The sequence below is a fragment of the Lampetra fluviatilis genome, chromosome 24 (genome assembly GCF_964198595.1).
Source record: "Lampetra fluviatilis chromosome 24, kcLamFluv1.1, whole genome shotgun sequence".
In the NCBI taxonomy this organism is placed as follows: domain Eukaryota; kingdom Metazoa; phylum Chordata; class Hyperoartia; order Petromyzontiformes; family Petromyzontidae; genus Lampetra; species Lampetra fluviatilis.
Window position 1 is genome coordinate 11205858 of NC_136298.1, and position 127390 is coordinate 11333247.

Consider the following 127390-nt stretch of genomic DNA (forward strand, 5'->3'; position numbering starts at 1 on the left):
GTTAAGAAGCGTGGTCGAGTCGGTGTAGTGGGCGTGGTCGGAAGTGAGGGGCGTGGCCAAGGGGAGAGTGGGCGTGGTTGGAAGCGAGGGGCGTGGCCAAGGGAGTCGTGAGCGGGGCGGTGGGCGTGGTCTCTCGCCCCGTAACTGATGAGACTATCTTCTTAGGTTTTTTCGGTAAAGTCACGTAGGTAAAACATCAAAATGAATGAAAATAAAATAAAATAAAAAATCACGACGTTTCGGAGGCAACACAAGTCTCCGTCATCAGGTGGGACCGTCACAGCCAGATTAGCTGCATCAAGTGAGGCAATGATTCAAGATGTAATCCCTTAAAAGCGAGTTGAGGGGGGGAGGAGAGGGAGGGGGGAGCTCATCAGACTATGGTAGCCAATGAATGGAACGTATCGGGAGGGAGGGGGGGCGAGGCCAAAAGGGTGGGCGACGGCGTGCAAGCGATTGTGCGCAAGCGGCTAATTACTGCACACGCCAACACAATGGGCAGAGAGGGGGAGGGAAGCTCTAATACACATGATAGACAAAAGAACGAAAACGCCCATGTTAATACCAATGCTGGCTGAACAATGAAGAGAGTACTGTTAAAAAATAACTGGGGATGTTAACACTCGGTAAAGTAAAGTAAAATAGTGCCTGTCAGATAAGATGGTCCAAAAAATTGTAATTAAGTCTTTTTTGCGTGGTTGATAACATCTTTCCAATGATTACTAAGTTTGTACCCATCATCACGGTTGAAATTATGTCTGTGTTTGTATATTTGTATGGCTTCGTGTGCAAACCTTTGATGGTAGCCGGGAGGTTTGCAGAGAACCTTGGTCTCGGAAAAGACAATTTCATGAGAGCCCACCGAGTTGTAGCAATGATCGGCAACGGCAGAAGAATCAGTTCTGCCGTGTTTCAGATCTGACTTGTGCTCGCGGACACGATCAGAAACATGACGTTTCGTTTCTCCAATGTAGCAATCACCACAAATGCAACTCAATTTGTAGACTCCAGGATACTGTAAGTCAGGAACGACATTCTTCACAGATGGAATCAGATCACGGATTTTATGCACTGTACTGAATCGGACTTGGATCTTATGTTTGTTTAGAATTTTGGAGATCTTTTTGGTCACGCCAGCTATGTATGGTAACGTGATGGTTTTGGTCGGAGTTTCATGTGGCTGTTTCTGTGTGGTGGGAGAGACAGCTTGGCTGATAGTACGGTCAGAGTATCCGTTCATCCTGAGGGCCCGATACGTTCCATTCATTGGCTACCATAGTCTGATGAGCTCCCCCCTCCCTCTCCTCCCCCCCTCAACTCGCTTTTAAGGGATTACATCTTGAATCATTGCCTCACTTGATGCAGCTAATCTGGCTGTGACGGTCCCACCTGATGACGGAGACTTGTGTTGCCTCCGAAACGTCGTAATTTTTTATTTTATTTTATTTTCATTCATTTTGATGTTTTACCTACGTGACTTTACCGAAAAAACCTAAGAAGATGATTCCTTGCAGTCACGAAAGCTTCAAATCTAGAAATGATGAGACTATGTCACAAAACAAAATTTTGTTCTACATTTTTTTTTGTTCTTAGGTAGTAAGTGTTATTTTCTAATTGCTTATGCCTAAACAGTATATAAAATGGCTATTATTGCCCACAACCTTTGATTTTGTGACCAGGACAGTGATATTTTGAAATGTACCTATTTTCAATTAGAAAACGTGTGCTTTTGTGTCTTACCTTCACATAAAGTCCTGGTCACAGAAGCAAAGTTCGTGGGGAATAATAGGCATTTTCTATACTTCTTAGGCATAAGCAATTATAAAATAGCACTTACTACCCAGGGACAAAAATCGTGTTACATAGTGTCATCAATCTCCATGAGGCCAGCCCATAGATGCATTTCACTGTGTGGGTACCACCATCATCCCTGTCAACCCCTTATCAGTGCCTACCCTATTACATACGTATTCAGGTCACCCCGTGCCCTTATACATCTCAACGTTCATCCTACAAAGCCCCATCACAAGGGAGAAACACAAACAAATATACAAATTACCCGTACGCCGTATGGATCTGAAAACGCAATTTCCCTGTACAAGAATACGGGTAAAACCGTGTGGGTTGACAGCTTTTCACCAGATATGGTTCCAATGTATTTGTATGTACTGTATGTATGTTGAACCTCTTTCGCACCGTACGTAGCCAACCGTGGTAATCGGAGGTTGCCAATAGCGGTGACTTCTGTGACAACCGGTTTGAATTGAGTGGTGGTGTTATCACCTCAACTATTTTAGCCGTATACATCCTAACGACCTTCGGTGGTTCCACGTTCTGCTGTTGTGGTTCTGCAAAATAAAAAAACCCGCAACACAATGTATCGATCGAGACAATCATCCAGCAGTGGATTTCGGCCGAATTTCACCCTTAACCTGCGGTATCGTGATACAAGGAAATACAAGCTAACATATACTGCATGGTGAAATAACATGATTTTTTTTATCATGGATTCGTCGCAAATTGAACGCTGGTGGTAGTGCCTTACACCGATAATCTCCATTCAAAGCCAGCTCAACAACGTCCTGGAACATATCGAGTGATAAATTAAGCGGTGACTGTACACGTACAATCAATTCCTCCCCTACTGAATAATGTATATTCCCCACTGGTCCTGCTATTGAAATCCAATTACGTGTCACAAGCCCACCCGACTGAATAAGATTTAAGTGATAATTGGCAACCCTCTGTTCTCTCCACTAGATGTCAATAAACCTTCAGACAAAGAGAAATGTCACGCCGACCCCGGACAATAATAATCATTTGTGCTATGAAGAAGGGTCATTCCACGAAACGTCGCCGATTAAATATGTTTTTCTTCTCTTCAGGCAGTGTTCTTGACAAATGCGTTGAGTTTTGATTTAAAGCTTTTGTGACTGCAGGGATACATATTCTTGGTTCTTTCGGTAAAGTCACGTAAAAGGGAAATAAGAAAATAATATAAATATTAAAAAAATTATCACGACGTTTCGACTGCAACACAAGCAATCATCATCAGGTGTGAAATCCACAGCAAGAATTTTTTTATTGTTTTATATTTATATTATTTTATTTTTTCCCTTCTACGTGACTTTACCGAAAGAACCAAGAATATAAATGCGTTGAGGTTTTCTTTTTAATTGTATATACCACTTTAGAGATATTTTTTGTTATATACTACTTGTGATATATTTGTTTGTTATATACCGCTTGAGAGATAATTTCAGACTGCAGAGTTCAGCTTTATCGAACCGTCAACAACAACGTATGCTTTACAATCGACTACTGCATTTAAAAAAATAATTGTAAAAAAGTGCATTGCTTTTTATCCACTGCTGGACGAAGGCGTCGTCCCCATGTCGTCGCCATCCTCCCACGGGTCTCGCCATGCAACAACAAAAACAACAACAACCCATCTCGCTCTGCCACACGCGAGCCGGTCGCGTGGCTCCTTCACAGACTCGTATCCTCCACCCTCCTCCTTGGTCATTCACACCACTGGAAGCCCTCAGGGAGACCGAGATGGGACGGTAGCACATGACAGACAGAATATTAAAGTGAGTGAATGAATTTTATGCAGATGTCTGGAGCGAAATAAATAAATTAAAATGGCACCCCGGGGAATCAATTTCATCTTTCAGATTTAGAGGAGGATCTATCCACCAGAGGTCATGCTTGAAGAAGCAAATGTTTTCATTTGGTAGTTTGGGAAAAGGGAATTCTCATGCACTAGACAGAGTGGAGGCATTAGCAGAGCGGCGGCACCAGCTGTTGAAACAACGATGACCTATAGCACTCGCTAAATTTCTACACGGAAATTAAATGCCTCAATCATGGAAAGATGCCTCAATCGTTACTTTATTGCTAAAGGGGGACAAAAACTGACATTTCAGACCCGCTAGCCATCCTATATCACACGGTCACTGCAGCGACCTAAGCGCAATGCACATTAGCATACAGGATGTCTCCAACACACACACACACTGTCTAACACCAATATGTTTACTTCGCAAGCCAAAAGGTCACACCCGGTCCAGAGTTCGCCTGCTTTAAACAAACACTCGTTGGGCAATTAACATTTAGTCCGGAACGAACGGAGGGCGATCCACTATGCAGCGTGTCCATTATAATACATAGGTATGGGTTAAACCGTACGATATTAATTCTAAATATGAAGCTTTCGTGACTGCAAGGATTCATACTCTTTGTTTGTTTTGTGTTGCGCCCGAAACGTCGTGATTTAATTTAGTTGTTTTCATTTATTTTATTTTATTTCATTTTTTTACCGTGCGGTATTGTTTGGTGATACTGCATTGACAGTTGTGCGCAAGTACAAATACATCTCAAAACATTAATCAATAACACCGCCTTACAAGGAAACATGAAAGAGGTGGCATTTCATCCTAAAGGGCCATTGTGCGAAACGTCGCCTGATATATAAATATTGGATATATTGCATTCTTGTGGATAGATGGTTGTCTATCTTAACATCTTTCTGAATCATGCCTATTGACTATGTGAGGTCAAGGAGGGACGTAGCGATGCATTGATTAAAATATAGATTCCTAAGCTCGCAACACGCACATAAACCACGTGCATAAGAATCGTGACCCCTGCAGCCATCTGTGGCCGCTATATGAACCGTCATGTTGAACGAATAACAAATCATTGCTTCGAATCGCCGGGGAGTGAACACTTTGTTTGACACCTCGCTGTGCAAGGACTGTTTTCAAAACGATGGAAAGTTGCAATGACCTTATTCAACACGTGGGTGTGTTGGCCACTAGATGGCAATGCATGTAAACAAAGGATCTGTGGGTAGCGGTAGCGTAGCGGTTAGCGCGCTGCGCTACGCACCCGACCACCCGAGTTCGATTACAACTCACGGACAAAACCAGTGACGATTATCTGTACCGGTCGACTCAACCTAAAATGAATACAGTTCCTGGTGCGGTGTGTAAACATCGCCACTTGGGAGACAAAGGCGCCCGGGCGTGGTGCTGGCCACCCACCCCCTCGTGCGCCGTTCCCGGCCTTCATAGGTGCTCGCTAACAGCACTTGCCGGAAACAGTATGTTAAATAACTGCAGGTGGGATCTGTTTGCATTTGTCCCAGGTGACGTAGGGGGCGCTAATTAAACACCCACTGTACGTCACGTCGATTTAAATGGTCTCCACGTCACGCGAGACGTTTTCCGCCATCATCAAGCGCATGTAGTGTGTGTGTCAGGTCTTAATTTAATATGTTGAACGGTGGTAAAGCGATACAACTGAAAACGACGCGAGGAATATGTTTGGAAGGCCGCAGTTTGAATGAGAGACGGAGTCAGATTGTGGTACTGAATCGGGAGTGGCCCTGCAGGCGACTTTCAGACGATCTCCATTGACGTCACTGCAGCATCCCCCAAGTACTTCTTCTTAGGACAATGTCACCTTTCCTGCGAGTCTAGGTTCGTGTGTTTCTGTGCCAGATATTAGAGTGAGTCATGCCAACTTGCCAAGCCCCAGCCACACCATTACTGTACACTATTATACATGAACTCTAACAGCTTTGGAAGACTCTGGAGCTGAACATTTTACTTTCTTATTTGATTTTTAAAAAGTTTTGCTGGCTGGTCGTAACGAAGGAGAGACGTGCCCGTTGCTAGTTTAATAGGCGACGGTTGTTTCAGGCGGAATAAATGTGTTATTGTCAGAGGGAGGGAGGGAGGATGAGCGGTGGCGCAGTGGTTAGGACCACTGCGATATCCACCCGGGCAGCTGATTCCCAGCCACGGCTAACATTGGGGGCGGCGAGTAATATCTGAACCGGTCCTGGGCACCCCTTTCGCAATCCCCCCACTGACCAGCGTGTTGAAGTATGGTCAAGAAACCCCCAAAACCGACACGGTATGGAGCGGCCTTCACCCAGTCGAGGATTGACAATGGGCTGTGAATTATTCTTCCATGAAAGAGATGGACTTTAACTCAGCGACTAGTAAATCATTTGACCTTTGCACCTAGGAATGTTATTGTAAAGATAAGATGCTTTTAATGTCGTGATACCGCGTGGTAAGAGAGTCTTGTTGGATGGGTGGAGGACGCGTGTGCTGGATGGAGGAGGATGGGGGTCAGAAGCTTGTAAGTTGGTTGTCGCTCGTGGCACGAACGCGTTGTGGATGTCATTAGAGAGAGGAGCTTGTGATGGTTTTGACACGTGTCGCGGACGGGGGAGGACAGGTGATCGAGACAGGCATCGGGGTGGCACCCAAGAGGTCGGCAAACATGGGGAAGACTTACCAAGCCATGTGCTGCTGCTGCTACTGGAGAGACTGTAAGCGCGGTTCTTGATGGGCCGTGTCAACGAAAGACTTCACGTCAGAGGGTGGTGGTGGTGATTAAACTAAGATTTAGAAAAAGGCACAGCGGTATTTAGCAGACGAAAGGGTGCGATGGCAAATGTGTGTTGGGGTTGACATGGGCCGCGGTGACCTATTGACCTTGACATATACCTACGGTAACAGCGTGTACTTGTTTTGAGTTGTATCGCTGGCCGATGTCCACATTGTTTTGAGCAACATCCAAAGAATACCGCGGTGTTTGGTGTTTGGACAGCACTTGATAAAAAGCACACACAAACACACGCCCATACACTCTCAGGCACGTACACAAACACATCCATATAAACTAACACGCGCATTCACGCATTCTTAACACACCCACTGACACATCGATACACACAAGCAGCGCGCGTGCGAGCGGATACACGCAGACGAACACGCGCACTCTCACACACACAGTCTCACACACACACAGTCTCACACACACACAGTCTCACACACACACAGTCTCACACACACACACACAGTCTCACACACACAGTCTCACACACACAGTCTCACACACACACACAGTCTCACACACACACAGTCTCACACACACACACAGTCTCACACACACCCTCTCACAGTCACACAGTCTCACACACACACACACACAGTCTCACACACACACAGTCTCACACACACACACTCTCACACAGTTACACACAACCCACACAGTCTCACACACACACACTCTGTCACACACACACACACAGTCTCACACAGTCTCACACACACACTCTCTCACACACTCTCACACAGTCTCACACACACACACACTCTCTCACACACTCTCACACAGTCTCACACACACACAGTCTCACACACACTCTCACACACACACACTCTCTCACACAGTCTCACACACACAGTCTCACACAGTCTCACACACACACACACTCTCTCACACACTCTCACACAGTCACACACACACACACTCTCACACAGTCTCACACACACAGTCTCACACACACACTCTCTTACACACTCTCTCACACACTCTCACACACACACTCTCTCACACACTCTCTCACACAGTCTCTCACACAGTTTCACACACACACTCTCTCACACAGTCTCACACACACACACTCTCTCACACAGTCTCATACACACACACACTCTCTCACACAGTCTCACACACACACTCTCTCACACAGTCTCACACACACACACTCTCACACACTCTCTCACACAGTCTCACACACACACTCACAGATAAAAGACAAAGCTCCCCACGTATAGCCTGAATAGACTGTAGGGGCAAGTGCTGTTAGCGAGCACCTATGAAGGCCGGAACGGCATGCAATTGGGTGAGTGGCCAGCACCACGCCCGGCCGCCTTTGTCTCCCTAGTGGTGATGTTTACATACCGCACCAAGTACTCGTTTGAGGCTGAGTCGACCTAGGGGAGGCCCAGGACCGGTTCAGATAATCGTCCCTGGTGTCGGCCGTGAGCGTGAATCAAATGCGGGTAGCCGGGTTCGTAGCGCAGCGCGCTAACCGCTACACTACCGCTCCCCACACACACACACTCATTGACATTGACTGACATGCATTCTCACTCTCACACACTCTTTCACACGCACTCTCACTCACTCACGCGCACACACACAGGCAGACACCGCTGCCCATATCCTCCTAGCTCTGAAACCCAGTACATCTGCTGAAGGACACGTGGGTGCCGCAGACAGCGAAAGGCGAGCTCACAAGTCAGCATTCCTTAATGCCGAGTCTTGCAGAGAGCGAGAGAGAGAGATTCGCCTGGGAGCGAAGCAGGAGACGTGGGTGTGGGTGGGTATAGCGGGTGGCGCGGGCAAAAGGATGTGCGGTTAGGTGGATGTGTGTGTCTGCAGATGAGGCTGTGGTTCGGGTGTGTGTGTGATTGTGTGGGTGTGTGATTAGGAGGGGTTTATCCCTCCTAACAACACAACCTCATCTGCATACACAGATCCCCGTATAGCCAATAACAGACTGTTGGGACACCTGCTGTGATTGGCCACCACCACGCCCGGCCGCTTTTGTCTCCCCAGTAGCGATGTTTACACACCGCACCAGGTACTCATTTGAGGCTGAGTCGACCTAGGGGAGGTCCAAGACCGGTTCAAATAATCGCCACTGGTGTTGGCCGTGAGCGGGAATCGAACCCGGGTCGGCAGGTTCGTAGCGCAGCGCGCCAACCGCTACACCACCGCTCCCCACACAGACACACACACCGCGACACGCCTCCTCCTCTGCATTACACACAAACTGCGTGCGGTTAGGAGGGTGTGTGTGTATGTGGAGGTTACAGGCACGCGACTATGAATTGGGGGTGTGTATATCGGTGACGAGTTCGATTCACGGTCACGGCCAACATCGGTGGCAGGTCACGTCAGGACTTGTCCTGGGTTTCATCTAAGCCCCTCTAATTAAATGGTTACCTGGCCACGATCCGTAGACACCAGCTCTGGGTAAATGAAAGGCACACTCCCTTCGGGCGCCGTGCCAACTTTGATGGGAGACTCGCGGACCGCGTCGACGGTCCGAATGGCTCCACGGGAGGACCTTTAGTGAGTGGGTCGGTAGGAGGATGATGTCTGCGACGCTTGCGATCAACTGGAGGGAAGAGAACGAGTGGCCGGTGGGCTTGTGTAGCCGGTCGGTTAGAGTTCGGGTCATCGTAGTTGCCAAGGTGTTAAAGAGTTTGTACGTTGAGAGTCGGGATTGGTCACTGCTCGTACTGGAAGCCGTTTGGCTCGTTGTGCTGGAGCGAGGAGTCGTGCTCGTTCTCGAGGTTGGGTTGGCTCGTTGGTCAGTGCTCGGGGCAGGGCGAATATGTGTTTGGCTCGATGCACAGCATCGCTCTTTCGCGTGTGTTATCCGTCTTGTGCGTTTCCGTCGTTTTACGGCGCCCTCGTGGACGTCGAGAGAGAGAGAGGTTGCCTTTCGCGTGTCACCTGCCCGTTCGGTGGCTACGATGTTTACGCGCCGGGCGACGGCGCGTCACGTGCGAGTCACCACGCTTACTTGTTGGGCAGGCGCGGTCAAGAGGACCCTGACAAGGTGAAGATAACCCGAAGAGGGGCGGGTCTTGGTCAAGGGGACCCGGGGAGGGCTAGGGTCTGGTTTATCTGACTAGGTTCTGGTTCAGATGACCAGCAGAGAGGATAGAGTCTGAATTTCGATTTAAAGCTTTCGTGACTGCAGGGATTCATCTTCTTGGTTCTTTCGGTAAAGTCACGTAGAAGGGAAATAATAAAATAATAAAAATAAAACATAATAAAATACAATTCTCACGACGTTTCGGCCACAACGCAAGCAGCCGTCCGCAGGTGAATAACACTTTTTTATTATGTTTTATTATTTTATTATTTCCCTTCTACGTGACTTTACCGAAAGAACTAATAAGAGGATAGAGTCTGGTCACGGGGACTCGGAGACGGTCACAATCTGGTCAAGGGGAACCGGAGATGGGTAGGGTCTTGGTCAAGGAGGTCGTCTCGTTCCCACTGACACGTGCAGACCCTCTCAAACTGCGCCCTGACACGACACGGTGATGGTTGAGAGAGGCGCCGTCTCAAGTGATGCTCTCCAATGACTCTCAGCCGCTTCATGGCGTGGTTCAAACATCCAGAATGTTCAGCCAGGGCTAAGCACTTTGTGTACAGTTTACTGTCCCATGGTTCAGATAATCCATATCGAATTTTCAGGCAGTCCACATGGATGTTTTGAGGCAGTCCACACCTGATTTTTTTGTAACTTTTCCAAAGCAGCTGGAAGTAATACATATGATTAGCGTGACAATCTGACGAGCGAAGAGCTATCATCACATCTCTGTACGCATCTATGTAAAAAACAAACTCCCTCTATTAAAATCGTACACATTATTCAACATTGCATGGCCCGTTGCTCGCATCTCCGGAGCGAATGTATATATCTGTTCTGGGCTAGGACACGTGAATTAAACATCGGGGTAGTGTTTTTTTTAATTTATGGGAGATTTGCCACGGGGCATTTGTTTTACGTTTCTATCTGAGACACAAAAACAACGATCCCCCGTATAGCCTTAACATACTGTTGGGGCAAGCGCTGTTAGCGAGCAGCACCTATGAATGCCGGGATGGTACACGAGGGGGTGGGTGGCCAACACCACGCCCGGGTCTCCCTAGCGGCATTGTTTACACACTGCATCAGGTACTCATTTGAGGCTGAGTCGACCTAGGGGAGGCCCAGGACCGGTTCAAATGATCGTCACCGGTGTTGGCCGTGAGCGAGATTCGAACTCGAGTCACCAGGTTCGTAGCGTTGCGCGCCAACTGCTACACTACCGCTCAACAGACACAAACACACACATGCAGTATGCGCACACATATACAGTACTGTTTACGCAACGCATGTTTGTATTTAGTAAAATATAAAAAGATTCCTGACTCCCTGCGTCGATCCGTTACCTATGGATGACGGCCTCCCACGATGTCTTGCCGGTTCTGGGGGTTGTTTGACCATACTTCACCACCCTGGATCGTGCTCGGATTGGCGACCAACATGCATACCAGATGCTACAGGCTGCGCAACTACATTGTGGACAGTAAGGGGGAGGGGGTGTAGGGGAGCAATTCAGGCAAAATAAAATGTTGTATTGTATTTCGTGACTTTACCGAAAGAACCACGAAGATGTTGTATTGTACTTCTGTGGCTCTTGTCTTCACCAACTCGCGCTGACCATCGTGGTGACGGATGGTAAAATAATCAATAACAACACCCCACGACCTGCACCGCGTGCCGGGAACGCTGCGTCCAGCGGCGTTCTGACGACAGGGGCTATGCGACACACAACAACACGCACATGCATGTTTTGTTTATGCGTATATGTTTATTCAAATTCTTCGGAATTATAAGTGGGCTCGGGCAGGACACACGTCGCCAGAAGGGATGGCTCAGAATAATGACCCCGTGGCAGCCAAGGGAGGGATGGAAGGCGCCCGACCCGGCAGGACGTGTACGCCGGGGAGATTGAGCGATTAAATCATCTCGTTTGCAGATAACTCGGTGTAATTTTTTAACACGGCAGGATCGTGAGAGATGGCTTCGTCTTCGGTGTGGGGGGGGGGCGCCTTCATCCAGCAGTGGATTGACCACGGCTGATGATCATGACACCCACGCGCACACAGGCTCACACACACGCGTGCGTTATGGGTCCGTGCGCACTGCGTTCCGTTGCGATGAACCTGGGCCGTGAATCGCTCGCTGCCTGCCCTATGCGGCGTGCGTCGTGCGAATCTCCACTATTAAATGGCCTAAGTGCATTTCAAACGCGCTGCGTGCAATAAACGAACCCTCTTCGCAAGTGCTGCCCCATATAATAAATTATTGAATCGTACAGTCCATATGGTATGACAGCTGGCTTTCTTCACCTAATAATAGGCGCCGTAATTACTGCCCGATTGTAATGAAACCTGTGCATTAATACACGTTTGTGTTGCTTTGAAATGCATGCATGCGTGGGGAAATGTTGACATAAGCCCTGGGCTGGCGGCTCACAGAAACACACGCGCACACAGAGGCTCACACACACACGCAGGCTCACACACACACAAACACACACACACACTGCAACACACTCTCACATGCACCGACACGCACACACTCGACAAAAGACACATTCCCCGTATAAACATACAGACTGTTGGGGTAAGTGCTGTTAGCAAGCACCTATGAAGCCCGGCATGGCACACGTGGGGGTCCGTGGCCAACACTCGGCCCGCTCGCCTTTGCCTCCCCAGTGCTGAGTTGTACACACCGCACCAGGCACTGTATTAATTTTAGGCTGAGTCGACCTAGGGGAGGCCCATGACTGCTCCAGATAATCGTCACCGGTGTTGGTGGCCTTGAACAGAGACCGAACTAGGGTTGTCGATGCGCCATTTGCTCCCCACCACAAATACACGCGCGCACCCTTCACGCACTCTGGCTCACACATCTGGTGCCCGCGGTGCGAGGGCCGTGATAGGGAGACGGATTTCGAGGGCTCTTCAACCCACTCTGGGTTTAAACATTAGGGGTACGACGATCCTTCGATGTATCGATTGATATCGATTGTTAAGCGCCACCATGCACGCATCCAATCGCCTGTTTAAGAGTGGCTTTTTTCGTTGACGCTAATCCCCCGATCCGTGTGTCTTGCACGTAATGGATTATCATGACGCCTGCCAGGCACTGCAGGCCGCTATACTTTCACCGCGATTCTCGAATAGAATCTCGACGCTAAATCGCGACAATTCATTGCCATCGCGATGGGGGCGAATGGCAACCTCCCCCCCCCCCCCCGCGCAAACTCCGAGCGTCGTCGCATGGAGCTCGTGGCTACAATGGTGACGATGCAGTACAACTTGAAAAGACGGTGATAATTGTAATGGAATATTGACCGGATAGATCGTGATGATGGAATACAACTTGAAAATACGACGACGATGATGATTATCACGATGGAATATTGATCGGGTAGATTACGATGATGATGATGATTCTGCAACGTGAATGGATGATGATATTGTGCTGGCAGAACGCCACGCGTGATCTCACGTAGTCGTCCTTCTCTACCTCCCTCTTCGGACAAATCTGATGACCGGTGGCGCAGCTATCGAGTGTGCAGGCGGTGCAACTGCACTGAGACCCACGGGCCGGAGGGGCCCAGGGTGCACAGAGTGCGGGGGGGGGGGGGGGAGCGCTCTCGGTTGGATTGGGTGCCCTGAAAGGGGGGCTCCGTTTCATTCCTTGCACAAGGCCCCATGCCAACCGACCACCGCGCTCTTACGCCACTGCTAATCACCTCCTCAAACCAAAGCGGGACCTGTTTCTCGTGGCGGGGGAGGGGAGGGGGAGGAGGTCGTGTTTGCAATATCCTTAAGACGCGGGTCCATCATGACCCTTATCCACCGCCATCCCGGTCACGTAACCACGACCGCCGAACCACGAACTTCACAGACGCAGAGGTTGTCCCTTCTCCCTTGTCTCGCGCCCCATTGTCCCGCTCGGCCATGGGGGGGGGCAGGGGGGGTGCAAAGCCTCCACAGCGTCCGCCTCGCCATTGTCCGCGTACCCACCGGGCATGTGTTTCCATGGCTTCATTACGCAATGTGGATTCCGGTCCGCTGCCCCTCATGGATGAGACCTATAATGGCCCCAGCCGCTCTTCCCACGACGCGAGTCGTGCCCGCCGGCCCCACCGCCCACCAACCGCCCTCCTACCCCCCCCCGCCCCCCACAGCCTAAATGGCTTCATTGTCCACCACGATGAAGCCCCCGGCTCGATTCACTGTGGCTACCCCGGGCGCGGAGGGGGCTCGAGGTAGCTCGGCGCCGACGACTGCGTGGGTAGGGAGCTGTGTAAGAGGCTCCATACAAACGGCGTTGCGTTCCAATGAACCCGACCGTTCAATTAAACCATTAAATTTGTGTGCGGGTTTTTTTTCTCCCCCTTCCCTTCTTCTCTTAAGCTGAGAAGTTAAATTGGAAATTCCTCGCGTGCGCACCTCTATAATTCAAGCCTCGCCGCCAAGTAATATTTTGCTGTCTTTTCTTGGATTTTCTGTTTGCACATGGTCACTTTAAGATGTTTTCTTGGTCATGTTTTTGTTTTCTGTTTGTTGCGGTTGCACCCGATTCAAGAGCCGAATGGCTCACAGGGCTATACCTAACTTGAAACTTGAAGTAGATCCATCCACCGCGCTCTATCCACTGCTGCCCTGAAGTTACCCGCACCCCGTGCTGGTGAAGTTGGTCTCTCGCTAAAAGCGGTGATGCACTTCAAGAGCGTATTTTCAGAAAGATGTAAACAATTTATAATTACCCTTTTAAAAATACTCATTAATTGCGCCGCTTTGTCCTGCGTCATATGATCGTCGTCATCATCGTCATCATCACGGTGCAATGTTTGGATCGTTGCTATTGAGCGGGGTGGGTTGAAGCCACGTGGGAAGTGCGTCGTGCGGAAGGGATTGGGACTCCAAACTTTCAGGACGATTAACCCACAGGGATATACACGCATAGCGAGATTAGTTGACTTGAAGATAAACTCACGGGAAGTGAATCTGGTAGGAAGATCAGATTGTATATAATTTGTTGCAAGAATATTGATGTAATAGTAAATCACAGGGAGATGATGTGGGTAAATATAATAAATAGGCATATTAACTCATTGGAAGATACATTCATAGGAAAATGAACACGTAGGAAAATCAGGTCGTAGTAATGTAAGTCTACATGAATATAGATTTATATGAACTCAAAAAGATTACCTCCGAGAAAGATATGCCTGTAGGAAGATGATCTCAAAGCAACATAATCTCATAAGAAGTGAATCTCGTATAAAGTGCTGCAGTGGACAGGAACGAGTCTGCATGAAGATACACTCACAGGGAGCCATATATGAATATTAATTCACTCAGACGAATATTATTTACGAGGATGACGAGCCTGTATGAAGATGAGCTGAATTGATGATAATCTTATAGCGAGATAATCTCGCAGGAGAGGGACTCGCTGGAGGGGATAATGAGGCTATAGGGAGATAATCCCTGGGGATCCTCGTGGTGTGTGTGGCTGGCCCTGCTGTCCGAGCGCAGTGAGACGCGACTCGTAAACACATGGGTCGTGATGGGGTCCGCCAGGGTCCCCGACTCCACCCCACCATCCCTCGCCCCAGACTGGAGCCGCGCCTCTTTGCAGATGAAGGCGTCACGGGGGCCTCGCCCCCACCTGCCCCCCCCCCCAGCCGCCACAGGGCGTTCAATAATTAAACCCAAAACCAACAAACAACGCACACAGTCACAGATTCATGCGCCAGGCAACCCGAGCAGACTCCTCCTTCTTCACGGCGGAGCCACGGGGTGGCCTCCACATTGTTTCCATGACTCTTGTGTAACTTTCTCTTTTAAGCGGCATCCTATGCTCTGATCTGTCAGCATTTGATGCCGTTTAGGCTGCCGTGTTCCTGGTCGGCACGTCCGAAGGAGGGCTCTGCTGAGCTCTAACCCAGCGACATCGGCGGTTTATATTATGCGCGAAAATAACACCAGATATCAGCAACTTTCGTGACTGTAGCAATGGTTATGTGTCCAGGACGTTTAAAACTCCGTGAGCACCGACTGAAAGAGGGAAAATGTTTGCGATTTAAAAATCAGAATCTTTATTTATACTGCAGGAGGAATCCGATGAACTTTAGAGCTATTTTTCAACAGATGTCCAGTAGGAGCGGGTCAGAACGTTACAACAACAAACAGTACAAAGACACGATCGGAGCGTAGAGTTATAGCAAATGTAAGCAAATCACAAACAGTTCATACTCTTAGTTCTTTCGGTAAAGTCACGTAGGTAAAAAATGAAATCAAAATTAATAAAATAATATAATAAAATAATATAATATAATAATTTAATTTTGATTTCATTTTTTACCTACGTGACTTTACCGAAAGAACTAAGAGTATGAATCCTTGCAGTCACGAAAGCTTCAAATCTAGAATTCACAAAACAGTTACTTGAACGCCATCGATCTGGGCGAGGAGTACGGAAGGCACAATGTCCCTTCAGGTGATACACAAATAACACATTGCGTATGAACAGGATGATAGAGTGCCTACTTGTTTTTAATTCACTCCACTCACGCAGCCGTGCCCCGCGCGTGACGCACCCACGCAAGCCGCGGGTCTTCTGCGCGTCTCCGCGTGGCCCCAACGTCATCTCGCGAGTGTGTGGGGGGCGGACACGCGCGACATCCCGACGAGGTGACATCACGACGCGCAGAAGGGACCTCCATGAGCCCCGGGGCCTCTGCGCGGCACCCAGCACCATATGTTCCTGTCTCCCGACGACATCTCGTCCCCGCGGAGAGAGCGGAGACGAGACGGCGATGGAGGAGGCCGTGTGCTCGGTGGCAGATGACGGGGAGCTCTGCGTGCAGTTATGAGCGACCCGTCGGAGGCCGTCGGACTGCGAGAAGGGCTGCGTGCAGAACGAGAGAGAGCGAGAGAGTGAGCGAGAGGTGGGGGTTTACATAAAGCAAAGTTATAAACAAATATATACGAAATGATGAACGAAGCAAAGTGCCGACTACACCGAGCATCTTCTTGTTTCCACTGATCGTAAAAAAGAGAGAGACGGGACAGACGCACGCACGGCACAGTTTGACACGTGCGCGGCGGCGATATACGATGGTCGTGACATTATTGTGAGATGCTCGTGATGCTACGGTGAAATCAACGTGAGCTGCTAACGAGATGATTGTAAGATGTCAGTGAGATGATGGGCCAAGGAGATTTAGATAATGGTGTGATGATGGAGAGCACATTGAGAAGATGACGAGATGATGGTGAAATAATAGGTAATGGTCATATGATAATGCTGGTGGGATGATAATGATAGTGGTAAGTTATAGGTGAGACGATGGTGGTTAGATGATGATGGTGTGCTCGTTAACCGAGCAATTGTGTGGCAGACATAGAAACCACGGAGGGCAGGAAACCCAGGCTGGCGGTGGGAGGAGGGCTCTGAATGAAACCGGGAGAAACAGAACACCTCGGAAGGGGCTTAGCAAACAGGCCCCCCCGTTCCCATTGTCACGCAGTGAAAGGCAGAGTGTGGCTGCATCGGGTCCACGGGCCCGAGTGTCGCGTTCAATGCGGCGCGCACTGAACGTTGGTGGAGCAAGCTGCGATGTCAGCGTACACTGGGACACACCGACTCACGATGTGGCACACACACAGATAACACAGACAAAGATCTCCCCCTCATAGCGTTTAACAGACTGCTGGGGCAAGTGCTGTTCGCGAGCACCTGTGAAGGGCGGCACGGCACGGCTCACGCTGGCGTGGGTGGCCAGCACAATGCCCTGGCCGTCTTTATCGCCCTAGTGGCGATGTTTACACATCGCATCGGGTGCTTATTTGAGGCTGAATTTACCTCGAGGCCCATGACCGGTTCAGATTATCGTCACCGGTCGTAGCGCAGCTCTTTAACCGCTGCACGACCGCTCCCAGTGTGTCCCACGGTGTGTCCCATGGTGCGTGTCACGGTGTGTCCCACGGTGTGTGTCACACTGACACACAGTCACACTCGCACGCTGTAAAACAATGCAACCCTACGATGCACACTGACACACCGACGGAACACAATGACACACTTAGAACACTTGACACACAGATGCCACGATCTTACGACGTGATATAATGACACACACCGTTGTACGTTAACGACACAATGTCACGCAATTTGGCACAATGACATGTGGCACAATGGCACGCTTTGCTATACACTGTGACACTGATATACATTGACGCACGTGTACAATCACTGACGCACATTGTGACATTATCGGTTGGATATTAACAGTGAGATGATGTTTCGATTTAAAGCTTTCGTGACTGCAGGGATTCATCTTCTTGGTTCTTTCGGTAAAGTCACGCAGAAGGGAAATAATAAAATAATAAAAATAAAACATAATAAAATACAATTCTCACGACGTTTCGGCCACAACGCAAGCAGCCGTCCTCAGGTGAAGAACAGGTCTGTCGGAAAGACAGCGTCTTCAGACGTGAGATGATGGTGAGATGATGTCATGTGATGTCGATGAGATGATGGTGGCGGTGAAATGATGATGGCGAGATGATAATGATGATGGGAGTGACATGTGAGATGATGGTGGTGGTGATATGGTGATGGTGAGATGATGATGATGGTGGTGATATGGTGATGACGGTGAGATGATGGTGGTGGTGATATATTGATGGTGACGGTGAGATGATGATGGTGGTGGTGATGTGTTCATGGTGACGGTGAGATGATTATGGTGGTGGTGATATGTTGACGGTGACGGCGAGATGGAAGCGATGAGAGTACGATGATCGGATGATGGTGATCACGATCGTGACGCTGCATCTCCGACGTATCTCCTCTCGGGCAGATCTCCTGCGCTCTGCTGATGCAAGCAGAAGCGAACGGGTCCCGCGGTACGGGGGTGGGGGGGGCCTCGCTAAATTATTTAGATTGCGTTTGTGCTGCGGAGAAAAAAAAAACACCCAACCTGCTAGAGAACCTCCTGCATGCACCGTGGCAGACCCCGCACGCGGATCCCCCCGCCTAAACCTGGCCCCGCTCGCGTCTTGGTCGTCTATTTATAGGGGCGCGCAGTTAGTGAGCACCTGTTAAGGGCGCCACGGCACAACGGGATGGGTGACCAGCGCCAGACCCACGCTCGCTCGCTCGCTCGCCAGCGCCGATATATTTACAACCGCAGCGCATCACGGACACATTTCAGGTTTAATTGACCCCCGACGTACAAAACAAAGACAATGATCCCCCGTATAGCTTTAACATACTGTATGGGCAAGTGCTGCAAGCGAGCACACATGAAGGCTAGCACAGCACGCGAGAGGGTGGTGTCGGGAAGCACCACGTTCGGCCGCCTTTGTCTCCCCATCGCTGATGTTTTTACACACCGCACCAAGCGCTCATTTTGACCTAGGAGAGGGGCTCAGGACCGATTCGAACGCGTATCGCCGGGTTGGGAGTGCATCGCGCTAACCGCTGCGCCACCGCTCCTCACCAAACGCACAGACACAAAGACGCAAGTGCACCCATCACACTCCAGGTGACAAACAGAGCTTTGTTCCTTTGTATTTGAGAAGAGCGACAATTTCAGAACTGCGCATGTGCGTCGGGGTGTTTTGTGTGTGTGTGGGTGTCAGCTGTGGCACCGTCGACACAAACACGTGAGCGCAATTGGCAGTACACGTGGTCAAAGGGTACAGCGCAATATTTTCGTTGGCCGTCTGTGCTGTCGCGTATTTATTATGAAACGTTATCTCAGCTACCTGGTGGCACTTTGATGCGAGGCGCTCCTCGTGTTGAGTGAAAACGCCACACACCCCCCTCCCTCCTCTTCACTGCCACTCGTGCCCCTTCTCTGTCACACACTCGACTTAATTAAAGGATGCATGAATATTCATGCGCGTGTCCGGTCAGATTCGCCAGCAGTGACGCAGCTTTGGGCAGATTGTGTCATTGAGCAGCCCAATAATATTATAGAACAAGTGGGCACCCACCCCACCGCACACTCCGCACAGCGTGGCCAAGTGCTGTGAGCCAGCAGCGACAAAAGCCGGCACGGCGCCACGGGCGTGTTGGTGTCAGCATCACGCACGGCCACCGTGGCTGATGTTTGTGCAGTGCTGCCTTCATGCATGATGGTGAGACGACTGATGATGATGATAATTGTTTTTTTACGCTTCTATCTGGCAACAAAACTGACACCTTTTTAACAAGGAGTCATGTTTGCATATACCACAATACCTGCAGCCATAATGCAAACAAAAAACATAACTCTGATAATATATGCAATGTCCTTGAAGTTGATTGGTCCACACCCGAGACAGCTTTACTTAGAGCCTAGTCTCACATGGGTTGGACCAAATGACGCCAAAAGGTGTCAGTTTTGGGTAAAAAAAACCAATTATCATATTTTTTTACTGGCAAATGAGGTTCCAATGATGGTGACGATGTTTCACCGCCACGAAATATCCCCGTGTGTGCTGCTCACAAGGACACCCCACCCCCCCCCCCGTTCACTCCTCGCCCCCATCGCCTCTCATCCTCTTCCTCCTCTTCTTCCTCCTCCTCCTGCGATATCTCGACGCGTCAGCACGGGGGTCTCCGGGAAATGATAAGCGACTCACGACTCGCCTTTCCCCTTCCTCTCCATTCTACCCAGAATGCATGTACACTATGTTGAACTTCTTTCGCACCGTATGCAGCCAAACGCGCTAATCGGAGACGTGGAAAAACCTCGCAGAGGATCACCTCGCAGTCTCAAAACTCGTTTTTGTTTTCTCCCACGGAGGTTCCTGCTGCATTCGTGAAGCTTGCTCAATGCAATAAACGAACGTTCATTGATTCTAGATTTGAAGCTTTCGTGGCTTGCATGGATTCATACTCTTAGGTTTTTTCAGTAAAGTCACGTAGGTAAAAATAAAACATAATATAAATAATAATAGAAATAAAATAATAAATCACGACGTTTCGGAGGCAACACAAGTCTCCGTCATCAGGTGGGACCGTCACAGCTAAATTTACTGTATCAAATGAGGCAAAATTTGGATTGTCAGCCAACACCGGTTACAACCCCAAGTGCACCTATTGTTCTCTTTTAGCCCCGCCCACCCCCCCAACACGTTCCATTCATTGGCTACCACATTCAGATAAGCCCCTCCCCGCTCCCCCCTTAACTTGGATTTAAGAGCTTGTCTCTTGGAATTTTGCCTCACTTGATACAGTAAATTTAGCTGTGACGGTCCCACTGGATGACGGAGACTTGTGTTGCCTCCGAAACGTCGTGATTTATTAGTTTATTTCTCTTATTATCTCTATTATTTTTTACCTACGTGACTTTACCGAAAAAAACCTAAGAGTATTATGAGTGTTCATTGGTTTTCGTGTGGGAGTTTCACTTCTGGCACGTGCTCTGCTCGTGGGTCGCGCCCGCAGCCTCCTCGTGATCAGAAGCTGTCAGCGGACCCCGTGACGGGAGGTCCCCCCGCTGCTGATGCCGATTTCTGCGACCAGAGGACCTGAAGGGTTGCAATAGGAGCTGGAGAAGGCAGGGGGCTATGTTATTCTGTTTTAATTTGACCAGGTAAGGCCCACTGAGTTATGAAGCTCGATTTTTTGGAAGCAACCTGGCTATCACAAATGATAGCTCAACGAAGTGGCTTATCACGTGGAAATCAATAGCACATACAGACTCCAAACGCATGTTGATTCTAAATGTGGAGGGGAAACCCAGAGGACCCGGATAAAAACAATCCACGCGACCACGGGGAGACAGAGAAAGAGAGACACGCAAACTCCAAATATACAGCAGCAGGCATCGTCAGGGTCGGGATCGAACCCACGACCACCTGTACACCAGGCGAGGTAGTTAACATCTCCTAGCCACCGTGATGTTGATGATGATGAGAGAGAGAGAAACGCAAACTCCAAATATACAGCAGCAGCGGGCATCGTCAGGGTCGAGATCGAACCCAGGATCTCCTGCACACCAGGCGAGGTAGTTAACATCTAGCCACCGTGATGATGAGAGAGAGACACGCAAACTCCACATATACAGCAGCAGCAGGCATCGTCAGGGTCGGGATCGAACCCACGACCTCCTGTACACCAGGCGAGGTAGTTAACATCTCCTAGCCACCGTTATGTTGATGATGATGAGAGAGAGACACGCAAACTCCAAATCTACAGCAGCAGCAGGCATCGTCAGCGTCGGGATCGAACCCACGACCTCCTGCGTACCGCGTCTGAGATGCGATGAAAGTCGGACTCTGTGTGAGCACAAAGTGTGATGCTTGGTTTATGTCCATTAAGATTCGCGAAAACCGTCATGCAGAAAGCAGCACAATCTACAAACGCACAGTCGCATTTATTAAACACAACCACTTACCCGACCATTACCACTCACCTCACATCTCACCATTACCACTCACCCGACCATTACCACTCACCTCACATCTCACCATTACCACTCACCCGACCACCACCACTCACCTCACATCTAACCATTACCACCCACCTGACCATTACCACCACTCACCTCACATCTAACCATTACCACTCACCTGACCATTACCACCACTCACCTCACATCTCACCATTAACACTCACCTGCCTCTCACCTGACCCTCACCTGACACTCAATTCGCAGCGTCACCAACTCAAGTCGCCACCCTCGTCGTCACACAGGTGCGGGCAGACAGGTAACCAGGTAACAAGGTAACCCAACTAGTCGGCATTAACACGTCCACACGCGCGTCTCTCCACGTCACAACGCCATTTGTAAACCTGCAGTACAGCTACTGTACACACAGTACAGCCACTGTACACACAGCACAGCTACTGTACACACAGCACCGCTACTGTACACACAACTACCGTACACACAGTACAGCTACTGTACACACAGTACAGCTACTGTACACAAGCTACTGTACACACAGCACAGCTACTGTACACAGTACAGCTACTGTACACACCGTACAGCCACTGTACACACAGTACAGCTACTGCACACACAGTACAGCTACTGCACGTGGGGGGAGGCAGTGAGGGGGGGGCAGTGACGGGGGGGCAGTGGGGGGGCAGTGGGGGGGGCTCCCTCCGCTCCCCTCCCACGTGACGCCAAACTCCCAGTCCGGGCAGCACCCCCAGCCGAGAAGTTGAGAGTCGGCGAACCCCACGAGTGGGTGATGAATGGGCATCATTATGAGCACGGTTGGCTGTGTACGGCGCGAAAGAAGTCCAACATAATACTGCATAGCCAAGCGTGTTGAATACGATGTGGCGAGCGTGTATGTATTATACATATCTACTGTCGTGTCAACTTGACACGACAGTAGATATAAATAATAATATAAAAATTCGCGCAGTCGCCAAGATTCGAACCTGCAGCGGGGGGAGTTTGAAAATCTCGAGCCCATCGACTTCACCGCTCGGCCACGACTCCAGAGAGCTCAGTCCGGGGGCACTGAACTTGCTCCGCACCCGGTTACCCCCTCCGCCCCTCCCCCACCACTGCCCCTCCCCCCTCGCTTTGAAGTGGCCGCAGCAACAAAGAGCGCCGTGACGACACAGCCCGGGTTCGGCTGCGTGACGCGGCGAGGGGAGGGAACTTCCCTCGTCCTCCTCCTCCTCCCCCCCCCATTCCGTCTCCTCTCATCTGACTCTCTCACCCTCGCGTCCTTCCCTCTCTCCCATTCTCACTCTCCTCCCCCTCCTCCTCCAATCCCGTCTCCTCCATCCTCCTCCTCTCCCATCCCACTCTTCGCTCGCTCCCCCCCCAGCCACACGATCCCAACTCCTCCCCTCTCGTTCACTCCCCATCCCCTCTGGTTCACTCCCCCTCCCCTCTCTCCGCTCACTCCACTCCCTCCCCCCTCTCGTGCCGAGGCTCCTCCCACTCGCCCCACCCGCGCCGTCCCTTTAAACCCCGCGTGTCCCGCGCCCGCGCCCCCATTCATTCATTCTTCTCGGGAGCTTCCTACAACAAAACCTCATCCTCCTCCTCCAAGCAGCAGCAGCAGCGCCGCGGCCGCGAATCCCGGGGAGAGAGAGAGGAGAGGGAGGAGAGGGAGGACAGGACACAAACCCCGCGGGCGACAGAGGCCATGGCTCAGGACGCGGCCACGTCGGAGCCGCCGCCGGCCAAGAGGATCTGTGTTCGTTCCCCGGGTCACCAGCACCACCACCACCACTACCAACAGCAGCAGCAGCAGCAGCTGAAGCAGCAGCCCGAGTCTTTGCTGGACTTGAGCGCCAAGGCGGTGGCGCAGTGGTGGCCCTACGAACAGGTGGAGGCTCGCTACAGCCGCGTGCCCGAGCCCGTGCAAAGGAGGATCGTCTTCTGGTCGTTCCCGAGGAACGAGCGCGAGATCCGCCTCTACTCCTCCATGCTGTGCGGCGGCGATGACTCTGCAGGGGGGGGGCCCGCCGGGTGGCGGAGCAGCCGCTGGGGGGGGCACGGCTGGAGCCGAGGACGCGGAGTCGAGGCTCCCGTTCCGACGGGGTCTGCAGCTGCTGGAGCGCGGGTGCGTGGAGAGCGTCCTGCAAGTGGGTGAGTGCCGGGCGGGGAGGGGGGATGGAGCCGGTTGTTTGCTCGGTGTGGAGAGTGTTAGGGGGTCTCTGTGTGTGTGTTAGGGTGTCTCTGTGTGTGTGCTTTAGGGTGTCTCTGTGTGTGTGTGTGTGTTAGGGTGCCTCTCTCTGTGTGTGTGTGTGTTAGGGGGTCTCTGTGTGTGTGTGCGAGGTGCCCCATAGTAGGGAGAACAGGTGGCGAGGCATCTGCCTCTTAACCCTGAATAGCTGCGTCTGTCGACTGCACGGGCTGCCCCAGCGAAGGCTGCGACGTGCACCTAGCCTGGCACGAGCGCTGTGCGGTGACGTCACGCTCACTTTGTGCCGAATTGCGGCTGGTGTTGTGTGTAAGAATACCTGTGGGTGTGTGTCTCGGTCCGTGTGTGTAAGAGTGTTTGGGTGTGGGTGTGTCTGAATACCTGTGTGTATTGGTCTGTTTATGTCTGTGCGTGTTGGGTGGGCATGTTAGTTTGTGTGTGGCTCTGAGCAATGTGTCTGAGTGTCTGAGTGTGTGTGTGTATGTATGTATGAGTTGGTCTGAGTGTGTGTATGTATGAGTTTGTGTGAGCGTGTCTGTCCGTGATCTTGTGTGCGGGTGGGTATGTGCTTACGTGTCTTTGTGTGTGTGTGTGTTTGTGTGTGTGTCTTTGTGTTTATTTGTGTGTGTGTCTTTGTGTTTGTGTGTCTTTGTATGTGTGTGTGTGTGTCTTTGTGTGTGTGTGTCTTTGTGATGCTCTGTATGTGGCTCCTGCTTCACCGGGGATGTATCGGTGCGACCAGGGCCTACAGCTACACAGCGGTGTTGTATTGTGTGTGTGTCTTCACGGGTGTACCGCCGTGTGCGTGTGTTTAGTGAGCTGGGCGTGTTTCGCGATAGCTTCGTTCCTGGTGAGCTGGGGGTTGTGTATTCGGTGTGCCGTGCGTATATCGCCGGCTGTCGACTTGTTCAGCTTTGCTGTCCATTTGGTGAGCGGGCTCTGTTTCATGAGCTGGTGGTGCAGTATTGTACAGTACTTGGTGTGAAGTGTGGTGGTGTGTTTGGTATGAAGTGTGGCGGTTTGTTTGGTATGAAGTGTGGCAGTGTATTTGGCGAGTCGTGTGTCAGTGTATTTGGCTAGCGGGCAGTGTATTTAATGGGCTGGCTTGACCGCCTGTGAAGACCCCCCCCACCCACCCCCCCAACTGGAGCGCGCGATGTCTCTAACACGCTGATGCTGCTGCTGCTGCGTCGTCGTCTTTCTCGATGTGGGGGGGGCAGTATTCCTCGTCCCGTGCAGGGCCGCTCCCTCTCTCTTCGCCGCATTTGCATGAGCCGCCCCCCCCCCTCCCCCCTCCCCATGTATTTGTGTTGCGTGGCGCACGCGTGTGTGTGTATTCGACTCTCGCTCACGGCCAACATCAGTGGCAAATGTCTGAAACCGTTCCCAGAGCCTCTCCGAGGTCCACTCGGGCTCTACAAGGTGGCGGCATGCGGCGGGGGGAGGAGTAGGAGGAGGGGGGGGGAGACAAAGGTGGGGGGGGGAGCCCGGACGTTGTTTTGGGTCGTGGCGGCCTTTTTAGGTGCTGGCTAGCAGCACCTTGTGCCCCCCCCCCCACGGACGGTCTGCGATGTTAGGGCTAGACGGGCGATCTTTGTCTTCTTGGTGCGGTTGTTGTTGGTGGTGGGGGTTGAGTTTTAGTCGTCGCAGCAGTAGTTGTGTATTGGCAACTGAGGGCACACACACACAATGTGAAGCCGCGCACAGATGTCATATTCATCGGCGTGCTTTGCTTTCCTCCCAGACGCGGGGGGGGGGGGCTTCCGTTTCTCGCGAGCCCCGCTCACAGCCGGGATGCGGCCCCCATTGCGGTTGAATTAGTTGTCTGCACCCCCCCCTCCCATCGCCGTCATCAGCATTGTCTGGCCGACCCCCCCCCCACCGGCCTCCCCACCCCGCGCAGCTCCCCTGACCCCCCACCCCTCGCCGCGTTCTTGTTAATGACCCAACCACCAGGATCGTGGCCCGCGCACCTTTGTCGCAATAGAGACACCGCCCAGTGATGATGTCTGGCGACGGCTGCAGGTTGTTTGGTGGTCGCTCATGGGGTGGTCACCCCCCCCGCCCCCCCCCCCCCACTAATGCCTGGCGGGATCTCTCTTTTTTGGGGTCTCTCTACTTGATCTCGTTTGCTGAACCCAGAGCCCCCGCCCCCCAAAAAGGCCGAGAAGGTCCAAGCGTTTCTTGAATTGAGGAATGTCGCTACGGACTATGGGAGAGACGCTGGGTGGGGTGTGTTTATCAATGCTGCTGTTGCGAGCGGTGTTTGTGTTTGGTAGTGATGGTGTGCGGTGGGGTGGTGGTGGTGTTTAGTCGTGTTTGGTGATATTAGTGGCGTAGCGTGCACCCTGCTTACCAAGACGGCGGCGGGGCGGGGGGGTGGCCGACATTGGCCAGGGGGGCCCGTCTTTCATTCCTCCCACCAGGTCTCCCCATGCCAACCGCGCTGCGTCACTGGTATTCGATTGTGTGTTGGGGGATGTTTGGGTATATTTTACGCGGGGTTGAGTGGGGGGGCCCTCACGGTAATGCCTCGCTATGTTTCCACACACACACATCGTGCCCGCCGCATCTTGCGATAGTGTCTGGTGATGTTCGGTGGGACGTATTTGCGAGTTTTTTTTTTAAGTTTCGTGTTGCGATCTCTGCTCATCCTTCGTGATGCCCAACGCTGACCTCCGCTGTTAGGGGGGGAGGGGGGCTTCCCGGTTGTCGGAATCTGGCTCGTGGCTTTTTTTGCCATTTGGGGCCATTGGGGGTGGTTTCCCCTGGCCAAGTACACGGTGGTTCCCAATTGTTCTTGCCAATGTCTGGGTTCTTCCCGGTGGTTCCTGATGGGCCGCGGCAGTGCCTGGTTCCTGCCGCACGGAGAGAGAGGTTCCTGCGCGCAGCCCTGGCTGGCTTCTGCCACACGTTGCTAACTCCGAGTTATGTGGCCCCGTGGGGTTTATCACCGCAAACCGGTCCCTCTGGTCCGTGTAACCTCCAGCGACAGCTGCTCGCATTCTTTCACCATCCGTGTTATTATTATTACTACTTTACAACGACTGCTACTATTGGATGCGATGTACCGATTCGCGATAAGCCCTTCTCAGAAATGCACGCACGGCTTCCCAACTCCCCCCCCCACCCCCTGAGGTTCAAGGAGAGATTGTCGGCCTAGTCGTGTGGGATGCAGTGTGGGGTTGAGGTTCGAACCGGTGTGCCATGCGGTGTGGGGGTCAGAGGTCGAGAAATCAGCGTGTAGTAAGTTTAACTTCTTCTTTGGCACCGTACGTCAGCCAACCGTGCTAAATCGGAGATGCGGGGGGATCAGTGCGATTCCTCCCACCACCGGTGCCACGTCGCCGACTGTTTCGCCGCACCCGACTGCACGTGTCGCTCAGGGGGCCGCGTTGGAGGCACCGACGCGCACGGTTGGCCACGCGCGTCTCACCTGCAGGGCGCTCACCTGGGGATAGAGGATCGGTGATACGAGGATGTTTAGGGTTTTTAGGGATACGTACGTCCGTTGAAAGTCTTTCGCACCGTACGTATCCAACCGTGCTAATAATTAGGGCTAAGGCGGATAGAATTCGAGTTGGAATCTCAGCCACTGAAATGTTGTGGGTTTTTTTGGCGTTTCGGGGCTAAATGCCAGACTACGCCCCCTCGGATCAGAGGCCCCCAGCCAAACGTCCCACCTGCCCGTCTCTGCGTGCCCTGGCTAGACGCGTGTTGAGAGAGAGAGAGAGATGGAACGGTGGCGAGGCTGAGGGCTGCCGAAGGTGGTAGTGGTTTGCATAGGGTTTCTGTATACGATGGTTAGGGCTGTAGTCAGCTGGGTGAGGGTTATAGGTAAGGAGTTGGCGCATACTGCGCGTGTGTGTGTATACATTTGTTTTTACGTGTGTGTCTGTGCGTGTATCTTTTATCGATGCTGTGTGGCGCTGCGCCACGAACCCAGTTACCCGAGTTCGATTCCCGCTCACGGCCCACACCGGTTGGCGATCATCGGAACCGATCTTGCGCCTTCCCTAGGTCGATTCGGCCTCAAACGAATACCTGGTGCGCTGCATAAACATCGCTACTCGGTGGTGACAAAAGCGGTCGGGCGTGGTGCTGGCCACCCACCCCCTCTTGTGCCGTGCCGGCCTTCATAGGTGCTGCTCGCTAACAGCACTTGTCCCTACAGTCTGTTAAGGCTACACGGGGGGGGGGTCTTTGTCTTGAGTGTGCATCTAATATGAACTGTACATGTACGTGTGTGAAGGGGTCACACGGGTCCATGCCAGGCGGTTCGTGCAAGAGGATTACTCTGGATAGGGGTGGGGGGCTCAGCGGTGTTTCCGTCACCCCCCCCCCGGGGGTATGGGGGGGCTCTGATCGCCTCGCTAATTCTCACCTGGCAAAGCTTAGCCGCAGCATGCAGCGCATAGCTCATGCGTAACACACAGCATACAAGCCACACGTTACACACCACACAGCCAACACACAGCATATAAGCCACACGTTACACACCACACAGCCAACACACAGCATTAAAGCCACACGTTACACACCACGCAGCCAACACACAGCCAACACACAGCATACAAGCCACACATTCTACACACCACACAACCAACACACAGCCAACACACAGCATACAAGCCACACGTTACACACCCCACACAGCCCACACACAGCGTACACACAGCCCACACACAGCGTACAAACCACACGTTACACACACCACACAGCCAACACACAGCCAACACACAGCATACAAGCCACACGTTACACACCCCACACAGCCCACACACAGCGTACAAACCACACGTTACACACACCACACAGCCCACACACAGCATACAAACCACACTTTAATGTGGGCTGTCAAAGCTCATACACAACACACAGCACCTAACCCAACCAATGCATTGGGTACAACATGTACATAATGCTGTCCTGCCAATGGTCATACACGGAACACGGCTGATTGCAACACAGTCCAGATGCAACACACAGCACAGAGATAACACAAAGTTAATACGCCCAGCAGAATACAACGAACGCATACCAGACAGCTCATAGCCCATGCATTGCAGTATATAGCACACACACAGCTCGTATATAACAGACGGGACGTACACGACACATCCTATCGGCTGTACACATAACGCATACAAGATGTCAACGGACAAGCTCGGTACGTGTATCTCACACGAGTTCGTAAACAACTAATTAAATAGAGCTGTAGCCCCCAAAACTCATCCAATCGCCAAAATACACAGACCACATCTGTGTCATAGTCCAAACATAACAGCAACACAACCAATCGCCTATACATAACATCCAGTCCATACATAGCGTGTAGCAAGCACATGCACACGTGGTCTCCTATTCCCCTTACACAGCGCTCGGGTGCCTACGGAACTTACGCACGGCCCGTGCACGTGGCACGCAGCCACGGCCCGTGCACGTGGCACGCATCCACAGCTCGTGGGACACGCAAGCCCCCATTGCGTGCGATCGCAGCTCCGTTTTCATTCGTAGGCTTTCACGAACAATGCCACGGATGCATCGTTTGGTTCATTTTGGGTCGAATCGTAGCGTGTACACGGCGATGTCTTAACCGTAACCCTCCTCCACTACCACCGACAGTGTCCATCATATCGAGTTGTCACTTAGGCAAATGAGCCAATTGGGCCGGTTTATCAGCCAAAACGGTTACGTTCTAAAAGCGTGGGAAAAGTTGGCAATTCTGTACGGCGCCTCGATGGAGATGGCACTCAGAGCACCATCTGTGCTTCTCCACAAGGGCCCGGATCTCGGATTGAATGCACTTCCCGATCTAAAAACACAATCAAATGGCACGTGACAAAAACTTTGTTTGGCCGTGTCGGGCGATGGGGGGGGGCTATGGTTAGAAGATGACAAACCTCCACGATCTAACCCAAAATAAACCAATTTATACATCTTAGCTCGCACATATAACACACGTTCGTTTCCCATACATAAACACACAGTCCATAACAAACAACCTTTACATAAACAACCATTTGCTAGACATCACACGCAGCCTATAGAATAACACGGTCATAGACTTGCACAACACCGCCCATCCACAACACACACAGCCAACAGCTCATTCCTAACACAGCACAAAGTTAATACAATAATTATCGTTGCCCATAAAATGATTGTATTGGCAAAGGATGTGCGTTAATACATTGCATAGTCACAGACGCCGAAACGTATAGATCTTATCCACAGCCCATACATAACTCGCAGTCCTATACAGACGGCCCAATAATAGGGCAAGTCATAGCCCTTGCATAATCTGCAGTGGCGGTGTTGGGGTATTGTGTAAATGTGTTCCTGGCAGTCGTCACGGCGAAGGTGTGGGGCGAGCAGGTGACTAAAGTCGCCTCTTGTTTCCTCGGCCGCGTGTTGCATTCTTTTTCCGCTCGCCCTCTTGATCGTGATCACGACTCTTGCCTGTGTGTAAATTGTTGCTTGTTTTGTAAATGTTCCCCATCACTTCCTCCGAACGCTGCCTCCCCCCCCATCCCACCAGCGGAAGTTTTCGCTCCGGGGTAGACTCGAGGTGACTCAACGTGAGTCACGCGGCCGGCGGGTTCCGTGAGCGGCTGGGGAACGAGGTGACGAGTTGACCGTTGTGTGGCTACCCGCGTCGTATTTACCAACAACTCCGCTTTTTCCAAAGCCGGAACGTTTTAAAAACGGAGGGGCAGTGTGGGATTTATGCGTGCGGCGGTAGACACGGTGGAACAGTTGCGCCGTGTGGAACTGATAAAAAAAACAAGAGCCTTAATTGGGCCAGCTGAGAGCCATTTGAGATGAGTAGTAGCAACAGTAATAACCATATATGCTCTTTATTTACCCAGGAAAGCCTCCTCGAGTCTCAAGACTTTGTTTTTCCGTAGGGTTCCATTGCATATGGTTGTTTGGACGATTCCATCAATGCGTTTTCTTTTATCATCCCGCGGGAGGAGAACGGAGTACCCGCAGAAATCCCGGCGTGCGTGCGTGCAGTGCTGCAGTGTCCGTGTCATCTTTGGCAAGTGATGGAATGGGACTAATCGGACGGTAGTCGGCAACAAACTTGCCGCGAGAGCAGGTGCACGCAGGGGCGGCAGCGCGCACGTGTCCCCGTGTGATCCACGTCTCGTCTGGAGCGGCACGCACCGTCGGGTCCCCCCCCCCTTCCCTTAATGCAGAGTTTTGGGCTTTCCGTCTTCGCCGGCACAATTGGAGCCACATTGTTTTGTTGGCTTGGTGAGGAGGAGGGGGGAGGCGGGTGGAGTTGGGTTTGAGACATCCGGCCCAGGCTCCCGAGTGAACGCTGCCAACAAATTGCCGTTGCGTGTGATCTTTTGACTTCCCCGTGGCCGAGGGTGCCCGCGCCCGCTTCCGCGTCTGGCTTCGGCACGCGGCTGCCGGGACGGGGCCTCCCGAGCCGAACCCAAATTTCGCGAGATGCCCACCCACATCCGCTTCCCGAGCAGGGCTCGGCTGGGAGAGTGCCGAGCGGCTGACAACGCCACGCACGCTCGATCACCTGATCGCTTGCTCACCCGATCCCTCGCTCACTCGATCCCTTGCTCACCCAATTGATCACTTGCTCACCCGATCACTCGCTCACCCAATCACTCGCTCACCCGATCACTCGCTCATCCGCTCGCCTGATCACTCACTCGCCTGATTTCTCACCCACTCACTTTGCCTGCTCGCTCGTCCGCTTGCCCGCCCGCTCGCTCCCCTCACTCCCGGTGATCCCCCTTCCAGCCGTCGAGCTGCACGTGCAAGCGGGAGAACGCTGACAGGTGCTGGGTGTTGAACCCCAACGCTCCTGGGGGCGGTGTGAGGGTGTTGTCTCGGTTTTCCCGCCACGAGACGGAGGAGCAGGAAATTCCGCGTGCGTTGCAGAGTTGTGCACGGGTGATAGGGCGATCGCTTCACTGTGGTCAACCCAGCACCAACAACTTGCAGGCTCTAGAGCAATAATGATAATAATGCTGTACTCGGGAGGTGCGTATGTTGGACCAATTCGATCGATGAGCGTTTGACTCCGTGTGGGAGGAGACCAGAGCGCCAGAAGAAACCCCACGACGTGGACGGCACTGAAAGCTCCACACCGACAACTTCTGCACTGGTATCTCCCGGGCACCTCACAGCCCAAGCCTACAGCACCTGCAATTGCCAGGCGATCTCCCAGCCAAATATTGGGCGGGCTGAGCCCGCTTGGCTTGCGAGATCTGACGAGATTGACCGCGTTCCGGGTGATTTTCGATTTACAGGCCGATGCTGTGCATGAGGAGTCGGAGAAAATGTCGTGCAGTGTGGCAGGTTGGGGAGTTCTGTGGTGAGGTGGCAGTGGCTGCTCGTGCCTCCAGTTCCACGTGACCCTGCACTCCACCCCCGGGGTTTTCCAGGTCCACGTGACGCGTGTGCTAGTGGGCCGGCTTGATTGCTTGGTGTGTGGCGGTCGTGGTTTCGGTTGGACTCCATGCAGCATCCCGGGGGTGGGGGTGGGGGGTGGCCACCGCTCTGCAGAGCGCAACACCGGCACTCTTGCGTTTCTACCTCCTCATTCTTAACGTTCAATCAGACCTCCCCCCTCCCCACACACACACAGGCGGGGTCTGCGATCAGCAACTGGGGACACGAGCCGACACCGCGTGGGCCCCGGGGCAAAGAGCAAACTGGCCTCCCCCCCTCCTCCTCTCCTTTCCAATTTCCTTTCTCTCTTTGTCACCCGACGCTGGGCCCCTCTGGCCCGTGGGCCCCCGGTGCGGCGGCGCCACCGGCGCACTCCGTAGCTGCGCCGCCGAACCGCCACCAAGCGTCAAACGCCACCAAACCTCTATTGTAGGTTGCAAGGCACCGGTAGACGCCAAGAAACGTTACCACGCGTGTACACTCCGGTGCCGTTGCATCGCCTGCGCACTCGATAGCTGCACCACCCTAGCACGGGCTTTGCGGCGGCGCGTGTGCTGCGGGGAGGGTGACGGGCGGCGGGGTAATGTCACGCGGCCCTCGCCAACGTAGCCCGGCTGGGAAGCGAGCAGTGTGGGAAAGTGGCGGCCCCCGCGCTCAAGAACGCGGCGGGGACCGTTTTTAGACGGCGGGGCGCGACGAGGGCTCGCCGAGCGGAATGCCTGCGGGCCCCTCTCGGCGGAGGCCCTGCTCCCCCCCCCCCCCCCCTGCGAGGTCACGGGGGAAACGGCTTCCAGCTACACAAACACGCGGCCGGGCCCGCGGCACTCCGCCACCACTGACCGCCGCCGCTGCCCCCATCGGACAAAGTCGATGTTGTTGTTGTGGTGGTTGTGGTGGTCAGCCTGTAGCTCCACCCCCTCTCACTGTTGGCCGAAGGCCTCCACCAGTTTCTCTGCCATTACTTCCTTGGGTCCCGTTTCTCTCGACTGTTGTTCCCAAGACAAAGTAGTGGCCTTGTTGATCCGCAGTAGCCTCATTGATTCGCAAGGCTCATTTTCAAATGGGGGGGTGGGGGTCGTTTGGCTGCTTTGAGTTATTTGACCAATCCCATTCACGAGAGGCTTGACTTCATGTGGGAGGAAACTGAAGCACCTGGAGAAAACCCACGTGTCCAAAGGGGGTTGCGCTCTAAACTCCACACGGATGGTTTTGATAATTCATTCGTCAACCGTCCTCGTCTGGCCACCTCGCATCTCATCATCGACATCCTAACCAGGCTGAAGTTCTCCTTCGCTCCCGAGATGTGACGAGGCTTGGCGTGTTCAGGGCGATTTGGTGGTCGGCCCAAACGCGCACTCTGCCGTGACGCCGCTGTGATATCGTGGGGCTGCTGTTGGGGGTGCGACTCTCGGTGCCGGATTTGGCGGATGCTTGAGCGGCAGGAGGTGAAGGTGCAGCCCTGCAATTGCCTGGTCACGCCACTGCTGGTGGAAGAATCTCGACCGTAAGGGGCTCTCGAGAGCCTTCAGGACCTCCGGCGAGAGGCCTGCCGGCATTCAACTCGACGAGCCCTCCTCGTGCTAGAGAGCCTCCTCTGTAGATTATTTAGCCTCCTCTTCCACGCTAGCTAGACCTCTTCGGAAGAGGTCTGAGTACCCACATTTTACCCCTCCACACGCGAGCTGCCGATAAACTATGACGCATCAATTTTATAGTGCTCGGTAGACAGAGGGGGTGGGATTCATGAACCTCACCCCATTGTTTGAACTGCCATGCTGGGAGATTGATATCCAATGGAACCGGTGACCTGGATTGCAGGTCCCAGTGTGCAAACCGTAACGCTGTGAGGTGGGGAGGGGGGGGCATAGGGGCCGTTATGGGGTCCGTATGACGCTAAAAAACTCGACCACGTCCCGGGCACTGCCCGCTCGCTCGCGCACGGCAAGGCCGACATTGGGACGAGCCGCGCCTCTGCTCGACGCCTCGTAGCGAGAGGAGGGCTGTGGAGCAGAGCGACGCTTGGCCAGTTCTACCGCCGCCACTCGTAAAGCATAAAGCAAACCCGCGTTCCGTCTCTGCCGCTGCTGGGGAGCGGGACGCGTGGGAGGAGCATTCCTAAGGTTGCCTTTCCGGAGGGGAGGGCGCAGGAAGGGAGCGCGAGCCCTTATTCACTCCCTCCGCGTCCTTCTGCGCGGAATGAAGCGATGGAATGGAGCGGATCCACGTTGCCACTGCTGGGGGTGTTTCGCATTGGGCCGGGTGGTTAATGATGAAAGGCCGCTACGGCTTAACACTGGAATGACAAAAACGAGGGTTTGCGAGCCCACGGGGCCCCCCTCCCCCCCCCCCCGTACTTTTCCCCGCGATGGGGGCGAACGTCGGCCAGGTGTAAAAACACGGCCGCGATCGACTCGGACAGCCGCATGGCAGCCGTGCGACGCGCGTGTGGCAGCCGTGCCTCTCCATCGGTGGTGAGTGGACGAGGAGGGAGGCGAGAGAGGCACCCTCCGGTTTGGCACGCTTGGCTGCGTACGGTGCGAGAGAAGTTCAACGTGCATACGTAGCCATTCAGAATAGAGTTTTTTTGGGGGAGTTAGATCGCGTTATTTATCGATGTGTCGCAGCCCTCCACTACCCGACACGGCCAGTCAGTAAAACATGTGTCACGTTGACAAAAGACAAACATTTCGCTACTTTAGCCCACCACCGGTGTGTTTAAGAGTGGATCCACAACATTTACCATTTGAGCAGTACGACATTTCGCTGGAAATTACATCCAGCGTCTTCGGGCGATTTGCCAGAATAGTGAAGCCATCCACCTGCTTCCGGTCTTAAATCGTGCAGGATGACGTCATCATTGTTGAACCCCATCAGGATTCAAGATCAGAGGTGGGGGGGTGTAAGCAATGATGTAATAGATCAGTAATCGGCCACTTAGCATGTGACTCACCTGTAAGGAATTGCATAATAAAAATAAGCTTCCAGGCTGCGCTGAGTGGATAGCTATCACAGCGGTTGATAGATTGGCCGTGTCGGGTGGTGGAGGGTCGTGACACATTTATAAATAACGCGACCTAACCCCAAAAAACCTTTGTTATGGATGATACTGGTCGCGAAAGCTTACGTGTTAAACATACGTAGCCATCTCGGACGAGCTGAAAAATGCCACCGCAGCCTTTGAGCAAAATAAAATAACATAATAGGTGACGCGTGAAGAAAGACCATCACCGTGTTTTTTATTCGTTATTGACGAATGTTAACATTTCCTTTGTTATTTGTGGTTGTGCACCGCCGCCAGCCTCGGCAACAGCATCGCCAAATAAAATGCGAGAGGATGAAATAGACTTGCGATAGCGCGAGGTCTTTGTACGAAGAGAGGGGAGGGGGGGGACCTCAGAAGAAGAGAAGGTGATGGACGTGGAAGCCGAGAGGTAGAGAGACCAACAATGTGTCTCCGAGCGGTGAGCCAGGAGGATGGGGGAAGGACTGCGGAGTGTAGGTTGGTGGCCCAGGACAGGAATGAGTGGAGGGAGAGGAGCCGGACACGGCAGAGCCCGCTCGAGTGGGGAAACGCCAGGCAAAAGAACTGTACTTGTGAGCTACGCAGCGAGTTCTAGATTTGAAGCTTTCGTGACTGCAAGGATTCATGCTCTTAGTTTTTTCGGAAAAGTCACGTAGGTAAAAAATTAAATAAAAATTAATGAAAGTAATAATAGAATTGAAATAATAAAAATCACGACGTTTCGGAGGCAACACAAGTCTCCTTTGATACAGCAAATCTTGATACAGCAAATCTAGCGGTGACGGTCCCAACCTACGTGACTTTACCGAAAAAACTACAAGTACGATGCAGCGAGGTTTGATTGGGAGGTTGTGCGTGTGGGTGGCTCGCTGTACGTCTGTGTGTGCGTGTGATCGCTACGTCGGCGTGGTTCGTGTGCTTGTCGTGCAGGGAAGGGGATTATTAGAATTGCGTAACACAAAGAGCCCTTTACGTTACCGGGAAAAATCCCACGGTCTCTATTCTGCTTTGCAGGAGGTTCCTGTATTGATATAATAATAATAACGTCCTGTATTTACCAAGAGACAATGTTGCTGAGTATTAAACATTTTGCGGAATGGGAGCTTTGGTCAGTTCCCTTTTTTGATTGGAATCTAAAACGCGGTGCGTTTTCACGCGACGGCAAAGCAATTTGGCCGTAAAAAATAACCCCACCCACACCAACGGGTGCAGCATTAAACAAAATTCAATGGACAGCGTTAAAAAATCTATTTCTGCAGATGGGTCGGTAAACCCCACTTGCCGACACTTCACGTGGCCTCAAAGTGCACCGAGCATGGCACAAACGCCGTGGTAACGGCACCGCCGCTTCGGTGGTGAACGGCGGTGGTGGTTGTTGTTGTTGCACGGTGTGGGGAGTGGTGGTAGTGTAGCGGCTTGGCACGCTGCGAACCCCAAGACCCAAGTTCGGTTTCCGCTCGTGGCCAACGTCAGTGACGGTTATCTGGACCGGCGCTGGGTCTCCGCAAGGTCGACTGAGCCTCAAATGAGTATCTGATGCGGCAGTTGAGCACGGATGATGGCTACCCACCCCCTCGTGTACCGTGCAGGCCTCCATAGGTGCTCGCTAACAGCACTTGTCCCACAAGTCTGTTGAGGCTATATGGGGGATATTTTGTGGGGTTTCTCTGGGTACAGTACTGTGGTTTCCTGCCAACACGCTGCCCAAACGTTCAATCGATGTTTTCGACCAAAACGCTCCATTGAAGTGTTCTTGACATCCCAACTGCAGCAGGGGGATACATACCTCCTGATACCTCAAACCAGAGGTGGGACAAAGTCATTGTTATGCAAGTCCAAGTCGAGTCGCAAGTCATCAAATTCATGACTCGAGTCTGACTCGAGTCCAAGTCACATGACTCGAGTCCACATCTCATAGGTGGGACAAAGTCATTGTTATGCAAGTCCAAGTCGAGTCGCAAGTCATCAAATTCATGACTCGAGTCTGACTCGAGTCCAAGTCACATGACTCGAGTCCACACCTCTGGCTCAAACTTTTGTGCCTCCCCGCGACGCTTTGCCGGGTCAATAATTAGCGGAGGCAACAATCGGCGTTCCTGCACCGGAGGACGTGGGAGGACGTGGCAGCCCGGCCAGGGCCCAACTCCGCCAGTCTCTCCGAGCCATGTCGGTCCGTAACCTTGGGCCGAACGTCCCGCGAGCCGCCGCTCGTTTTGCCTTCCTCTCTCCCCCTGCCCCTCCAATTTCTTCCCTGGATTTGTTTCTTTTTCGGGAGTGGGTTTTGTGAACGTACAGTATATTTCAAAGGAAAAACAATATATTTTTAACCAATTACTTAGGAAGCTTGCGTGGGTGCAGCGGGGGTCATGTTTTGTAAACTTTTCTTGGGGAAAGTTTTTAAAATAGTTTCCTGCTCCACGCGGCTCTCTTCCCTTGCGCCTCTCCCCCCACCATCCACCTCCTGCTACGGCCTGGGCAGAAAAACCACAAATTCCTGTCAAATCCGGAGTTGGCAGCCGAATAGTGGCGTAGCGCGGTGGGCACGGGCCCTGGCGTAAACTGTTAAATGCCCCCCCTCCCTCCATGGGGGTGTGGTGCAGTTGCACCGCCTGCACTCGAGGTAGACAACGGAGTCTACGGATCTCTTTGTAACTATGGTGTAAGTCTGTGGGTCTTCATATACGTCTCTGGGGTTGGCGGGTACCCATCTCCTACACGGACGGGGCAGCCGGGAGGGGGGGGGGGGTACCCAGTTGGTACGGAGCTGGCGCGACGCTCTCCCCCTGTAGCCGGGGGCTCCGTTTGCTCGCGGCTGGGTGAGTGAGGCGGCTCACTTTGTTCCCATGGCCGTCACGTTGGCCCAGTGCCGCCAAACTTGCACTTGCCTGCAGCTTGTCGCTTTGAAGGCCGCCGGGAGCCCTTTACGGCCCAGCGACACCCATCGCACCTCGGCGGGAGATGGGGGAGGGGGCTCTGGAGGGCCCCCCCCCCCCCCGTTGTTCCAAGTCGAGTGACGTTGCGGCACCTCTCACGTTTAAAAATGAAACCGCTTCCTTGCCAGTCGCCTCCCTGAATGGGCAATTGTATTGGTTGTTATTTGGCGTGATGAGCCGGTTCATCCCATCCCACCCCTGTGGTGATTCGATGAATTGCCGCCGTGAGTATTGTTTGGAATTTAGTCTTTTGTCTCATTTTTTTAACCGTCTTTTGTGAATTGTTTTTCCTTTCTGTCCATCTCCTTCGACTGTTTCGTCTGTCTGAATGTGACAAGCATACGATTTGCATGGGTTAACAGAAATGGTGATCCTTGCACACACAAATACGCGTAGATTTGGCAGTTGCACCACTCTAAAATAATATGGGCTGTCACACAGGTGCGATGGTTACGCCTCGTAGGCTTTGCTGAACATTTCCATTTTGAGTTCTACTGCAGAGGAACTGGTGGAGCGTTAGAGACGAATCGCGAGCAGTGATCGGCAGTGAGTTCCTCGTAGATGGGCTGGACACTGCTGATGTGGGTGGGTGAGTGGCTGGGTGAGTGGTTGGGCAAGTGAGTGGCTGGGTGAGTGGATGGGACAGTGGGTAGCTGAGTGGCTAGGTGAGTGATGGAGTCGATGGACTGGACACCGCTTGCACTGCGGGTGTAGTGTCGCGATGCCTTGGTGCATCGAATGATCAGATCACAGCGTGTGCCGATTTCATACACATATCAGGACGCTAAGAATCAATATTGATCAATAAATGAGTGTATGGTCACATCCATAATTATTTGGTTACTATGAACGCGAGTGCTTTTGAATCGCGGGCATATTCCCACCCTGCAAATGTATCATCATCGTCAGCCACGACCTCTCCACTGCTGGATGAAGTTATCGCAAGCCCTCTCGGTTTCCAGATGCCGTGAATCCATCTAGCTTCTGCGCGCGAGCCGATCTCATCGTCCCCCGATCTCGGGCTGCTCGCGGATTTGCACGACTCCTGCAGCCGCTCATGGCGCTCGCCTGGCTTTGCCGCTTTGTTGACAACGCTGGCGACGTTCGTCATTGTCTGTTTTTATTTCTTCCAATTTCAATTTGCCGAGCTTCTTGTAAACACCGGGTTACGCGAGCCCCGCTCGGTTTCCGATTGTCCCCAAAGCGGAGCAACGAAATCCAATACAGAGGCGAATCGAGAGGGCGCGGGCCTTGACAATGGGGCCATCGCGGCGGCTCCTTGTGTATGAGCAGCCGGAGCCGCGTTTATTTTTCATCTCTGATCACCCATTGTGACCGTGGCGAGGGCTACGTGTAGCAGGATTCGTCGTCGTTGTCGTCAGCAGCCGAAGCAGAAGGCTGCAAACTGATTGCATCATCTAAACCCAACTCCCGGTCCCCTGACATTTGGATAACGCCGCTGCCGCTGCTGCTGATCAGGTGACCGTGCCCGTACGAGAGATTAGGGGTACGGTGTGAGTGCAAGTTATCTAATAGAACAGTTCGGATTCGTGCGCACACCTTGTGTTAATCCACTGCTGGATGAAGGCCTCTCCACACCGCGCGGGTCACGCGGGATATTTGACTTGGGTTGGTGAATGAGGAGAGCTTCGAGGTTGTAGCGTCGTGCATTACGACGATATATTTTTTTGTCGTCACTATCCTTTGCGGACAAGGTATCCACGTAGCAGGCCACGGTGCCTGTGTCCGTGCGTGGTGTCTTCACGGGTCCAGGCGCTACGCAGGCTCAAGGCAGAGCAAACCCGCTCGGCACACAGATGGATTGCGATTGAATCCTTTTCCGTGCTGCCATCTGGTCACCTCGCAGCCACAGCCGACAGCACCTCGTACTCCCGGCCAGTCTCCCGTCCAAGCACGATTCTCACCCCGGCCCAATCCTGCCCGGCTTCGGAGGTGCGACGAGGCCAGGCGTCGCGGCTTGGTCGCTGGCTAAGAACAGCCGTGCGGAGGAGGAGAGGTCGCCGGGGGGGGGGGCCCCCTTTGTGTCGGGAGCTGCCTCTCTCTCTGCGCCGGTCCTGCCGCGTCCACGCTCTCCGGGGCGAGGTGGGTGCAGAGAATGGGAGCCCTGGGCCTGCACTCGGAGTGCACGCACGCAGACAAAGCGTCCGCTCCACAGTCGAGAGGCGCGTTTATTCGGTTATCGTTTCGGTCGGGAGGGGGGGGGGGTTCTCGGTTGTGTTGTTGCGGGAGGGGGAGGTTGTTGTGTTGGTGCAGCGTGCATGCGGTGTCATCGTAGAGGCAGCGATGGAGGCTTAGTGGCCTCGCTCCCATGACGTGCGGAATCGACTGGAGCGGGGGGCCCCCGTGTTGATGATATCGATTCGATCGGACGGGCTCTCTCGCTGTCTGCGTGCGGGCAACGTCCTGCGGAGCCTGGACAATATCATTAATGGTAACGCTCTTCATTTGTGCACGACAGCCCTCGCTGAGTCTCGAGACCCTTTCAGGAGGAGCCTCCTGTTACATGGGGATGTTTTGGCCAATTCCTCCGTTTGGGAGGGACGCGTTTCTTGGTCGGGAGAGATGGGCCCTGGGCGGTGTCTCCGTTTGGAGACGACCCTCCTGGACGCGCTCGTCGCCCGCCGACAAACCCCCCCACGGCCGCTTAAAATCCGGCGTAGCTGTCGAGTGCAGGCGGTGCAATCGCACCGCAGCCCTCGGGGCCAGAGGGGCCCAGGTGTCGGACTACAAAGAGTGTGGGGGGGGGGATTTCTGACAAGGGGGCCCCACATCATTCTTGGCACCGTGGGCCCATGCCAACTGTGCTTCCCCACTGGACATACGGTGACGTGGCTGTCGAGTGTGCAGGGACTGCGCCAAGGCGCGCGTGCCAACCTCGCCGCGTCGCCGCCATGGGGCAGTGCGAGCCGCCGCGCTCCTCATGGCGCTGCCGTCCGTCGCCCGTCCCTGCCGGCCCCGTGGCTGCTCCTCTGTCTGGCTCCGCGCTCTGCGCTCTCTCCCCTCTCGTCCACTGTCTCACTGTCCCCATTGTCCCGGCTTTCTCTTTGTCCCTTCCTCCTTTCTGTGAGCGGTGGTGGCTGATGGCGATGGGGCTGTGTGTGTGTGGGAGGGGAGGGCATAGCAGAGAAAGGGGGGTGTGGTGGGCGTGGAGGGGGGGAGGGGGGGGCAGTGGGCTCTTTTAACAGAGAGAAATAATAAAAAGCCCAGGAGAAAGCGTGCATTTGCATAGTGGTTGCCCATACAAGTTCAATTTACAGTGATTAGGACCCCGCGCCTATTCACGAGCCACATCTGTGGGCTTGAAGGGCCGTGTTTGCGCAAAACATTACACCATTGACGCGGACAAAAAGCAACTGACCGTGCGCCCTGAAAGCTGCCCTGGCGCATCGGCGCTAAATGTCACCCTTGATTAAATTTTTTTTATTTAGGGTAACCGGGCGGAGAGCGCGGAGGCGAGCCGCAAATGTGAAATGCGAGTCGCTATTATTTGGCGATTTGCGGCGGTGCGTCTGCGCCGTCCCGCGTCGGAGTAACGCGCTGGGCGTCGGGATCAACGGGGAGGCCGGCGATGCGCCGACTCTCCGCTCGGCCCACGCTCCGCGCTGCAGTGAAGCGGTCATTGACCACTCGCCACCGACCGGGAGCTTATCATTCGCGTGGTGCTAAAACGCCACCGTCGTGCTCGTCGCGCGACGATTTAACAACAAAAAAAAGACGGCTTGCTGCAAATGGGAATCGGTGATTGATACGTTCTGCGCGGTTTCTCGCCGTGATCACGACGACGCTGACGACGGCGCAAAGGCGTCGCGCGTGCGGTGCCCCGGCCGGAGTCGTCGGGGAGGCTGTGCTGGTTCGGGGGTTCGTATCTCGCCGGGCACGGCCCACGAAGATCACACGGCCGCCGCGATGAATGTGGCCGTGTGTGGTCTCCGAGGCGCCGTGTGGGTGGACGCGGCCCTTGTTGTGTGTTTGTGTGCACAGCGTCGCGGTCGGCTTGGGACAATTGCGCATTTGACGGAATTGTGACGCGCAGGACTCGCGGCCGCGCTCTTTGTGCTTCTGTCGTCACGACGGCGGTGGCAGTTTACCGAATTACGGACGTCCGCCTGCCTGTTGACGTTTTGAGCTTCGAGGCCAGAGCATTTGCGCCGGGTTGGCCGGCGAGGTTTCCTGCGACGCCTGGAAACGGCGGCGCTCGCCGAGAACGCCTCTTTGTCTGCCGGCAACGCCGGCGCCCCCTCGCCTGCCCCGTCTTCCTTGAAGCGGTAAATTCCGCTAAAGGCGAAGTGTCTGACAGAGCGTGGAGAGCGGCTGAAGAGCCCCCTCCGGGAATAGTTGCGAGCGATTAATAATGGAGAACGTAAAGTCTCTTTATTTCGGCGCTGCTCGCCCAGTGCCCTCCCGCTCGTCGTAACGCTCCGCGCCCCCCGACCCTACGCCGAGAGAGACCGCGCCTCCGTTCGAAACGTCGGGGGGGGGGGGCGGGAAGGAGGCTTCTGACTCTCGTAGTCACGGAGGAATATTCCTCTGGATTTTTCGTTTCCACTCGGCGCAGACACGGCACGGAAGGTTTCGTTGCCCTGCGTTTAAACGGGCGCCCGGAACCGGTGCGAACGCGGCCTCCTCTGGCCCCGCGGCTCTCTATCAGCTCCACAGCTCTATCCCTCACCCGCCGTCACGTCTCGTTGGCGGCAAACTCTTCAAACACCCAGCGCCTCTCCAACGTCGTGTGCCCCCCCCCCCCATTTAAGAACCAGCTCCTCGGTGTGTCTGGGAAGGCATTGAAGTTCAAGTGAATGAGATCATTACAGGCAACGCCATTGCTTTCTTCCTTCTGCCAGATCCCATAGCGGTTACAGTCATTCCTCCCCACCCCTGCCCAAGTTCTGCTCTTGCAGTCTCACGGAGCTCGTGGAGTTCTACACTGAGGGTGTGGGGCTCGGAGTCACTCCGAGCCCCACACCCTTGTATCGTGCGGTGCCCCCCTTGACGCACCTCTCCATTGTGCCCTACAACGAGCAGTAGTCGGGCCTTGGTGAGGGCCTTGGTGAGGGCCTTGGTGAGGGCCTTGGTGAGGGCCTTGGTGAGGGCCTTGGTGAGGGCCTTGGTGAGGGCCTTGGTGAGGGCCTTGATGCCAAGTCCTTGGTGAGGGCCTTGATGCCAAGTCCTTGGTGAGGGCCTTGGTGAGGGCCTTGGTGCTGAGGCTTGGTGCTAGGCTAAGCCCACATGCCCAGCCCTAAAGCTCATCCCACGTGTGCCGTTGACACAGGAGGCTAACGGACCGGAGTTTGGTGCGAGGGGTGGGGGTTGAGTTGGGGGGGAGGGAGCAGTGGTGGAGTATCGTGCTTATCAGCGTCACCAGATTAGTCATGGAAACGTTTTCTGAACCGTAATTAATGAGCGCTAATTACTGCTTGCGCAGCCACGCCAGGTCTCCATTTAAATAGAGACTTCTGGTCTCGGTGGGCTCTTACCTGGCCGTTTTAATAAAGGAAATGAATGAGTGAGTGAATGAGTTTATCAGGCTCCGTTCGGTGACGTTAGGAAGCCAGCTGCTCGCTTACCCCTGGTAACACAGGAGCTTTGTTTGATTGCCACTGGTCATCGCGCCCGCAATGTGTTTTCAGGGTCACATGGTGCCCGATGTTTCACTCCACGAGTTGGGAGCCTCTCACAGGAGCTGAATTTTGTTCCTTGTTCATGTTTTTTTTGTTGCGGTTGCACCCGAGTCGGCCGCATGGCTCACATGGCTTATACCTAATAAATAAAACTGAACTGAAACTGAATCGAGCAGCCAGAGAGAGAGAGCTGTTCGATTCAGTTCCTGCGGCAGCTCCCATCACGGGAAGCGAAACGGCGGACATCACGCCCGAACGACACGCGGTACAACCAGAAAAGACATCGGAGAGCCGCAATGTAGCACAACGGACTCTTGAGATGTTTTGGCTCGGCGTGCCGCGGTCCGTGTCCCTGCCCGTCCGTTATAGATAGTGGCCGTATAATTTTAGAGCGCGGTGTTGGCGCGACCGTGTGCTCCGTGCGCTCTGTGCGCCTGTTTAGCTTAAACACGTTTGGTGTAAAACTGTAATCATAATTCCCCCGGGCCGCGCGGAATTTAAAAATGCTACCAGCTGCAGTGCGTTGCCCGTGTGAATAATTTTGGCAAGTTATTAATTCTGGAAAATCGGAGCCAAAATGTTGCGGAACGTCGAGGGTTAAATCCAGCCCCCTCCCCCCTCCTTCTTGCCAGTCCCTTATTGGCTTTGGAGGATTTCCCGTCGTTTTGGGTAACGAAATGAACACGCACTGAGCGACGCGCTGCCAAAAACTCTGGCAGATTTTGACAAACGAGGAGAAGGGAGAGCGGGGGGGAGGAGAGAGCGAGCGCGGCACATGCAGACGGGAGCCCTCGAGCGCCCAGCGTCACCACCGTCACCGCCGTCACCCAGAGTGGGGACAGGACACGTGGGAACGGCACGGGCGTGGGAGCTGTGTTCCACTCCCCGTTTGGCACGCGGAGGATGGAGGGGAGGAGGAGGGCGGAATGAAACTCGGTCTGGACTCGGGGGGGGGGGGGGGGCTCTGACGAGCGAGCCCGGCCCAGCGTGCGTGGAGCCGGCTAGGACGATGAATAGGGCGCCGCGCCATCAAGCGGCCTTTGTGAAGGGCCACGTGTGTCCGATTTGTTAAAGTGTCGTGCGGGGAGGGGGCGCGCCGTGCCACGGTGGGGGTGGAGGGGGGGCCACGGCAACGGTGGCGGCGGCAACGCCGGGGATTGGGAATTCCGCGGTCGCACAAAGGACGGGGGGGGGGGGCTCCGTGGAGATGTCGAATGTAAGACCCTTGGTGACGAGACGCCCTTGGCGATGGAGACCTCCTAGCGGTGTAGGCCCTGGGCGACCTCCGTGGCGATGGAGATCACAAGCCGCACGCCGGCGGCGCCGTCGCCGCCGCCTCGTGTTTGTGTTCGCCGAGGCAGAGCTCGTTAGGGGGCTCCCGAAAAGAGCAGCGTCCACTTAAAGACTTGACCTTTGAGGGTCGGCGCACCAGGCGTGCGTGGACGTGTGCGCAAAGACAAAGATCCCCCCCACACCGTGTAGCCGATACAGGCCGCTGGGGTAAGAGCTGTTGGCGAGCGCCTATTGACGAGGGCGGACGCGGCGTGCGAGCGGGGGTTGCGTGTCCGGCGCCGCGCGCCCGGCCATCTTTGTCTTCCTCGAGGGCTGATGTTTTTTTGGGGTACGCGTTTTGAGGCTCCTTTGACGGCCCCCAGTGCTCTTTCGGTTATCGCCCGCCGCTGATGTTAGCCACGGCCGGGAGTCGAACATGGGTCACCGTGTTCGTAGCGTAGTGCGCAAATCGCCGTTCCATCGCTCTCCGTATATGTGTATACACGTGCGTGCAAGTGTTTGCACGCACAGAGGCTCGCGCACGCGATTCCGACGCCATGGCGTTTTGAAACGAGCGCGCACAGCGCTTCGCTAAAATTAGCAAAGCGATTTTAATGGCACGGGCACGATCACGTGTCAACGTGACCAATCTGGTTAGAGCGCGAGACGCGAGGGCAGTGCAGGCGCAGATTACACCCTCTGACCTTGCGCGACCCCGCCGGGGTATCGCGATTGAGCGATTTGCGCCCCCCCCCCCCCAGCGAATCTGCCGAGGCGCTTGCGGAGTCGCGATTTAGACTAATCGATTCTTCGTCGTCGCGGTGAACGCAGCCGGACCTCTTTGGTGGCTTGCAGGGGGTCACAAAAACCCGTTGCGTACGGCGAATGCGACTCGAAAGACAACGATTCTCGCCCGCCCGCCCCACCTGCCTCGATGCAGCGTGTATCCGCGAGCTCGGAAAATCGATTATTAATCGATCGGTCGGTTGCCTCGTTGACGCTGCTCCCTGGCCCGCCACGCTGCGGCTGACACGCGCAGCGGTGTGCCCGCCGTGAACCCGCCCGCGCAAGGTGTCCGAGGTTCCCCGCCGCCCCAGCGTGCTCCTCGCTAATTAACGTAATGAACCCTCGGTGTTAATGGCCTTACACAAGCTCCCATTGTTATGAACAGCCCCCTCCTCCCTCCCCCCCCCCGACTCTCCCCGCCACCCACCTCCCACTTCGGATCAATACTGAGGACCTTTAAATGGCCGCATTAACGGTCACCGAAGGCGAAGCGCGTCACATCCCGTGTCGTAAAACTCCTCGCCCAACAATAATCTCCCCTGCATCCCCGTGCGGCGGTGGGAGTGGCGTCGGCTCGTCCCACGATGACCGCACTCTGCAGGATATCGCGGCCCCATCGGCAGCGCCTGACTCAGCTCAGGTGGAAGGACGAGCCCCCCCCCCGCCCCCCCCCCCGCTGATGACGCTGGCCATGTTGATGAGGTGATATAGGAGCTGCCCCCCCCCCCCGGCTCTTTCCCCCTGTGCCCTCCTCAGTTCGCAGGATGTGTGTGTTTGTGTGTGGCGAGGAGCACCTTTTTTTTCCCCCCCCTTCTCCTTTACTCCGCTGTGCCGGCTCGCGGGCAGGAAGGGCAGCGTGGAGCGAATTCTTGGTAACGCTCAGCCCGTGACGGAGCTGCGGCATTGGGGAGGGAGGGCGGGTGGACGGGACAGGGCAGCCGGGGCCCCATTTGGTGCAGGGCCAGTTCGGAAGCTGGCCACGCGCCACGGCAACTCTGCGTCTACCGAGACGCCCACCCACATCCCCCGCTCGCCGCCTCCATCCGTTGCCGATCGCATGGTGGGCGCCCGTCCTGCCGTGCCCACCGCGTGTTGACGCAAAGTCGATGAGGACGGTGACTTGAGTGTTGTGGCGTGGGTCGCGGCGTGGTGGTGGTTGCCACAGGTTGGGCCACGCGCCAGGTTCATCGGACATCTGCTTCCTGAGCTCCCGATTTATGTATGCGGTGCTGCAGAGAAATGTTCGCCGCACGGCAGTCAAACTGAGGGCGTTTGTAATTCTCAATGGTGGAATGCAGCCACTTGTCAAAAAAAAATAAATGCATCACCGGGATGGCTTTTTTGTGTTGCCGATCGGGATGAGACCATCAACTCACTCCGCTTGAGATATTTGGTTTCGTCACAGGCGGCTTAAACCCCGGTTCAAAACCCGGGCTGTCGACGGTGCCCAGCTCGGCACTCGGCCCCACAGAGCGGCCCGGCTACATCTCCCGTGCCGCAGTCTCCATCACGAGCGCCGACGCCACCAAGATCTACGATCCACACGGAGAAAAGCGGCAGCCGTAGCTGCTGCCACCTGGGACCCCAGGGTAGGGGCGTAGCTGTCAGGGTGTGCAGGCACTGCGGCTGCACCAGGGGGGGCTATGGGCCAAAGAGGAGGGGGGAATTATTGTAAAGGGGGATCCTGTACTCCAATTCATCCCTTGCATGGAGTCCCATGCTGCTATGTGACTGGCCAATTGGTTTCGGTGCTGGGTAATTTGCCCTTCCCCCTCCACCTCCCAGCTACCCCCCTCACCCCTCGCGATCTCGAGCAGGGGGGGGGGGGGTACACTCAGGTGAAGCACCTGTGCCAATCCGCGGTCGTTTCGTGCTCGAGGTCAGCCTCTTGATCCCATTATGCGCACTCAGCGTTTTCCTAACGAGGCTGAAAATGTCGCCCACCTGGTTTTAATTTGCAATGCTGCCAACAACAACAATAATAATAATAATGAAAGTGCTCTTTTTTAAAACGACTCTGCGCGTTGCTGGCGGGGCCCTGGAGGGGCCGGGGCTGCTCGTAGCGTCGGGATTGTCCCGGCGGCAGTTGTGGCTGCTGAAGCATCGGAGATGTCATCCAACGCTGAGAGTCACGGGAGCTGGAGGCTCTTGTGTCTGTGCGAGCGTGTGTGTGGCGAGGTGGGAGTGCGGCGGTTATCGCTGCGCTACGAAACCGGTGATCCAACAAAGGAGACTGGGCGTGGTGTCGGCCACACCACCAGCAGTGTCAGCCCTTAATAGGTGCTCTCTAACAGAACTTGCCCCCGGTTGGTTTAGCTGTTGTGCTCGGAGATGCACGGACGGGCATCGCCTAGGACTCGTGTGTCCAGCGCTCGCACTGCAGCGCGCTCGGCTTGCCCTCGTGTGTTTTTCTGGGACGGCAGTGCAGAGAAGCCGCCGGGTGCTGCCTTGCGTTTCACCGTCACCGCCGCAGGACTCCTGCCTGCTGGCTTCGACTGCCGTGGCACGTTTTTTTCCCGGCACGTGGGCGCGACGATGCAGAGCCGCTCTGGAGATGGTTACTGTTTCCGCGACCGGATTACCGCTTCGTGCCTGACGACATCCCTTGGCCGTTACGTTCATATTTTCCCCACTGGCGTAGTTTCGGAATTCTTTTATCTTTTTTTTTTCTTCTCGCTGGCTATAAAAACACATTTCTGATCTGCCGTGGACTGTGAGATGTTCAAGCTGCGTGTAACGCACATAACAGGGGTAGAGCCAGAGACTGGTGAAGAGGGATAGGAATGAAGTAGGATGATTTGGACTGGGAGATGAAAAAGGAATGAAGATGCGATGGAGGGAATGAAGGGGAATGGGCGATGAAGGGAATGAAAAGGGGGTGACGAGGGTTCGGGGGGGGAATGAGAAGGAGATGAAGGGGATGAAGAGGGATGGGAACGAAGAGGAGGTGACCACACACGCACGCGGCGTCGTCGTAAACTCGTGGGCCGCCGTCGTGTCTTGGCACGCACGGGGAGGGGCTCTCTCCTCCGTGGGGCGCGGTGCCAGTGGCGTGGAAAGTGACGGCTCCTGCCTCTGCTAAAGCCATCGGGCAAACGCGTTGCAGCTGCTGACACTGACGCTTGGGTGAGGGGTGGAGGGGGGGGGCGCAAACCCACCTAAATCCTTTGCAGATGTGGCGGTAGTGGTGGCATCCCTGCGGACCGCAGAAGGTTTCCCCGCCGGACCGGCGGCGGCGGCGCGTTTGTTGTGAGCCGGCGAAGTCGCGTTGGGCGGGCGGCGTGGAACGAAAGTCGACGGAGCCCCCGCCGCCACCTCCTCCTCGTCGCGGGGCCGCGTCGGAGCGCCGGCAGAGCCCAGCGTGGCGGGGGGGGGTGGCGGTCGGGGTCGTGGTGTCGGAGGTGGAACAGGCGTGGGGGTGCGGAGGGGGGGGTTTCACGCCGGGAACATTGGACGCGGTGGGAAGTGGCCACTCGCGGAGACTGGAAACCCGGCTTACGTTACCAGCGGAGGTCACGCGGATAATTTATTTATTATTTTCCGAATAACCGAATTCCAGCCGCTCGCTTACCCCCGCCGTTGCCGCGGCGACGGGCGGCGAGAGACTCGGGGTGAACCCTCGCTGTTCGTGGTGGGGGGGCGGGTGGGGATGGCGGTGAGGGGGGGGGCGTGGTGATCCTCGTGAGGATGTGATGGGGCCTGTGTGACGGTGGCAGAGCCCACGAGAAGACGTGGCACCTCATCGTCAGAAGGGGGTTGCACGCTCGCGCGAAAAGCCATCGGGTCCTTGTGAGAAGGGTGACGACGGTCTTGTGAAGAGGTCCCATCACCTCTTCACAAGACCGTTCGAGTGTCGCGGTCGTTCGAGGGTAATGGCACAGGGCCCTCCGTGAGGAGGTGCTGTGCGAGCTCTCTCTCTCTCCAAGTGGACCGCTCCTCGTGACGACGTTTCTGGGTTCCGATCCTGCCCGTCTCGCCAGACCACCGTAAATCGTCGGGAGCCGCCACCGCGGAGATACCTACCAAACGGAAACCAAGAATCGCTTGTGCGTGCAGTGGAGAATTTAAAAATACGCGGTGCGGTCCGTCCGCACGGACGTGCTCGCGCCGTGCGCGTGTATCTGCCATCTTGTTGCCCGCAAAAAATTCTAACGTCTCACCGTTGTGGTGGGTGGTGGTGGTGGGGGAGGGACCCTTGCGCTAAAGTGACACTGCGCAGAATGTCACCCCCATTAGATTCATCTGACAGACGCGTTCTCGTCTGGGGGGGGGGGGGTTCAAGGCAGTCTCTTAACATTGCTGCAAGTCCATTCACAGATGAAGTGCCGCGATAGAAAAACATTTGCGGAGGCCGACACAATGGGGAGGGATGATGACACCGCGCCGGCGCTGTCCGTGCCGAGCGGTGGAGTTAATGAGGCCAAATGCGGCGCTGCTCGCTCGCGCCCGGCGGCGGCGACGGCGGCGGCGGAGAAATTGGGCGACGCCGCACTTCATTACGCGAGAACAGTTTGTGTGCCCCCGTGCTCACTTCATAAAAATGCAAAACAGGAAACAATTGGCGTGCACCCTCTCTCTCTCTCCATCGATCTCTCCCTATCTCTATCTCTCTCCATATCTATCTTGCGCGGTGCTGTTGGGCCTCACGCGACGTGGTCCAGGCGTTCGTCCGGCACGACGGACTTGACATGGTTTGCTATGGAGGGCCTTTTTGTGAGGAATGCATCCGTAAGAAAACGGGAGGTTTCGGTGGTCTTTGGCTACGGAGAGTTTTGGCGCAAGGGTTTTGTTGTAGCCGTTTCGGTGCCGAGGTTTCGGTGCAGGCGGCTGAAGATGTTGCCGGTGCGGCGGTTGCGGCGCGCAGGTTTCGGTCTCGGGGGTTTCGGCGCCGGGATTTTGGTGCGGGTCGTTTCTGGCGTCGCGCTGCCGGCGCCTGGGTTTTGGCGAGTGCGTACGACTGCTGTCGGTCTTCGGTACCGAGGGAACGTTTTGGTTGCAGCGACGGGTTTCGGCACCCGGGGATTTTTTTCTTTTCTGGCATGGCGCGGTTGTTCCGCCGCTTCCTTTGTGGCTCCACCGGGCCACGTCTCTCCGCCGCGGCGACGGCGGCGGCACGCGCGCGAGGGGAGGAGGAGGGGGGCGCCTGGGTGAGCAGGGTCGGGGACTGCCCCTCCGAGTGAATCGTCTCGGGGGCCCCAGTGGATATCGCGGTGCCAGTCGCCATGGAGACGCGGCCTGCCGTATTTCTCGCCCACGATAAGGGCTGCTCGCGAGAGGAGTCGAGTGTCGGCCATTGTGTCCTTTATGCCGCGCGGACAATGCACATCCTTCACACTGACACAGAGCTGTCTTTTTAACTCGCTCGCTCGCTTGCGCTCCCGCTCCCTCTCCATTGCGCGGGGGTTTTATTTGGACGGGAGCGCCGTCTCATCGCTCTTCGCAGACCCTAATCCCGGGCCCCCCGTTTCTCCTCGTGCCCATTTTCTCTTTCGCTCTCTCTCTGACCAGGGTGATTTAGCGCGCTCCCAAAGGATGTCCTGACTCGGGCAAACACGGTGAGCCGCAGCGCAAATATAACCGGGGCTCCTGGCCCAGCCGGCTTGCCCGGTGCAGCGAGTATCTCCCCCTTGCCAGAGCCGCAGCCTCGTTCGTAAAACACCGAGAGAGTAACCTCGCCTGTTTGGCCATTTCGTTATGGGGATTGTGGGTAGGTTGGGGGGTTTCACGGCTCGAGTGGAATATAAGCGGTCAAACTTGACTCTCTTTTCCTCGCACTCGGAACGCATGACGGGTACGAGTGACGCGCGGCTCGCCGGGACAATCCGCCGCGCTTGCTTTACTCGGCAGGCGCCGCTGCCGACATCCGCAGTCGCTCGTGCGGTCTCCCCGTTCGTTCCTGGCTGCCCCGCTCGGGAGCGGTGATGGAGTGCGGACTGAGCGGCGGAGGAGGAAGGAGGAGCGCGCGATTGCCGTGGGCCGGAGAGGACGACATGACACGTCGTGTCGCCTCGACACGCATCGCTTGGCTTTATCTCCCGGTTTTTTTTTATAAAAGCCCCTTTTGAAATCCGCAGTGCGTCTGTGGAGGCACGAGGGGGACCGGCTGCGATGTTTATCTTCTCTGGCCGAGACATCGATTGGGAGGTCGGGGGCTCGCCGGGCGACAGGCGGCGGCGTGCCCAACATGCGAGCGCGCGTACACACACACATACACAAAGACAAAGATCTCCCGTATAGCCTGAACAAACTGTTGGGGCAAGTGCTGTTAGCGAGCACCTATGAAGGCCGACACTGCACACGTGGGGGTGGGTGGCCAGCACCACGCCCGGCCGCCTTTGTCTCCCCAGTGGCGATGTTTACACATCGCACCAGGTACTCGTTTGAGGCTGAGTCGACCTAGGGGAGGCCCAGGACCGGTTCAGATAATCGTCCGTGAGCGAGAATCGAACCCGGGTCGCCAGGTTCGTAGCGCAGCGCGCTAACCGCTCCACCACCGCTCCCCACCTACACCTACACACACCTACACACACGTGCACAGACGACGTGTGTGCGCACGCGCACGTCCCTCCCGCGCGCCGTAGCCTCAGAGCACGGCGCGTTTGATAGCCGTTAATTAAACGCACGGCAAAGGTCTTCGTGAAATGACAATTAAAAGGCCGTATGCGGTGGTAATTGTCGCCCGAAATCGGCGTCGCCATGAAACGCACACAGCCATGTCTCCTGCCATGGGGGGGGGGGGGGGGGCACGGGGAGTCGAGTGTGCGGCGGTTCACCGGTTCATGCCGGTGATGCCGCTCGACAACAAAGGACGGGGTCTCCTCTGCCCCCCCCACCTCCACTCAGCTTTGTGAGCTTGGCCCCTTCCTCTCAAAGTGACCGCCATATGCGAAGTGGGGGGCGGGGGGGCGGGGAGAGGTGAGACGTCCACTTCCACAATCAAATCGCATTTTTATTTCACTCCCGAGATCCTCCTCGGCCTCGGGTCTCGCAACGTCACTCGGGGCTGTGGTCCTGGGTCAGGGCGATGGCTCTCTCCGCCCCCGCTCGCTGCTGCTGCGATCATCCAGATGGCGGAGCTGCTCCTTTTGAGAGGGCACGGCCGGGCCCAGCGCCGCTGCCGCCGTTCATTGTCTCCAAATCTGCGCGGCGTCCGCGTCGGCTCTGACATCAGATCCAATGGGCAGCGGCGCCGGCCTGAAAGGACGTCCGAGCGAGTGGCGTGCCGCGCCGTGCCGGGCTGTGCCGGGCTGGGGGTGGCGTGACGATTCGTTATTGTTGTCCCGGCACCGCGGTGGGCGTTGGGCATTTTTTCGGCGAATTCGGCGGCCGGATTTTTTGTTTTTTAAAAATGCGTCGTGTCGTCGTCTCCTCCGCGCCGGGCGTGCGCGGCTCATCGAGGTCGGCGCCGGGACTCTGCGCCGCTAACGAATCCCACGCGGTGAAAGCGCAAATGAGACGAGAGGATTTGGTCAATTACACTCGAGATGGCCACAGGAGAAATGCGCGGAGAGTGTCTCTTCCTCCCCCCCCCCCCCGGGCGAAGCCTTCCTTGCACACGCGTGTTCGTCGTGGCGAGCGAGACGGAGCGACGGGGAGTGTGGCTGGGTCCCTGCCTACCTTCTGGTTCCTCGCCAGAGCAGCGACGATGTAACGATGTTTATGGATACGCAACACGGACATGCACAGTTTAATACAATACAACATATCGATGATGTTATTATTCCCCCCACCCCCCCAATTGTAAATTAATGAATTGACGTTTCTCCGTCTGGCGTTGTTCGAGGTTCATTAGGAAACAAAAAGGATGTGGGTCCCTCCCCCAGATCACAGTGAAACAAGCGAAGGGGTTTTTCAAAAGCAGTCTGGGATAATAGCAAACAGCAGGGAACATCGGTGATGTGTGTTGACAAGTTTAGTGGGGCACGAAATTTTGAGGATTTGCTAAAAATGCCCGGGGCTGAGGGAGCTGCACTGAGGCAGTTTGAGCACGGGATGGGACGAACGCAGACGTGGTGAGCATCCTCATCACACAGGTGCTCGTCCACGTCCTCGCCAAACAACATCTCGCGGACTCACCAAAAAACAGCCACGGTCTCGCCAGATAGCATCCACGTCCTTGCCAAAAAACAGCCACGGCCTCACCAAAAAACAGCCACGGCCTCACCAAAAAACATCCACGGCCTCGCCAAACAACACCCCACGGCCTCGCCTAGAAATTAACAAGCCAAGCCCACATCAAAACCCACAGCCTCGCCAGCACTCGTCAAGGCCCACCGCTGCATCTTCAACTCATCCCCAGCACCGATTCATTTAGACACTAAAATTAAGGATGATGATCGTCGTGTGGAGCGTGTAGCAGGGTACCACGGTACCAGGGTAGGCGGTGTTGCCAGTGACGTACACTTATTTTGCGAAGGCTCGTGTGAGCACAGTGATGCGTGCGTCGTGTTAGTGTTATATGTTCGTGTGTTTTGCTTAAGAGACATGTGCAATTCTGTATGCGGGATGCGTGGACGTGTGTGTGTTTGAGTTTGTCCAGTGATGTGTGTGAAAGGTGTGTGGGAATCTGTATTTATGTATGTATTGGGGCTATGCGGGTTTGTGTGTGAGTAGTCTGCGGGGATGGGCCAGGGCACATGGATAAGGCTGATGCACTTATCAAGATGTGCATGTTTATCCCAGGAACATGAAAATTGCTTTGTTTATCCAAAAGAAAAGGCAGTGGGGTTATTTGGACATGCGACGAGGCTTTTTTGAGAAGTCATTTCACCCCCATTGAAGCCCATGGAGTGCGTGGAGCAGCTTGCCTGCCCATTTGAATCCTTTCTCCGCTCCGAGGCCTTGGCAATGTTCTATTCAAGCGCCCGTCATTTAGGTAAACAAGCGGCAAATGGTGTACGTGGAGAATGTTTTGTCGTGCAGCGCCGGGCACCTAACAATGGGCGCAAAAACCCAAGCAAACATTCGGCCGCGTAAAAAACTCCTGTGTGGGATTTGTGTGGTATTTGTGTGGTTACCCCCCCCCCCCCCCGGTTGTTTGGCACGAGGTCCGATGTTTCGCCACGCGCCGTTCCAGAAGAAGCTCTCTCTCTATCCCCCCGGGCATGTTGAACGATGGCGTCGGACATTGGGGGGGGGGGGGAGAGGGGCCAAAATTGAGGCTCAATTCGGAGTTGGCCTTTTGAGAAAAAAAAAAAATTCTTTATTCGAGCGGTTGGTTAAATCGGGCTCAACGTCAAATAATAAAGAGGTCACTCGTGAATTAAAAAAAAAAACCCTTTTATTTCTTGGTGCCGTGGAAACGCGTACCCGTGGAAATGTATGCGCATACTCTTTCATTGCATTTGACTCGAGGAGCCAATTTGCGGGGTGATTGGAAGGGAAATGTTGGCTGTGGGCGTACGGCCCTCACTGGCGCCGGCCACGAGAGACGCTCGCAATCCTGGGAGCCGGCCGCCGCCGCCGCCACCGCCGCCGCTGCTGCGGAGTAGCATCGGCCCCGGCGAGACTCCCGCGCCTGCCAGTGCCGCTCAGCGCCGGTGCGCTTGACTGACGGACGCGTGAATGATTAATGGCTTTGCGCTGCACGGTCGGTGCGCAATGTCTTTCCCGAGGAATATTTAGTCCGTGTTTTTTTTTTTTTCGCGGCATCAGTGGGGCGTGCGCCTGGCCTGTCGCTTTTGGAGGCGCGGGTTTTTGGTGGATCTCGCACGCGTGGATCGGTGAAACCCGGCAAGCCTCAAGGAGGTTGCGGTACAGCAAGTGAATTCTTGAACTCGACTGTGCGTTTGTAGTGTTGCCATATGCACATGGGTCTCCTCCTCATGTGAACAATTCTCCATAAAACAGAACTGTCCCAACAAGCCAGTGCGCAGGCCCCTTCCTGAAAAGGATTCTTGAGGCTCGGTGTGGGTTTTCTGGGTCAAAAAATCACATCATGATGAAAATGTGCCTTTTTGTTTGTGTAAACTCCTCATGCACTCTGGTTAAAGATCATGGAAGCGGTAACAAAATGAACGGACAGGACATCGAATTTCTCTACGTCTCCCACAATAAGAATGCTATATTGTAGTAAAGACGTGTCCATCGGCCTCATGGGCTTGCAGACCAATTGTGTTACCAGCAGCGTTCGTTTAAATGGCAAAAACCCTGGACCGGCGTTCATCCTCGGCTTCTATTGTTGTATGTTACCCCCAACATGGCAACCGTAGCAGGTGTCCTGAGTGTCAGGTTGGTGGAAATGTTATTGTTGCTGTTGTTGGAGGAGCAAGTTAATCTCCCGCACCGAGATGCAGCGGTTAGGATTGGATTCGTAGACTCTTAACATGTGTGTAAGTAATAGTTTGTTTCTCAAATTACTGCCACCAATAAGAGTGACATGATGTAAAAACAGAACGAATGTTAAAGGTTGCGCATGAGATTTCGATCGGCAACATTTAATTGTGCGATTTTTTTTTTTTTCTCGCTCAATTTATTGTGAGTGTGCGGCCAACATTTTGAGACGAATAATCCGTTTGGAACTCACGAAGCGAGTGCAGACCATCACATCGCCACGTTTGTAATCACAACTCGCTTCCCTGTGTAAGTTGATGATGGCTCTCTGCGTAAGTCTCCGAGTCTTTTATATACGCGCCTACGAGCGAGTCTCCGTGTCGGTCTGCGGGTCTTTATACAAGCCGCTGGTGACCGGGCTGAGAACATCAACCCGGGCACACTCGGGAACCCACTTTGATCACCGGCAGCGCCACCTAGATTCACACCACGGGCTTTTGGCGCTTTCACCGCCGAACCAGCCGGCTATCTTCCCGGCGCAATCGTTGGCAGCGGACGCTGTTTCTGCAAAGTTTTTTCCACCGACGCAAAACCGATCGTGGCCGCCCCCCCCCCCCCTTCTCCTCCCTCCTCCTCCTCCTCCAGGTTTCCACCTGAGCGGGACCGTGACGGACTCGGACCGGACTCTGCGCGTCGCGCTCAGCTTCGACCGCTGCAAGCTGACGTCTGTGAGCTGCGGCTGCGGCGAGCGCGGCATCGTGTACTGCGCTCACGTCGCCGCGCTGGCGCTGCACCGCATCCGGCGCGCCGAGCGCGTGCAGCTGCGCCTGCCCATCTCGGAGACGCTGTCGCAGCTCAGCAGGGACCAGCTGCAGAAGCTGGCGCAGTACCTGATCGCGGCGCACCACACCGAGGTGCTGCCCACCGCCCAGCGGCTCGCCGACGAGATCCTGTCGTGCGATTCGCAGATCAACCAGCTCCACGGTACGTTACGCCCACGCGCTCCCCTCTCGTGCCGTCGACGCGTTGTTCGGGACGATGGTGTCCGACATTCCGCTCCACGTGCCGGGAGCTTCTTCGGGAACCGAACGCACTCGGGGGTAGCAAGACGTTGGGCATCGTGCCGCACGCAGCGTGGTCACGTACTGAACCAGAGCAGCGGAGGATGGCGATGTACGCGGTGCCGAAACGCCGCCCCATCACAATCGGCGTTGCAAAAAACGAACTGCGTGTGTGTGTAAGGGGAGGTGGTGGGGCCGGAGCGGAGAGAGCAACCCGGGGTCCAGCACCAACATTGAGCCCCATTGTAACCCGTCTCTACCTGAGGGGCAGGTTCTTGGTTCGAGTTTCCTCCCTCCGGTCTGAGCTTGAGCTCTCCTCTCCTCACTGAGCAGTGCCTTTTGTTCTCTGCCAAGGGGGTGACCAGGTGGTCAGGTGGTCCCAAGGTGGTCATATGACCAAGGTGCCTTTTTCCCCTCCCATCCATCTGGAGCTTGCTCCAGCAAAGCAATCCCTCTGGAATATGCCTAATTTGGGTCCTTTTTCTTCTGTTTCTTCTTCTTCATCATTCTCTTGGTCTTTGACCGTGGGGACTCGTCGTCTGCTCCGGCTCTTGCTGCCCCAACGCAGCGGGTGCAGCTTTCTAAGTTTTTGTTCTGTGAGGAGAAAACAACGGCGTACCGTGCACGGGCTCTGTCACCGCCGTGACCGGCGCCTCGCAGCAGCCGGCTTTGTCTCGGCTCCTCCTTACCGCAGTCTGCGGTGTGTCGTTTTGCCTGGCCGATGTGCGGTCTCCGCCGCATCCTCTCGAACCTTCTTCCTTCCTTCCCTCTTTTCCTTCCAGCTGGATCTTTCGCCTCCTCTAAATTGTTGCAATTAGACGACTTCTCTCCACGCCGAACTGTGCTCTCGTGCCTCTCCCCCCACGACTTCGTTAATCACGCGCCCCTTAATAGCGGCCTTAACGACGTCCCGCGCAATTATCGTTCACATTCACGCCGTGGGGAAAATGTTTTGCCGTTGTATCTTTTTCCACTGCGAGCGTGAATGGCCCAATCACCCGCATGAAATGCGTCCGCCCCCCCCCCGTCCTGTCCGTTGCACACGCGGCCTATTTCCGTCCGGCTTTCTGTCCCGCCCGTCAGCGTCTGGTGAAATATACGGCCGCTTTGCATGTGCCACAATAGAAGCGCGTTTAAAATCACTATTATTATTATTCTGAGTGCTGTAATGCTTTTAGTTTTTATGTACGTGGCGTGCGCATGCGTACGTGCCCGGTGTATTACACGTGCGCGCGCGGTGTATAATTGTTTCGTCACCGTCGTCGCCAGGGCTTAATGTTTCTCGCTGAATGTTTTCCGGGCCGTTGGTGGAAAGGAGTAGGCGACTGCTTGACTGGTTGCCGCAGCTATGGCAATAGGAAGTACACACTGGATGTGGTGGTTTCAGGTGCAGAGTTTATTGTCTGGGTCGCCGTAAAATGAGCTTCCGGGAAGAGGAATATCTCGCCGTACTGCAAGAGGGGAGAAGTCTTTGTAAACGCGATGCCCTGAGTGGTGCATCGTTACACAGCTGACACAAATCGGGGCTTCTTACGTTCATGGGAGGGCCTGACAGACTTCCCAGGACAGCAACTGGCTTCAACTCACAAGCGGATGATCCTGGGAATAGCAGGACAGGGTGGCAACACAACCAGCGACCCGGACGGACAAGGTCCGCAACTTAAGCCCTGGTAGCAGTGATTACGACGGCCGATGGCGCCGCCGCCGCTCTCCTGACCGCTGTCCCTTGCAGGAGCCCCGGACCCCACGGCGGGCGCCGCCATTGACGATGCCAACTGCTGGCACCTGGACGAGGAGCAGGTGCGTGAGCAGGTGCGGCACTTCCTGTCGCAGGGCGGCTACTTCTGCGCCGGCAAGCAGCTCACGTCCATGTTCGCCAAGGTGAGGCCACGGACCGCTCTGCACCCGTGTGGCAGCTTCTCGTGTGACCCAGGTGGTCATGTGACCCGTGGGGGTGGGGGTGGGGGGGATGCGTAATCGAGGTGACCAAAGTGACGACGACTCGGTGGGCAGGTGGTGACCAGGTGGGCTTGTAGTTAGGTGACCAGGTGGTTGCATGACCAGATAGTTGGGTGGAAAGGTGAAGTACGTGACCAAGTGGCTCCAATGGTCATGTGACTAAGGTGACCAGGTGGTCTAGTCACCTGGTTGCTCTGTGATTTTACGTGACCAGGTAGCCATGTCACCACGTCGTCAGGTGACCTTATTGGCCAGGTGACACGACACCGAGGGTGATCTCGTGACACCGTGATCAGGTGGTCCCAGTGGCGAGCTGACCAGGCATTGGACCAGGTGACTCGCAGGTTTATGCTCTCACACCCGGCTCGTTTTGCGAGGAGGCGTCGAGATTCAACTCCTGCTGCGTCCGCTCGTGCATTTTGGTTGCCAGGGAACGAATGACGAACGAGCATCGCCGTGCGCAGTTACAGCGGGATCTGAGCGATGCTCTTGTGTCGCTCGCAGAGGTAGGCCATTGTGCGCTGTTGTCACAGCCCGAATCCCAAATGTGAAAATTAGCTAGCTCCCAAGCGGTAAATAAATAAGCAACGGCTCCTGTGGTACTATTGCTTATCCAAGCATCCTTTACAAGAGGGATAATGAATCTCAGTGGGCTGTGTAAGAAATAGCCCTTTCAGATTGCCCATTGAATGAGGGTATAATTTGAATAAATACATCTTTGCGAACCCTGTCGCCTCGCAAACGAATGCGTTCGTGCGAGAGGCCCCTTTTGTCCGCGTGCACGACGGAGCGCTGCCGAGCGGTTTCGCGATGTTTATCCGCTTTATGCCACTCGTTTGCGTTCATAAATTGTCTCCGCAGCTTAAACATTTTCGGGTTTCGTTAACGGTCGGGGTTGCGAGCAAATAAATCGCATCTCGGATCGGATGATGATTCGTTTAAATCGTCGCCGATGCCGCCGTTTTGGGCAGAGCCTTGAGGTCGCTGCATGCCGATTTGCTGCTGCTGCTGTCTGAGGATAGTAGCCGGCCTTGGTGGAGGTGCGGTGGCATTCTGGGACTTCCGCCACGATGACATCTTGACCCTGAACGTAAGGACGCTGCGTGTGTGCCCGACCATTTAGAATTTAAATCGCGTGAGCGCCATGAGGTCCGAGCAAAATAAAAATAAAAAAAGGGTGGAGGGTGGGGGGCAGGCCTGATCTCGGATCAGACGGTTTTTGGTCACGTGGAGATGCGGGCGGCATAAGGGACGCGCTCGCTCACGCGTGCGTCGCCGTCGTCGCTGTGTGGGCTCGGCTGCAGGTGCGGGAGATGCTGAAGATGCGTGACTGCAACGGCGCGCGGATGCTGACGCTGATGACGGAGCAGTTCATGGCCGACCCTCGCCTCTCGGCGTGGCAGCACCAGGGCGTGGCCAAACTCGACAAGTTCCGCCAGCTGTGGGACGAGCTGGGTGCGTGCGAGACCCCCAGCACCAACACCCCCCCCCCCCGCGCCCCCCCCCCCCTCACCGGCCCCCCACCCACGCAATCGGATTTGGGGAGGGCCAGCATTGTGTGCATCCTCGCCCGCGCCCGACGTTCAATTTGACCGCTCCCCTGAAATGCGTTGTTGTATCGGTTTCACTCTATTCAAACATCGCTGATCTCAGATGGGCAGCAATCAGACTCGTTTTTTGGCAAATAAATTTGCTGCATTTCTTGGGGGTCGTACCCTGCTGATAAAGACGAACCCCGCGCAGGGTTTTGCTGCTTAGACAAATGCTGCTGGAAAATGGCAGTCTTTAATGCAGCAGGCAGTGTTTGCCGGACAACGGCAGAATGCCCTTTGGGTCTATGGACCTCATTGTTATTTTATGTTTCGGTCGTGCAACAGACCCTTGTCTGTTCATTATTTTATGATTTGATTACCATGAAAACTGTACAGCTGGGGTAGGTCTTCCGCGGCCATACCACACGTTGATCCGAGCGGTCTGCGGAGTCGCCACCCCCCCCCTCCCCCCACGGACTCGCTGTTCCGCCAGCGTCCGTGTTTACGCGAACGACCGAATGAATTGTGGGCCGTGACGTGCACGCGCGGGCGCGAGTTGTGACATCCGACCTCCCCGCAGCGACGGCCCCCGCGGAAACCACGGGGACCTCGGGAGACGGGGACAGCTGGCGCCCAGGCCTCCTGCGTTAGCGCCGGCGTTAATTGATTGAGGCCCAGCCCCCCCCCACCCCCCCGCCGCTCGTCATGAGCACGTCGCGTGGCAGATGCGCCGGTCGAGAGGCCGCGGCGCGACTGCGGTCGGCAGTCTCGACCCGTGACCGACGAAGCGAATCCACGGGTCTCCATGTGAATCGCAGCACATTGTACCGCCGGTGCCCGCTCCAGAAGCCGCCACCAAACCCCGCACGGACGTATTGACGTTACCGATCGGCACACCCCGCCGCACGAGAGAAGAAGAGGTGGTGACGCCCTCCCCCCACTCACCCCTCTCCCCCAGGCTCGCTGTGGATGTGCGTGGTGCTCAACCCGCACTGCCGCCCCTCGGAGCGCGCCGGCTGGCTGCGTCTCCTGCGCCGCTGGGACGAGACGGAGTTCTGCCCCTCGGAGGACGGCAACCCCAGCGGGGACCTCCTGGAGCCGGTGGGGGCCTTGCCGGGCGCGCCGCTCACGGGTGAGGGCCCCTCGCGGGAGATGCACGATCACGGCTCTGCTGGCCCCATGGGGGGGGGGGGGGAGGCCCTAATAATAAACGGACAACGTTCGAGCGAGATCGCTGGAGAGCTATAGAACACATCGCTGTGTGTGTGTGTGGTAAGATAGGGGATGTATAGACGCAACTTGAGCTGTCGTGAGGTGAGAGAAGAGAGATGCAGACAAGTTTGAGACTAATTGGTTTCGTGCATGTACACTGGCGTGTTTTATGTTTATTTGGAATTTTGTATTCGAGCTGATGATTCATCCACCATCCTTGGGCCCTTGCGCCGCTTGGCCGCTTGAAGCTTTTGCTCGGTCTGCTCGTGACGAGCGCCGCCACCGGGCACTGCGGTGCTCCGTCTCCACCTGCACCCCCCCCCCTCTCCGCCCCCGCCCCCCCCAAACCCCCCAGCTGCTCCACAACAGCGTGCAGTGTTTTCAGGCTGCTCATGTTTCCGTGGAAGTGCCGGGGGCAGAGAAACAAAGCGAGGAGCCCTAACAATGAGGCCTGTGACAATTCACCTCTTCCTCCGCCCCCCAACCCCGCCCCCCCCCCCCCTCCACTCATCAATTTGACGAATTCTGATCGTTCGGTCGGGTGTGGGGCGAGGGGCTCACAATTGGATTCTTCGTTTGTTTTCTTCTCGGCCGTCTCGTTTGCGCTGCGTCGCTCGCTTCGTGAGCCGTGGTGGGCACGCCGGCGTCGGCGCGCCCCGCCACTGTAGGTTGTCAATGATCGATTCCCACAGATCGACGCTTGCGTCGCGAGCGTAGTAAAAAATAAAAAAATCCATTTCAACTGGCGAGTCCGCGCGTCGTTACGTGATCGCCGCCTACACAAGTAACAGGGGTTGCGTTACGGCGGCCACGATAATTAATGTTTGGATAGGAGAGGAGGTTTATGGATTTGTTCCTTTTTAAAGATTGAATGACACCCACAACAGTAAGAGGAACGCACGCACTCTACACTTGTGAGCTTCTGAACATGAGATTGTCCCTGGCGCTGCCCGGCATCGGGAGCAATCGAGTAGCTCGCAGCGAGTCCGACCCCGTGCAATAATGTCCGTCCTACAACGCCCACGACCCTCTTCTCACCGCACATTGTGCCCCGTGCCTCCCTCCCTCGCGCCGACCGCAGATGGCGCTCGGCGACGGCGCACCGTCTTCGCCCGCGCCGTCGAGGCCGGGGAGCTGGATTGGCGGGACGCTCACCTCCAGAAGATCATCGCCGGGGACTACGAGACGTGTAACCATGGTGACGCGCAGGCGCACCAGCAGCAGCAACAGACGCAGCAGCCCCATCTGCTCGGAGCCCGAGGACGGCCGCTGTGGCATGGTGAGTTGGTGGCAGGAGCAGTCGCGCACCACAGCCGTGCAGCAGCAGTGCCTTGAGATGCCACATTTCCGGGAGGCACAACAAGGACACGTGACGAGCTTGGTAGCCCCCCTCTCCGTCAGCACCACGTGCCACACTTTCACACTCGCTCCCGCCCCAGTGAGTGCTTTGGGCCCTGGGCGCCGCTCATAGGCCCTGCACTCTGCTCGGGTGCGTCCGCTCTACGCCAGAGCTGCTGCTTGAGCCAGATTTTATTTACCGGCGACAAAATCGCCGGGACTTTGCTGACCAAACATGAACGTTTGGCGGATTTAATGTTGGGCCACCACCACCCCTTCTCTGCCTTCGCTAGTGCCGAACGGGCGATGCAAATGTGAATCTCCTTGTTGCCCATCCCCGCCCCGTCCCCGTGACTCCAGAGTACTTCCCGACGGCGTGCGCGCGCGTGGACGCGCTGCGTTCGCACGGCTACGCCACGGAGGCGCTGCGCCTCGCCGTGACCGTGGCGTCCACGCTGCTCTTCCAGCAGGAGAAGCAGCTGCGCGAGTACCAGCAGCAGCGCAAGGGTGAGTCCGCGGGGACCGCCGCCATGCCGCCCATCGGCCACCTGCGGCAGAGCCGGGCGGCGTCTCGATTACACGCGCCGCGGTGGCTAGGAGATGTTATCTGCCTCGCCTGGTATGCAGGAGGTTGTGGGTTTGATCCCGACCCTGACGCCTGCTGTATATTTGGAGTTTGCATTTCCCCTGGGTCCTCCGGTTTTTCCCTCCACATTTTAGAAACGTGCGTTTTTAGATTATTTGGCTGCTATAAATTTCCACGTGATAAGCCACTGCTTTGAGCTATCATTTGTGTCCAGGTTGCCTCTGAAAAAGAGCTACATAGCTCAGTGGGCCTTACCTGGTAAAAAAAAAAATTGTTTAGTGATTAGATTTTTTTCCATACGTGGAACACGCCGATCAGGGAACAAAAACGCAAACCGACGAAGGCGTCGTGACGTTTATGGGGGGGGGGGGAGGGGACCCCCCTTACAGAAAGATTATCGGGATCGGGCGGGGCCGGTCGCTCAACGTGATGATGGCCGATGCGGCCAATGGCGACGGCTTTGGACGGCCTTCCTCCAGCAGTGGATTGATTACGCCGGATGATGACGATGATGACTATCCAATTACACACCTCCAAAGTAATTGGTGATTTGACCCGCGGGGGCTGCAGACGCGCTCGCCCTCTCTCGACTGCATTGTTGCGTAATGGGGGGAGGCTCGCTAAAGCGTGCCGGCCTATCGGGCTCGCCGTCCTGTGCTCCAGAGTCGCTGCACAAGGAGAGCACGAGCGTCATGAATCCCGAGGGGTGGGTGGGGCACCCGCTCGACCCCGTGGGGACGCTGTACGACACACTCACCGAGGCCTGCCGCTCGGGGGATGAGTCGGGGGTCAGCGCCGACAGCTCCGGTGAGATCACTGTGTGTGTGCGTGTGTCTGTATCTGTGCCTGTGTGTTTCTTTGTCTGTCTTTGTTCGCCTATTTGTCTTCATAGGTACTTGCTAACAGCTCTTGCCCCAACAGTCTGTTAAGGTTATACGGGGGATCTTTGGCTTTTGTTAACCTCTCAATATGTTTGCCTGTTGACGTTTTGACTTACCGATCTGTCTTGATGTGTCTGGCTAAATGACCGATTGCCTACCTGTGTTTGCATAGGCCCTTCTGCCTGCCTGCTTGTCTACCTGTTTTTTGTCTGCTTGTTTGTGTGTGTGTGTATATATGCACACACACGAATATTTTTGCCCATCCGTGTGTTGCCCGGACCACCCTAACCTGCCGCCCCGTCGTCCCGCCCGTCAAAGCCTCTTCCAAGGCGCCGTCGTTCCACCACGTGCCGTTCCCCGGCGGCCGGGACGGCGAGTCGTACCTCACGCTGGCGCTGGAGGTGGCGCTGCTGGGCCTGGGGCAGCAGCGCTGCATGCCGCCGGGCTCCGCCGCGCAGCGCCTGGCGTGCAGGCACGAGGAGCAGCTCATCGGACGCCTGGGGGAGCTCGCGCTGGACGAGCCGCTCGGACGGGTCCTGCGACGCCAGGCGGAGCTGCAGCTCGACGGTTCGTGACGCGCGCCACGTGACGGGGGGGGGGGGGGGGCGCGCTTACCGACGCGCACCGGTTGCATTCGGTTTTGACGCATTGCATGTACGTCGTAGGCAGTAGAAGATTGGAACAAAATCCATTGTTGTGCTGTACTTCGATGTGCACGCATCTATGCTCGTTGCCTCCACCAACCCTCGTGCGACCAGCGTGGTGAAGCATGGCCAAACCTTCTCCCACGACCCACACGGTTCATGGAGGCACTCATCCAGCAGTGGATTAACAAACGGGCCGTGGACGCAGAATGTCGTTTGTTCGCGTGATGCATGGCAGCCACGAGCGGCGTGAGGTTCACCGCAGTGTAAATAAGGTGATGGCTTCTTGACTCAAATTACGACCCTCAAATCTTGACAGCTCGTCAATTAGCTGGGAGAAGGGTTTGTCACCTATACCTGGTACCATGATCTGTGTAACGACTGTCCGTATAATAAGTGTGCTGTGTAATTAGGCTGCGCAATGAGCTGTTTTGTAACGAGCTGTGTGTGTGTGCGCGCGTATGTGGGGCGCAGGAGGCCCGTACAGTGGCCTGGGTAAGGTGGTCCACAGGGAGAGTGTGCCCATGCACACCTACGCCAAGTTCCTCTTCTCTGCGCTACTGCCATGGGACGCCGAGCTCGCCTACTCCGTTGGCTTCCAGGCCATGAGGTACGCGCGCCCCCCCTCTCTTCCCCCACCCCTCCCCTCTTGGCATTGGCGTTGTTTCTGGGGTTTGGGGTTGAAGAGGAGACCCCTGGGAGAAGCGCTTTAGTCATGGCCCACGAGTCGTGTTTTTGGCCCGAGTTGCCGAATTGAGGCTGGGATTTTTTTTTTTCTTTCTGGCGCTCGCGCGAGCCGCACCGCTGTCGCCGTTCTCCCCAACGCTGCCGCCGTGGGACGGTGTAAATCTGTCGCGGTTGCGGTCGTTGTGGAACGGACGGACGTGGGGGTTGAACTCGTGACCGCATGCTCGTGGCCGCCGTGAGTCTCCGCATTGGTCCAATTTCCTGCGCAGTATTTGATGTCGGTGGTTTGTTGCCGCGCGACCAACGTCTACGGACGTTCCTCGTATTGGGGCGCTATATAATTGTTCAGTACATAGTGACGCTGCCTCTGCGGTGTAATGGTTTGTACCACTGGACTTTAAATCCAGAGGTCGCCGGTTCAGCTCCATCTCCCCGCGAGGCACTTGAAACAACGGTGCGAGCTTCTTCAATCCTGCCCGCCCACCCGCCTCTGTCCACGCAGCAGTATAAACAGATGCACCCACGGTCATTGGACCGGTCGTACGTGGTGGGGTAAAGTGTGTCGGTACTAACCCACCTCACTCTTTGGTTCTTTCGGTAAAGTCACGTAGGTATAAAGTAAAATAAATGACGACGTTTCGGGCGCAACACAAGCGTCCGTCATCAGGTGGGAAAGCGTGGTCTGCTGCTGATGCAGACTGTTTTCAAGACTAAGCAACTCCTTCCGAAACACCGTCTCACCAGCGTGGAATCCAAAATTCTCTCCAGAGGGTGCTCTGTACGTCTCCCTTCCGTCAGAGGTCCTTCCGCCAGCAGTGGGCGCGAGCGGGCGATTGCAGGGCTGCGCCTGCACCCCCGTCCCGTGTGCCCGTCGGTGTGACTGGTGATTGGTTACTGATGCAGAGCTGTTTGCCGGCAGGTTCCCGGCGCTGCTGTCCGCCCGCGACTCCAGCCCCCCCCCGCTGCTGCCCACGTGGCCCCTCCCCTGGGCCGTGCTCGACCACCTGGAGACGCAGCAGTGCGAGCTCGCGTCCACCATGCTCACCTCGGCCAAGGGTGCGTGCCGCTCTCGACCCCGCGCTGCCGCCGTTCCATCCCCACCTCTTACCAGAGGTCGCAAACGGGTTTTGATTCCTTACCCGTACCCGGCCGCACCAGGATCGCAAATGGGTACCCGTACCCAGCCGTACCCGTACCCAGTCGGGTACGGGTAGGGTACGGGTATCGGGTACCTGATTGCGACCTCTGGGATGAAGCCATGTTGCAGGCGCAGGTGGGTTGATTCTAGGAACTTGAATTGTGAGAAGAGACAAGACGTTGGAAAATGAGTGACAAACAGTTACTCACCAGTGACTCACGGCCTACCCGTACCCGTACCCGGCCGGGTATGGTTTGCCGGGTATCGGGTAGGGTACGGGTATCGGGTACCCGGTTGCGACCTCTGCCTCTTACTCCCCCCCCCCCCCCCCCACACTCGACCCTCCCGTCAATCTCAACCCTCGTCTATCGCCCTTGCCGCTCGCCGATAGCGGGCTGCACGTTACCACCTCGGCGTTATCCAATAGTAACGCAGAGACGACGTGCGCGCGCCGAGCGAGGCGCAGAGGCGCCCCCCCCCGCACTGACGGACGTGACTGAGTGTGGCGCTAAGATTAGCGACGCTGCGTTGTGGCCAGGTTAAAAATATTCACCCCCCCACCCCTCACTGCACCCCCACCCTCGAGTATCCGGTTAGTGCGGCTAAGATGCTTGCGGCGATAGATGAATATCATTTGCGGGCCCTTTCAAAGTGGGGGCAGGCCTTATGTGGCCGTGGGCCTGTATGCAAAGGAAGTTGTGGTGCACTTCCTCGCAGCGTATGCAAGTGTAATGCGAGCGTCACAAGGAAGCCGTAGGATTCCCACCGGCGCTTTCGCCAGCGCGCCCAGTCTTCGGTCGTTGGTCGGCGGCATTCAGTCGGCCTTCGGCCGGCGTTTGGCCAATGTTGGGTCGAGTCTTGGGAGTCCGGGCAAATGTTGAGCTGACGAGCCCGTGCTGGTGCGCAGGCGACATGCTGCGCGTGAGGATGGTGCTGCGGGCCATCAAGATGCACATGCGGTCCCCGCGTCTGCTCTTCCGCCTGGCGAAGGACGCGTTCAAGGTGTCCACGGAGGGGACGCGCGACAACCGCATGCTGGCGGTCGGCTTCTTCCTGGGGCGCACGGTACGCGCGCAACACACCACGAATACACACATGGTGGCATAAACCATGCGATACATACGCTATTGTACACACACCACGATACACCAAGGTACACGCAACACACCACGATCTGTGGTACACGGCACAAGTGCTCCCACCACTTGTCACTCGCACACATCACAGCACACACACGGTAGCAACGCACACCACGCCACATTCATACTGCATTGCGCACTCTACAGCATGCAAGCTGTGCCAAGGTAGGGGAGGCCTTCATCCAGCAGTGGATTGGCAGAGTGCTGTAAGTTGAAGTTCTATTCCGTACTGGCATTCACCGAGGCTTAGGCCGGGGGTTGAGCGCGTGGACGAGTGGACGAGTTCCGAGAGGGGGCTCACAGCTGGACGTGCTCGCTTTGTCTCTTCTCAGTCGGCTCAGATGACCCTGCGATCGGCGAACTGGAGACGACAGGAAATGGTGCGATGGGTGGTCACCGCTGCCACGGAAGTCGGTACGTTTTCAAACGGTGTGATGTGTCGAGGTCATTCTTGTATGGGCCCTGGTCGTCCATACGTGGTTCTCACCTGGTTAAGCAAAATAAACTGGCGCTTCCTGTTCAGATGTTTGACATTTATTTGAACAGGAGAGGAACTTCGAAACCCAAATGTATTTATTTAGTTCAGAGAGGGAGACGCCTACCAGGTTTCCAATGAACTTGCGTACGCGAGGAAAGAGACGTTTATATATGAATACGGTTTTTTTGGTGCATGCATATAATGGATAAAAAATAACATCAGCCCTTCCAAAACACAGCCTACTCGCGAACAGGAATGACGACCTCTATACTTCGTTAAAGTAAATGTGCTTTGGACGCACAGAGAAAGATTTAGGTAGAAATAACCAAACGCGTGATGTATTTCATCCAATCGGAGACGTTATAATGATGATGCTATTGTTAAAACGCGTCGATCACTGCACTCGACGCCATTAGTGGCTGTTGAAAACACAATTCGGTTTTGTAAAATCAGAAAACAACTCGCGCAAGTAATACCGGGACAAATTATGATTCCAACAAGTTGAGCCACTTCCCCGGAGTGCCTTCAAGTGGTGAGGCACCACGTGGCCGGGCGAGCGCGTGACCGTGCGTGTCCTCGTCGTCGCGTGTCCCCCCGCCGCCGGCAGGCATGGAGGCGCTGGTGAACCTCATGCAGAGCTGGCAGCAGTTCTTCACGCCCGTGGAGGCCACCACGATCGTGGCGCCGGCCATCACGTCGCACGGCCTTCGCTCGCACCAGCCGGGCCTGTGCCCCGAGTTCCCGCGGCACGCCGAGGAGCTGGCGGGGCTGGCCCGCGCGCTCGCCTTGGAGTGCGCGGTGCGCGACCCCGCCAACTGCGCCTACTCGGCGCTCACGCTGTGCGAGAGCGACCCCCGCGCCTTCGACGCCGCCTACCGCGTGGTGCTCGACTCGGCCGACAGCGGCGCCCTCGCCTGGCTGCAGCTCTTCACGGTGGCGCGCTTCATGGACCACCGCGGCTACCCGCTGCGCGCCTACAAGCTGGCGGCGCTGGCGCTCGCCCGCCTCTCCATCGCCCACAACCAGGACACGCACCCCGCCGTCAACGACGTGCTGTGGGCGTGCGCGCTCGCGCACTCGCTCGGCCGCAACGAGCTGGCCGCCATCATCCCGCTCGTCATCAAGGGCGTCGAGTGCCCGACGGTCCTCGCCGACGTCCTGCGCCGCTGCACCATGGGCCCGCCCGGCATCCTGAGCCGGCGCCCGGCGTGCCCGAGGGGGTCGTCGGCCGCCGCGGCAGCCGCGGCCGCCGCCGTGGCGGCGTCGATGCCGCTCCCGGCGGAGCAGCCGCCGCTGCGCCAGCTGCTGGAGACGACGCTGTCGGCGTACGTGCGCACGGCCCACTCGAGGCTGGCGCACATCTCCCCGCGGCACTACGCCGAGTTCGTGGACTTCCTGTGCAAGGCGCGCGAGGCGTTCTCCCTGTCGCCCGACGGGCACGTGCAGTTCGGCCGCTTCCTCGATGGCCTCAAGCAGACGTACAAGGGCAAGAAGAAGCTGATGCTGCTGGTGCGCGAGCGCTTTGGGTAGAGACAGTCGCGAACGCCGCCGGTCCTCGGGCCACGCGAACGCCGCCGCCGCGTGCCAACGCCGGACGTGGCTTGGGTACAAAATGGCGAAAGACAAAATACGATGACGACGATGATTTTGGACGTCTTGTGAACCACGAGTTGATATATATATAAATATATATATGTGTGTGTGTGTGTTTGCGTGAAACCGCACACCCATGGTAATTTGATGTGCAGGAGGCTGAACATGGTTTATAATTTGCACAGCGGAGAGTGATCATTGGTGATGTTTTCTTCTGTTTATACCCCCCCCCCCCCCCGAGCAAGGGTTGATCCCACACAGTTTTTTGGCTTAAAGGAGGTAAACATCAGCTCCCCTGGTATTGTTTTGGCTGCCCTGATACGGATCCTCTCGGCTGGAACTTTAGCAAAACCAGAGCAAGGTTAGTTCGAAGGCTGGATTGTGTTTTAAAACGAAGCCACCTCTAAACATAAAATGCTCTCCCCGAGTAGAAACCGCTTGTTAAAGCGTGTGCCGCTCCATTGTCGCAATTTAAGAGATTGTTCTTCGGAATTGAAATGGAGATTTTGTGTGGGATGAGCCAGAGATAGCCGGGAAAACCTGCTTTAGTTGTGTCGCGATGCAGGGCGCACGCTCCTAGCACCCGAGCGTGCAAAAACAAAAGCACTGGTGGCAAGCATCAGTTGAAACAAACTGGGCAGCGGCGGTGCCATGAGTGGCCTGCTTCTCCGGGAGGATCGTCCGTACTTCGTAGCCGCCGCCGTCGTGACTTCTCTCGTTCCGCCTCCCCCTCCCCCTCCCCCAGCCTGTTCTGGTGCTGCATTTTTCACGACCAGCGGAATGCCAAGCCGTGCTAGAGAGGTTCTCGGAACGGTTCGGCGGCTCGATATTTGCCCCGATGTCTGTCTCAAGAGCCGCGCACGGCTCTGTGGGGTTGACCCCTCCCTCTTCATCCCTCTCACCCTTCCCCTGCCCTTCACAGCCGCACTGAAGTGATTGTAATTTTTTGTTACAAGGCATAAACGTATTCGGATACTGTATTATTATTATTCATAATTTACACAAAAAACACGGTCCTAAAATTTGACCTGAGAGAGAGGGTCGCCGGGCACTCGTGTCTTTCCCAAGTGGTGACCCTGCGTTTTCCATGCTGACCCCGTGACGTCACGACTGGCGATGAAGGTGGCCCGGGGCAACACGGCGCAGCTGCATTGAACAACATGATTTGTTTAAAACGAACAGCGCTGCCCGGTTAGCGCTGGCGTGGCCACATGAGGCTGCCGTGGGGAATCTGGGCCGGGCCCACGAGCCCAGCTCTCTTGCCACTGGTCGTGAGGACACGGGCATGGGAAGAGAGCAGAGGATAGCCCCAGTCCCCCGCCCACTGGGCGCTTGGCCTGCTCGCTGCGGCTTCTGGCGGGACGACGGATTCGTCGATTTTGTGAGCGAGCCGTGCCGGGTGCTGTGGCGTGTTCCCCGCGAGGTGGGAAATCGCGCTCCCCTCGCCGCAAACAACGATGAAGAAAGCTCCCATGACTGTCGCCGCCTTCTCCTCATCCAGTGCGGGTGCTTGGGTAGGTTGTTGCCATTGCCTGTTATTAAGAAAGCCTCGTGTATGCGTTTTTATTTTTGTTCCCTCTGCTTCCGCAGTCAACCAAGGGGGTTGCGTTTCGTACTTTCTGTGCCGCACACGTCACACAATCGTGCTTTCTTGGCGAGCCATTTCCGCTCCGTGTAAACAGTCGTGAGGAGGAATCTTTAAAGTGATGTGCTTCATCCTCAGGGATATTTATAGATAACACGTTATATTCAAACGAGAGTTACCATGTACATACGAACGATGCACAGCCACTATAGACACCTATTGCTGTATAGTATTAATATTATTTAATTTATGCCGTGAACGGTGAGTCGTGAATTTATATTGTTTTTTTATTGTAAACAATACTTGAATTTGTAGTGAATTAAGTTATGGATACATGACAACCAGGAGAACGGAGGTGCGTGTGAAGTCCTTATTTCTGCCGGAGAGGACAAAGGTTTTTGGCGCTATGCAGAACGGGCCCCAATGCGTGCTTTTTGTAAACTTACGTTTGGCTTTCACATTCTGTGCTTGTTAGAGGTAATTTAGAGGGATGATGGAAGTAGGAACATTTGCAGTGCTAGAGTACAATTAGGGGGGGGGGGGAGGGATATCTTCGTCGGTGCGTCCCAACGAGAATATTTTTTTTTCCAGTCGGGGGGGGGGGGGGGGCCTACTGCGACTTTGCAAACAGCAGCAGCAGCACGGGAAGCGAAAACACCCAGCGGATTCTCACTCCTCACGTTCGTCCTGATACCTCGAGCTGCCCAAAATAGCTCCATTTCCTCACGTATTCCCCCCCTTTTCCTTTAAGGACAACAATCACCTTGAAAGTAAAAAAAATCCAAAACATTTGTAAGTTTTTTTGCTGCCTTTTTTTGTAAACATACCCGGTTGTAAAGTTTGTGTGTGTGGAAAAAAAAGTATTTATTTTATTGTCTGTTTGGAAAGCAGTATTTGGTTTTAGTGCGCGTGGCCGGTTGTATAATTGAGCCGGCTTGAATTATTTGGTAACGTTGGGTCCACGCAATATGAAACTGGCTCCGTTGGAAGCTTTGCGTCAGGGGCCTGCAATCCTGTGTGGGGCCGAGCCCGGCAGGTGACATCGGCAGCACCAGATGCGTCATTGGCCACTTGGCCGTCGGCCCCCCATGACAAACGGGAAGCGCCTCCAGGTCCGGTGGCTCGCTGCAAAACGGGTTCCACCACGGGCTTGAGTGTGATCGAGAGCAGTGTTCATCTCGCCGGCATTTTCGTCTTAGTCTGGTCGAAGGCATCCTGTGGAATTATCGTCGAGCCTTCGTATCAGGATTTCATTTAGTAATTAAACAACCAACAAAAACGCTGACAATGAAATCTAACAAAGATGTGACTTTCTCAATCAACACTAATGAAGACCAAGGTCTCCGTGTCCCAGAGTGGTTTCTGATGTCGCCCCCTCAGTTCCTCGGTGCCCTATCCTGTCTGCGGGAGGGCCTGTGCGGGGACCGATCACAGGTTTTGGTGGCCCATCTGATTGACGAAACGCGGGGTGCGTTGTGGCAGCAGTTAATGGGGTACCAACCCTGCCTCGTGATGCTGCGGGGCTCTTCGAGTGGCCTGACGTTGCCACGTCATTAGCACCCGTCGGCGATTGGGCTGCAAGTTCCCTCTGCACGGGCCTGAACCCCCTTTCTGTGTAACTCGAGCCAGCGTTGAGCTGGTTCTGGGATGGAGGCCTTGGTTTCACAGCCGCAGCAAGCAGCTGCAGCTGTAAGTGGGGTGGAGTGACCAAACCTCACAGGAGTCTGCCCCTGAGCGCTCTCCTGCCATGTCCCACCACTCTCGTGGTGCTGTAAGCGCTATTAGGCATGTAGCGCTGTTAGGACTAATAGCTTCTTGAACCCTTTTTTTCCATTGGCACATCCGAGCCGAGGCAGCGCAGGCCCCTCAAGGTTTATGGGTGGGTTTCCACTCGATATTAGCCGAGCCGAACCCCAAACCAAACCATAATATTGTGTCCTCACAAGACATTTGAATCTGGCTCAGGACTTAAGCAGGGTCCGGGCTTGGGCTAAAGATGCGTTAAGTACGCGTGACATCAGCGGCAACGGCTCTGCTTTAGCAGCTTACAACAACACGGCCACCTCCTGCACCACGCCGTGTTGGCTCTGCACGGCTCAGTTGTACAGTGAAAAAGAAGTTTCTTTGTGTTGGGGTGGGGGAGTGATTTGTTTCCGGAAAGTATGGCCCTTGCTTGGTCCGCCTCACTTTCACTCGTTGCCTCGGCCACATTGGCCAAGCGCGCAGGGCCTTTTCGTGACCACGCAGGACTGCTGTGTAGTGTACAGCTCATACAGCTCAAACCTTGCAGCCGTGTGTCCACTTACTAGATGTAGCGTTCATGTCTTTTTGCTACCACGCAATTATTCGGTTGGTTAAAGCTGTACATAGGCAAATATTTTATATCTGGGTCACCACTCATTTATTTAATAAAATGTTATGTTTTGATTTTTTGTGTGTGTTTTGCTTCTCTGTTGGTGGGTACGTGTGTCTGTGTGTGTCGGGGATAATGAGGCGAGGTTAATTGTCCGGTGAGATGACACAACCACTTGTCTCAGAATGCAAAGTTAATGTCGTCTGAGGGCGTTTGGCCCTCAGGTGAAAACCAGGACGAGCCCTTGTTTTTTGGCAATAGATCTAACATTGCAATTGGCTATTGGCATCGAGGCTATGATCGGTCCCAGGAAAGCGAGGCCAACCCAGAAGAGTTTGGATTGACAAACCCAGTGGCTTGGATATAGGGCTCGATGTGGAACTCCTTGCAAAAAAACTGCCGAAGACAGGGCCCTGTGGCGTATGGGTGTGCATCTCGTGGTCAACCCTTGGATCAAGGTACTCGAGGCTAGCGCCCCGTGTTGAAGAATTGTCAAGGAATGTTAAATTGCATAACTAGTTCTGAAGTAACGTAGTGCTCTATTTTTTTTTAAAGGAAACTAGTCGCACACATTTGATTATGCTTTGCACAATGTTTGTCACATCAAACCAAAACGTGTTTTCCATTCGCAGCTTGAATTCGCGAAATGAAATGAATATATTTTCCTAAAATAATATTCTTTACCTGGTGGTTGCTAACCGTGAAAAGACCATCAATTCATGGGTGGTTGCTAGGATTTGAATAAAGGATCTTATCGGGGCCTCCTTGGTGCACCGACACGGCCATTGTGAACCTGCTATGCCATCCAGCCCGTGACGGGGGGACCTGCTTTGATTAGACAGGACAGCCGGGCAACTTCAGGGTTATTTCCTCAAAACATTCTCCGCTGTTTCAGATAGGTGAGGGTATAAATGTACATGCACATTTCAATAGACTTGCAAGAGAACCATGCTCAACGCTAATGTTATGAAATCCAATACAAAGAGAACATCCATGGTATTGACTTGTTCTTGGAATGAGTATTAATACTCCTAATGCGGATTGTTCACCTGGGAAGCCTCACCGAGTCTCAACTTTTCACAAAATGTCTGCAAATGCACATCCTTTATTGTCAATCCACTGCTGGATGAAGGCCTCTCCTTGCCATGCGGGCACGTGGGTGTTGGTGTCTGGCCATACTTCATCACGTTCGTCATTGCCGGTTGGTGAAGGTGGAGGGGCATAGACGCGCGGGCATAGAAGTGCAGTATAACAATTGATCTAACTGCGCTACCCTCTGGCGTATTGTACTTGATTGTTGCATGCTCTGAATATACAGAACTTGTGCATAAACACAGGTGTTGCTTTTATGGTACCTGTAGCGCCCTAATTGCCTTTAAAGCAATGTGCTGTGGCTCTCCGTACGGCTCGCAGCTCTGATCGATGTGATTAAACAACCGCGTCGTTTGGTGGCATCATCTCAGCAGGCGGGGAAATATATTTTTTTGGCTTGTGAACTTTGCAAGCAATAACAAGTCAAAGGCACCAAGGTGAAAAATAAAATATAAAACTGGGCACAATCTCAATTTGGCTCCCACTGTATGACTTGTACGGTCGTTTGAACGCTGTTTAATGTCTCCACCTCAAAACGAGACGAGGACCCCATAAATAAAGAAGACTTCATCCGGTCGGCCTCTGATTATCTCTCTCTCTCGTTTCATGTCACTTCCAATCCTCATGTGCCCAGCTTGATTTTGACTCACTTTGTCCTTTTATTCCTGCTCTTTTGAAGGCACCCTTTATAGTTGCAACCGTTTCATTATAAACGCACCTTTGCATTTAATTTATTTTTTACTATCCGAGATTGATGCTCTTGATTTTTTTTTTCCTCCACGCTATCGTTTCACAGGTGGTTGGTTACAGCTACAGCTTTGACACTTTAAAATATAAACAGTCTGACCTTGTTCAGGATTTTAAGCGCTGCTTCAGGACAAAATGTATATTAAAAATAGCAGATTGTGTCAAGGTGAAGAGGCCCTGTTAAAAGAAGGCCACTGTTGCACACTTTACATCCGCAGTGTTATAGACTACAGCGTTTGGAGCAGTGGCTAACACACTCTACTATAAACCTTTGCGTCCTGAGTTCAGTTCCCTGCCATGGCTGTACGTCGGTGGCGAGTGATATCTTAACCGATCACGGGCACCGCGTCTGCCAATCTGAGATGTCCAAACTTGTGAAGTATGATCATTGATGCGCCTTTTGGGGTCATCTGGTCCAACACCATGTGAAACTAGGCTCTAAGGAAAGCTGTCTCGGGTGTGGACCAATCAACTTCAAGGACCGTGCATACATTATCAGTTATGTTTTTTGTTTTGATTATGACTGCAGGTATTGTGGTCTATGCAAACATGACTACTTGTAAAAAAGGTGTCAGTTTTGTTGCCAGATAAAAGGGTTAAAAAACTATTATCATATTTTTACTGGCAAATGAGGTTCCAATGTTGTGAAGTATGGTCAAACAACTCCATTGGTGGCAGAGCCTGGGGGAGGCATTTATTCAGGCGTGGATTGAAATTGGCTGCAAATAGATTAATTACAGCACGTGTCCTGCCCAAGCCAAATTTAATTTAAAGGTTTGAACAAAAATGCCTCGCCTGCGTAAGCCCATTCAACTCTACGTGTTCCTGCCTCGATGTATAATTTAATGAGGTTAATATTCACAAATAATTAAATGCTTCCGACCTGTCTGGCCAACCCACGAGTCGTGATGGGGACATCGCAGTCGATCGGTAGGTGGCGTGTGGAGGGGTAAAGGGTGGGTACTCCAACTTCTTCCAAAGTCGTCTGGTCAGTTGTAAAGAGTCGGGCAAAATACCCCAAACAACCCCTGTATTATGGATATTGGTCGCAAAAGTCTACGTGTCAAACCCTTCAGTGGCATAATCCATCAACTGCTAGGGCTACACCTTCCCCCCCCCCCCATGACCATCATCATCACACTTGAGTAGACGGATCACGTCTCACGATATTCCAATACACATTAGGGAATTGCATCTTTATACCGATGTGTTCTCTGCCCCGTGTTACACAACCCATGTGCGTTGCTATGCTGTCACCCGTAAATGAGTGCAACGTCCCAAGGGCGAGGTTCCAGGTATAATTACCGTACTTGGCCCACACAGGACAGTATATATCTGACTCTACAATCTAGACTGTGTGTGTGTGTATATATATAGCCGGCCACGTGCACAGACGCACGGCAGAGTCCAGCCACAGACGCCACAAATGCAGGTGCCGGGCGCCTTGCGGGGCATGTGGGGCGACCAGGACTGGCTGGGGGTCTCCTGGACGCCGAGGGGCCTCGTGTTGGTGACGGGAGGCGTCGGCGCGGCGCTCCTCGTCGCCCGGGCCGCCCTGGGCTCGAGTCGCCGCCCCGAGTGGAGCCGCAAAGCCCGCGGCCCCCGACACCGCAGGACCGAGGCCCTGGCAGAGCTGCGACCCGGCCTGGTCCGTGCATTGCGGGCGGTCTTGGCGAACGCGCGCACTCGTTAACGGGGATCGGCTCGCATGAGATGATGATGATGTTGTTGATGTTGTTGTTGTGTTGTTGTTGTCAACAACGTCGATTTGCAAATGCGAACTCGCGCTTGGGAAGCGGTCGTGTGCCCGCGCGGGTGAGCGCTGCGCTGCGCTACGAACCCGGCGAACAGCTCACGGCCAACACCCACTGACGATTACGTGAACCGGTACCTGGGCCTCCCCTAGGTCGACTCGGCCTCATTATTACCCGATTTAGCGGTGTGTAAACATCACCACTAGGGAGACAAAGGCGGTCGGGCGTGGATGCTGGTCACCCACCTCGTGTGCCGTGCCGGCCTTCATAGGTACTACTCGCTAACAGCACTTGCCCCTACAGTCTGTTAAGGCTATACAGGGGACCTTTGCGTTTGTGCGCGTGCGTGTGTGCGCGTACACACACGTGCGTACACACACGCGCACGTGCGTTTATGCGCGCGTACACGTGCGTGCGTGTGCACGCGCACGTGCGTTTTCGTGTGTGCGCGCGCACACAAACACGCATGTGTTTGTGCAGTCGTGGAGACTTCATTAAGCTCCTTCCGACAGGCAAGCCAGCATCATGACTCAAGGTATGTTACGTTATTTTATATTTTATCTACTATACAGTATTTATTACCGTATTACATACATTTTTTACTATTTACGAGTGTAACAACGCTTCACTTTATTGTTGGACCGTAGCACGTTTTAAAACATTGACCGTACGTGTCTTTAAATACAGTACATTATTGTGTTCCGACTTACGAACCATCCGACTTACGAACCATCCGACTTACGAACCATCCGACTTACGAACCATCCGACTTACGAACCATCCGACTTACGAACCATCCGACTTACGAACCATCCGACTTACGTACCATCCGACTTACGAACCAACCACGGACACTGACCCCCGTTCGTGAATCGCGGACTGCCCCTATCCAGCATGCGTTGTCTCTCTAATTCCAACGAGCCCACACATCTTTCTGTACCGCGTCGGTTCATCTTGAAGGACGCTAAGTGGTACTTCATTGGGTGGCAGTCGCCCTCCAACAACAGCGGAGGGCAGAGAAGCGACGCTCACAACAACGGGCGGAGCGCCGGGCGGCTAAAACGCAGCGAGGTGGTGCAGTATCCCGGGAGCACAGGCGATGTATCTTGTCGGTCATCTCGGTCAAACCCGTAACACCTAGGTCTGTACCGTAACCTGCCAGCACCTAGCCAGTGTCAACCCAATGTGTAACAACACGAATGTATTCGTAACCCCGGTTGCACAAATCATCTTGTTGCAAGTGAGCGCATTTGGGGAGCGCTGTACTGCGCAACGGACCCGGCAAATTGAGTTCGATTCCCGAATATTTGGACTGGGCCTGGGCCTCCCCTAGGTCGGCTCAGCCTCAAATAAGTACCTGGTGCGGTGTGTAAGACATCAGCATTGGGGAGCCAAAGGCGACCGAGAGTGGAGTTGACCACACACACACACCAATGTGTGTGTGTGCGTGCCGTGCCGGCCTTCATAGGTGTTATAGGTGTTCACGAACAGCACTTGCCCCAACAGTCCGGGGGATCTTTGTGTATATAGTACGTCAGCGTTTTTATTCTATAACACTGCAGTAGGGACACAGACGTGGAGAGGGAATAAGACGTGGAGAGACATAGACACACAGATGAACGCAGACCCGATGGCAGGCAAAGAGAGCATTTTATAGGCCCCAACATAAGTGTTGTCAATGTGGCACTGGTGCTGTTAACACCGTAGCTCTAATCCTATCCCAAACTCATACATGTGAAGTCTCAAGGATTACCCTTGAGACGGATTTCTCACGATGTTGAGGGTCTCACGTCGTGATTTGTTCACCAATCACACCGCCCCCGTTCATTACAGGGGCCCAGCAACTGCCGCCGATGGTTGAGGTCTCATGTGAAGGGTCAGCTCCAGAAGTTGTTGTCTTTACCTGCAAGCTTTCAACGAGAAAACAGCAAACTAGTAACAATTATCAACGGTTTCATTCACTATGGGGGTATTCACTCAGTCGCGTACATTAGCCAATTACTGCAATGCAAACTCATTTACTAAGAAGCCCTCTAAAACAATTTCGCCAACAGTATACTCGCCCTTGCCTGTGAGACAGGTTTCTGTGCCTCCGTTTCTTGAGTATCCCTCCATTTCTTGGGGTTTACCCTGAATGTCTGAGTTCTTGCCAATGTTTTCATGGAGTGGTCTCGCCGATTTGAACCCTTTGGGGTCGACACGTATGCTAACCCCAGGTTATTCCCCCGATTTTTCCGAAACATAGTAACGGCACGCCCATTAACACGCTCATTACAACACCCCGTGAGCCCCATAACAGCAATCCTTGATTGGCGTGGCGATGATTTCCAGAGCTGCACGATGTTTTTTTCACTGCAGTGTTTCCCGCTGCAGGCTGCAGGCGTTGAGGCCAAGGAGGAGATACTTGGGCTGTCCCTGAAGGAGCTGACCCAAAGGCTGCAGGACAACCAGCTGCTGCCCAGCGATGTCCTGCGGACATATCTGCTCAAGGTGCCTTCCTCGACTCACCTCCATACCTCTCGGATATGGGGAAACAGCATGGTCAACAGCCTGGAAATGCAGTTCCATAACAACAACCCCCCCACCCCTCCCACCAGCTGGGCCTGGTCTCACCGCCACTGGGCAATCTCGCTCCCCTCCGCTAGCCACGTTCACGCATTGCCTATCTCCTACCTTGAGGGTCTATCCCTCGCGCATTCACGGCAACTCGCTCTTAACCAGATTGCTTTGTTCAGAGAGGGTTGGCTTGGTCGGTGGCGGCTGTTAAAGATGTGTTTTAAGCAGATTGTTTAGGGTGTTGCGGTTTCCCCAGTGGGGACCGCGCATCCCCTGGGAGGTCGCGCTTGGAGGCTGCACGGTGAAAATGAGAATTTGTTTCGCTGGAGGCAATGTGCCCTTGATTGATGAGGTTGGGGTTGCAGTCGCAGCAGCCAATAATGGAGGAGTTCCTTGAGCAGAGCCTTTGGTTCATGTCTCCTGCATTGTTCACACAGTAGAATCGTCGACGCTAAGTCGCAGCCAAAAAATATATTTCAAAAATTGGTGGAAATTTGTATATCTTACATCTTTTTGAGGCAGTAAATTAATAAAAACATGACATTTTCTCACAAGGTTTTGTCCAGGGAGGGGTTAAACGTATATTTACATTTTTTCTTCTGTCATCCATTTCTCAACACAGCTGTGAGCGGTTGTTTGGCCTTGTATTGAGTGCTGATCTCTGTGTGGGTGACTGCTGCCAGGCGCTCGAGGTGGATGAGAAGACCAACTGCGTTGTTCAGTTTCTTCCTGAAAGCCTCACACAGGCTCAGGCTCTGGAGAAAGTGAATGCCTCCAGCCGGGGCCTCTTGCACGGGGTGCCGGTCAGCATCAAGGAGAACTTTGACATCCAGGTGACAGTGAGAAGCCTCTTCATGACGTGACTTCAATTAAAACTAGCGCTTAATTTTGGCCGGGTCTGTCTGGGTGGAATATTTGTACATCCGGTACACCACAGTCAGTATGATTTTACTTTTCTTAATTTGTTTACCTTTCTTGAACTTTGCACTACTATCATGTTTTTGTGATGTTTGTTGTTGTAACGTTCTTACCCACCCCTACTGGACATCTGTGAAAAAGAGCTTTATAGCTCTTCGGATTCCTCCAGTATAAATAAATATTCTGTATACCTTTTGCTATGACTGTGGCGACTTGTCACATTTCTACTCGAGGCTACCAGCGACCCAGAAAATATCCAGTGAAAAAGTAAGCCCTGATGAAAGGCCCATGACTTGTGTCAGTGGAAAAATATTCTCACGTCATGTGAGATGTTTAGCATCCCTTGCATTTCATGCATGTGACGTGTCGTGTTTTACCATTCTATTGTTGTTTTGTAATGTGTATTTAACGAGCAGTGTCAATGGTGGCTTTGTTATACGCCGGTCTTGCAAAACAGGATGTTACATCCGAGCCGTATATCCTGGCTGTAAGATTTAACCGCAATGTCAATAAATCACAAAAGAGCAAGCTGAAATGGTGATGAATATCGTATTTCTCAATTTGTATTTTTTTCAAAACTTCTGATTGTCTTGTGCAGGGCTGCTACTCGACCTGCGGTTTGATTTGCGGGGTGGAGAGCCTTGCCGCGGAGGATTGTGTCATCGCAAAGGTTCTGAAGCACCAGGGTGCCGTGGTATTTGCAAAGACAAATGTGCCACAGTCCTTGTTAAGGTAAACCTCTCAAATCCCACTTTATCCACAGTGGACAGACGTCTCTGTGCACCAGGGGCCATGCCAGGATGTTATTTGTTTTTTTAAGTGAAGGCAGTAGGTCAAACTTTGGTATTTTCGGAGAGTGTGTCGCATCGCAGGCCATCTTACTGCCACAGACCTCTTACTGTGCGTTCCCTCATCTTGGCAATAAAGTGTAGGCATGCTGCACTGGGGAATGGTCTGACATTGTCCCTGTAAATAGAACACGCATCATGGTACAAAAGAGTGATCTTTCTTACCGGTGTGCAATCGAGTTGTGTGATTCTTTCAACAAACTGTGCCACAGCTTTGAATGCAGTAACCCCATCTTCGGGCAGACGAGCCATCCGATGGACGCGGCACGCTCCCCGGGGGGGTCGTCTGGAGGAGAGGGGGCGCTCATCGGGGGTGGGGGTTCCATCCTGGGCATCGGCTCTGACATCGGAGGCAGCATCCGCATCCCGGCGTCATTTTGTGGGATCTGTGGCTTCAAGCCCACGGGGGGGAGGCTTAGGTACCACCCAGCTCACAGGATGTTTGTGCACGCTGTGTGCGCGTGTGTGTGTGTCTGTGCGCGCGTGTGTGTGTGCGCGCGCGTGTGTGTGTGCGCGCGTGTGTGTGCACGCGTGTGTGTGTGTGTGCGTGCGTAAGGGGAGTGGTAGTGTCGCGGTTAGCGTGCTGTACTTCGAATCCGGCGACCCGAGTTCAATTCCCACTAACAGCCAACACCAGTGACAATTATCTGAACCGGTCAGGGGCATCCCCTAGGTCGACTCGGCCTCAAATGAGTACCCGGTGTGGTGTGTAAACATCGCTACTGGACAGATATAGGTGGCCGGGCGTGGTGTTGGCCACCCACCCCCTTGTGTGCCGTGCTGGCTTAATAGGTGCTCGCTAACAGCACTTGCCCCAACAGTCTGTTCAGGCTATATGGGGGATCTTAGTCTTTGCGTATGTATGCGCGCTGAGTGTGTGTGTTTTTGTGGTTAACGCACTGCGCTATGAACCAACCAAGCGGAATTCGATTCCCGCTCATGATTAACATTGGCGATGAATATCTGAACTGGCCCTGGGCCTCCTTTGGGCCGATTTTAGCATGAACTGAGTACCTGGTGTGATGTGTAAACATCACCGCTGGGGAGACAATGGTGGCTGGGCATCCTGTTGGCCACACTGCCCTTTGTACCCCGAACTGACCTTTGTCTTGTGTCCACAAGTTGAGTGTGTGTATGCATAATCAGTGTAGGGTGCGATGCGCTGAGATGTGAGACGTGGATGTGCTGTTGCAACAAGTGCTCTGTTTTATGCCTTGTGCAGTGCATTGTTGTGTGTGACATGTGTCAACTAAATGTTGTAAGTACAGAAGCACTGTGCATCCTAAATCAGCCCAGATTCATACTTGCGGTTCTTTATCTCACTTTTCCCACAGTAACAAAGGCGGACAGTCTAGCATCCCTGGACAAAAAGGGGGTAAGAATGTTACATGTCGAGTTCATGTCTGTTTGGCCGTACGGTCTAAAGGCACCGTACACACCAGTTGAATTAGTTTTGCTTATTTTATTTTTTATTGTGCAGCCACATTCCAGCAGCAGTGATTCTGTCGGGGTGTGGCTGCAGCACTCACGCTCCCAGCGAGACGCCACCTGAAAACAGGCCCGACATCGTGAAACAGAGTGGCTCTGCACGGCTACCGGGTGGAGCAGGCTGACGGCGCACGCGTTTCTCTGTTGCAGTGATACCTTCGGCAGGTCCAATAGCCCGCGACGTGGACGGTCTCGCCCTGTGCATGGAGGCACTCTTGTGTCCCAAGTTGTTCGCCCTGGACCCAACCGTTCCCCCGCTTTCTTTTGACAGGAAGGTTGGTCGCAGTTTAATCTGCAGTATCAACGTGCCACACACACACAGGCGCAATCATCGGTATCTGTGTCGTCCAGGCATTGCCTGGGTCGGTTGATAGGCAGTACCTCTCCATGCCTTATCTATCACTCTCCAGTCCTGTCTCCTATTTCTTAGGTCCTCCACATCATCGTCAGCACTGCCTTTCCACCTCTTCATTGGCCCTCCCACGTGGTCTGCTTCCTTCGATCTAATCTCAAAACACGATCTTGTAAATCAGATATAACTTTGCCCTATCGGTTTGAGAAATTACTCATTCCCCTAAAATATCACCGGTGTTCATGTTCATTACTGGATTGTCTTAATTTTTTCCCACAAGCTGCTTCTACTCTCGTCTCCTAGACTCTACTCCCTTAGTCTCTCCTATCGTCCACGTTTGCGCTGCATGTTAGTATGCCACACACACACACACGTTTACATTTTCAAGTGTAACAAGCGCGTGTAATTTGCATGTCATTTTGCACTCAGATTTATGAGAACAAGAGCCCAATGGTGGTTGGCTACTATGAGGGCGATGGGTTCATTCAGCCAAATCCCAGCATGAGGCGCTCTGTGCGGGAAGCCCGGGCGCTGCTGGAGAACAACGGCCACAAGGTTCGGTCTCAACGGGTTCCATCGATTCAGCAACCAAACCGTATTTCCATCAAAATGAGAACTTAAAATATCAACAAAGACAAATAAAACCCCTTTAGAGCCTTTTTACCAGACTGTGTTGGTGCAAGTGATGGTAGCGAACACCTATTTAAGGCCGGAAGGACACACGACTGGGTGGGTGGCCATCTCCATGCCTGGCCCCCTTTGTCTCGCCAATTCTGATGTTGAGGCTGAGTAGAGCTAGAGGTGGCCCAGGACCGATTAAGTTATTCATCACCGATGTTGTCAGTGAGTGGGAATTGATCTCGTGTCACTGGGTTGGGAGCACAGCACGCTAACCACGACGCTTCTGCTCCCCACAACACATCATTTTCGACATGGACAAGTTAAATTGTATAAAATGAATTTGCTATGTCAATTATTTATGTAAACTACTGTATTCCATTGTCCAGCCAAGGGCAGGTCCATGGTATGAGCTCCCAACATCCCATCTAGTAATGGGTCAACCTAAATACTGTTGAAGACAGGAGTACCATCTCAGCTCTCCCTTGCATAGTAATGACTCAAGTACCCTCGGACAGAGTGGTGATGTGAGTCAAGGCTTAATTGCTCACCGTATATTTTCTGGGTTACTGGTAGACTGGAGTAGGCCTAGATATAGGACTGTGGAGGCTTGGATGACTAGGCCTAAATTAGGAAGTGAAGAAATATTTTCCGGGTCACTGACCTGGACAAACCCAGCTGAAATGAAGCCCTGATGTTAGGTGAAGAGAGGAAATGGGATCGTATGAGATTGGAGGCGGGAGTTTGAGTGAGGGTCATGCCCTTGGGCAGGCAACATGATAATCATTTTCTGGGAATATGGTGCACACACATGCATTTAAATTTGTTGTGAATAATGGGATGTGCTTTCGCCGCGTGTGCAGTTGATCCCGTTTGAGCCGCCACGCCTGGAATACTGCCTCACCGAGTTGGTCATGAAGGCGCTCTTCGCCGACGGTGCCGAGACGCTGCTGGGGAAGTTGTACGTAGAGCACGATGGGCCGTGGTGACACAAAGAGGAGGCGCGTGGAAGTGACCGGGTGGCTCTGAGGTTTAGAGCGTTGAGCTGGCACCTCTGAGATCATGGGTCCGATTGCAGGCAGCCTCGCAGGATTAATCTCGGTTCTCAACCTGGTCGCCGGTGACGACACAATAAAGCCTTCATATGATAAGCCTTCATATTTGGTGTTTTACACTTGATTTGGCTATTTTCCAGCTCTCAGAATTTAATATATCAGTTTGACTGTCACTGCAGAGTGGAAAATGTGCCTCCCACAGTGCAAATGATGAGGCCGCTTGAAGGATTTTTCACAAGCAATTCTATATAAAAAAAAAAATGTATTTCTACGCAGATAATTTTTAGTTGCTTTGTGTTTCATTTGAGTGGCGTCTGTTTGCTGACGCGGGTGATTTAGTAACTGTGGTGCTTCTCGTTGTTTCCAGTGCTGGGGATGTGGTTGACCCTAACCTGCACTACCAAATCAGCATGTACCGGATACCAAAGCTTCTATCCTGGCTGCTCAGCGTGCTCACAAAACCCTTTGTAAGCGACTCATTCCCGAATTCTACAATTTGAAAAGGTCGATAATGACGTCCCAATGTTGAAAATGCGGTCCCATTGCTGGTCGGGTCATGTACGTGAGCGTGTGTTTCTGCGTATTCGTGTCTCAGGCCCCAAGACAGTCCAAGGCACTTCGCATGCAGGGTGGAGTAAAGTGAGTAGACTTTACGGATTTTTTAAAAATATCCACAGAAAATAATAAACCCACGTGGCCTCTTACTAGCACAGACCACATGCATTCAGGCGATGTTATTTATTGTGAAGAAAAGGAGCTTTGAAATTTGCAAATAAAGCTGACTGACACTTTCTGCCACTACATCAATCACCCAGACTTTTTAAATCTTCTCATCTTTTTGTTTTTTTTACAGAAATGTTGCAGCACTGTGGAAACTCCATACAGCAATTGAGGTAGATTGATAGTGGTCGTGATGGTAAAACAGATAATGCTGCACTATTTTTAAAGAACACGGGTTCTTATCAACCTTGACTTTTCTTAGCTATCTTGAAATGTGCGTTGATAAGAAATACACAAATAAATGTCGCTTGGCACGGAAATTTGGAATGCACAATGGAAATAAGGGAAATATTTGGCTGCTTTGTTTAAGTATAATCACAATGAGTCTCATCAAAACAAAGCGCAGTATTTGGTTGCACTTTTCGAGATGTGCAGTCAGTAAGTCACGAATACCTGAGTGGTGTTTTCCTTTGATTTCGATTTTCTTCAGTTTATTTGTTTTGCTTTTGTAATTCCGGTGAGCCAGGTTCACTTTGGAAAACGAGACTCTCATCCCGGTCTCTGTTGAGTTCTCACCCCTGGTAAAACAAAATAAACTTGAGCAACTTGAACACCAACGCAACACGAAGGTCGTTTACATTCTGCGTTGTCGGTGGGTGCCTCTGCTTGGCAGGCGTACCGCACCGAGTTTATTTCGGCGTGGAGGGTGGCGGGGATAGAAGTGCTCCTGTGCCCGGCGCTGGGCCCCGCTCTAAAGATCGGCCACAGTGGAAAGCTCGGTGGTGAGGCCACCTCACGCCCCCACCTCTCGATTCTCACTTGCACGCTAGCTTTGTTAATCTGCTGCTGGATGAATGCCTCCCCATTCTTGTGTCGATTGTGGCAGGGGTTTGATCATACTTTAATATGCTTTGGTGTAGGGGGAGGCCAGGACTGGATCGGATATCGCTATCCACCAATGTTATTTTTACCTGGGGATCGCTGGGTTCATAGCGCGCATTGGTTGGAGCTTGTGGAGTATAAAATGCTAATTTAAAAGCACTGTATTGCAACCAATTTAAACAAATGTTCCTTCAATACTCTGCGAGCAGTTATTTTAAATTACATTAAGTAAAAAAATAATGCATTAAAAAATCGTATTTTGACAAGTAAAAAATCTGACTTTCTCCACGATCTAATAATGCACTTCTTGCTTTTTTGCACAGCATAGCATATGACATTGAGATGCTTTATAACTTCGCATGTGTTGTTCAATGTTCAAAAGAATGCTTTTTTTTATGAACCTTTGTGCTCTCTCTACCAGCGCTCACAGTCTTCCACATCTTGTACAACCTGCTGAATTTCCCGGCTGGCGTGGTTCCGATGGGGACGGTCACTGTGCAGGATGAGCAAGAACTCAGCGAGTACCGAGGCCACTACGGGGATATCTGGGAAAAGGCCTTTCCCAAGGTTTGTGACAACTCCAAACCCGCAGAGCCTGCACATTCTGCACTGCCCTGCCGTAACGCCCGTAAATGTGGTCCTTTATAGACATCTGAGCCATTTGCTTTGGGTACGCTTCATTTGGCAGGGTTGCTGTCAAGATGGTTGACGTGCTTTAGAAAGGAAAAAACCTGTTGGAAACATGATATTTTGTCAGCGCCCCCTCCCCCCTCTCATCCCTACCCCCAACTGTTCTCTCTTCCAAGTTACTGAAAACCACATGGAATCCCCAATCCGACACCCACCAACACACCACATGGGTACCCCGGGCCCCACCCCCTTATCCTTCAAACACCGTGCCACACAAGACCCCTCCTGCTTTACTCAAAAACCATCACTCGAGGAGCCCCCCCACCCCAGCACCCGGGGCGCTAAGCCACACCACATGGACCCCACGTGCTCACTCCTGCCGCCCCGTGTGCCCCCTCCCTCCGTGCGCGGCTGCAGGCGGTGGCTGGAGGGGTGGGCCTCCCACTCTCGGTGCAGTGCGTGGCCCTGCCCTGGCAGGAGGAGCAGTGTCTGCGTCTGATGCGGGAGGTGCAGAACGCCGCACGCTCGTAGAGGAAGCGCACGCAGGGCCGTGATGCAACGTTTACAGGCTACGTTAGGTACGGCATTGGCATAGTGACAACGTTCTATCTCAGCCAAGGAAAATATCCATTGTTTGTCCTGCCATGACTTTGAACTCGTGGAGCAATAACATCAGCTCGTGTGCAGGTGCTATGTTCATTAGTACATTGAGGTACCATGAGCGATGGCAGCAGCTTGGGGAAGCCTTCATCCACCAGTGGATTAACCATGGCTGATGATGAGCCGTGTAATCTGACGTATGGTCTGCTTGGAAGGTGCCAACGCAGTTGCCCAGTAGGGGCAGCAGTAACCAGATTTGTCCAGATTTTGGCAACAATTTTTTTTGCGAGAAATTGTGTGCCAACTGCTGGCAGTAATGATGGTTGATGATAGTTTCCCAATAATTGTTGTACTTTTACCTCTTACATGCAGTACAAGTAATCTAAAAATAAACATTCTTTAATGTTGTATTGAATGACCGTGGTTGCTATGAATACCTGTAAATGATAAGTGTGGAGGCGAGGGTTGGTGGATCACGCAAATGGTGTGAAACTCCTTTTCCGTGGGCGTCAAGGTGCCATACCCTGGTTCGCCAGGAGAAGGCAGCTCAGTGAGTGGACTAATCGCCATCTGTTTCCATCCGTATGGAGATGGTGTTGGCCCCTCGCGCATGTGGGATTTCTCCGGGTGCTCCGGTTTCTTCAAAAAACATTCATTAGGTGGCTGAAAACATCTTTAAATAAACATTCAATTGCAGGACCCTCCTGAAAAAGAGCCATATGGCCTAGTTTGGCTTTCCTGGATAAATAAGTAAATTATTATTCAGTGATGCAGCGATAAGAGAAGTGCATAATACGAAAGTAAGAATTTTTAATCAGCGCCCCAAGTAATGTGTTATTTGTATTCATATCTTGAAATTAGGGCATACATATTTGAAATGGTCAAATATTTGTATTCATTTATAGTGCAATCCTGTTTCTTATGATGTCAGTCAATACCGTTTTGACCGATTGTCAAAAAATTAATATTTCCGATTTTATCCCATCACCACTAGGTTTCCTCGGTTGTGCTTTACGAATCTGCGATGTGTTTTTGTCTTCTGCCATGTGTTTGCCACGATGTCCGACGTTTCAGCAGTTTTTGAAGAAACTCCCAGCACGTGGGGCGAAACATCACATCTTGCCGGAACAACACGTAGCACAACCAGATAACACATCTGAGAGCTAGTTAGTCCGTTCAGTTTAAACCGGTTTACCTGGCTGCATTTACACGGGGTGGATATAATTTTTAAGAAGCAACAAACCAGCTTTAACTTCTAAACGTGCAACTCCTATCCCTTTAAAAGCCTTGAAAACCCCATCAACAGCAAGTGCAATCGTGGCCACAATTGTCCATTCCAGACTCATGAAACTGATACATAGCAAGTACATTAGTTGGCCTGTGGCTGCCTGCTGCAATATTACCTTAAATAACACAAGATCCAACCTCTGTAGGCCCTGCCTCCTTTTTATGCCCCACCCCCTTTACTCCATAAGCCCCACCCCATTTTGTCACTGCGCCTTTCCTTTTTAAGACCCGCCCCTTCTTCTTCAGACTCCCCCCTTCCCCTGGACACGGGGGTTGGACAGGTTGTGGTTGGAGTTGGTGAAGGTGGCGTGGGCAGTGCACGGGTGCAGCAGTGGTAAGGGGTGTGCGGGGACTGTGGGGGTATGCGGTTGGTACAGTCGGTGGCACAGGTGAGTGCATCAGCCAGTCATCTCAGTCAACCCACGGCACCTCGGTCTGTCCCGCGACCTGTCAGCGGGCGTTCGACACTTCACGTGGACTTAAAGTGCACTTAGCCTGGCACAAGCGCCGTGGTGACGTCGCCGCCACCTAGTGGCGAATGGCGGTTGTTATGGATTGGTTCGGCTTCGCGATCAATATCGCGCTTCGAGTGGCGATACGGTCGTGCGTGATAGATCACAGATGAGGCAATGTGCATCCGCTCGCCAGGATGCGGTGACACGATTTAAAATAAGCACTTAATGAGACACACTCATTCGCAAACTATGCAGAGTACCGCCCCACCAAGTTGATTCCGTAATATAGTGAGAGTAACGCCTCTTATTTATGGCCCTATTATCTGTGACTCATGTGTGGCCACAATCGATCCGTGAAAATGCCTTTTTGCGGATGGAAATCCACTGGAGCGATGGCGCGATGCTTATGAACCGTGAGAGAAGACTGGTTCCCAGCCAATGCTAACATCATTGAAGAACGAGATGTAGACCGCCCATTGAGCCCCCTGTCTTCACCCAACCCATGTTGACCAGGGTGGTGAAGTGTGGCGTCAAAACAACCACCATGAGTGGCATGGCACGGGGAGACAATTCATGCAGGAGTGCGTTTGACGAAGCATTCATTCTCTCCATTAACGTGTTTTTGTGGTTGTTGCAGTTGTTGAAAATAGTTAAATTCAGAATGGCCCAGAGTGCAACTGCAGTCACCAATCTCAAATCACTCGACCACATCGTGCGAAACGCCACACCGCCCGCTCCGATTATTCTCCGGCAGCATTCGTTTCAGAAAATTCACCGAGAAACTCCTTGAAGCCCGCGTGCACCACGTTGGACCGATTATCAGCTTCCCCGACCGATGCTGTCCCCGAGGCGAGGACGTGGCGTCCTCTGGTGGCCACGCTGTGTCAATGTCTCTCATCGCCCCACTTTCCCTTGCCAAGCCGCTAAGACATTTTAAATGCCACACACACACCCCACACCTCCGCGTTGGGGCAGTAGAGAGTTTGAGACCAGGTTCATGTTTTGCAGTTCCCTCTCCACAAATGCACCCACGGTTAAATAAATAAACATATACGGCGCATCATTAAAATATATCTGTCCCTCCACATACAAGTAAAATTATTTGAAAGTATGTTTTTAAAAACATCCCATTCGCCGCACGGCCTTATTTTTGGGAGTGCATAATTTCCACAACATTGGTTCACTACAAGCAAACTTGTCTCACTGGGTCCTTGCATATAAACATTTGGCCTGACCCTGCCGATGAGACAAATGTTGAAACCGGTTCAGAGTTTTGCTTGCGTTGAACCAAATGCTGCTGCAATGATGCACTCCCAGAAGGCGGTGCCCCGGCTGATGGAATGTGTACAAACTCATTCCTGCGGAGGGAGCTGGTAGGAACGTTGGGTTGCTCGGTCAATGGCCAGGGTCAACGGCGGCGTGGTGTATTCCGAAAATATGCCCGACTGTGAGGGCGGGCACAAGCCGGCGTGAATAGGTCAAACGTTGAGTTTTATAAGGGCACCACGGGGTGACCAGCCCCTCCCCACCCAGCCCCACCCCTCCCAGCCCCACCCTCCCCACTCAGCCCCTCCCCTCCCCACCCAGCCCCACCCCTCCCCACCCCTCCCACCCCCCACCCTCCCCACCCCACCCAACCCCTCCCCACCCAGCCCCTCCCTGCACGACGGACACAATAATCCCCTGTGGGCTGGTGTAACCAGGAGGTTCCTACCAGTAAAAGACACGTGTCGTGTATTGCTAATCCGGTGTGTATTGTTAATGCGGTGAGTATTGTTTTGTTAATGTATAAGGAGGCGAATGGTATGCCTACTGATTTTGTCACATTCTCCAGAGCGACACTGGTGATTGCTGTTGTATCGTAGCTTCTTCACACGCGGGCTGATAGCCGAATCGTGAACGCAGTCGTCGCTTGTGAGAAGCGAGCTTGTGGGTTCGCATCCTATTTATCGTTTTATTTTTGACCAAAAACTACCTTAGTAAAAAATCTTAGCACGTGAGCAACTTAAGCAAATTTTTTTTTTATTTCTGAATATTTTTATTTGTTGTAAAATTACGACACTGATATAACAACTAGAACACGAGTGTGTATTTTACTGCCCAAGTGTCGGAGAGGAGAGCAAAGCGGTTAACCCATTAAGTCGAGAATTCCGGTTCGAATCCCGTGCAAGGATTGTTTTTAAAATCTTGACTTAAAGCTTTCGTGACTGCAGGAATTCATAATCTTTGGGTCTTTCGGTAAAGTCACGTAGATTAAAAGAAAAAAAAACTACGACTTTTCGATCGCAACACAAGCGGTCATCTATGTGATTTTTAAAATCCATTATTTTATGAGTACGTAACGACGTCACCGCCAAGCGTAATGACGTGATCGTGAGAGAGAAGAGAGGGGTGAGGATAGGAGCCGAGGGATGTAGCGCCACCTCAGCAGTCTGGTGTGTCTCCCCCTAGTGCACACTCTGTGCTCAAACTCAGCTGTGACCTCTCGCTCGAAACTCGACTGTGGCTCTCCCCGGCCGCATTTCCCTCAGACTCCCTCGGCTGACCGCAGCTTGCGAGCCTTCTCCACCGACCGGACAACCCCCGGGAGCGATGAGCAGCAGCACGTGGCCCGGCCTCGCTCGCTTCTTCGCATCGCCGCTGCGGGCCTCGCTCTCGCGTCTCGCCTGCCCGGCGCCCCGCGGGGCCCGCAACGAGAGCGGCCACGCGGCACGGCACGACTCCCCCAGGCCGTGGCTGAGCTGCGAGCCCCCGCGGGTCGAGGCGATGGTGCGGGGGGACGTGGAGGTGAGCGAGGAGTTCGTGAGCGAGGAGGAGGAGCGGCTGCTCGTGAAGGACGTGGAGCCGACCCTGCGCAGACTCAAGTACCAGTTCGACCACTGGGACCACGTGAGAATTCGACGGCTGCGTTATCGCCCCCCACCCCGCCCGCGCTAATAACTAACATCAGCAGAGTTATTATTTGATGAGTATCGGATCACCAGGAAGGCGGCCCGTATCGTGAGCTAAGCGGGGTTGAACCTGGATAGTGCTTGGATGGGTAAACCACGACCCCATGCACGCCGGGTTATCAAAGGCGGTTGCGTGGCTACGTTTTTGACAGCAGAGGGCAGCGCAGCAAAAGCCATTGCAGTATTCCCATCGAGCTATCTGAATGCTCTTCTTGGTTCTTTCGGTAAAGTCACGTAGAAGGGAAATAATAAAATAAAAACATAATAAAATACAATTCTCACGTTTCGGCCCTTCTACGTGACTTTACCGAAAGAACCAAGAAGATGAATCCCTGCAGTCACGAAAGCTTTAAATCTCAATTAATCTGAATGCTGTCTAAGCTTGTCTTAGCCTGTGTCTAAGCTTCTGTGTCTGTGCGTTTCGCCGCCTTTTAGAAAGTGGCACTGACCGCGTGGTAAAGTTTTGTAAAAGAACCCCCACGTCCATCCCGCGGTGGAATGTAAAACTCCTTGCACGAGCCCCAGTTCACCACGTGTTGCGGTTGGGGCAAAAGTGATAATTCCTGCTGAAATGAGAATTGAAAGGTAGTGCTCACCCCCATTTACAGTCAAGTGGTGGAAATTCCACATTCCTATGGCAGGGGCTAGTCCTTAGGGCAATTGGTATTCATGTGATCTTTCCCAGAGGGATGCTTGGCCTAGTAAACCCTCTACCAGGATTTTAACTCGCAACCTTTGATTGCAAGTTGTTCGCTCTACCGCCAAGGTTTAGAAATTCAGATTTCATATAGCCGATGAAGAACAACTATTGCAGATGCAGTCGTAATTGATTTAGCCATACAATTGCTTTGTCTGAGAGTCGATGATTGAGCCCGAACGCTTTGCCATCCGTCCCGACAGGCGATTCACGGATACCGCGAGACGGAGACGCGCCGCTGGGCGGAGGGAAACCGGGCCACGCTGGCACGAGTACTAGCCAGGGCCTTCCCACCGGGCACCGAGGTCATGCCACTCACACACGTACTCGACCTGGACGCAGCCGGGTTTATCCGCCCCCACGTGGACAGCGTCAAGGTGGGGCCCACATCAACCTCCTCCACGATAGCGCAGACCTACAAGGACATAGCTCTGATGTAAAGCTGTGTGCGCTACGCCATTTAAATAGACGCCTGTAGAACAGCAGTTAGACATCTCCTGCTCCTGACCGGAGTCATGTTGTACTGCGGATGTCCGCATCTGTAGGACAGAGCGATTTGCAGCAGTGTGCGGTACATTAATCGGAGTCAACATTGAGCCAGATGTATTCAGGATATGTCTCCAGCAGTGTGGAATAGGCAATTGTCGCCTAGTTGTTTACAGGTGTGCAGCGATGTAGATTAATGTAGGTGTTCACAACAATGTGCAGGCTAATGTACTGTAAATAGGCTGTCGACCAAGTCAATTGTCTGCAAACTTAGTACTGTACACATCCAGTGTAGCTTTACTGCAACCTGCATAAGAGCGGACATCTGCAGCAATTTTCAAAACGAATTGTCTGCACTATTGTGTACCAATATAGGTGTCCACCTGATCATAACCCCATACATGAAACGCTGGTTGAGTCGTGCTGCCATTGCGCGTCTGCAGTTTTGCGGGAGCATCATCGCGGGACTCAGCCTCTTGTCGGCCAGTGTGATGCGCTTCGTGCACGAGCAGGACCCCACCATCAGGGTCGATGTGCTGCTCAAGCCACGCTCCCTCTACATCATCAGGTGTGTGCCACGCCTCCTCGCACCCCTAACCCCCTGCTGTGCGCTCTGCACCATCCCGGCTCGTGTGGTCTGCACAGTTCTTTCACGCAAACGCGTTGCTGCCCTTTCTCAATCTGCTGCTGGCAGGGGACGGGTTCGTTACGAGTTCACGCATGAGATTCTCAAGGACGAGGAGTCGGTGTTCCGGGGTGAACGCGTTCCCCGTGGTCGCCGCGTGGCAGTCATCAGCCGGAACGTCCCCGAAGAGGAGCAGCTCGCCTGAGCCTGGGCAGTGCGGACTCTGGCCGTACGGAAAAATCTTATTGCCTCGAGGTGGCATTCGAACTTTGGAGGAACGTGTACGTGACCCTTAGCTTTTTATTGGAGACACTTGATGGCTACGTACAAAACAGCATCACATGGCATCGTCGAACGAGCAGAACAAAATATTGAGCGCATTTGTGTATATAATTAAAAAAAACTGACAGTAAGATTTACAGGACTTATGATGTTGAATAGCAGCCTTATATTCGATGTGCACACCCACACATGCGGTCCGTGCAAGTGCAGTCTTTACCACACGTGCCTTGGATAGCTACAGTATCGCTTAAATGTTTCGTCAGTAGATTTGCATCCCCGCGCTTTCATCCGAGCACCCAGCAGCAGATGGAGGTGAAGTCAGGGCGCCCCATTGCTGCCGGACAAACGGAGGTCACGCGGTGGATCGCGGCTCGTGCGAGCGATGGTGGAAGGTGAAGGTGACGGCGGCGTCCCAGGCGGCAGTGAGCACGCGGTCCTGCAGGTGCCGCTTGTCCCAGCTGTGGTGCCACTGAGACAGGTTGCTGGTGCAGTCCGTGCCCTCTGCCGGCGGGCGTACCTGGATCCCGTTCACGCAGCGCCGGCACTTGAACCTGGAAATCAACACAGGGACGTTTCAAATGATCGCTCGTTCATGATTCCGACCATGTTAGACGACTTAAGGTTTGTGACAAAACAGCTTGGGATCCACGTGCCCCCAAGTGAGATAAAAATGAAGGAAATGATTCAGTTAACTCACGGTTATCTGTGTGAGGATTAACCATGCTTGAGAAAAAGATATCTGAGCCACTCCTTCCCATTACCCCAGATAATGAACGTTTGACTGTAATCTTTATTTGTGTAATAAATGAGTGTTGCGAGAAGTACCCTTTGGATAATATTTTCAGACTCGAGGCCGTATGATTTGATAGTTGAAAGCGCAAGGAAGCTGGCGAGCAAAGCGCTGCTGTAGAGAAGCGGTAGCGAGGCGCGTGCGAGTTGTCTGCGTCATACTTGTCGTGCGTGTCGCTGCTGGTGCTCTCGTTGAGCAGGAAGAGCTCGCGCAGCTCGACCAGGGAGAAGTGGCGCTCCACGTCGCGCTCCTCGTCCACCACGCAGCTGCTCAGCGCCTTCTTGTGCGTCTGCCGCTGCAGGATCTTCTCCTCTATCGTCCCCGTCTGTCGCACGCAAAACGACAAACATCCCCCGTTTAGCCGTTTAGACTGCGGTGGAGAAAGTGCCATTCGTAGGCACCAATTAAGGCCGGCATGGCGTATGAGGGAGGTGGCGTTGCCAGCACCACAACCAACCGCTTTTAATTGCAACAGCACAGATGTTTATACACTGCACCGGGTACCACATTATAAAAAATATGTACATGTACCAGACATTTGGCCAGTGGCTCTGCTCTGAAGAAGTGGCCATTGCCAGAAATGTCAGGCTATTCTGTTATAAGGCAGTGCTAATTATAATTGTGTCGAGTCAAAATGTTTCTTTATTTGCCATAGCATCCTCTCGAACTGTATATCAAAAACCAGTGATATACAAACGTGTAACTGTCATGGTACATGTGCATCAACTTAATGAATCATGGGTCCCACTGCAAGGAATTAAATAGGGGAACCTGTCCAATTTTACCCCTCTTCGTGGCCTGTCACCTTGACCCCTGTTGCCCGTGGGGGGCTCCATGTGCAGTTGCACCGCCTGCACACCCGCGACTTACGCCACTGGCCTGGTACAGCGCCCACGTAGGACTCACGGAGACGAGGCGGTAGATGTAGCAGCTCTTGCGCTGGCCGTCGCGCCACACGCGCGCCATGGCCTGCTCGTCGTTAGCCGGGTTCCAGTCGGGGTCGAACATCACGAGGCGGTTGGCGCCGATCAGATTCAGCCCGCAGCCACCCGCCTTGCTGCTCAGCATGAACACAAACTCCGGGCTCTGTGCAGGCAGTGGAAACACCCACCAACAAGTAAAGACAAACACCTCCCGTACAGCCATACAGACTGTAGGGTATTCATGGCCGTGCAATATAACGCTGATAATTTTCGGTTATCGCGCTTGTTGTTTGGCACGATGAACCAGAAAACACATTGGAGAGATAGCCACAGTGTTGGGGAACTGTTGTTAGCAAGCAGCAATGAAAGCCATCATGCTGCACGGGGTGGTGGACGGCGAAGCACCATGCCCGACCACCTTTATCTCTCCAGTGCCGAGTTTTACACGTCACACCAGGTACTCCAAGACGGGTTCAGATATCGCTCGTCACAGATGTTGGCAGTAGCCAGGAATTTAACTCGGAGACACCAGTTTTGTAGTGCAATGCGCCAACCACTGCATTACTGCTCCCTAGAATAGATGCATGAATTGGCAGAGACGAACAAAAGGACGTGGACATTTGTGAGGTCATGCACTCAAAAGTACAAAAAATAAAACTCGATTACACCGAGCATTAAAAAGATGAAGCAGTCACCCACCGATGGGTTGTTGAATTGATCCACAACCTTTGCCCGCTTCTTTATGGACATGCTCCCATCCAGCCGCACGTACAGGTAGCTTAAATGCACAAAACATTTGCAATAACATGGGTGAAATTTATTCACTTGCCCATTGCTGTATTAGATCACGATTCTAACCCCTGGCTCGTGGATGTGCGTGGCACTACCATCCCTGGCCATTTGCACTGCTGAGAACCTCTTCTGCTCTCTGAAATGCCTTCATCTGGACATTTACCATATTGGCACCGCTCCCTCTGCCTTTCAGTCATTTTTAATAAAAAAATGGCACATTCAATATATTACGTGGTTTCATATTTCTGTTACGCTTACACTATTACCAGTCTTAACGCTTCACCAGTTCTGTAAAATATTTTTTTGCCGAGACCTCAAAAGTTTTGCCGCCTGATAAATAAACATTGGTTGTGATGAAACAAATCTGAACAAAAAAAAGATCCCTCTTCTGTTAACAATCCTCACGACATGCACATGCTCACCCCCGGCTCCCTTTCTTAATTGTACGGCTTCGAGACACACTCAGATGGATTTAGGCGCTGGATAAATCCCAACTTGTACTGGAATGGTGCCCACCAGGGCTTTGTCCTCACCTCCTGGTCCGGCACAGCCGCTCAAAGAGGTCAAGGGTCTGCGTGTAGTTGGAGACGAGCACCACCTTGTCGCTCGTGGTGGATCGCGTCACGGCCAGGATGTAATCCAGCACCAGCATCTTCCCTGCGGCACACAGTCACGGTAAAGTCACGGTAAAGTCACGGTAAAGTCACGGTAAAGTCACGTCGAAAGGAAATAATAAAATAAAACAATTAAATTCTCACGACGTTTCAATTGCAACACAAGCAATCATCATCAGGTGTGAAAACCACAGCAATATATATTTTTTAATATGAATCCCTGCAGTCGCGAAAGCTTGAAATCGAAATTTCACCACCCATTGTTTACAACCAGGCCGACGCATTGCAGCTGTGGGCTGCTTCCACACGGGAGCAATGCAGCCTTTTGTAAGGAGACGATTCTTGGGTTCCTACACGACACAGGTAACTGTCTATACAAGCAATGGTGGCCACGTTGTTTGATCTTGAATACCAGACGAGTGTGACGGTGCAGTGTGGGAGCATATGCCGGGACGGCGTATAGCAGCATTTGCCCTCCCATACCAACCCCTATGGCCCCCCCCCTCCCCTTTTCTGTCAATCTACAAGAGTAAAAAAAAAAAAAATCTTGATCAAATAAACCATATCTTAGAAATAATACAAGGCCAGCCCTTGTTTATTTCATAGGCGACGAGCTCTAATTAGAATCTGCTGCTGAAAACTCAACAATGAGCTCGCGTCACCTGAGAGTTGCGGCTCCAGGAGCTTGGGGTGGTACCCGGCAGGGAAGAGCTCCAGGGCCCCCTCGAAGCCCTCCTCTCCCTCCACACACTTGTCAAAGATCAGAGATGGGTCTGCGTGCAATAAACAAAACTCACAATCTCGCGATTCTCTTTAAACTTGCCGACAACAGCTGTGATGCGTACCGTCAACGTGCACCGACCTCCGATAAAGCATCTGGTGGGAACCTCGCGTGCACGTGGGGATTGGAACAGCGAAGAACTCACGGTTGCACAACTTCTTGAGCTGCGTGATGGAGGAGAGGGAGGACGCGCTCATGGTGCCGTTCTTTGCCATGCTCAGCTCGCTCGCAGTCTTGTTCTGTCGCAGGAACAGCTTGTAGAGCCCCACTTGCAGCGCCGTCAGCCTGTGACGGGCAGCACACGGCGTCATCACACCGGCACGTTGGCACCCGTACCCGCGCAACCGTTCGCTTGCCGTTGGAATTTTTTTTTTCCGGCTCTCCTATGTATTTATGGGTTGTAACGCGTGATATATATGGCATGATGGCTATTGTTTTTGCTCCACGTTCCATGTGTTGGGAGTATCTCCAGGAACTGAAGTTACCAGGCACATAAAAGGAAATATTGGACATCACACCGAACAACACACAACACAACCCAAAAACACATTGGAGAGCTACACATTAAAAACAAGTTGAGATTATTTGCCAACTTGCAGAAACGTCTTCGGGTGAAACAATCAAAACAATCCTTACATATGCATGTATGATAGCACTCGGTAAGATGTGGCATCACGCACCTGCAGCACACCACTTGCTCTATTTTGACGGGAAGGTATTTGGATAGAATGTCCGATGTCCGCCTTATGAGACACCTGAAATAGAAACGCACAAAACCTCCGCACACAGAACCGGCCTTGCACAAATGTGGAGGTGCGAGGGGGCAGCTCGCAAGCCTGGGGGAGGTGCGGATCATCCGAGCACCGCATACCGATTCACAATGCCAATCAGCTCCTGCAGCCGCTCTTCTCCGCGCCGCTTTAAATCGTCGGTCGCATCGGCGTCGCGACCCTTCAGGATCGGGAGTTCAAACTTCTTCTTGAACTCCTGCGCCGTTCCTGTGTCAAAAACACCAGACAGCACATCCGTGTGGATCAAATGCCTCTCAGTAGTGAAGGTCATTCTGGTAGTCGTAAAACCAGGGAGAGACGATAAGGTTTGCTGGGACCCATTAAGCCCGAGTCTCGTGAACACACATGGCGTGTTATTCAGGGGGACTATGCCTCACAAGTATGTCTGTTCAGCCGGGTCCATGGCTGAGCAAGCAGTCATTCAGCTGCAGTTGAATGCAGCTGAATGACTGGTGCCTTGCGTGTGGCTGTCCCTGCAACAGGTTTCTCACGTACTGTAGTGACGTATTTCATCACATGCACACTTGCGATACGCCGTTTAGTTTCCTTGTTGTGGAGCTACTCGCTCGGGTGCCAACCCATCATTAGACGTGGCAGTCGCGCGGGAAGGGTGCGAGAGGTGGCGGTGTCGTCTGTGCCACTGAACCCACCCAGGATCCCGCAGTTGACGAAGTGCACGAGGCTGAAGTACTCGAGCAGGTCGTTCTGGATGGGCGTGCCAGAGATGAGAACGCGACGCTGCGCGTTCAAGCTGTTGAGCGCCTGGTACGTCTGGTTCTCGGCATTCTTCAGCCGATGGCCCTGCCCCCCGCACGACGCACAAGAACGGAACATTAAATTTCCGCTACCGCCGTGGCTTTATTCGAAATGAAATTTTGAGGTGTCGGTTGTCAAGTCGGTGTAACAATGACGTCACCTCATCGCAGATGACGAGGCCCACGCGGCCCCGGTGCAGAACCTCGGCGTGCAGGCGGAACGTTTCATAGGAGATGATGAGGATGGGGGTTGGGATGCGCAAGCCGTGCTGCGCCATGAAGCTCTCTGCACATACGGCATGCAGCACGTGAATCCACACAGCACCGCTTCATATTCTGGAGACCGACAGTACTTTGAGCCAAAGACCAACCAATCTTTTTGTAATTTTTTCCCAACTAAGGTTAAAAGCATTGATGCATTCGCTCTCCCTTCACCTATAACCAAGGACTCACAATAACTCTCATAAAGATGATCCAACATACAGAAAACTTTTAGTATCAAGCTACGACGCTATTAGGGACTTATTCTAGAAAACCGGCCAAATTGATCAAAAAGTTTATGCAAAACTGAGCAATAACAGCACTAAAAGAATAAGTCTCTTCGACAAAGGTGATGACATCACACATGCATCATGTGACGTCACCTCGTGCAGTCACAATGTAACGTTATTTACACAAATTAAATTAGTTCCAGGACAAACGGAAGTTCGCAAGTGTTTATGCATAGGAATGATATTTCTCCTCCGATTCGCACGGTTAGCTACATATGGTGTCAAATAAATTGAACACGTGAAATCACAAAGTGCACAAACCTAGCATCTTGTCAATTTCCCCTTTGCTCCCGCCGTCGATGGCGAGCGGGGTCACGCGCCCTCCCAGCCACTTGGCCACCTCATTGAACCAGTTCTTCACGAGGCTCGAGGGGGCCACCACCATTACCTTGTCGATCTCGGGCCTGCAGGACACGCAGCGTCAGCACACACCACCCCCCCCACTACTGTCCACTGCTTCAGACAAAATCCCACCAATGATGTGGTTTGCGTCACAAGCTCCTGGATGCGGCAACGCAGTCTGTCCATTTGTCTTACTTCGCGTCTGGGCTCTGCCGTAGCAGCGTCCACATGAGTGCGATGCATTGCAGCGTCTTGCCCAAGCCCATCTCGTCGGCCATGATGCAGCCAAAGCTGCCATGGATACGTCTTCCCGTCACACACTCCCACAGGAACTGGACACCCTGCACACAGTGAGCAGGCATGCGACAATGTGGAACAACATGAGGGGACTAAGTAAACATAATCATATTTTATTACGTGCATTCTCATAGATCGTTGTTTCCTAATTTCCCAAATTGTATCCCGATTGTACAATCAGCATCAACCCTTCGTGTTACAGAACCCATGGAAATTAATACCAGACGGATATATCGGAGATCCCTTCTAGTGACCTCTGGTCCACACAGCATGAAAGCAGTCAAACTGATCTAAGGAAAATCTTCGCTTAATGCCTTTTCACACGACACGTTTTTGCCAAAACACTGTTCTTCTATTCGAGAATATACTTTTCGCACTACGCAGAATGCACCTCTTAAACGCGGTTTCTGAGTGGTCGACGACTACTTTCTTCAACTGCACGCCCGAGTGGTACGATACAGTACGTGTTGGCGTACCCTCATTTCAGCTATTTGTCTTGCCATGGGATGCCTACAGGCTGATTTTACAGCACAAATGAGATTCGGTACAGGAATTCATTGCTTCATGCATTTTCACTTAACAGCACTTTTCAGGAAACGCTGCAATTTGACGAAATTAAGTTCAGAAACAATTTTTTAGTCATTGGTGACATGGCAGAGTCCATAAACTCACTAAACTTTAGAACCCTTGTTAAATCACAGACGGCCACCTGGATTTAAATCCAGGATTACCACGGTGTCAGCTCAGCGTTCCGACCCGAGCCATTCGGTTACCTCCCATTCTCACAATCTTTATAAGTGCTTGTTTTCTTAGAGTTCTTTTTTTATGGCTTACCTCCCTTTGATGGGGTCGCAGCACTTTGCACAGTTCAGGATCCACAACCACATGTACCGGTTGTGTGTCTCTGCAAACAAACAAAACTCAAGTCGACCTTGGCCCCCTTACATCAGAATAATCTTTACCAACACATTATAAACATCCTCTCGACTGTGATAATTCAACGGCACCAGTGATTCTTTGAATTGTCGCTTTGAGATTACGATCCAAGAATAGTTTCTTTGCTCGAATGTTTTGCATAGTTTTTATTGTCTTGCCTATGTACAGTATACTATTTGCAGAATTATAAATAACACTGGTCAACAAAAACAAATTTTTTTCTGGCCTGGACTTTTGCAGCTGTTTTAGACTAATTTCAGGGTGCTGATTCCAAATCTGATTTCAGATTTGCTCTATCACATCTCATTTTATGCTATCGGCATACCCCATTTTCATTGATTGTACCCGAAATTAACTCTGTCACTTATGATTGCAAGTTGTTGCGAGCCAGTGACTGCTTTAGTGTTAAAATATGGTGCTTTATTTTTAGGATAGTCTGTTTATAATATAATTTAATGTAGATATCCACATTTATTTAATATTTTTCTTCTGCAGTTTTGATTGAAAATGCAATATTTGAGATCTCAAAAACCTGATGTGATAGACAAAAACTGATGCCAGATTTGGAATCAGCACCCCAAAATTACCTTAAAACCGTTGGAATACCTTATGCCAGACAAAGTGTGTTGACCAGTGTAATCAATTCTTACATACGCGACTCTATGCACGTATTGTGAATGTCAATACAGTTGAAGACTTTGGGCTGTACTTGTCGGCTTTGAGCAGATCATGGGCAGTGACTTCGGGGGGCTCATAGAGCACGAGGGCACCATCCACGTAGGGGTCGTGCAGGGGTCGCCGCGCCCCGTGCCTCCTCACTCCCAGTGCCTTCACCCCCAGCGGCCCTGCCAGCATCAATGACACACAGCCCTCAAAATCACTACCATAGGACACGTGGAACACAGTGTCAAAACAACAATAGGTCACCATTGGAACCTCATTTGGCAGTAAAAAATATGATAATTCGTTTTTTACCCTTCTATCTGGCAACAAAACTGACATCTTTTTTACAAGGAGTCATGTTTGCATAGACCACAATGCCTGCAGTCATAATGCAAACAAAAAACATAACTCTTATAATGTGCAGTCATTGATGTTGAGTGGTCCACACCCGAGACAGCTCTAAGGAAAGCGGTCTCGGGTGTGGACCAATCAACATCAAGGACATTGCACATACATTATCAGAGTTGTGTTTTTTGTTTGCATTATGACTGCAGGTATTGTGGTCTATGCAAACATGACTCCTTGTAAAAAAGGTGTCAGTTTTGTTGCCAGATAGAAGGGTAAAAAAACAATTATCAACAATAGGTCAGTCATGTAAAGAGCATTTTCCTTTATAAAATTTACTACAATGAAGCAAGATACAAACCTACCTAACCTTGTTGTCCTTCCCCCGCACCTCTGAATAGCATGGTTGGATACGTATGGTGCGAAAGAAGTTCAACATACATACCACCTTTCTGCATTTAAATCATCGCATGAGACAGCACAAAGTTTTTCCTCTGTTTAATGAAATTGACAATATCACCCTAAATGTGCCTAATATCATTAGATCTCAGAAGCTAGAGGGTTGAGCGTGGCTAGTACTTGGATGGGAGACATGTCTGTGGCCAGGGAACAGCAGAGGAGCATTTGATTCTTGAAGCTGTGCAGCACGTTTAGTGTTACCCCATAGTTTGTACAGGTATCCCCAAGTAATATAATTTCCTCCCACATTTTAAACACTCAATTGAATGTGACGATCATCATGAATCTAGTACCCTCCCGTAGGCTTTTCTTGATAAATAAATGGCATTATAATATATTTAATTTCACTTAAAAACACACACACACAAGACACTTACCGTTGTAGTTAGGGATGGGTATTTTAAAAGGCTTGGCTAAGATGCTGCGAATGAATGCCTCCTGGAACAGACAGCGAGCAGAATGGACGTCAGTGAGAGAGGGGACGTTCTAGCTCATCGGATTCCTTCAGAATAAATAAACATTCTGATTCTGTAAATGAAAGCTACCATGAGCCATCACCAATCTCGGGCACCCCCACCCCGTGTGAAAGCAGTTTCAGTTGCATTAGGTATAACCCTGTGAGCCATTCGGCTCTTGAATCGGGTGCAACCGCAACAAACAAAAACATGAACAAGAAACATCTTAAAGTGACTACGCGCCAACAGAAAAATCCAGTAAAAAAAAATAGCAAAGTCTTCCAGAAAAAGCACCGTATATCAACGCTGTGTGCAACAAAAATCCCAGTGGGTAACGCGTCTCTCCCAATAAGCGCACGTCTCTCCCACTAAGTGTGCGTCTCACGTGCGCCGCTCCATCCGAGCTGTGGGGCGAATTGTCGAGTGTCGCCAGGGGCTTGCGGTACGGAGACACGAAGCTGTCCCTGTCCAGCGCCGCCTCCTTGCCGTGCCGTTTGCGCTTGGACACCTGCAGAGTCGTCACCGCAGCGGCGAGTTGCCACACAGCCACACACACAGCCGTGGCCTCCCCCTCTGTGACATTTATGCCGAACAACTCAATGCAGCGATGCACTCGAACGACCCCGACTCAGAGTGCCTATCGTACACATCACAGGTACATGATAATTGTTTTTTTACCCTTTTATCTGGCACCTTTTTTACAAGGAGTCATGTTTGCATTGACCACAATACCTGCGGTCGGAATGCACACAAAAAACACAACTCTGATAATGTATGCACCGTCCTTGAAATTGATTGGTCCACACCCGAGACAGCTTTTCTTAGAGCCTAGTCTCACATGGTGTTGGACCAGATGACGCCAAAAGGCACAAAAGGTACAATTAAGTGACGTCAACGCCGATAGTCCCATGTCAACGCAGGTAAGGGGGGAGATCTACGCACCTCTTCCTTGTGTGGTGGCACCCACTCCTCGCCATCCTCGCCCAGCTGCCGTTTGGCCAGCTGGCTGGGGGCACAGCTCCGCCTCTGAGACACCGATGGGCAACACGGGCAGCAGCATCAGCAACGTTCAAGTTCATGTATTAGGTAGAGCCCTGTGAGCCAGTCGGCTCTTGAATCGGGTGCAACCGCAACAAACAAAAAACTAAAACATAAACAAGAAAACATCTTAAAGTGAATATGTGACCAAGTGCAAACAGAAAATCCAAGAAAAGACAGCAAAATATTGCAGAAAAAGCACCGTACACCAACACTGTGTGCAAAAATCCCAGTGGGATGCAAGTCAAACAGCAACAACAACCACAAGACAACTTAGACCATTGGAAAAATATGATAATTGGTTTTTACCCTTTTATCTGGCAACAAAACTGACACTTTTTTTTTTATTATAAGACAACTTAGATTAAGGCCATCGGTCTTACTCCGTACTATAAACCAAAACACTTTTCGAAATCACCAAAAAAAAGCCATGAAAGCAATGAAACAGTGATCATAGGAACTGACGGAATTTTCACAATAAACGACACAAACAACACGTACCACCACCAAACCCTGCAGCCATATCTGGCTGCATGAGTCACTCCACAACATCAGGAGCATCAGTCGGAGTAGACGTGGACACGCGTAAAACAACAACACACAGCGAAGCACAGACGCCGGGGGACAAATCGATCCGCGATACCCAAATCGAACAGGGACGCGGTGCTTATAGAGAGCGATGAGGGTTAGGGTCCCACTCGGGCACAGGGGGCTTGCTCACGAACACGGTACCATTGTGTCACACAAGTTACGAGAAACACCGTAGCGGCCACCTTCTTTATCACAAACCCACACAGACCACCACCGCGAGGTCAGGGGTCATCCTCAGCGGCAACTAAACGAGTAACAAGGCGGTGTGCAGGGCGAGAAGACGCTCACCATGGCCGCCGCTGCTGCTGCTGCTTCTTCTCTGGGTCCACGCGGAGATTATTGTTCACATGGCGGGGATTTTTGTGTCGCAGGATCGGGGTCCCGGTACCGTCGTCAGGATCACAATGGGGTCCGGGGTTAGTTATCCAGTCGCCGCCGATAGCGTTACGGTCAAACAAATGGTTGGGAGTTCCGATATGATGATGATTCGCCGTCCCAACAGGGTAAGGAAGTAGAGTTAGGGTGCTTATAGGGCAATGAGGGTCAGGGCTCCACTCGGACAGAGAGGAATCGGTGGTCCCACTTCTCGCCGATTTTGTGTCGCCTGCTGCTCCCACTTCTCGCCGATTTCAAACGGCCCCGCCAGTCGCTGGGAGCGCGCGCCTCAGGCGGCCATCTTAAGTAGGGAGGTTACTCCCCGCCCACCCACTCCCCCCCCAACACTCCCCGCCCCGCCACTCCCCCCCAACACTCCCCCCTTCCCACTCCCACCCCCTACTCCACACCCCCCACCCCCTACCCCCACTCCCACCCCCCCCTCCCCCCACTCCCACCCTCCACCCCGCACCTCCCACTCCACCCTGCGCCCCACCCCCCCACTCCCACCCCTCACCTACCACTCCCATCCAATACCCCCCACCCCCCCCGCCCCTCGTGCTGCAACGTGATTGGTCGTGACGTCCCCACGCCGCGCGTCCCCACCAATCCGATTCGCTGGGCCCCGGCTTCCCCGAGCAAGATGGCGGCAGAGGAAGCCGTTAAGTGACGTCACCGCAGTATCCAGTCAGCCAATGGCGCGACCGCGTTTCGGAATCAAGGATATTTATTTAAACACGGCAGGTATCCCGATGAGCTGTAAAGCTCTTACTCTTAAGTTTTTTCGGTAAAGTCACGTAGGTAAAAAATAAAAATAATAGTAGGAAAAAGTTTTTATATTATTATTTATATTATTTTTATTATTATAAATACTAATACAAATAAAAAATAATATAAATAATTTATTTCTGTTATTATTTCTATTAAATAATAAAAATAATAGAAATAATAATATAAGTAATTTGTTTCTATTATTTTATTATTATTTCTATTATTTGTATTATTTACTTTTATTTTAACCTACGTGACTTTACCGAAAAAACCTAAGAGTATGAATTCCTTGCAGTCACGAAAGCTTCAAATCTAGAATGTAAAACTATTCTTGTTTTAATACGCGGATGGCCAGTCGGGGCGGGTCAGAACGTCGTGGGAAAATAAAAGCGGTCACCTCCTGTTCTCACTGACACCCAAATCAGATCGCCAAATTGCGTTCACATCGTTCACGGGCGCAACGTAGTGGCCGCTCGCCGCCCGAGACCCACCTGTGACTAGGGGGGCGTCCATAAATGACGTCACGCGATTTTGGACGGTTTTTGCCTGACCCCCCCCCTCGTCACACTGCGTCACAAAAAGTCAGACCCCCCCCTCAAATATGACGTCACAAAGCTCTGCCCCCCCCCCCCCCCTTCAAAATAAAACATGCTTCAAATCGCTTTAAACTATTGTCATTGTAGTGCGTATTTAATGTGGCGCTGCACTCTGATGTTGTAGATTGAACATGTATTAAAAAGTCTATTTAATTAAGTAGAACGTGTTGTCTAAATTTATTTAAAGTTGCGCATTTTGATGTGATGTCACATTTCTCAAACCACCCCCCCTCGTCACACATCGTCACAAATGTCCCCCCCCCCCCCAGGTGCGTGACGTAATTTATGGACGGCCCCTCGGCTCATGAATGTGCACGGGGCAACTCTTGAACTCGTGCGGTCATAAAATACCGGGGCGGGCGGGGGGGGTCTTTCGAATGGCAATGGCACTGTTTTTGAATCTGTCCTTCGGAAGATCAGAGGCGTCCACTGTGAAGGGCTGGGGTTCGGGTCGAGATCACGGCACGGGTGAGGTCCAGCCAGGACTTCCTGGACAGGCTTCAGGGCTTTGTCAATGGTCAGAGCAGCTCTGCCGTCATGGTTGTTTTCACTCTCAGCCAGCGCCAAAGCTTCCCTTCATCACGTATCTCTCTCTCTCTAGCTGCTGCTGCTGAGCCCAGATCCCCGGTTGCCTGCAGCCATCGCCCTTGCTACAAGCAACAACGAATTGGCCACTGCGTGAGTTTGTACCGAAGGAACACGACAAGAAGAGACGGCATGGCAGCTGCCAGCCAATAACTTTAACGTTTTCATAACATTACGGTGTGCAAAGTGTGCTCCCCAAACTTGAAGTCAAATCTTTATCATCATATGATGAATTCCCCGAAACTTGAGTCTGTTCGATGGGGAATGAATGCCGGGCTTGCCGAAGAATTATACAGCACCGCGCTGAGTGTTACAGGCTGGGGGGGGGGGGGGCGGGCTTGCAAAGTGGCCGAAATATGGCAGTCAGAATCTTTATTATCCTGGAGAAATCCGATGAGCTATACAACTATTTTTCACAGATGTCCAGTAGAGGCGGGTCAGAACATTACCACAATAAACAATACAAAAAAACTATAGGTGCTTGTGTGTCTGTTTGTGTGTCTCCGTGTCTGTGTGTTGTCTCTCTCTCAAATTTAGTTATACCTGATGACGATTGCTTGTGATGCAATCGAAACGTCGTATTCTATTATTACATTTATTTTCTTTCTACGTGACTTTACCGAAAGAACCAAGAGTAGGTGTAGGAAAGGTAAGAAAATCACTAAAAAAATTAAACTACAACTAAACAATGTTTGATATTACTAAGTAAAGCCCACTGAGCTATTTTTTTTACATGCGACATGGCCACAAAAGATAGCTCAACGAAGTGGCTTATCATGTGGAAATGTATAGCAGCCAAATTTTGGCAGTGCAGCCATATGCTGTATGTTAAAATGTGCATAGCTTTGAGTGCAATTGCGTCCTCCTCCCCTGGTTCCCTCCTACGTTAAGTCGACCACTCACGGCATTGGCCAAACTTCCCAATGTGGATGTACAATCGTTTCTAGACTCGGTGCGGTTATCCCGGATAAGCAGTGGTCATTCTTACTATTTTGTGATATTATATACTGTATTTTTTTCCTGTATGGCAGTGTTCATGATATTTGTGTTTGGGAGATATTTATTTGTATGGCCATTCCCAACATATTCCCCTTTATATTTTACTTAAAATATACATTTTCCGTCAGCCTCCTGAGCCGTGACGGCCGTTTCCGTTGAGGTGTGTTTACTGGTGACCTCTGGTAGTGGCTGTAGTAGTTGAGATGCCCACGTTCTGGCAGTGCAGTAGCCCCTGTAGGTCACGTCACGCACGAGGTTGTGGCTCTAGGCCGATTCTTCGTTGTGGAAAATGTCCATTAAGCAAGCCACCCTCTGTATCTTGCAAGGCGCACCTGTCAAGTGCGAGATACTGCAAATAGGCGAGTAGAACGGCTCTGTGGGAAGCGATAACTGCAAATTCAGCAGGGCCAAGACTCCACGCTACCAGTGAGAACCACAAGCAGAGCTCCGCATCTAGATAATGAGTAAACATGAGCTGATGTTGAAAAAGCCACCATACGCTACTTATTAACGAAGGATAGATCAGGGTTACGGTCTTTATGGTATCATTGCCTTTTAAAAGCCAAGTATTGTACAAAGGTTTGCTTTATTGGGGGGAAAATATCTCACGCGTGATACTTTTAGAGAACTTAGACACACGCTGTTTTATCGGATGTTGCCTGGCCCAAAGACAGCCTTTTCCACAGCTCAACCGCAAATAAGTAAATGACCTCCAGCAAAGGGCATCTGCTGTCCAATAGAGCCAGGGTAGGCCGTCCTCTCGTGTTCATCACGAGGCAAGCCAGTGCGTGAGGTGTTCAAAGTGAACGTGCGCGTTTGGCTGCCAAGGAGATAAAGTCTCGTTCGGAAGTGGCCGCCCCAGCTTGGATTCACGCAACATTTACCGACCTGCCGACTGCATGGGGCTCCTCAAGGCGACATGAGCTCCCTGGACGAGGTTCTGGTCCCGGCTCTCATTGGTGTCACCGGCTTCCTCGGGGTCTTCTTCGTCGGCTTCCTAATCCTGGCCGAGAAGTTCAAGTAAGAGGCGACTCTTCGGGCTGCTGAGGCTCCACTGTAGAGCCCACGATGTCCTGTTCTTTTCAGTCCTCACCCCAATGGCAGGTCGCTCGCTGTATTACGTATGTATGTTGGACTTCTTATGCACCGTACATAGCCAACTGCGCAAATCGGAGGTGCCGGGGGAAAGGCAACAAACTAAAGCATTTCTAAAGCAAAGCAATTCTAAAGAAATTAGTTTTTCAACCTAGATTTAAAAGTGCATAGCTTCAGTGGCTTCCTAATATCGGAAGAAAGAGCGTTTTAGACGGCCGCAGAAGTGCATCTGAAAGAGCGTGATGAAGTGACCGTGTTTGTTCGACGGTTAGCCAAACGCCGCTGCGAGGTCTTTGGCTCAAACTCTCTCCATCCTGTCGGAATTTGAGCTGTCGCCTTCATTTCCCAGCACGCCCCCCCATTCTTCACGTCGTCAAACAGAATTTACCTTTTTCTTCATCTTAGCCTCGCCCGGCCAGAGCTTCCTTCAAAGAGGCTTTCATCTTTTGGAATGTGTCCAATGAGCATCGTTTGCCATTTCTGAATTGTTCTCATGAGATTGTTACTCTTGTCTTAATAAGCCACGCGTGATTTGAATGTTAATGACAAGCAACTTAATGCGATTGAGGGTAATTGTAATGTGTTGGGATTAAAACTAAAACTATGGTGACGGGTGTCAGTCTCGGACATCTTTTTCAGGAGGCTCCTGCCATATTATTCGCAGTAAGGGGGCGATGTTGATGCTGCGTGTGATCCCAAATGAGTAATTGCAGGTAATGTTTTAGAAATGTGGATGTTTGGCTGATAGCAGTTAGATTGTTTTATTTAGCTATGGGAAGGAAACAGAGAGTCCGGAGGAAAGCGATGGAGACCAGCGAGAGAGCTCCTTCTTGTCGCGATGCACAACGAGTGTAGACGATTGTGCTACCCTGCCGTTCATACTTCACGCATAGTGTCAGAATCTCTCTGTACGGATATCTACGCAGAGGGTGTGAATGAATGTAATTTGCTTCTTTGATAGCAGTGATAACCCCCCCGGTTATCTGTGCCCTAGAATCGCCACTGTCGACAACGTGCATGTGCGTGGCGTCGTTGCCGATTAATATTGATTAAGATAACTGTTTAAATAACGCACTTAACGCACATTTATTCTATACGGTAATCTTCATCATCAGGCGAACAAACAAATCACCGAAGGGGTTTGAGTTTGCCTATTACCTAAGAGCTACTATGAGGTAACTCATTAATATGTTAGTACAAAAAAAAAACTGGTCATCAGAAAACATGACAAATGTTACTTCTCACCAGGCCCCATGGTGCATAGTGTAGTCTCCGACTGTTATTAGTCTCTCTTATTAGTCTTTCTTATTAGTATATCTCGCCTCTCTTCTCATGTTCTACGAAACAGGGACATTGCCCAAAACGTTGCCTGTTATGTTTTGTCTTCTGAGGCCACACATTGTTATTGACGAATGTGTTGCGTTTTTGTGATGCTAATTGTGCACCAATGCCGACACAGCAGCAGACAATTAGCGTCCCAGGGTAGGAATTGCAGGACATGGATTCACGAGCTTCAATCAGTCCATCGTGAGTGCGGTGCTAAATTCATACGAATGCTCGTATTTCTCAAAACCTATTGACGGCGCCTGATATTACTCATACAAAATAAAATAATAGTTTTGACTAATTAGCATAACAATTAATATTGTTAACATAATCATATCATGAGAGGTGGGATGACTCAATTCTCACGATTTCGGGTCACAATTCGATTCCATATTCAATTCTAATTTTAATACTTTATTACGGTGAAGGTTAGCGCCTCTAGTGGCAGTAGGGGTGACGTTATTCTATGAATCTATTACATACAACGTGTACGAATTGAAAACACGAGTCCATACACACGCATTTCAGTGCATGTATCGTGAGATTAAGAATTGTTATTCAGTGAATCAATTTCTCGTTACACCCCTCTTATTTGCCAACTGCTGGGGCAGAACAAACGGAAATTGTATCCCGTGCTTCAACAACCTGCTGATGAAACTACATTTTGACTGGAAACTTTCGTGACTGCAGGAATTCACATTCTTTGGTTCTTTCGATAAAGTCACGTAGAGAGAGAGAGAAAAAAATATTCACTTTATTTTTCTTATTTTTTCTTATCTACGTGACTTTATCGAAAGAACCAAAGAATAAGCTGATGAAACTCACAACGTCGAAACTGGTCCAGGGGCTTGGCCATTTACATGCTGGCGTAAAGCACCGGTCTAGAAAAACTTTTAGATGACAGACCTAAACTATATTGTATTTCTCGTAGAGCTACGTGTGTGCGTATGTTTGCTTTTGTTATCAATTTCACAAAATGGTTTTCGTGTCATTAAATGTTTATTATATTTCAAACGATTTCCTCCCGGGCCGGTGTTTCATGTAAAATTGGATTTTCTGCTTGGCCGTTATGAATGTAACTACTTTCGAACTATACCCTATTGGGTATCTAAAATGTATCTTACTGGAGGTAAGTTATACTTTGAAAATTATATATATGTATATACAGTACAGTACTGCACTATTGGTAATTTATTGTTAATTGTTATGTAATGTTCATATTGATATCATGTTTAGTCTTGGTGTAGATGTCGAATGTGCAGGCGCTTTAACGGCACCCGCCGGCCGACACTCCGTAGGGGCCCAAGATCCAGCCAACGAAGAGGAGGGGAATCGGATACGGAGCCCCGTTTCATTTCTCGGAATCAGTTTATTTATTTATACTGGAGGAATCCGAAGAGCTATAAAGCTCTTTTTCGCAGATGTCCAGTAGAGGTGGGTCAGAACGTTACAACAACAAACGAAACAAAAACACGACAGCAGTGCAAAGTACAGGAAATTGCAAACAAATCACCCAACAACATTCAACTTAAAATGAAACTATCCCTATCCTACCAGCGCCCGTGCCGACCATGCCACGTCACTGTCTCAAATTTGTTTCTCCCTGGGTTTAAATGAAGTATCTGTACGTGTGGCTTATCTTCCCAGCTGGTGTAATCCCGACAGAGAAGTCCTCTCCAGCCTCTGCGACCCCGAGGATGCCGATGCTGTTGACCCAGAGCTGGTGTCCCCCGCATCGACCACAGTGGTGGCCCTGACTCGAGTGTGATTGGCAACAGCCCCGAGTGGTGCTTTGGGGACACTTTGCATTCTGGGGGAGGCACGGCGGTTCACTGCGGCACTGCCGGAGACACCCAGCAATGACAACACCCATCATGGACTGCAGCCCGGAATCGGGGAGTGAATCTGCCGATATACGCGGTGCGATGGTGAATGTCTGTGGCTCTCCGATATGGGTTTTCCATCCTAATTTCATATCCGAAAATATCCAAAGTTGTACATGTAAATTCTATGAGTTTTCCATATCTAAAAATACACATGCCCGAGTAATGTAATACTCATTGAAGTTCAGTGGGAAAATGTATTCGGGCATAATTTTCTGGGTGTAGAATTTGGATGGAAAACCCCATGCAAGTCTCCACGTGTTTGGCGTGAGGCCAGCGCCGATTCTAGGGCTGAGCTGGTGAAGCGATGGACTCCTTGACTCGCAGAGAAGGATCTGTGAATGGAGAATGGAGGGGGGGGGGGCAGCTTCGTCTCCATTGGGGCGGTAGTGCCGGGATGAGTCCAGAACGCACGCCAACCCGCACCCACGGAACTTTGCACTTTCGTCTCTCGCCCGCCCGGGAAAGAACGTTCACCCGGTGTATCATTAACAGGCGGCCGCAGGTAATCACCGTGCTGAACATTTTGTAAATGGTATTCATGGTTTTTGTGTGTGTGTGTAGGCTTCCAAACAGGAATAGTAATGAGCGGAGTGCGTGGCGTGGGTCTATCAGTGCGGTAGTTCAGGTGGAGCTCCCCGCTGTGTGTTTTTGGGTTGCAGAGGTGGGACAAAGTCATTGTTATGCAAGTCCAAGTCGAGTCGCAAGTCATCAAATTCATGACTCGAGTCTGACTCGAGTCCAAGTCACATGACTCGAGTCCACATCTCATAGGTGGGACAAAGTCATTGTTATGCAAGTCCAAGTCGAGTCGCAAGTCATCAAAATCATGACTCGAGTCTGACTCGAGTCCAAGTCACATGACTCGAGTCCACACCTCTGTTGGGTTGTACCCGTCGCGTGTTGTTTGGAGTGACGTTCGACGTTTCGCTGCACGTGCTGGTAGCCTCAAAAACACACCGGAAAGAGCGATAGAGTGCAGTGCAACCATTAAAACAAATACCTCGGCGGTGGTTGCTCAAGTAGTTTGCACGAGTCCATTCATGAGCACTGAGAATTCTCATTTACTTATCAATGAAACACACTCAATCTAAAAACTCGTCTTGGGCATCTTGAATTGGAATATTTGGAAGAATAACTTTTTGAGAAGTGTTTCGCATGTTGGAGGAAATTTGAGTTACCAGAGAAAACCCACGACGGTCATAAGCCGATTAGCACGGATGGCGACGTACGGTGCGAAAGAAGTTCAACATACATGCATAGCTCCGCACACATGGATTCACTGATCCACTTGCACTTTTTCCATCTCCTGGCCGCCTCGCAGCCCTGCAAGGCTTTACAAATTCCACAAACCCGCATGATCCACCATCCACTGGGGTTTCCTATCGCTGCATTAGGGGCCGTCCATGAATGACGTCATGCACTTAGGAGGGGGGGTCAGACATTTGTGTCAAAATGCGCAACTTTAAATAAATATAAACAACACGTTCTACTTATATTCTTGGTTCTTTCGGTAAAGTCACGTAGAAGGGAAATAATGAAACAAATGTTTCTTCTTATTATTTTATTATTTCCCTTCTACGTGACTTTACCGAAAAACCAAGAACATGAATCCCTGCAGTCACAAAAGCTTTAAATCAAAACGTTCTACTTAATTAAATAGACTTTAATAAATGTTTTCTCCTACAACATCAGTGCAGCGCCATATTAAATACGCACTACAATGACAATAGTTTAAAGCGATTTGAAGCATGTTTTATTATTTTTTTGGGGGGGGGGGCAGAGGTTTGTGACGTCATATTTGAGGGGGGGGGGGGTCTGACATTTTGTGACGCCGTGTGACGAGGGGGGGAAGGGTTTAAAAAATCGTCCAAAATCGCGTGACGAGATTTATGGACGTCCCCTTACCGCAGGCGTGCAACCCGCCGCGCTTGGCGTGTCGAGACGGGAAGAGTTCGAGGTGGGGGTGAGAGAGTGGCCACCAGGTGGCGATGTCGCCTCGGTGATTGGCCCAAAAAACGAGGCCCGTTCACAATCGCGATGTCCGTGGCAAACGTGGTGTGTTGAAAGTGGCTTTGCGATGTCGAACATTCAGCCCAACAAGATAGTGTGCAATAACAACAGAAAACCTTCACCGTAGGTGTGCAAATATAGCTTTTGGTATCTGGTGGCTGAGTATTTATGGATTACACTGCTCTATCGATAAACTGTAATAAATAAAAAAAAACTAAATAACTGGACCACAGTGCCGTGGCTTATCAGGAGGCTGTGGGGGTGTATATGTAAACCAACGATTAAGCAATAAAGGTGCATTGTCGGTGAGATTCCTCCGTGTTTCACGCGTGCCTTATCGCTGGGGCGGCTTGGCTGCGGGGAGAATTGTAAATCGTGGGGGGGGGGGGGGGGGGTGCCTCGATTCCGCCGTGGCCGCTGTAAAATGCCACAAACGGAGAGAGGCGAGGACGCCCGGGGAGAAGGAGCGAGCGAGCGAGCGATCTGAGAACGCGAAGCCTCCCACGCTTTCCTCCCCCTCCTGCTAACTCGAGCCGACAAGACAATCAACCACGTGCTGCAGCCCGCTCACAGACCCACCTGATCACGGTGGAGTTGCCACCTGGGCCCGGGTCGATGCACACCCCCCCCGGGTGGCAGGAATTTGATTTGTACCGAGATCTGGTACCGGTGTTGTGTTCAGCTTTGTCACAGATTCTGCACACTTGGGTCTGTGGGAAAAGTGGTAAGCCGGTGGCGGATCCATGTTGAGGGAGGGGAGGGTAGCCCCCCTCCCTTGACATACCCAAAAATGGTATTTTATTTATATTTACAAGCGGAAATATATTGGCATTGTGTTTGTGAATGCTGTGCCATATTTAAAAGCCTGAGAGGTTTCTATATCGGCTTCTGTGGCATCGTGACAGCACGGTGGACCGCGCTAGTCAGTGTATGGCAATGTGGAAAGATCTTCATCCAGTAGTGAATAGATAATATACTTAAGTTTTTTCGGTAATTTTTTTACCTACGTGACTTTACCGAAAAAAAACCTAAGAATATGAATCCTTGCAGTCACGAAAGCTTCAAATCTAGAATGAATAGATAATGGCGATAGTGATCTGTATGTTGAGCGTCTTTCAACACCGTACGTAGCCAACCGGGCTAATCGGAGGTGCGTGGGAAGAACAACAAACTAAATACAAAAAGCACGTTGTGTAAGAGAGCGACGCCACTGATGTTGAATAAAATGATGTCAAGTTTCTGTGGATCCAGGGCTTGCCCCGTGTGGATTGGATGAGAGGCTGAAGGTTCTGAAATCGGGAGATGAGGATGAGTCCGAAACTGTATTACTTTTCATAATCAACGTTTTTGGGTTTAGATCGCGTTATTTATAAATGTGTCGTAACCCTCCACCACCCGACACGGCCAATCAGTAAAAACGTGTCACGTTGACAAAAGACAAATAGTTCACTGCTTTAGCCCACCGGTGTGTTGAAGCGTGAAACCACAACATTTACAATTTTTGAGTACGACGTTTCGCTGGTAATTGCATCCACCCTGCTGCTGCTCTATGTAAGACCGGGAGCCAGAGCAGAGCCTCACCATTCTGGCGAATTGCCCGATGATGCTGGATGCAATTACCAGCGAAACGTCGTACTCAAAAATTGTAAATGTTGTGGTTTTACGCTTCAACACACCGGTGGGCTAAAGCAGTGAACTATTTGTCTTTTGTCAAGGTGACACTTTTTTACTGATTGGCCGTGTCGGGTGGTGGAGGGTTACGACACATTTATAAATAACGCGACCTAAACCCAAAAACGTTGATTATGAATAATATTGGTCGCGAAAGCCTACGTGTTAAACTGTATTACTTTTCTTCCTGCAAACGACTGCAATCGCTGCTGCGATCCAGGGACACAGACGCACAATGACCAGGGCGATGTGTGTGTCTGTGTTTGTCTGCAGCCTTTCCTCTGCGTTCGCCATGAGAGTGTTGTGATCGCCGCAGTTTAACCTGCGACTCGGCACACAGCGGAGCGCGCACGTGTCGACCCTTCCTCCAGGGGGAATGACTCAAAACAACCGGCATTCATCCAGCAGTGGATTGGCAAACAACGGTCGTGCGCTTTAATCAGTCGAGACACGGTGCAGGAGGAAACTTTCACTCTTAAGCGGTGATCGTTTCGGGTAAAAATAATTCGCAGTCATACTTCGGTCCACTGCTGGACTTAGAACCCCCAATGATGTGTCGGTAGTGTAGCGGTTAGCGCGCTGCGCTACGAACCTGCCGACCCGGGATTATCTGAACCGGTCCTGGGCCTCCCCTAGGTCGACTCAGCCTCAAATGAGTACCTGGTACGATGCGTAAACATCGCGACTGGGGAAACAAAGGCGGCCGGGCGTGGTGTTGGCCACCCACCCTCTCGTGTGCTGTGCTGGCCTTCATAGGTGCTCGCTAACAGCACTTGCCACTACAGTCTGTTAAGGCTATACGGGGAATCTTCGTTGGTAGAACATACTTCACCACGATGGTCAGTGGCGGGTTGCTAAAGTGGAAGCAGCACCTTACCATTCACCGCTAATGTCAGCCGTGGTCGGGAATGGAACTGAGGTCGGTGTGTTCACGGCGCAGTGCGCACAACGCTTCGCCAGTGCTCACAGCTTCATCCTAATCCTCACCACCCGACACGGCCAATCAGTAAAAAAGTGTCACGTTGACAAAAGACAAATAGTTCACCGGTGTGTTGAAGCGTGAAACCACAACATTTACAATTTGAGTACGACGTTTCGCTGGTAATTGCATCCAGCATCATCGGGCAAACGCGATCTAAACCCAAAAACGTGGATTATGAATAATATTGGTCGCGAAAGCCTATGTGTTAAACTCCATCATAATCCACAACACACCACACATATCGAGTTGTGTGCTACCAAGCCGAGCCCTTGCGGCTTGCGTGAGCGTGTTTCCTCCTGGACTTGACGTGGTTACTCCTTCGCTGGGATGGGACTGGCAACGCTTCCCCGAGTACAATGGGGGTGGTGTGGGAGGTATTACTATGTCGGTGTCTGATATCCCGTCCTCTTTACTTCTAACTGCATTTCCTGATATTGCTTAATCTTCTCTCTTTACATCCGTAACACAGAGTAGTCACTGGGGACTGATATCTCAACTGTTGCCACTTTATTGCGTTTTTTTTCTCTCTCTCTCTATCTCTCGCTCTCTGTGAGAACGATGTCTGCTTTTTTTCTGGCATGCCCTCTCTTCTGCGGGTGTGGTCGCAGCCTAGGCCAGTGCTCTCAGAAGGGGGGCACTTTCGCCGATAAGACGACATCAGTGCGAGAGCCAGCCACACATTTGAAACCATTGTTGGGTTTGACAACACGATGATGATGATGGGGGAGGGGGGGCAGTTGTCACATTTGTGTTTTGTCGTGGGCCGCACTAAAGGCCACCAGGGGCCGCCAGTAGCCCGCGGGCCTTGCAGTGAAGAACGCTGACCTAGGCAGTGGCGTAGCTATCGAGTGTGCAGGCGGTACAACTGCACCGCACTGGGCTATGAAGCGGGAGGATATAAAGCAGGCGGGGGGGTGGGACTGATGTTTTTTTATCCGATGGAAGTTGCGTCCAAGAATATATTTTTTTCTTTCAAATATAATGAAGACTCTGAATGGTGACAATTCACCAAATCACGAGAGGGGGGTGGGTGGGTGGGGGGGGTAACCATTTGTACCCCGTAGGATATATTCCGAATGATTGCGATCAGCTCATTGCCCGTTCTGTGCAAGGGTCACAGGCTGGGCCAAGGTCACAGCAGGAAGCCCTCGAGCCCTTGACCCTCCAGCACACGCGGCGGGCTCCCCACGCGCTCTCGACGTCCGACTGGACATATGTGGGAAAAGAGCTTCATAGCTCATCGGATTCCCCCAGTATGAATCGGGATTCTGACTCTGCGCGCTCACAGGCTCGGGCTCGGCGCAACGGTACGCTGAGCCGATTTAGAAATTCAGTTAATTTTTGTGGTAACAGCATCTGACTTGCTGGCATCGGCTCGGGTTGTTGTGAGTGGATTTTAATCACCCTAAACACATGCATATGTTTGTGCGCTTAATTCCCGTAATTACTGTAATCAGAACGCGCTCTGAGATGTTGCTCGTCTGCGGATTTTTGTCCGTTCAGTTTTGCAGAGACATGTGCACATACAAAGACAAAGATCCCCCGTATAGCATTAACGGACTGTTGGGGCAAGTGCTGTTAGCGAGCACCGATGAAGGCCGACACGGCACACGAGGGGGTGGGTGGCCAGCACCACGCCCAGTCGCTTGTGTCTCCCCAGTGGCGATGTTTACACACCGCAACCAGATACTAATTTGAGGCTGAGTCGACCTAGAGGAGGCCCAGTACCGGTTTAGATAATCGTCACTGGTGTTGGCCGTGAGCGGGAATCGCCAGCTTCGTAGCGCAGCGCGCTAACCGCTACACTCCCGCTCACGTGTTCACAAAGACAAAGACCCCCCGTATAGCCCTATAGCCTTAACACACACACACGTTTCGCACATACTAAAGATCCCCTGCATCGCCCACCATTGCTACCATATGCCTTACCACCTTTATCTCCCCAGTGTTGATGTTTTGGACATTAAAACAGATTACTTAATTACGGCTGGGTCTGCTACTGATGATAGCCGTGGCTGGGAAATGCCTACGGGGTCGCCGGGTTCATCGTGCAGTGCAACTATTGAGCCAACGTCTACACACACACAGGGGTTCACACACCAAGACAGAAAGATCAAGAGCCTCCATTATAGCCATACGGACTGGAGAAGCATGTGCTGTTAGCGAGGACCTATTAAGGCCGGCACAGCACACGAGAGGGTAATGTGACAAGCATCATTGGTGATGTTTACAACACCGCACCAGGTTCTCAGTTCCAGATTTCATGGCCCAGCTCTGTAACCCAACACTTTGAAGGGAAGGGTTGGTGGATCAGCAAGCCCAATGGGGATTTGGAAATTTCGCAAATGTCTCCGTGATCCGCGATCCGGTGGCAGAGACGTGGCCTCGCAGCAGCGGCGTGTACACACCGTTTGTTGGAGAGGTTCGCGGTTCTAGTTTGGCCAAGTTTGTTTGTTTAACCCGGCGAGACCTCACGAGACCAGGATGGGTCTCATTTGCAAGAGTGACTACTCTGATTAATACTGCGGGTGAGTTAACCGTAAAATTACGTGCCGGTATCACGGTCCAAATAAAAAAAAATATCCGCAAATTACTAAATTGTAATTATACAATGCAATCAGTGCCCCCATCCCCAGCTCCCAGCCTACTGCGAAAAACGTAGCAGGGCCATCGTGAAAAGCACACACCATGAGACTCAAGATTTTTCCTGGGTAAACAGGCCTAATGATCATAATAGAAATCCATTACCTCCAAAAATTTCTGGATCGCAGACGCGTGCCAACCGCAGAACGGTGTCATCTCCATTTCACCTGCGGAGTCAACATCTCACAAACGCAGTTGTGACATGGCCCGCACGCACCCCCATTGGCATTACGCGCACACGATGACACACACGGTCGGCCAGGTGTGTGCACAGGCACAGGCAGAGCCCACCACCGACATCGCCACACCGTGCCCATTAGCAGCGCTCATCTGCCGGCGATCAGCTGACACACTTGGCCCCTGGCAGGTGACAACACGAGTCACCCCCCCCCCAGGGGGCCTTCACCATCGCCACACTTTTGAATACTAAATGAACCTTTAAATTGACCTCGGCAAATTAGCGCGTCGTTAGAGGAAGCGTGTGACTGCCGCCGAACTGGAGACGCAGATATGTTACGTGCGCGCGCTCTGCCGTGTTGCGCAAGGGATCAAGGAGCGGTGGTGCAGTTGGTTAGCTGGCTGAGCTATGAAACTGGTCACCCGAATTCGTCATTGGTGAGTGATATCGCAAACCGGTTCTGGCCCTCCACTCGATAGACTCAGCCTTAAATGAATAAGTGGTTCTGTGAGTGTAAACTTCAGCACGAGGGAGACAAAGGCGGCCGGGCATGAGTGACCACCGCGCCTTCCCCTTCGTGCTAACAGCATTCGCACAAATAGTCTATCAGAGTCATAACGGGGGATCTATAATTAACGAAACGAACGTGATAACATCTATATCCAGGAGAGCCTTACTGGGTCTCAAGACTCTCTTCTCGGATGACCCTGCACTGTGATGATTGGCACAATTACAGTTATGGCCAGGTGTGTCTTTATAGAGCTCTAGAGACATCACGCCGTTGGTTTGTCTGTGTTGTCTTGTTTCCTCTCTCCTTTTTTATTTCAATCTGGCACCGTATCGTGCAGAGAGTTCTCACCGTGCAGCGCATCAACCAACTTTACAGAATGACCTGTGGAAGAATATATCATAGAACTACTTCTGAAGTCCCTTGAGATGACTTCTTATCCACACGAGGGATGGTACACTTTCAACCTGAGATGTTCATCACACGTCAAACCAAAATGTAAAAGTCTCAGTGCTGTAATTGTGCCACATTTAAGTAAAACCCCACATTGTCTCTGATGGGATTTCGTACAGTGATTTGTGACCGTCCCGAGACCATCAACTCGCTACATTTGAGAACCATGGGTGGCTGAAACCGGATTCAAATCCAGCATCTCAGCGGTGCTATCTCAGTGTCTCCGACAGAGCCATTATGAACCCCCCCAGAGACAGAGAATGACACCCACACTCGGGGCTTGAACACAGCATTTCAGCGGGCCAGCTCAGTGTCACTGACACAACCCCCAGAGAGACAGAGACACACACACACCCAGACCCTGGGCTGGAACCCAGATTCTCAGCAGTAACAGCTCAGTGTCTCTGACACGGTCATTATGAACCCCCAGAGAGAAAGCGACTAAACCAGACTCTGGGCTTGAATCTAGATTTCCTGCAGTGTCAGCTGAGTGTCTCTGACAAGGCCATTATGAAACCTCAGCGAGCGAGAGAGAAACCCAAAACTGAGACTTGAACCCGGGCCAGTGTTCTCCATTGTAAGGCCCCGCGGGCCATTGGGGGCCCCTGGTGGCGTTTAGTGCGGCCCCCGACGACACGCAGTGAAAGACACCCCCCAACATCATCGTGCTGTCAACCCCAATGGTTTCAAATGTGTGGCGACCCTCACAGCGATGATGTAATATCAGCGAAAGTGGCCCCATCTCTGAAAGGTCGTGAAGAACACTGCTCCAGGCTCTCAACAGCGTCGAAGACCCTCGATCCACTCGGCCCACCACTGGGCGGCTTGAGGAGGAGCGAACGAGAGCCTCGTGTGGAGCAGCCACGGACAGCTCGCCCCGTCTTAAGTTACGAAGCCAGACGCCCGATTCGGGGTGTCGGGAAGCGGCGGGGGGGGGGGGAAGGCGAGGGGGGGGGGTTGGGTGGGAGACTCGGGGCCATTAGCGCGAATACGGGGGGGGGGGCGGGAGAGGGGGCCTCAGTCGCCATGATGGAGCTCCACTCTCTCACGTTTCCCGTAAAAAAAGAAGTAGAGGGCTGATGGGAAAAGGGTCTCCGTTTCCCTAAATGTGCGTGCGCGTTATCTCCGGCACGTGGCCCCACGGCGCGGCCGCGCCTGATGGATGGTCCGTGGCAGTGGAACGCGATAAAGCAGCCGGGCAGGAGCCCTCCCCGTAGCATCGCCGCGACACGAAGCCCCCCCCCACCCCGGGCACGCACGCCGCGCGCACTCACGACGACGATTGTGACGATGATGATGATGATATTCATAATACCACCGTGCACTTCATTTACTCCGGAAAGGCTTAAAACGAGTCACGAGGCTCGCCGTCGAGCACCGGTGGCGCGTTGCGTTGCAGGGACGTTTGGCCAAATCCTTCAGCGCTTGGCAAATTTGCCGAACAGGTGTGATCCGCATATAATAAAATAATACGCGGTGATGAATGTGATGGTGATCGCGATGAAATTTCTAGCTTTGGAGACCAGATAACCTGGACAAAACCCATCGTCGCGCATACCAGGGGAAAACACTGAAAGCTCTGCACAGATGGATTCAATAACACGTGCTCACTGTACTGTCATCTCCTGGCCCACCTCGCAGCCCAAGCCTCTCTTGAAAGCCCGAGCGCATGCGATGTGATAGGACCGTACGGGCTCAGGGTGACTTGGTCCACTGATGATTGTGATCGCAAACCGAGCTCGCCCAATCAGTGAAACCAATCAACCTTTGAAATCGTCATTTATGCGGAGCCCAAAATGTGTAATTGTTTCTATTGTTTTTTAGATCTCCCCGAGTTCAACAAGTGGACGCTCAAGCCCGACCCTGAATTGTAAACGCTGCAGCCTGGGAAATCGCGCGCAGAGTTAATGTTTCTGCTGGGAGAGGGAGGATCGTCGCGGGGAAAGGTGGTGGTGGGGGGGGGGGGTCTGAGGGTTTTGCCCCTTTCATCACCGTCCTCCTTCGGAGCTCACGGCTGAGTGGGTTCGTGGACAAGGACAAGCGCGGCGGCTCCAAGATTCACGGACAAAAAGAGAGAGAGAGAGAGAGGGCTCTCCTCGGCCACGCTTTATTCTTCATCACAACCGCTGCGGAGAGATTTTTCATGACGGCACCGCGCGTCTCGTGCCGGGAAGGCGGCGCATATAATGAACGCCGCTCTGTCTCTCTCTCTCTGCCGAGAGAGCAAATTAACGGAGACGAACCCCCCACTCGGAGAATTAATTGCCAGGGTCTAAAGAGCGCTGCGCCGCTTACATTAATTAAGCTCCGAAATACGCCCGGTAGGTTTAATCAGCATATGGCTGGGATGTTAATGCCTACATAAGTGGGGTGCTCATTTCATCCGGAGTTGGCATTTAACCCAGACACTTTTGCGGCTCCCACATCGCGGATCTCGCTGAGAAAACTGACTCGGGGGGAAAAAAACAACCACCGTTCCCCAACCACCACCACATTAATCGCTAGATCCGCATTACAATTCAGGCTGCTGAGTCAGAGCCAGGAAGGCTACTGCTCGGAACGTCGGCGGATTGTGTATTTGTCGGTTGTGAGGCAGAGCTAATGAGTGGGGTGTTTTTTTGTCCATTTTTGTGCTACACTGTCAACACTACCCGTCAATATTTTCTGTTAATTTTACTCAAAAAAATTAAAGAACACACAGAGGCAGCGTGAACTTTGAAATCAATAGAATATGGCCACGGGATTTCTACACCGTATCCACTACATATTGTGGGTCTGACCTACCTCGCGATCGAAGGCGAACCCCAACCTGAACCCCAACAAACGTAGATCTTAAGAGACTCGTTGACGCTTAGGAGCAGTCCCTAAATGACGTCACGCGATTTTGGACGATTTTTGACCCCCCCCCCCTTCGTCACACGACGTCACAAAAAGTCAGACCCACCCCCTCAAATATGACGTCGCAAAGCTTTGCCCCCCCCCCCCCCCAAAATAAAACATGCTTCAAATCGCATTACACTATTGTCATTGTAGTGCGTCTTTAATGTGGCGCTGCACTCTGCTGTTGTAGGAGAAAACATTTATTAAAATGTATATTTAATAAAGTAGAACGTTGTCTATATTTATTTAGAGTTGCGCATTTTGATGTGACGTCACATTTTTCAAACACCCCCCCCCCCCTCGTCACACATCGTCACAAATGTCTGACCCCCCCCACCCCCAGGTAAGTGACGTCATTTATGGACGGCCCCTTGCCTGTGACGGCTGCTCTCTATTACCACCACATCGCTTGACGTCTTGGACATTGGGGCATGTGCCCAGCCACTGTGCTGACTGTAATCATTGTGTGTGCTGTACAGAACGTCAAGACTTCACGAAGCCCTCCACCACACCTCCATGGTGGCACAGAGGGCGGGGGTTGCATCTGAGGTCACCTGTGATCAAAGCGGGTTCTCGAGTGGAGTGAGTTGATCGTCTTGGCCCAGTCACGTGACTTAAATAGAGGCCCATACACTCACATGCGGACCCATAGACTCACAGAGACCCATAGACTCACATATAGACCCATACACTCACATAGAAATCCATATACCCACATCCTCACATATAAACCAATAGACTTACAGAGATCCATAGACTCATATAGAGACCGATATACTCACATATAGACCCGTAGACTCACACAGAGACCCAAAGACCCACATAAAGACCCATAGACTCACATATCAACCCATACACTCACATAGAAATCCATAGACCCACATCCTCACATATAAACCAATAGACTCACAGAGGAATCCATAGACTCACAGAAAGAGCCATAGACTCACATTGAGACCCACAGACTCACATATAGACCCCATAGACCCACAGAGATTCATAAATCCCCACAGACTGACGTTTGATTAAACCGGTTTCTCAAGGTGTAAGCGAGTTAATGGTGTCAGCCTGGTAACCAATGCCTAAACACACACAAAACAACATTCGATTAAATGTTGTTTCCACTTAGCTTGACTGAATCCCAGCTCTGAGAGAATGGAACTGTTTCTCTCACACGGACCAATCACCGTGCAGGACGCGCACAAGGCGGTGACGTACAGCGACTGCGCGGAAGTCCCTTTGTGACGTCATCTTCCGGTGGCGTCCTCACACAGGGTGGTGCACTGCTAGCTGCTGCAACACGAAGGGGCCGTCCATAAATGACGTCACGCGATTTTGGACGATTTTTGACCCTCCCTCGTCACACAGCGTCACAAAAAGTCAGACCCCCCCCTCAAATATTACGTCACAAAGCTCTGCCCCCCCCCAATTTTTTTTTTACCACATCGCTTTAAACTATTGTCATTGTAGTGCGTATTTAATGTGCACTCTGATGTTGTAGGAGAAAACATTTATCAAAAAGTATATTTAATTAAGTAGAACGTGTTGTCTATATTTATTTAAAGTTGCGCATTTTGATGTAACGTCACATTTCTCAAACCACTCCCCTCGTCACACATCGTCACAAATGTCTGACCCCCCC

General features: G+C 52.6%; 4 protein-coding genes across 6 annotated transcripts; 3 read left to right on the forward strand and 1 right to left on the reverse strand.

The window, feature by feature from the left end:
• The first annotated feature begins 23439 nt into the window (after positions 1-23439).
• Positions 23440-74929, forward strand: LOC144941157 (zinc finger SWIM domain-containing protein 6-like). Its single transcript, XM_078867708.1, is given in 15 exon segments — positions 23440-23901; positions 23903-24032; positions 57084-57422; positions 59232-59380; positions 60763-60913; positions 61949-62122; positions 63284-63481; positions 63901-64047; positions 64790-64933; positions 65326-65574; positions 66126-66261; positions 67258-67394; positions 68384-68541; positions 68948-69029; positions 69701-74929. Coding segments are annotated over 15 exon segments (3432 nt in total). The 5' UTR covers positions 23440-23586; the 3' UTR covers positions 70624-74929.
• A 2817-nt stretch (positions 74930-77746) lies between these two features.
• On the forward strand, positions 77747-88815 carry FAAH (fatty acid amide hydrolase). 2 transcript variants are annotated; one of them, XM_078867710.1, is made up of 15 exons: positions 77747-78111; positions 80576-80707; positions 81457-81606; positions 82290-82423; positions 82752-82958; positions 83874-83914; positions 84178-84302; positions 84809-84934; positions 85861-85958; positions 86420-86519; positions 86648-86691; positions 86906-86945; positions 87446-87554; positions 88076-88221; positions 88702-88815. In XM_078867710.1, exons 1-15 carry the CDS (start codon positions 77890-77892, stop codon positions 88813-88815), a joined length of 1788 nt encoding a protein of 595 aa, XP_078723836.1. In that variant the 5' UTR covers positions 77747-77889. The 2 variants fall into 2 exon arrangements, with proteins under 2 accessions (XP_078723836.1, XP_078723837.1); XM_078867711.1 differs by having other exon boundaries at positions 80591-80707.
• On the forward strand, positions 88786-96609 carry ALKBH7 (alkB homolog 7, RNA demethylase). Of its 2 annotated transcripts, none has more exons than XM_078867712.1 (5): positions 88786-88862; positions 93158-93515; positions 94478-94651; positions 95204-95328; positions 95455-96609. In XM_078867712.1, the coding sequence occupies exons 2-5, from the start codon at positions 93219-93221 to the stop codon at positions 95588-95590; spliced, it is 732 nt and encodes a 243-aa protein (XP_078723838.1). In that variant the 5' UTR covers positions 88786-88862; positions 93158-93218; the 3' UTR covers positions 95591-96609. The 2 variants fall into 2 exon arrangements, 1 of the variants encoding a protein (XP_078723838.1); XR_013639228.1 differs by lacking the exon at positions 88786-88862 and having other exon boundaries at positions 93002-93515; positions 95455-95666; positions 95971-96609.
• RAD54L (RAD54 like) lies at positions 96020-107483 on the reverse strand. Its single transcript, XM_078867709.1, has 19 exons — positions 107079-107483; positions 106104-106187; positions 105547-105669; positions 105084-105144; positions 103949-104084; positions 103138-103207; positions 102202-102347; positions 101926-102068; positions 101275-101399; positions 101009-101159; positions 100439-100565; positions 100248-100322; positions 99713-99852; positions 99449-99559; positions 98706-98829; positions 98080-98158; positions 97364-97543; positions 96619-96782; positions 96020-96218 (listed from the first exon to the last, which is right to left on the reverse strand). The coding sequence occupies exons 1-19, from the start codon at positions 107079-107081 to the stop codon at positions 96020-96022; spliced, it is 2241 nt and encodes a 746-aa protein (XP_078723835.1). The 5' UTR covers positions 107082-107483.
• Between the last annotated feature and the right edge of the window lie 19907 nt (positions 107484-127390).

Coding starts and splice junctions, on each gene's coding strand:
- FAAH (XM_078867710.1), top strand. CDS start 77,890: ATGCAGGTGCCGGGCGCCTTGCGGGGCATGTGGGGCGACCAGGACTGG. Junction 80,708..81,456: donor TGCGGACATATCTGCTCAAG/GTGCCTTCCTCG, acceptor GACTGCTGCCAG/GCGCTCGAGGTGGATGAGAA. Junction 84,303..84,808: donor CGCTTTCTTTTGACAGGAAG/GTTGGTCGCAGT, acceptor TTTTGCACTCAG/ATTTATGAGAACAAGAGCCC.
- RAD54L (XM_078867709.1), bottom strand. Junction 98,159..98,705: donor CGGCTGTGCCGGACCAGGAG/GTGAGGACAAAG, acceptor TGTGCATTTAAG/CTACCTGTACGTGCGGCTGG. Junction 97,544..98,079: donor ATCAATTCAACAACCCATCG/GTGGGTGACTGC, acceptor CTGCCTGCACAG/AGCCCGGAGTTTGTGTTCAT.
- ALKBH7 (XM_078867712.1), top strand. CDS start 93,219: ATGAGCAGCAGCACGTGGCCCGGCCTCGCTCGCTTCTTCGCATCGCCG. Junction 94,652..95,203: donor CCCACGTGGACAGCGTCAAG/GTGGGGCCCACA, acceptor GCGCGTCTGCAG/TTTTGCGGGAGCATCATCGC. Junction 95,329..95,454: donor CGCTCCCTCTACATCATCAG/GTGTGTGCCACG, acceptor TGCTGCTGGCAG/GGGACGGGTTCGTTACGAGT.